The sequence below is a fragment of the Vipera ursinii genome (assembly GCF_947247035.1).
Source record: "Vipera ursinii genome assembly, chromosome: Z".
Classification (NCBI taxonomy): Eukaryota; Metazoa; Chordata; class Lepidosauria; order Squamata; family Viperidae; genus Vipera; species Vipera ursinii.
In genome coordinates, this window is record NC_139517.1 from 39,280,714 (window position 1) to 39,424,892 (window position 144,179).

Consider the following 144,179-nt stretch of genomic DNA (forward strand, 5'->3'; position numbering starts at 1 on the left):
AAAGGAGAAGCCTTTTGAACTGGGGAAACAAAAGGGGGGGCTAGCATCTGGCTTGTGTCATGGAAGAGAGCAATAAACTTGAAGGGTCCTAAGTTCCTTTTTCCCAGGAGAGGGATGATACGAGATAAAGGATGGGGGACTGACCAAATGGGGTTAAGGGGGGTTAAACCGGGAACTCTTTATAAGGGTTTACTTCGTGGAATAATATTAAGTCCTGTCTCGTTTCCTACAACCAAGCATGTCATAGTAAAGATTCTTTTTGGAATAGATTTGACTCCAAGAATTTTGTCTTCCTAAGACGTGGTTTGGGGTGGGTCCTGACATTCTTTATATTCAGTCAACCTTTTTTGAGAAGACATGTTGGACAGTGTGCTATAATTCTGGAGTAATGTATGAAGCTTATAAACCATCCAATGATTGCTCACAAACTTTCTTGCAAAGGGAAGCACTGTTGCTGGACTTAATTGCCTGGTCCTGGATTCTTTAGAAAAATCTCTCTTTCTGCTGCCATGCCTTGAATTTTGAAGCTGAGTCAGAATTGTGGGAAGCAAGTAAGTAAAACCATCCTCAGGTCAAAGACTACTTCTAGTGATTGCATCCATTCAGTTTTCTTGGCCGGGGTACAGAAGTGGTTTGTCACTGTCTTCTTCCAGGATTCTTTTTTAAGAATCAGTCTACTTTTCAGTCTACTTTCTACTCTGGAGTTTCTAAGCAATACTAATCAAGGCTAACCTTGCTTAGTGTCTGAGACAAGTAAAGCTGAGTAAGTGCTGTCAGCTAGTAGACACAGAGGGACAAACTGGCTTCATTAACATATTCACTGTAGTTTGTTTATTTATTTGCATAGACTACACAATAGTAATTTACATTAGATTTTTCTCTCTATGTCTAAATTACTTCAACCTTTTTCAACATGATGCTTCCAGTTGTGCTAGGAATTTAAATACCCCAAATTGTCAGCAATTATGCCAGTTTGGATTATGGATCTATTATCCCAGCATGTGAGATCACTAAAATTGGAGGAATCAGAAATGGGTTATGTAAAGATTTTCAAACTTTGTGTCCTGAAGTAGATATTTTCTCATTTTCTTATGTGCTGTGCTTGTCTTCTATGGAATACCTATGAAACAAAGAAGATTCTGTATCATATTGATAATACACATCCACTTCACACTCGTTCACCGCCCTGAGTCCTTCGGGAGAAGGGTGGTATACAAATTAAATTATTAAATTAAATTATTAAGTTCTGGCTCACATTTATCTTGATGGTTCTCAAAAAGCTAAACAGGATTAGACCCTAGTTCGAACTCAAATGTGGAAATACTGGGGATATAAGAATTGTAGGTTAGATTGGGCAGTTGAAAGAAACATCCTGGAGAAAGGAAATGGCAAACAATTTTTCTTGTTGCCAAGGAAACTATAAAGACATGAATCCACCAGGGCTTAGCTCATCTTTGTGGTGTATAAAATTAAAAATGCTCCTGACAACGTGACCAACTCTTTCTTGACCAAAGAGTAGTAAGAGCGGGCTACTTCTTAAGAAAGGTTGATGAAAACTTTAAAGTTTCCTACTCTCACTATTACCATCCATTCCAGTTCCTACATTGTTTATGCACATCTGTTGTTCCAATGCAGAGACAATCCCTGAGAACTCTCAGATTATTAAAGAACATTAACAAGGTATCTTGTAAATAATCAATGGGCTACATTTGGTTCTTAGTAGGTCCCTGAACTCCAACTCCCATCAGCCCTAACACAGCAGAGCTAACAGTGATAGATAATGGGAGTTGCTGTGCTCTCACTTTACATAACCCAAGACTTTAAAGCTACCTTTTGTACATATTGTCTGCTTTTGAAAATCAGAACCTTTGGGTGAAAAGGTCATTTACCCATTTCAAACAGAATTAGTTACATTTATGAAGAATACTATTTTAATGCTTTGGTAAAGAGGTATTTGGTTAAGTGAGAGGCAATCCATTCCTGTGATTTTACCAACTGGCTGCATTAAAGTCAGGACACCAGACTGTGATCTGTCTCAGAAAAAACAAATATGTTGGATGTGCTTGTCAGATTAAAACAAATATAGATTCATTTGCTTTACATTTATTGTCCTGCAATCAGGCTTATGAGCTGCAAAATATTTTCCCAGATCTGCAGTTTAACACATAAATGTTTTTCTTTGACATTTGATTATTTATTTAGATAAATAAATCTAGATAAAGTGAGGCAACTTAAATGGAAAACTTAACTTAGTGGAAAAACCACTGATCTGTTCCAGTGCTTTGAACAGCAGTTTGTTTAAAATGTTGCATGGAAGCAATGTGTGTAAGTATCTCCACATCAAGCTACCAATGAAAATGCAACAATGGAAATTAAGCAGAAATTGAGCAGAAATTAAAACTGGCTACCTTAACATTCACAATGATCAAGAATTAGATTACTGGGGTTAGAAGGGATAATTCTGAGAACTCGGATCTAGCATTTATGTTTTTCTTAATGCAATCCAGGTTTAATAATAGCCTGGGCCCCAAAGACTTTCTTGCAGTCACTGAGAACTAACAGCCTTCATATGTGGCAAATATTCTGCATCTACAATACTTGCCTGTCGAGCTAGCATGCTCCAATGGCATGGGGATAATAATCCTACAATAATTTGCAGTTTCAAGATTTGGAAACTCCCGTCCTCCCTCCCTCCCCTTTCACAAATTAACCCATAGCAGTATCCCAAAGCAGGGATTATTGGTGCCAGCAATGTTGCAGAGAAGCTGAGGGAGGATACTTGATTCTGCTAGACCTGGCTGTCTACTCAGAGATAAAGCAGTTACTGAAGGAGGGAATGCTCTGAGATAGGTCTAATCATAAAACACTATCCACTGTAAAAGACAGCCACCCAAACCCACCCCATCCACCTTACACGCTATCAGGTGCCAATTAGGTGCCTCCTATCATTCTGTAAGAGGGTGTTTGTTTGTTTTTTCAAATATCACAAGGAAAATTTCATTGGCCCAGTTTTCTTGGCCAATTTTAAAACCCTCCAATGACAGAGTTCCTCATTTGCTTTCTCACAAAGATTCTAATGGTCTGAAGAAATCCACTTCAGCCAAATAGAAGTTAGAGGTCTGCTGCCAAACAATGTATTGAATACTGTGGCTCAGTCAATCTGCTATTCAAAGCCACCCGCTCTGATTCCTGGGTCTCATAAAACTGCCTCCATAAAACTGTCAGACCACATAACAGCAGTGTCAGAAGAAACAGCATATGCAAAATCCAACTGTTACATCCTAAAGCTTTTGGCCAGGAATATAGCTGGCTCAAAAGTCTGATGGAAGAGTCCTGAGCCTCTATGCTTTAAAAATGAATTTTATATTAATTTGGGAGAGCATTATTAACCTTAAAGGGAATAATATTAAGGCCCTCTATATAAATATGAGATGTTAAAATGTTCAATTAAGAAGCGTATTTTGCTATGATAAATTTAATAATTCTTTGAAGCTTTGTGTTTGAATGTATCATTTAATATCTAGTTTAGATTAAATCTTGGAAGTCTAGAAATAGGATTTGTTATTTCTTTCAAATAAAGAACACAAAGTTCAATTTTTAGTGCTCCATGCTAGTGTCCATTGCAATCTAATAACCAGCAAATGTCAGTGAAAGAGCTGCATATTTCACAGGGAGCAGCATCTTGCATTAAGACTGTGGGGGGGAAATATTAAAGAGCACAGACATTCAGGGAATTTTTTCTCATAGAACGCTCAGAACGGAGTTCCGGCACCTTTTTTGGATGGAACCTTGTAGGGTAGGCAAGGCGGGTTGTATGACATGTGTGAGTTCTGGCACCTTTTTCTTTTACAAAAAAAGCACTGCAGACATTCATACACACACACACACACACACACACACACACAGAGAGAGAGAGAGAGAGAGGTATGGCAAGTACATGCTTATTGACTGAATGACTTAGTATTTACATAAAGTATTTTAACTATATTTTTACTAATTTAACATAACTAAGAATAAATTTGTACTCCCTTAAATAAAATTATCCCTTTTGGCATGTAGTCCTCAAAGAGCCATTACTGCCTTCAGATAGAGAAAGATTATATCCTCCTTCTTTAAACTAGTTTCCCCAACCAGATTAGTTCTAAATAGATTGGGACTGCAATTCTCAATGCTTTTCAGTTAGCATAGATGCTGTCTGAAGGTCTGGAGGCTGTATTCCCATCTAGAGAATGCCATGCTCAGGGAGAGTGATCTAGCATTTTCTCAACTACACAATAAGTCAGTTCAAAACCCTTCCATGTCCCTACACAACTGACACTCTCAGTCTTTAGCTTCTCATTCATTCTAAGTGGTTAGAGAGCTTAAACTGTTCTGAAAGATCCTGTCCTTGCTGGATCTCTAAATAACTGCTGGTGCTAAAAGAAGGATCTACATTCTTACTCATGGATACATAAATTGGACATAACAAATCATAAAATTATGGGAACCAAAAAGCTCCTCTATTTAGTCTCACTGAGCTTTTCTATATGAGTAATTACCTCTTATTCTAATGCAGAGTACCTAATATGCTTATAACATGAATTCTACTTATGTACTACATGTATGTGGCTGAATGCTTATGCACATCTATATATGTAATATACCTGTGTCCTGCACCACCTAAAGGTCACACAGCTGTGTATGACATATTAACTGTATTTTACCATAGAACAGTAAACCTATCCAAATGTTTGTGCATATATGAAGCTAAGAACTTATTATGTTTAATCTTAGACCCTCCTCAACTCCAGGGGAAAGTCAGAGCTATGATAAGAAATTTACTGTCTATCTGGGAAGGAAGCTAATTACTAGTCCAGTGCCAGATGCTAGCACAGAAAGCGAATAATTTCTACAGGAAAATAAGTTCACAAATTTAAACGATGCCATTCTGACATTATGGATGGGACGAGAAGTTGCAGAAACATCTAGAATATTACTAAGCCACGTTTGGACGAATAAAATATGAGATTTAATCAAAACATTAATGCTATTTGTACTTTAACAGAGATACTTCCTAAAGTACCATCAGTAAGAAAAACAGATTTTGATTTTTTTTTATTGTACAAAACAAGCTCTTTCCAATGTCCTTTGTAATACGGCTGGTGCTATTTTTATGCTCTTATCTTGCAACTCTATCATTGTTACATTGTATTACTCATTCCTTAATGTTATGTAAACTAATAAAATCACTTGTAGTTGGTTAATAACTGAAGACAAAAATAAAAAAAATGTTCCAAGATCTTGCTTGCATAAATTAAAAATCCCACTGGTGAAATACAATAAGTAAACTCCATGTGGAAATCTAGCTGGGTGATAAATTTAGAGAAGCTATACACCTTTGGGGTGGGGATATATTCCATTATTATAATATTTGGATTGAGCATGTAAGAATCATTGTTGTAAATTATTGTATATATTATATAGTTAAATAACAGTCTGTGGTAATCAAAAGTTACCAGATGTTACAGGGTACAATGTATGAGCAGGGAAAACTTTTACAGTGATGGGCACACTGATAAGGTTTCTTTTCTGGGGTGACCCAAGTTAATGGAGACTGGAGTATTCCTGCATAGACAATACTCTTTTTCTAAGTCTAAGCTTAGACTTGACATTGCTCTATATTTCACAGTTGACAGATAATGGCTTTAATTATTGCTGGCTGTTAAAAAAGATGGCTTATGTTGAAATGACCTTTTCATGCTACTATTTCTATCCTTAAGGATACTTCAGTTATCAGCTAAATGGAAGTGGAATTTCCCCTCTTTCAATGATCTCTATCAATTTTACAATAAGAACTCATCTGTGCTTGTAATTTAGAGACAGGGCGGATATGGCAGATCTTGTGTATATAGACTATGGTGAAATTGTTCCTTCTTTCAAAGAGAATGTTATTTTATATTATTTAAAGAATAGTTCTGTAAAGTGCATCCATGAGAGTTCATCTGAAATTACTGGGGTACAGTTCATGACCTATTCTCGTCTTTCCCCCATTATTTGAAATGTACTAATGGGACAGTTCTCTGGTAAACATTTCACCAAAAGAGTGCTACAATTTTTGGCAGGTACTCTGCTTTCTTCCCCAATCCCATTAGAACCAGGAAAGGGAATTTTCTTGAAACCTTTAAAGAAGCTTATCTTAAAGATGTGAAGTTGAGAAACTAATATGACTTATGGAAAAAGAGATAGACTTGCTGAGCCTTGCTCAACATTTACAATAATTTCTAAGGATGGTACAGCCAGTAGTAGTCAAATGGGAGGGGCGTGCCATGAAAATTCAAGGGCACACAGATGGTTAGCAGGGAGGTAACACCATAAGGTAATGCAAGATAATGTTGTTTACTGGGCCTTGAAAAAAGGTAGAATCTAGAACATCCAGAAGCATCTCAAGTGCCAGGTGGTAGGGCAAGATTAAAGAATTAACTATGAGTCAGGACTTAGAAGGTCCTCTAGAATATGCTGTGATCTCATTACTGACTCTTGTGGACTGGTGGAAACTAGAAGACGGGAATTCCATAGAGCAACAAAAAGCTACATGGCTTAGACTTTTGTTGCTTTCTCATCAAGAATACCCTGCAAGTAAATAGGTGAGTGAATTGTATGTTTTCCAGTTTCTAAGAGCCAATGAAAGATGCTCAGGATATAGGCAAAAACTGTAGTAGAAATAAAGGACAATAATTGAGGAAGGAATAGCATCTATATTTTGGAAGTAAGAAGGACTGGAGGAATTCTCTTTGCTTAGCATTTTGTAGCTCCAAAAACACCAGTGATGGGACATCTAGGCCCCTCTCAACCAATTCTTGTTGGACTACATCTCCCATCACTCCCACCATTGTGTTATGTGGGGTAGGGATAATTGGAATACAAATTCACATTGGGTGAGGATGATTAGAATTCTAATACTAATAAAACAAAATGATAGGAGATATGGAGCTTCTTTTTCATTTACTATTTGATCTTTGTCTTGAAATATTAGTGCTTGGAATGCTTCATAGCTGCAGAAGTTTCCTGGGGATTTTTGAGTTTTGAAACAAAGTGAATCTACTTTGTGCTAATTCATATTAGTTTGGATTTATTGCTGCACTTTTCTTCTCTTAACATTTTGTTCTTTTAAACGAATCGTCCCCATCTTGTAGCATAAAACCCATGCTTAGAACTTGGTTTATGTAATGCTTAAGGCATAGCTTTTATCTTTCTGGTTTATACAATGAGGGGAAGAAAGGTTTCTAACCATGAATAAAAAGAATATTCTCTGTATTTAAATTATATTTTATGGAGCTTTTGAGATAGCTGGGTAATATGATGATGATGTGGTCTCTTCTGTAAAATATTTTAATAAAATATCAAAAATTGAGTTTCTGGAGAAAATAAAGGGTCCATCAAATCTGGAAATGTGTCTGCAGAGTATAATTTCTTTGATATTTCTTAGAAGTTGATAAGCCATTCAAGATGACATAGTTTCTCCTGTCTCTCCAAAGCAATATAGATTGCTTTTGACTAGACAGGGATCAGATCGATTAAAGTTATAATGGTTAAAAGCTATTGATCCATCTATCTCCCATGAATTTGTCAACTATTTCTAAAACCATATAAACTTCCTGCCACTCCCACATCTTGTGACAATGAATTCTAGAAGCCCAGAAACAATACTATACAGGAAGACATTAATTATTTTAACTCATCCAAACCTATGACATTAGATTAATTTTTGGGAATATTATTTCTCAGATGACAGGACTGGAATTGTTCAATACTGTTGCATTTAATAGTGATTGTGTTCAAATACTGATGTCCATTAATTAGTTCTTATGTTATAAACATTCTTACTTCTTTATATTTCTTCATATAATTGATGACAGAGATAGTGACAATTATATCACAGATGTCTCAATGATGTTCTTAATTGCCTCTATGTATTAACTAATTAGATTTCAAGAATGGTGCAAAGATAATGAAGCTGAAAATTATATTTCAATTGTGGTATTTTATAGAATAAAAGGGTGAAGTATTTGGTCAGGTGAAGGGCTTCTCTGTCTAGCAAAGGTTAGACAGACATTTATCCAGCATGCTTTAATTTGGATTCCTATAGAGAGTTGGGTTTGATGGCATAAATGGCCTCTTTCAACTCTATATTTATATGATTGTAAGTGGATTTTGCACTATAAGATGACTGGGAATCAGCCACCAGCTTGTACGGATATTAGACTCTACTTAAATTACAAATTCAGCAATTGACATGGGATCCCAAATGAGAAAGTCTGAAGAATTATACCAAAGATGCTTTTTCACTAGGCAACAGGACTTTCTTGGTTTTTTTTCCTTTGAAGATGTTTTGCTTCTCATCCAAGAAGCTGAAGAAGGGATAACTATGGCCTGGATGACTGAGAATCTCCATGGACATCTGGAGAGTTATTTAATTCGTAGTACTAATTCAGACATCATACTAAGACACTTTTAATCAAATCTCAATTTGTTGAATAAGCCATAATTGATTGGGTTTTCTTATCACACAAAGGCATAAACCTGGCTTTATGAATTACAAATACCAACATACCAATGGCCATAGTAGGTAAGAGAAAGGGATTTATAGTCTAACCCAGGGATAGGCAACCTTGGCTCTTTTATGACTTGTGGACTTCAATACCCAGAATTCCTGAACCAGCCATGCTGACTCAGGAATTCTAGGAGTTGAAGTCCACAAATCATAAAAGAGCCAAGGTTGCCTACCCCTGGTCTAACCCATCCAAAGGATGCTGGTTTGGAAAGGCTTCTCTAAAGCCTTTCCAAATCTCCACCAAATTCAGCCTTTTGGTTTGCATGTAGGCAATAAAAAGGGGTTCTGCCTACCAGGAAAAGCTGAGACATTGCTGCCAATTTCTTACAATTTAATAAAGTCCAGCCTAACCTGCACAGCAGAGAAAGATAATGTTTATCAGTAGTGCAGTAGTGCAAAATTCTATTAATTTAATCTGGACTCACTGACTTGTTTGTAATGTCAAGTCAGATCAGAAGTTATTTAAAACTACAAATTGCTGAATGGAACACGATATACAACTCTTCATACAGAGCTTCTGTCTCTCTGTCTTTAAGGAAAATGGGAATTCAAATTGCCAAGCAAAGACTGAAAGACATCATAAATGCAGTGATCAAGTTCATAAGAAAGTCACAATGATTTTTTTAAATTAAAAGTTCTCAGTTAGTAAAAGATTTTAGATCTAGGTAAGGGAGAAGAAAAATGGCATTTTCCATTTCCACATTTTCCACTCTTATTGGATGATGCTGATTTTCAGGGGAGGAAAGAAATATGCCAAACGTATAGTTTGACGAGCTTCTATGAGCAGAACGTGATAAATGATCAGGAATAGATGGACAAATAGCCTTAAACTTAACTTCCAAACTTAGCATTGCTACCAGATATACTGGAAATGTTCAATGTTTCCTGTGCATAAAATGAATGCAATTATACTGACAAAAATGAAGCTAAAGAAGTTTGTCAAGTACTATGTTATAATAGAAGCAACAAAAAAAGAACAGTTTAGCAGTTTAATCAAGAAGGGGAAAGTAAACTAACTTATAATGTGCATTGCACAGAAAAGACAGTGAGACATAACTAAGCTACCATATCTGCCTCCCAACTGAGTATATTTGTAAGGCAATTGTGCGAGTGGGCTAAGCAGTTTCAACGGTTTTTACTACAGTGCCCCCTAGTGTTGCAAAAAGGATATTAAAAAGAGGTAACTGCTCCACTGTTTTCTTTCTAACAGCAGTGAACGATTATTAGAATTGTCACCTCTAGGCACTGTAGACACTGAAATTTCTCAGCTAGGGGTTATAAGAAATGCATTTAAAATAAGTGTTAGTGTCATAATGTCTTTTAAATTCCCCTCTTTCTCTCCTATTTATACACAACTGCACAATTTTTCTAGGCAAAAGCCTGAAAGAAAAAGCCCTAATTGCTTAGTTTTTTATTTCACACATACACACACACACACACACACACACACACTTCTGCTACATTCATAATTACAACTTTAGGAAGGGCTGTGGAGCATTCTGTGTGTGTGTGTGTGTGTGCGCGTATGCGCATGGGGGTGTGTGCGTATGCGCATGGGGGTGCGCAGGGATGTCTGCCTGCCTGTCTATTTCTGTGTGTATATGTCTCAATTTGATTGTAGTAATGAAATTCCAATTCTTTTGGAAGGATTTGGTGATCAGATCCAAGTGCATTACATACCAAATATGCTGATGTGTATGGTTGTCACAAAGTTGCTTAATAATGCATTTCAGGTGGCAAATTACTCTGAAATCTACCATAGGTAGATAAGTATCCCTTCTAGGTTGCTTCAAAGCAATTTAACACACTGAATATCATCCATATGTATGGATTATAATTTTTGTTAAAATTATAAGATGCAATTGTTATAAAAGAAAAAAGATCACCAAAGCACAGATCTAAAATATTTTCAATAATAATAATAATAAGGAACATCTACTGGTGGTCTCTCTTTTGCTACTGAATAATCATAGCCAGTACCTGAATATTGGAAATTAGGGGGAAATATTTTGATCTCAGAAAACTAATTCTATTCTCTTTGGCATGATATTATAGCCCACAAGGGCTGTACTATAGAGGCTAAAATGTTAAGTATATGCTTTCTTTAAAGCTTAGACATGTTTGAATGTAATGACAGAGGCTGTTGAAAATCAATTTTACTATAAAAATTTGCCTAGCTGGGAGAACAACAGAGAAAATACTGGAATGCAATGGGCTGATAATGCTGTTATCTGGATCTGCTGTAAAAAAATGAATGAAGAAGAGCAGTTGACAAGAAGAGGGCCCATCTAGAAGCAACCAGAAATTGAATTAAAATAGTTTTCAGTTGGTTATATTCATTGCAGGACATAGCAACAATAACAACAGAAAGAGTACAGAGAAGAGCAACAAAGATGATTAGGGGACTGGAGACTAAAACATATAAGGAACGGCTGCTGGAATTGGGTATGTGTAGTTTAATGAAGAGAAGGACGAGGGGGGACATGACAGCAGTGTTCCAATATCTCAGGGGCTGCCACAAAGAGGAGGGAGTTAAGCTATTCTCCAAAGCGCCCAAAGGCAGGACAAGAAGCAATTGATGGAAACTAATCAAGGAGAGAAGCAACCTAGAACTAAGGAGAAATTTCCTGACAGTTAGAACAATTAATCAGTGGAACAACCTGCCTCCAGAAGCTGTGAATGCTCCAACACTGGAAGTTTTTAAGAAGAGACTGGACAGCCATTTGTCTGAAATTGTATAGGGTTTCCTGCCTGATCAGGGGGTTGGACTAGATGACTTCCAAGGTCCCTTCCAACTATTATTATTATTATTATTATTATTATTATTATTATTATTATTATTATTATTATTATTATTATTATTATCGATCACCATAGGAGTCACAAGGCACTGCTACTGAAATGGTTCTGGTCTTCTGCCTCTGTTTACTTCCACAAGGTACCCCAACATGTCAGTTTTGTGTGGACTGACTCAAATAGTATTGCAAGCAATCTGCTCTAAGATTTCCTTGAAGGTAGAGCTGTGTTCCATGTTTCTAACTTCATAATTTATCTTTGTTCTTCTGCATTTCAAACTAAAACAGTCAACCAGGGAATGTTATCTCCAGGCTAAGCATTAAGAAGAGAACAAGAAGGATACAAAAGAGGGACCAGAAGCCAAGAGGGAATGGCATATCAGGTGAGAGAGAAAATAGGTTACTTCTACTTGCATATGAATCTCAGAAATAAGCCTTGAATTGGGAGGAAACTGCTGTTTAATCAGCACCAAAGTTTGATGAATTGCTTAATACATTAATATTAGTATGTGTTTTTATAAGCTTATTTAATATTTTTCCCTCTCAAAGGAGGAATATGAATCTGGGATTAAGGCGAAACTTGATTTGGAGGCGTATGGAGACTCTTCATTGAAACAGTCTAATATGTCACTTGCAAGTGGAGACAGTGAGTAATTCAAATCAGTTGAAGAAAAGAGCAGAAATCTTTGAGGGCAAACTTGTCATGCAGTATTGGATTGTATGATGTTGCAGAAATTTTGGCAGGATTTAGGATTCCACTTTGTACATCTGAATATGTTTAATATAGATGTTATTTAGAAGTTGGATCATAAATTGATCCTGTTTTAAAGGAATATGCATAAAGGCTAAGCCACATACCCAGATATTTGAGAATGTGCCCACTACTCCAGCAAACAAGAGTCCCATGGTAGATGTGTCAGTTGTCATTTTCTGCAAACCAGTTCTGCTGAAAAGGGATTCTCAAAGAGAGCAATACTATACAAAGGAAAAATGTACCTAAGGCCAACTAGTACATTGGGAGACATTGTCTTCCAAAGGTTCATTGACTGCAGTTGTCAGTCAGAGGAAGATATCTCGAAGATTTTAAAGAAGCCGCTGCACAATAACTTCAGATTGTGAGAAAATGAGGTCTTTAATGATATACTAGGAAGCCAAAAGTCTCGGCTAATTTAAATCCAGTGAAATTAATGGATTTTAAATTATTCATGACTAATATAAACTTCATTAAGTTCAGTTTAGTATGGCAATATTTGAGTCCTTCCCTTTCAATCTAATACACTGAATTCCCCCAGTAACGTGCATAGTGATGCATAGTCCTTTACTAAAAATTGGTACATCAGCTCTGTTTAAGGGCCTTTCAGATCAATCTCTGGAATGTGGAATTGCACCTGGTCCCCACATCACTGCTGTGATGATATTTTGAAAGAGCTGAAAGAAGTGACATCTGGATATGACTATGATTGGATAAGTTACTTACTCAGTTTTGCCTCTTCAAGATAGATTCTAAATGTGCTACTGGCTCAAATTCATGAAGAGTAGGTTTGGGAAGATATTTCTTTACAATAACTAAGACTATGCCTGTAAACTCCATTTGATGTGGGGCAACATCGTTACATCACCAAAAAGCAACCAGAGGACTTTATTACATTATTATGTTATTTCTAAAATAAATGGGTGACTTACAAATACAAAAACATGTTGTAAAAACAAAATAATGCATCCACTTCATTAGCCTCAACCGATGCAGGCAACCAGGAAGCCTATACATTTATTTTCATGTATACTCTTTCCGTTCATTCACAATAGAAAGGAAAATTGAAATTGTTGGGGTTTTTTTGTAAATATTTTATTGGAATTTTTTAAATATAACATAAATCATTATAAAACAGAATGTTGACTGGGTAACATTTATAAGATAATTCTGAACAATTAATTTCTATAATCTATATTTCATATGTTAATGTCATTTGATTTCTCCTTTCCCCAACATATCTTTCTTTGCAAAACCTTAGATTAAGACAGTTTTTCTTGCTTAACAACAGTTAAATATATAGTTTCATTTGTCCTGTGTATTGTTTTATGTGCCTTATCATAAATCCTGTCACCATGCTTATTTCAGCTTGTTTTTTCCCCCAAGTTCTAAATATTTTTACAAGTGACAATCTTTACTAGCACTTAGCTATATTTACATTGGTGGATTTTGTTTTTTGTTTTTTTTTCCATACCAACCCTCTCATGCTTTTGTATTTCCCAATCAATAAGTAAAAAAGTAAAAAGAAACCATATCAAAAAAGAAAAAGAACAGCTTATTTCTCCCTCCAAATTCTAAATATTCTTACAAATAACATTCATTTCAACATTCAACTATATTTATATTCATGTATTTAGTTCTGTTTTTTCCATATAGACCCTCTTATGTTTTATATTTCTAAATAAACAAAAAAAAAGAGAAAAGAGAAGACAAAAATGAGAAAAGTAAAAAGAAAAGAAAGGGAGAAACAAAAAGAAAAGAGGAGAGAGAGAAAAAAAGACAAGAGTACTAGACTACAAAAAATAACATATAAAAATATATATTTCTCCTAACAATATATATTTATTCCCTCGATTTCCCATTCTTTTTAACCTTAGCTAAGAATATATTTAATCTATTTAAACTTTAAATATTCCCTTCAATAGTTTTAATCATCTAATCCTTTAAAACTCATTAAGACACATTTTTTTATTTAACTTTTGTTTAGATCATTTCAGCTTAGAAGAGTAAAACAAAAAGAAAAGAAAGAAAAAAAGAAAAAACCACAATTATATTAATTAAAAGAAAGGAAAAAAGGAAAAAAAAACTTCCCTCTAAAAGTAATACTTTTCAAATTTTTCCCATTTCTTAGCCATATTCAAACAAATGTCTCTTTTTAAAATATTCTTTCTGGAATACTCCATCTCTTTCGTGGAATTTCATTTTAATCTTTTTTTTCTGATCATTGTCTTTCTTAATCAGTACCATTTGAATTAAATCATGATTTTTATTTTATATAGTTCCATCCTCAAGTCTTTATCCTCAGAATTATATTTAATCATCTCTGCTATATTTTCCTTAGAAAGTTCTTGAAGTGAAATTAAGTTGAAAATAAGTTGATTGATGCTTTTGAACCAATCAGTGCTTCCGTGTCCAGTTTTTACTGTTGCTTCTTGGCCCACATATAGGTTTCTCAAGAGACAAATAAGATGGTCTGGTACACCCATCTCTTTAAGAACTTGCCACAGTTTGTTATGATCCACACAATCAAAGGCTTTAGCATAGTCAATGAAGCAGAAGTAGATGTTTTTCTGGAACTCTCTAGCTTTCTCCATGATCCAGTGTATGTTGGCAATTTGATCTCTAGTTCCTCTGCCTCTTCAAAATCCTGCCTGTACTTCTGGTAGTTCTCGATCCACATACTGCTAGCTTGTAGGATTTTAAGCATAACTTTACTAGCATGAAAAATGAGTGCAATGGTGCGATAGTTTGAACATTCTTTGGCACTGCCTTTCTTTGGAATTGGAATGTAAAATGATCTTTTTCAATCCTGTGGCCACTGTTGAGTTTTCCAAATTTGCTGGCAAATTGAGTGTAGCACTTTTACTGCATCGTCTTTTAAGATTTTGAATAGCTCAGCTGGAATACTGTCACCTCCACTAGTTTTGTTGTTGCTCAGCTTTTCTAAGGCCCACTTCACTTCACATTCTAGGATGTCTGGTTTGAGGTCAGTGACCACCTCATTGTGATTATCAGGGACGTTAAGCTCATTCTTGTATAGTTCTTCTGTTTGCCACCTCTTCTTAATCTCTTCTGCCTCTGTTAGGTCCCTGCCATTTTGGTCCTTTATCATGCCCATTTTTGCATGAAACATTCCCTTCATCTCTCCAATTTTCTTGAAAAGATCTCTGGTCCTCCCTATTCTATTGTTTTCTTCTATTTCTTTGCACTGTTCATTTAAGAAGGCATTCTTATCTCTTCTAGCTATTCTCTGGAATCTTGCATTCAATTGGGCATATCTTTCTTTTTCTCCCTTGCCTTTTGCTTCCCTCCTTTCCTCAGCTATTTGCAAAGCTTCCTCAGACAACGAGTTTGCTTTCTTGCATTTCTTTTTCTTTGGGATGGTTTTGGTTGCTACCTGTTGTACAATGTTGCGAACCTCTGTCCATAGTTCTTCAGGCACTCTGTCTATCAGATCTAATTCCTTAAATCTATTTGTCACCTCTACTGTATATTCAACTGGGATATGATTTAATTCATACCTGACTGGCCTAGTGCTTTTCCCTACTTTCTTCAGTTTAAGCCTAAACTTTGCAATGAGAAGCTCATGGTCTGAGCCACAGTCAGCTCCTGGTCTTGTTTTTACTGACTGTATAGAGCTTCTCCATCTTTGGCTGCAGAGCACATAGTCAATCTGATTTCTGTGTTGACCATCTGGTGATGTCCATGTGTAGAGCCGTCTCTTGGGTTGTTGGAAAAGAGTGTTTGCTATGACCATCGTATTCTCTTGACAAAATTCTATCAGCCTGTGCCCTGCTTCATTTTGTAGTCCAAGGCCAAACTTGCCTTGTATTCTGCTTATCTTTTGGCTTCCTACTTTAGTATTCCAATCCCCCATGATGATAAGGACATCATTTTTTGGTGTTAGTTCTATAAGGTGCTGTAGGGCTTCATAGAACCGGTCAATTTCATCCTCTTCAGCACCGGTGGTTGGGGCATAGACTTGTACTACTGTGATATTGAATGGTTTGCCTTGGATTCGAACTGAGATCATTCTGTCATTTTGAGGATTGTATCCCAGTATTGCTTTTCCTACTCTTTTATTGACTATGAAGGCTACTCCATTTCTTCTGAGGGATTCTTGCCCACAGTAGTATACCTGATGGTCATCTGAATTAAATTCACCGATTCCTGTCCATTTTAGTTTGCTGATTCCTAAGATGTCAATGTTCAGTCTTGTCATCTCTTTTTTGACCACGTCCAGCTTTCCTTGATTCATGGATCTTACATTCCAGGTTCCTATGGAGAAAAAATCTTTACAGCATCGGACTTTCCTTTCACCACCAGACACATCCACAGCTGAGCGTCCTTTCGGCTTTGGCCCATTTGCTTCATTCTTTCTGGCACTACTAGTACTAGCCCTCTGCTCTTCCCCAGTAGCATATTGGACGCCTTCCGACCTGAGGGGCTCATCTTCCAGCATCATATCGTTTTGCCTTTTGGTACTGTCCATAGGGTTTTCATGGCAAAGATACTGGAGTGGGTTGCCATTTCCTTCTCCAGTGGATCACGTTTTGTCAGAACTCCCTGCTATGACCTTTCCATCTTGGGTGGCCCTGCACGGCATAGCTCATAGCTTCATTGAATTATGCAAGCCCCTTCGCCACAACAAGGCATTAATCCATGAAGGGGATCACTTTGATGGAAGTGGGTAAAAGCACCAGGCTAGAAACAGGGAGACCATGAGTTCTAGTATCACATTAGGCACAAAGTCAGCTAGATGACCTTGGGCGAGTCATTCCCATTCAGACCTGAGAAGGAGGCTATGGTAAACCACTTCCCAAAAACCTCACCAAGGAAACTGCAGATACTTGTCATCAGGAATCGACCCTAATTCCAAGGTACACACATACAAGAACCATCAGACAATAATATTTGGCTTTTATGTTCTATTGGAGAAGGGAAGTTTGATTTCCCTTGGAAAAAGTGACTACTACATTTCATTCAGTGGTGAGATTTTGGAAAATTTGGAACCAATTTGTGACAATTTTATTTTAAATTTTAACTATGACCCTCAGTAGAAATTAAAGAAATGAAACCTGGCACATTTTGAATATAAAGTTAAATTTGCCAAATTTATTTTGTCTATTAAATATTTTCCAATATCCTATTTTCATTCCATCTCAACTTGCTTTCTAGCAAAGCTGGATTTTGGTATATAGCTTAGGGTATGAGATTCAGCACAGAAGAGAGAAGTGCTGAAAACATAATGGCTATTGAACTTTCAGTTTCCCATGCTGAAAGTGATATAGTGCTTCTGCCAATGATCAAGAAGAGAAATCTGTAACCATCTTTGAAAAGCAAAGCAGCTGGATACATCCTATGCAATACTAATTATCAAAGGGGAGCTTCAATCCTTTTTCCCAAATGGTACAAAATGATAGTCTTGCAGTCATATTAGACCAAGATATTTTGCTATCTAAGGTGATTTACAGGATGGTGCCTTCAGTCTATCATTTATGTATAAAAAAGTGTGTTTGGTTTAGGCTTGATTACTTTCCCAAGTGAGATAGACGTATAGCAATTTTATTTGTCTTTCATGCAGCGGTCTGTCTTCCAGAGCGTTAATAGGGGCAGGGCAGGGTGCGTGGTGCAGAAAGTTCTATTTTCCACATCTGTTGCTGCCTCCTGGCATCTACCATCTGAGACAGTTGTCTTGCTTTACATAATGGGAGGGATATTTATAGGAAAGTTACCGACAAAGTTTGAATGCTGTAAACGTGTCTACAGTGACTTTAATGGGTTTTTTCCCTACCTCTGTCCAATAGATGTCTTAACTATTGAGAATCTCATCAATCTTGCCAAAATATTGTAAATTGTCATATGGCGGCAGCAGCACATCCAGGACTGAACTCTGAAGAGAAGATCTAGGAGTGTATGATTCGGGGTCTGGGAACTAGATGGACAGATAAGCTAGAGTCAACTAATAAGAAAAACAGCACTCTCATTTTATTTGGCAAGATAAGCCTTGCCATAGTCTCTCCTTCTCATTTCTGCATTTTCAGTTCACCAGATGAGCATTTGCCAGCATTTCTGTATATCGTTCAGTCAGTACTCCTGGCCTGGTCACCAGGGAATGTATCACCTGAGTAAAAGAAGGAGACTGGAGAGGGTATCCATGGGGAAAGCAGGATCCTATCAGAGGCATGTGGACACAAGTGAGTGTGTGCAGTGGCATCTTCAGTGGCATGTAGTGGGCTCAATTCCTGCAAACCAGGAATTTCCCTCTTGAAACTTTCTTCCACCACAAGTTCACTCACTAAGGAGCTTTAGGCAAGCCATCCTCAGACTGAGTTTCCCACCTGCAATATCAGAAGAAAATACCTCCACCTACTTAACAGAGTGGATTATTGTAACATCACACCAAAATAATATATGTGAAGTGCTTTGAAGCATTAAAAGTTGCACTGAAATTATCAGAACCACTGAAATTATCAGAAGCATTATCTTCACAAATCAATTGTACATGACATGTTACATACTAGTTAATTAATGTGGAATACTACTTAGTAAATAACTAAAAGAAGGGCTTTTAAAAATGATCATAAAATCCCCCCCTCCCTCTCTCGAACCTGGGCTGATTGTACATTAGGCAGTTGTTTTTACCTCTAGGCCACAAGCTCTATCTCACTTTGTTAGCTGAGAAGCAAGGGAGATATGTGTTAAATGCTTGTTAACTATTTAGATTACCTTGCTAGGCCCCAAACATGGGACAAATCTTTATTTCCTGTTTCAGCCTAACCGAAGGCCATCGACAGGCAGTAGTTAGATTGTTAGATTGCTAACAAAGTATTAAAGGGAGACTGATATGCATTTCAAACTTATTTGTTTTACTTTGTTAGCAATCTAAAAAATTTACACAAATATGAGCTGTCACTGTTGTGACTACTGCCTGTCGATGGCCTTCGGTTAGGCTGAAATAGGAAATAAAGATTTGTCCCATGTTTGGGGCCTAGCAAAGTAATCTAAATAGTTAACAAGCATTTAACACATATCTCTCTTGCTTCTCAGCTAACAAAGTGAGATAGAGCTTGTGGCCTAGAGGTAAAAACAACTGCCTAATGTGCAATCAGCCCAAGTTCGAATCTCAGAAGGGTATGGCTGACTGATGAAAACAAATAAGTTTGAAATGCATATCAGTCTCCCTTTAATACTTTGTTAGCAATCTAAAAAAAATTTACACAAATATTTATTTATTTATTTTTATTTTTATTCCATTTATATCCCGCCCTTCTCCGAAGACTCAGGGCGGCTTACAAGCTTAGCAGTAGCCTTCACTCTATGTATATGCCTGCTTATTAGGGCTTTCACACACACACACACCCCAAGCGGCATTATTACAAAGTCAGCTTAATTGCCCCCAACAATCTGGGTCCTCATTTTACCTACCTCGGAAGGATGGAAGGCTGAGTCAACCTTGAGCCTGGTGGGATGCGAACCTGCACTAATTGCAGGCAGCTGGTGTTACTTAAGGAGGCATTAGCCCACTGCTCCACCAAGGCTGATGAGCTGTCACTGTCTGTCGATGGCCTTCGGTTAGGCTGAAACAGGAAATAAAGATTTGTCCCATGTTTGGGGCCTAGCAAGGTAATCTAGTAAGGGACGTGGTGGCTCAGTGGGTTAGGACGCTGAGCTTGTCGATCAGAAGGTCGGCAGTTTGGCGGGTTGAATCCCGAGTACCGCGTAACAGAGTGAGCGCCTGTTATTTGTCCCAGCTTCTGCCAACCTAGCAGTTCGAAAGCACGTAAAAATGCAAGTAGAAAAATAGGGACCACTCCGGTGGGAAGGTAACAGCGTTCCGTGCGCCTTTGGTGTCTAGTCATGCCGGCCACATGACCACGGAGACGTCCTCGGACAAGCGCTGGCTCTTCAGCTTTGAAACAGAGATGAGCACCGGCCCCTAGAGTTGGAAATGACTAGCACGCATGTGCGGGGGAACCTTTACCTTTACCTTTAAGGTAATCTAAATAGTTAACAAGCATTTAACACACACACACACACACACACACACATATATATATATATGTATGTATGTATATATATACACACACATATATGCATATACATATACATATACATATATATATTATACAAAAGGAAGATAAGGTTCAACAATTCCCTTCTGAAATTTCAGTAGGCACCATCAACACATTCAAAGCTATTATTGCTGCCACGCTATAAAAAGATAAAGGACCATGCTATACATTGATACAAATTCTGGTAGGAAAGCCCTAATGAACAAAAGTAGCAATGGAGGGAACAATTTTGCTGAGGAAAATCACTAAAAAGAATGTTTTGAGAAAGTTTTATTTTCTAAATCAAAATAGTTTACAGTTTGGGGTTTCTAACTCGAGGATTATACAATCATCAATTGAAAAATTACATAACACTTCCTAGCTAATTAGAAAGATAGATTAGTAGCATGGATGTCCTTGTGTTGAGTGAATTGGTTGCAGCCAGTAGAAGTTGGCCCTTCCCTGTTGACAGTAACCAACAGAGGGAAAGTCAGTGAGCTTTGTCCCCTTATCAGGCAATCTGTCCCCCACAAGGACACTGGATTTCAGTTGTTCCTTGAACATTCCACTATTGATGATAAATACGAGTTGTGTTTGAAATGAAGACAAACCCAATTGAGTTTAAGTTGTTTCTGTTTATAGCCAGTTAAAAGCAGATTCTTTCATTATTGGTGGGTGTGATCAAGTGACAGTAAGAAACACGAAGGCTACTTCACAATTTCCTACCTAGAACTTAATTTCAGTACAGAAGGCCATGTGAATCACCCACCAAGTGATGGCATCAGAACATGGTGCTTGACAGAGCTATTAGCCAACACAACGAAACCAATCTCATCCTCAAAGAGACTATAGACTAATTTTAGACAACAGGGGTCAATGGAAGGAAAACATGATTCATAAGATGACTGAAATACCTATTTCAGTTATAATTCTGTGTATTAAAAAAACCTATAGAACTAAAACTCTGAATTCAGGTAATTTGAATTCTGTGCAAATAATGGTTGAATTTGCCTGTATCAATTATGTAAATAAAGATGAAAGCAGTTGCTTCTTTGCACAATCCATCCTGTGCCTGCTAGTAAGGAGAGAAAAAAAATCATATGGCTGTAGCCAGAAGTGACTACCATTTTGGATTTTCTTTGTCCATTCTCTGAACCATCAGTTCTGATACATGAATGTGTGTATGTACATGTTAGGGATATTAGATCATAGTTTTAAAAATTTGCAAGAGCAGTAGATGGTTTTTCTGTATCTCTTTACTGCCAGATATTGATTGTCTGAATTTTGGTAGCTCAGGCCTATGTATTTGTAAAAGTTTATAAAAGTGATTTAGGAACTATCTCTTTTCTTTTGAAACTAAAGATTAAGCATGAAAATGTAGGGCAATTCATGAAAACCACAATGCGAGAAGGGGGAAGACTTTTTTTTTATTTTCTTCTGTACTATATTGAAAATTCAATCTCCATCATCATCATCTTCATCATCATTGTTATTTAATGTTTATTCTGCTCTTCCTCTTAATTAATCTGTGACATAGTGCCATTTTTGTCACTATAAACTTGGTTAAGTCTCCCTTTTTGCATTCCATACTTAATGAACATTACTCTGTTCCTCAACTAAAATATGGTTATTTTTTACTGTGTAATTACAATCCTATCAAGTTCATTACTAAGTTTCCTGCCATATTAATTATGGATGGAATCACCTATTCTCCAAAGCAAGGGTCCCCAACCCTGGTCCGTGGACCGGTACTGGGCCATTGCATGCCAGCAACCGTGCCACACAAACAAGCAAAGCCCCATCCACATGATGCAGGCAGCGCACAAAACCACACACTCTCTGGTCCACAGAAAAACCTCTCTCATAACGGCCCTGGTGCCCGAAAGGTTGGGGACCTCTGCTCCAAAGCACCTGAAGGCAGGACAATGGATGGAAACTGATCAAGGAGAGAAGCAACCTAGAACTAAGTAAAAATTTCTTGACCTTTAGAACAATTAATGGGTGAAACAACTTGCCTCCAAAAGTTGTGAATGCTCCAACAGTGGAACTTTTAAAAAAGAGATAGGACAACTATTTTTATTAAGTTTCCTGCCTGAGCAGGGGACTGGACTAGAAGACCTCCAAGGTCACTTCCAGCTCTGCTATTTTGTTCTGTTATTCTGCTAATCAGGAAGAACTGGTAGCATTTTATTCAATTGTTTCAATTAGAATTAGTGCCTGAGACAAGGATTGCATTGCCTGAATTTACACATCACGTTAAGTCATAATATGTGTGTAGATTTTTAATTTTAAGTTTGATTTAGCTGTTTCAGTGATTCCTGCCAATGCAGTTTATAAACCATGGGTCTTAAGTAAACATATACAACCAGTTATAGTTTATTCACCAAGCCAAAGTTAAGCAAACCATGACAGAGTGAAGTGTAAACTCTGTCAATGATTGGTTAATCTTGCTGAGCAAATTTGACAGCGTGTCTTTATTGCCCAAGACGGCAGCACTAGAAAATTACAAGAAATTACAAAAGAAATTAAAATTACAAGAAAGGAGATCAAGCTAGATGTCAGAAAGAACTTCCTGACTGCTTGAGTTGTCAGATAGTCAATAGTTTTCTTTGCTAGAGGTCTTCAAACAGGCTGGATGGATATCTGTCAGAGGTGCAGGAGATCTTAGGGGGTTTTCAGGTCCCTTCCAATTCTATTATGCCATTAATCTATGAACATTTAAATATTTAATATTTTATTTATATTTAGTGCAATTAGACACAATTCTGTAAATTAAGTTAATGTTCCAAATTTTAGAAATTGCACTTCAATGGGGCTAGATCAAAAAGCATAAGGATCCCAGAATGAATGACATCTTCCCCCTTACTGTCTCCTGATCTAGTGGACAGTGCTACCATTCACAGAAATGATGGACCCTCCTAACTTGTCTTCTTTCTACTGAGTTCTGTGTTGCTAATTTGTTTCCTGCAATTCTGCCCCTTTTATGGACCAGAAGTATCAAGTATAATTTGCCAACTTAATTTCTTTTATGGACAGCTATTTGTCTGGAATGGGACAGGGTCTCTTGCCTGCGCAGAAGGTTGGAGTAGAAGACCTCCAAAGTCCCTTCCAACTCTATTATTTTATGTTGTTCCTAATGTAATTTGCTTGGAATTCTTAAATAGGTGGCATACAAATACAAGTATGTGACTGATTTTGAATAATCTTGTTTTAAACTTGAGCTGTGATTTCTAGCCATTTAATGGCTTGTCCCCTCACCCAGAAAAGAACCAAATGCCTTATATTTACTGTCAGCAAACGTAAAGTGGTCATGAATTTACTATGAACACAAGAACCACTTGTGACAGGAACGTAAGGGTGGAGTCAGTGTGTCTTGTGCAGTTGCCAAAGAGGGGATTTAAAGAGCCAAAATTTCACATGGGTTTTTTTTTTTCTCCTTCTTGAATGTCGGACTGTGGAAGTTGTTTTCAAGGTAAGGTTGGTGAAGCAGGCTGAAATCTGTGTGATCAGTGCAGAATAAAAAGGTGGTCTTTTTGCTGCAAGAAAACAAGAATGCAGTATAATATATCTGCAAAACTGTAGCCAAATATGAGGATTAGCTGAAGCATTTTGGCCTAGAACATGGAAACATAGGAAATATTGCTGTGTTTTTAATTTATTTTTTTTTAAGTATGAATGGATGGAATACATGTTTAACTTAGAAATGCAAGTTTCTGTTCCACACTGGGAACTATTCTGTTTCATCCTTAGGGTTTCTCCATAGTTAATGCAGAAGGAAATATATTCTTCTTATCTATTGGAAATGTTTCTTTTTAATTTGAATGTCAACAAGTACGGTATTATTATTTTGAATTATATATGGACAGAGAGAAATTGAATTGAACTGAAACAGAATGGAACGGAATGGAACGGGAGTATAGAGTAGAGTAGAGTGGAGTGGAATGGAATGGAATGGAATGGAATAGAATGGAATGGAATGGAATAGAATAGAATAGAATAGAATAGAATAGAATAGAATAGAATAGAATAGAATAGAATAGAATAGAATAGAATAGAATAGAATAGAATAGAATAGAATAGAATAGAATACAGTAGAATAGAATAGAATGGAATGGAATGGAATGGAATGGAATGGAATGGAATGGAATGGAATGGAATAGAATAGAATAGAATAGAATAGAATAGAATAGAATAGAATAGAATAGAATAGAATAGAATAGAATAGAATAGAATAGAATAGAATAGAATAGAATAGAATCTAGATAAGGGTTTGGGCATATACCAAAGTAGAGTTGCTTGTAAATGTTGGAAGCCCCACTTTCACACCTAAGAAATGTGAAACCTGAAAAAGTTTCTGAAAATGTTTTCACAAACATTCCATTACAAAGAGTTATTTTTTTCTTAGAATTGTAGGATATAATAAGTATGGTACTATCAGTTCATAATGTTGTGGGACATGATGGTTGGTGAGAAAAGCAAATATTTCCATGTATGATGAATATAAACTTCATTACATAAGATTTTGTAAAGGAAAATTATTTTACTTTGGGTAAAATAATTTTTGGACACTTTTGGAGACAGTCTTTCAAACATTTTCTATTATTAGACAGCTATGAATAAGAACCAGTCCATTTCTAGTGGAAAAGGGGGGGGAAGGTCTATTCACTTCATCTTTTCTTCTCTCCTCTGAAATCCTCAACTTGATCCCTTTTTTTTAACCTGAATTTGAAAGTAAAGCCAATTGCATGAACTTGATTGATTTCAGGCTCACAAATGTCCCTTTCCATTGTTTTGCTTTATGGTTCCCAAACTGGCTGAATATGTGTGAATATATGTCACCTTTTGTTCCAGATTTGCTCCAGCAATGAATAGAAGTGGAAAGGCAGACTTTTAGGAATGTTCTTCCTCAATCACTCAAAATAATATCATAACTAATTTTCTATGGCTGGCCAAAAATAATTGGGGTCCCACAAAAAGGACAGGATAGCTCAGCTTTTAACAATCTATTGCCACCACAAATTGTTTGGATCACAGTCCCCATAATTCCCCAACAGATTCATGGTGTTTGATCCCATCCAAGTTGGAGAAGGTTAGTAGGTTACTTGCACAACTCCATATTTTTTAAAACTGCAACTGAATAAGTGGCAAAATATTCAGAATGGCTGTGCTAATTTTTAATATGTGTAAAGGGATGACAATGGCAGGAAGTGTTAGGTGCTCCTTTTTATCCCAAAGATACAATGAAAATAGAGTTTTCCCTGTTACTTGAGATATATATTGTGTGGCATGTTGTAGAGATTCAGTCACCTGCTCAAGCTTTAAATAAATAAACGGGGATTTAATTTACTGGTTAAAAGAGAAATATATGAATCATAACTTGAGAATTCCTTGGGCATCTAGACAAATTACTATTATTATGATTATTAAATTGTATTTTACATAGTAGCAACAATTTTTACCAGTCAGAAACATCTTGCAATATTGATACTCTCTTTCCAACTGTATTCCATTCCACATTAGGGCACCAAGTTTTTTTCCTTGGATTATTCCTATTTTGGCACAAATAGTTAGAAATATAGCATTGAAGTTGTTTGCCATGTTTTTCTTTGCTCCAAAATTCATACCAAACTTCAATCAATGAACGGAATGAAGAAGTAAAGGTTGTACTAATGCCAAACTATCTCATATTGAAAATTTCAATATTTATTTATTTGATTTCTACAGCCACCCACTTCAATAAGTGATTCTTTCAAAAGGTCAATCTTTCATTAAATAACTTTATAACTAGAGAACATTCCCTCCAAATTCCAAAAAAAACAACTTTATGTTGCTTTTGCACTAGTCTCAGATGAAAATTAAGAATAAGAAAATGGAGATGCAAAGTTCACTGTAAATTTACTAGAAAAAGAACACTCATCCTAGTGTGAAAAGGACACAATTCTCATTGCCTCACTTTGCTTAATGATAGGTCCACCACCCAAACATTATTGCCCCAAAAGAAAGGACATGGTATTTCCTCCTCGTTCACACAATGCACAGGATTTTGCCCAATAAATTACCAGAGCTGGTTTGTGAGATGAACTGTGATGTATCTATTTTTCTACCTGAGTCCTATTGGCAGACCTAAGAATAGGTTCACATAGAATAGACCTTCCTTGTCTTAGCCCATTTTCTGGGGTCAAACAATATGCTGAGTCACAAACTAACCCAAGGAATTGGGTTTGCATAACACAATCACCCACAAAAGCTCTAGTTAGGGTTAGGGTTAAAAGCTGCTGTCATTTACTTGACATTCATGTAGGTCAAAAGAGGCAAGGAGTGTACAGATTCCAGCAAGTATAAATGTAATATCATGAGCTAATCATGGATAAAATCATGGATAAAAAGTACTGCATTCAAACAGGTGTAATACAGAGGGTGGTTTGTGGCAATGTCATATCTCTCATCTGATTTACCTCACAGAATTGTCAAGGGCATAGAAAGGAATGATTTTCTGCATGCCATTTGGAGCACATTGGAGAAAATGGGAAATGGGAAGAGTGGAGATTAAAAAACAGTGAATAAGTAAACTTATTTTCTTATTGACAGGTAGCTCCTCCTCACCTGAGGAGGAGCCAAGAGGTACGGAGCCTGTGAAGCCACTCATCTCCCACAAAGCTTCCCATAATGTACGTTCCTAAGGCTTGGAGAGATTTGAGTTTGGTTGTGGTAATTTGTAAGCAGTTTCTAAGATATCAAGGATCCAGCAGTTAGAAACCCCTGGACAGGTTTTAGTGAGGTAGGAACAGCCTTCATGCAAGTAAGTACTTGGCAGGCTGAGGTGGCAGTGAATTTATACAGCAGCCTTCCACCTCTCTTGCCCTCAGATGTGGAAACTACAATTTCTAGAACTCACAATTATCAGAAAGATCCACACATCTGCAGCAATCTGGTGCAGAGGAAGGTTGCTATCTACTTTTTTTTTCCTAAAAAGGGGATTTTTTTGTCACCACTGTTCCTTACATCCTTAATGTCCTCATCAATGGGGGAGACATGCAATAGGTAAAATTGTTGTATATCTCTCCCCAGTATATCCCAACCATTAGAAATATTGTCTGTTGAATTTCTGCAAGTTATGTCACTGTTACAGAGCACTGAAGGAAGGGTAAAATGGCAATCATTATGACATGCTTTTGTTATTCTCTTCAGTCATATGTGGAACTTCATGAGCTGGTCATGGACAAGAACAATGAGTTTCGTTGGATGGAAGCTTCACACTGGATCAAACTGGAAGAGGACTTTGAGGAGATGGGGCATTGGGGGAGACCTCATCTTTCATACCTGACTTTTCAAAACCTTCTGGAGGTGCGCAAGGCATTTAGCAAAGGTGAGGTAAAGGATTGCAAGGATCGTACAGTTTTCCTTAAGAACTTTGGTTGGTTCTAAATAATGTGCTACAAAAGAAAAAGAAGGGTGTTTGCACTCACCCTTTCCATTGTCCAAATCCCTGTACATTAGGTACAGGATTGATGTTCATATTTTAGCAATAAAATAAAATATTTGTAGCTCAGAGTTGAACAGTGGGGTCCTTGATATTCTCTAAGCTTAGAGGTTTTCTTGCAGATATTTCATAACTAACCCAGGTAACATCATCAGTGCATCAAGTAGCATTGATTATGTTACCTAGTTGGTAATGAAATGTGCAAGAAAACCACTAAGCTCAGAGAGCACCAAAGTCCCCACCTTTCATATATGTATTGATGGACTTGTTCTCTTGCCCTAACAAATATTCTTAGAGTAATTTGGGAGACCCAAGGTTTCCAAAAGAAAAAAAACTGACATTAAGAATAGGGAATGTAGAGGGGAGTAAATTGATACAATTTATTTATATCTGTATCTATATCTATTGTATCCAAATGCAAATCTACATTTATATCTACCTCTGTCTATTCATCTTCTCTATCTCTTTCCATCTTTCAAATTTCCTAGCTTCAATGATTCTGGAGTCTCTTTAACAACAGAAGTAGCTGTGGCATTTATTTTAGGGAAACGTTCCCAATTTTCTTTTTGATATACTTCATAAAGATAATAAATGTCTCTTTTGGAATCATAAGCAAATATCTCTTCCAATGATCAAAAATGTTTCTTTGGGATGATCCCCCTATTTCTGCATTTCTAGGAACTGTTCTTCTAGATTTGCAAGAACGAAGTCTAGCTGGGATTGCCAATCAGTTGCTTTCCCAAATGATCTATGAAGGAAAACTCAAGCCTGATGACCAAGAGGTGCTTTTAAGAACTCTTCTACTTCAGCACAGGTATTGGCAAGGGCAAATATGAAAGATGACATTTCTCCACCCAAAGAATGAATGAGACAGCCAAGAAAAATGGGCCCCAATTCATGTCTAGTTCTTTCTGGATCAGGCATACTCTATAAATTAAGCTAGTGGGCATTGAGAAAAACATAAGGTAAGACCTGCTCCCCTGCAGTAGCTGCCAATGCACAGTATTTGGATTTCATTCCAAGATCTGGGTAAATCCAGTAAAGGTCCTGGTCTCCCATCCATCTGCAAGATCAGGAGCAGTGAGGAGGACAGCAGAAGCCTGTCATACTTAACCTATGGATATGGCATTCAGGAAAATGCAAGGAATTGTCTTGTGTCTACTAGCCTGTATAAGCCCAGTGTTTCCATTTCTTTGGAACAATGCAAAGAAGGGTATCATGATGATAATCATCATCACCTCCTGCGGCTGGCCTTCCGCTTCGCCCCCCCCCGTCGCGGGGTTACAGAACCAACCAGGTGGTTCCGTCCCAGGCGCCTAATGGACCCTCAACGGTTCCAGGCGGCGCTTGGATCTGTGCCTGCCATCTTTGCTCACAGCCTGGTCGATGCCTTAGTGGAAGCCTGGGAAAGGGCAGCCGCGGAGGCACTCGACCGTGTTGTTCCCATGCGGCTCCTGACCCGGCACAGATCCCGGCGGGCACCATGGTTCTCCATGGAGCTCCGGGAGATGAAGCATCAGAGATGGAGCCTAGAGAGCTGTTGGAGGTCCAGCCGGTCTGAGTCTGATCGATTGCAACTAAGAACCTTCACGAGGTCTTATCTCGCAGTGATGGAGGAAGTGAAGTCCAGCTACTTTGCTGCCCTCATCGCGTCCACTGATAATCGCCCGGCCACCCTGTTTAGGGTACTCGCTCCCTCCTGAACCAGGAGGTGAGGGAGGACCCCCTGCAGGGTCGTGCCGAGGAATTTAGTCAATATCTGGCGGATAAAATCGCTCAGATTCGGGCCAGATTGGACTCCGACTGGGCAGAGTCTGACGATGGGGAATCAAGCAGTCTTGGGAATATTATTTGGGAAGAATTTGATCCTGTGACTCTGGAAGAAGTGGACAGGATCATGGGGAGGCTGAGTTCCACCACTTGTTTACTGGACCCGTGCCCCTCCTGGCTGGTTTATGCAGCGCGGGAGGGGACACGAGGCTGGCTCCAGGCAGTAATAACTGCTTCTTTGAGAGAGGGCAGCTTCCCCACCGCCTTGAAGGAGGCGGTGGTGAGGCCTCTCCTCAAGAAGCCTGCCCTGGACCTGGCTATTTTAAATAACTATCATCCGGTCTCCAACCTTCGCTTTTTAGCTTTTTAGCGAAGGTTGTTGAGAGTGTGGTGGCTCATCAGCTTCCTCTGTTCCTGGAGGAAGCGGATTATCTGGACCCCTACCAATCGGGCTTTAGGCCCGGGTACAGCATGGAGAAGACATTGGTCGCACTGATGAATGATCTCTGGCAGGCTCGGGACAGGGGTTGCTCCTCTGTCCTAGTCCTATTAGACCTCTCAGCGGCTTTTGATACCATCAACCATGGTATCTTACTGCGGCGCCTCAGGGGGTTGGGAGTGGGTGGCACTGTTTTACAGTGGTTCTCCTCCTACCTTCTGGGTCGTTCGCAGTCGGTGTTGACAGCGGGACAGAGGTTGGCCTCGAGGCCTCTCTTTTGTGGAGTCCCTCAGGGGTCGGTCCTCTCGCCTCTCCTGTTCAACATCTATATGAAGCCGCTGGGCGAGATCATTCGTGGTTTTGGGGTGGGGTATCATCAGTACGCTGATGATACCCAGCTTTTTATTTCCACCCCAGATCAACTCAGTGATGCCCTCTCCGTGATGTCCCATTGCCTGGAGGCGGTGAGGGTCTGGATGGGGAGGAACAGGCTTCATCTAAATCCCAACAAGACCGAGTGGCTGTGCATACCAGCATCTCGGGTTGTCCATTCTATTCCATCTTTATCTACAGGGGGTGAGGTGTTACCCCCGTAGATAGGGCTCGCAACTTGGGCGTCCTCCTTGATTCACAGCTCAATTTTGAAGATCATATAGGAGCTGTGACCAGGGGGGCTTTTGCCCAGGTTCGCCTGGTACGCCAGTTGCGGCCCTATTTGGACCGGGACGCCTTACGCACAGTCACTCATGTGCTCGTGACCTCTCGGATAAACTACTGCAACGCTCTCTACATGGGGCTGCCCTTGAATACCACTCAGAGGCTCCAGCTGGTGCAGAATGCAGCCGCGCAAGTTGTGATGGGGGTTTCCCGATACTCCCATGTAACACCTCTGCTCCACGAGCTGCATTGGCTTCCAGTTGTCTTCCGAGTGAGATTCAAGGTGCTGGTGATGACCTATAAAGCCCTAAATGGCATGGGTCCGGGTTATTTATGGGAGCACCTTTTGCCGGCGTTAATCTCCCATCGTCCTGTGCGCTCCCACAGAGAGGGCCTCCTCAGGGTGCCATCGGTCAAGGAATGTCAACTGGTGGCCCCCCAGGGGGAGAGCATTCTCCGTGGGCGCGCCTGCCCTCTGGAATCAGCTTCCGGTTGAGCTCCGGATGGCTCCCGACCTTCGCTCGTTTCGCCGAGACTTGAAGACTTGGTTGTTTGAACAGGCTGGCCTGGACTGAGGGATTGGATTTTAGTGTTTAAATTTAAAAAAAAATTAAATTTTAGATTGTATTTATTACTTAGGGCTATTGATTTAATCTTATTTTAATTTTTATACCTTGCGTGTTGTTAGCATTTTAATTGCCTTGTACACCGCCCCGAGTCCTTGGAGAGGGGCGGTATATAAATCTAATAAAATAAAATAAAATAATGGGGCTGGAAATTAAGTCTGCTGAAGAAACATAATAAAACTGGAATGTTTTACTTTTGAGAAGTTATGACTAAAAATACAATAGCATTTGCCAAGTTCCTGAAGGAGTGTAATTACAGATCAAGACCTGTCCTATATGGTCAGAATTCAGAGCGTGAAGAGCTCATAAAGGAAGGTCAATTTAGATTGAATATGAAGAAAACCTGTGTAATACAAAAACAGTTCAGCAGTAGAACTATGAACAGGGGAAGTGGTGATGTTTTCAGAGACTTTCAGCCAACTGTTGGGGATGCTTCCATCCGGAATCTCACAGTGACCAAGGACTAATGACTTCTTCTAACTCAATGACTTCTTAATTCTAGACAGAAGTTTAAAATCTGTGAACCAGAAGTTACTGTGAAACTATTTAGACTTTTGTCAACTCTTTTTTGTGAAGATGTTTGTGTTTTTTGCTTCAAATGCATTGTCTGTGTTTTTTAAATTTCAAAATAAATACACTTAACATTTAACCTTTCTTAAGGGAAAAAACAGAATGAAATAACTGGCTATTTTAGTAATCAGAAAATGCAGAGAGTAAGTAAAGATGAAAAATTGGGAAATCCTTTCTGCCAGAGAAATAGGATTTTAAAAATGAGTTGTTGCCTTCTGCCAGAAGGACAATTTTATTTATTTATTTGTTTATTTTTGTTTGTTTATTAACCTAATATGCCACCCTCTCACCTTATGTAATAAGTTTTTGTTTTATTCAGAAAGTTAAAATACAAACTTTAAAAAGAAGAAAACAATTACAAAGACAAAAAAACTAGACAAAGGATTTTTAAAAAGGTGCATAAGAAAACATACATATATATGTTTTCCCCCTAGTTGAATACTGATAGATATAATGCATGGTTCCCCCCTTACAAAACAGAAAACAGAAACAGAAAATTATTGTTTCCCAATGATTGCGTCTCATTCCCCAAAGCCATAAGCCTTCCTATAGATTAGATAGTCATAAACAATTTTCAAAGACAGAAGAAGCAGCATAACAAAGGACCTCAGATGATGTTGAGAAAATCTTTCCAACACAAAAAAAGAAGAAAAAAACATCCTGAAGACCTAGTCCTAGGCATTGATTTTTTACTGTTGCATTCTTATTTTTTTCCCCTCTTCATTGCATCTCATTTTTTTTATTTATTCTTTGCTCAGTCACCCTAATGAATCAGCTTCATTAAACACTCTCTTGCCTGCGCGGGTACAACAGACCGATGCCAAAGACTCAACCCAACCACTGCTTCAAGAACATCACCAAATAGAGATGAAGACCTTTTTTAATGACTCAGAGCAGGTAAGTTAACTTTGCAGTAAATAAAAGGGAGAACATTTTGTGACTACAGTGCTACAAGTATTGGGATTTAAACTACAATTTTTCCCATCTAAATGTAGAATTGTATTCAGACTTCAGTTGTCCTCAGACTTAAAAGAGAACCAAGTAAGCAAAGCAACATTATAAAGCAAAGCATTATGACTGGTAGAAGTATTAAATCAATCGATTGGCCAGATTTGGTATGACTGCTCAAGAATTTGAACAAAGATTGTCATCTTTTGCATTCCTCACTTCAGATGAAGTATGTGTTCTACACATTATTCTTTAAAATAAGACCAAGAAGAAAATCCATCATCATAGCCTGTATTGAGAATCTCTTTCTCTTGGGGTATCACATAGTGAATGTCTACATAATTCAAGTAGACTATCTTAATCTTAAATATCTGATCTTAAGGCAGCTACATGGCAGTCAAGTCAATGCATCTGATACTGGGTCCTAAGTTGTACTAAGTTTTACAATGCTCAACAGAGCTTCATAATTTGATTTGCTAACATACCAGCAACCAATGCAGCAATCCAGCATGAAACCTGTAATTCAAAATCAGTGGCTCCCTTCAACAGCCCATTTATAATATTTTGTAGAATTGCAAATGCAGGAAGTTCTACATACAGCACATTGTAATATCCACCCATTACTAGAATACATGAGGGCAGAATGGAACCTTGAAGAGCCTCACTACTTAATCACTATGGGGACAAAGTATACAAAAAGGCATTTTTGAGTATAGCCCTTCAGTAAAAATGGAGCTCCTGAGCTATTGTGCTCTGGATTCCCAACCCAGAGAACTAATTTAGAAGGGTACCATTATCAAGAATATCAAAAGTTGCCAAGAAATCAAGGAGAGCTAGGTATGTTGTTATTCTTTTGAATTTATTTATTTGAATTTATTATTAAATTTATATGCCGCCCTTCTCCCTAAGGACTCAGGGCAGCTCACAACAATAAAAAGTTAAAAATATAAAATACAAAATTTAAAAAAGAATTAAACAATGAAGTAAATACATAACAATAGACCCAATAAACCCACATTTAAAACTACAGTCAGTCCAGGCCTGATTGTTGGAACATCCATGTCTTCAGGTCACGGCAGAAGGACCGAAGGTCAGGGGCCATCCTCAGCTCTGGGGGCAGTTCATTCCAGAGGGTCGGTGCACCCACAGAGAAGGCTCTCCCCCTGGGGGTCGCCAGCCGGCATTGCTTAGCTGACGGCACCCTGAGGAGGCCGACTCTGTGGGAGCGAACCGGGCGATGGAAGGTAGATAATGGCAGCAGGTGGTCTCGCAAGTACCCCGGGCCTAAGCCATGTAGGGCTCCTTGAATCGCACCCAGAGGACAACCGGAAGCCAGTGCAGCTCACGCAGGAGTGGTGTAACATGGGAGTATCGAGAAACTCCCATAAACACCCACACGGCCGCATTTTGCACCAGCTGAAGCCTCCGGTGCACTTCAAGGGCAACCCCATGTAGAGAGCATTGCAGTAATCCAGGCGAGAAGTGACAAGGGCGTGGGTGGTAAAAGTCATCAGTGAGAACACTCAAGGCTGACTCAGTTCAAGACTGAATACATATTGAAATAGGCTTTCTTTCAGGAGCAGCTAAAGCTGTACTATCTTAAGAGTTATTTATAAGAAAATGTCTAATTTTCTTAAATTCAGAGTGCAATCTCCAAGGTGTTTTCTTTTTGCAGGGAGAGTCAAGTCATAGTGAGTTTAAGAAGCAGCTGTTAGATAAGATTCCTTCTGATGCAGAAGCCACTCTGGGATTGGTTGGTAAGTATCTTCTATGTTCAACTGTAAAAGGGATCCTGTTATAGTAAATGTGCAGTGGACCTCTAGAGTACTGTGAGAACAGCTGTGTTGAATGTCATGTTTCATTTCTTGGCTTCTCCAGATAAGATTTCAGATAAGATCTTGAAGAATTGCTGCAATGACTTCAGAATATATGCTAGACTTTGAAACTGATGCACAGGTGCTACAATACACCAGAGAATCATTCAAAAATTTCCAGCATTGTTTGGCTACAATGTTCATATGTATGCCAAGAAATGGGTACATAGATAAGATATGGGGTGGAGTTGTAGAAAATAAAACCATGCTGAAAAATGTTATAAGCATAACTATTACACGAGAAAAGCCACTACTTTTATGAGCATTATTAATGTCTGTCAAAGGGAATATTTATTGTTATATTATCTGATGTTAAAAGGGTCTGTTTTGTTGACAACAAGATAAGCTATTACAAATTCCTGGAAAAATTTCATAGGATTGAAAGTCATACGTTGGTAAGATAGAATATGGGTGATGGCATGAGCAGAAAATCTGACACGGTAAATTTGGCCAGTAAAAGTACACTAATTACTGCATCCATCCAAGAAAGGGACTGAGTTACTTGGCAATAAATTCACAGCTTTTCTGGAGGAATATTTAAACTAAACAACGGGGACAGTGAGTTAATTGATACAGAACATCACTGTCCCCGGCAATCTAAGAAAATATGGGAAGTCAGACACCACACAAGTTATGTAGCAAGTAAACACAGGGTCAGTCATAAAGGACTCAAATGTCTATACACCAATGCACAGAGTATGAACAATAAGCAGGGTGAACTAGAAATTCAGGTAATTGAGGGCGGATATGATATTGTTGCCATCACAGAAACATGGTGGGACAAAACCCATAAATGGAACACACAGCTAGAGGGATTTAAATTATTTAACAGAAACAGACTAAACAAAAGAGGAGGTGGAGTTGCTCTATATATAAGAAATCACTTTATCTCTACAGAAATAGAGCACAACAATGATGAAAACTGTAAACTTGAATGCATTTGGGTCAATATAAAAGGGGAAAAAATGACATTGTCATAGGTGTATACTATAGGCCGCCCAACCAAGCAGAGGAAATAGATGAACTTTTTGCTAGTCAGCTAACTAAGGTATGTAAGAAGCACATCACAATAGTAATGGGGGACTTTAATTACCCTGATATCAACTGGGAGACAAACTCTGCACCAAGTGGAAGATCAAACAGATTCCTGACAAACCTAGCAGACAACTTTCTCTCCCAAAAAGTAGAGAAGGGAACTAGGGGATTGGCCATATTGGATTTAATTCTCACTAACAGAGATGAAATGATAGAAAGTGTCAAAGCCACAGGAACCTTGGGGGGAAGTGATCATGCAATATTGGAATTCAACATTCTGGAAGCACAAGCAATAAAACACAGCCAAACTAGAGTCTTGGACTTTAAAACAGTTAATTTCAATAAACTTAGAGAGACCTTGGGAAGAATTCCATGGATGAGAATCCTAAAGGGGAAAGCAACTCAAGAAGCATGGGAAATTTTGAAAAGTGAGATAATAAAGGCCCAGTCTATTACAATATCAACAAAGAAGAAAAATAACAGCTCTCAAAAGAAACCAGCATGGCTGCATAAAGAACTCTCTGATGAACTAAAAGATAAAAAGGACAAGTATAAGAAGTGGAAAGAGGGGCACATAACTAAGGCAGAATATCAGCAAACAGCCCGTGCTTGCAAAGATGAAGTGAGGGAAGCTAAGGCTCAAAATGAACTAAGGCTTGTGACCAAAGTCAAAAATAACAAAAAAAAGCTTCTTTCAGCATATAAAAAACAAGAAAAAATTTAAGGAAATGATTGGTCCATTAGTGGGGGAAAGTGGCAAGAAGATGACAAGCAACAGGGAGAAAGCAGAACTATTTAACTCGTTTTTTGCATCTGTTTTTACACAAAGGGAAAAAGCAGTCCAACCTACCAAAACCAGTGCCATAAAAAACAGAATAGAAACGCAAGTTAAGATAGGCAAGAAAATGGTAAGTGAGCACCTGTCCAGCCTAGACGAGTTCAAATCACCAGGACCAGATGGATTACACCCCAAGGTTCTCAAGGAACTGGCAGACGTGATCTCAGAACCACTGAACTATATTTTTCAAAGATCCTGGAGCACTGGGGAACTACCAGAGGACTGGAAGAGAGCTGATGTAGTTCCCATCTTCAAAAAAGGGGAAAAAATACATCCAGGAAACAACAAATCAGCGAACACCTTGATGCAAACAAAGTCATCACTAAAAGTCAACATGGCTTTGTCAAAAACAGATCACGCCAGACAAATCTTATTGCATTCTTCGATCAAGTGACAAAATTAGTGCACCAGAGGAATGCTGTAGATATAATTTACTTGGACTTCAGTAAGGCATTTGATAAAGTAGATCACAACCTACTACTTGATAAGATAGAAAAATGTGGGTTAGATAGCATCACCACCAGATGGATTCGTAGCTGGCTGACAGGCCGTACTCAGCGTGTGGTCCTCAATGGAACTGCATCTACATGGAAGGAAATGTGTAGTGGGGAGCCCCAGGGCTCTGTTCTGGGCCCAATGCTCTTCAACATCTTCAACATCGATTTGGATGAGGGGATAGATGGGGAACTCATCAAATTTGCAGACAACACCAAGCTGGCAGGAATAGCCAATACTCCAGAAGATAGGCTTAAAATACAGGAGGATCTGGACAGACTCGAACACTGGGCGCTATCTAACAAAATGAAATTCAATGGTGAAAAAAGTAAGGTTCTACATTTAGGCAGGAAAAATCAAATGCACAGGTATAGCATAGGTGGTACCTTGCTCAATAGTAGTAACTGTGAGAGGGATCTCAGAGTCCTAGTAGACAATCACTTCAATATGAGCCAGCAGTGTGCTGCAGCTGCCAAAAAAGCCAACACAGTGCTAGGCTGCATTAACAGAGGGATAGAATCAAGATCATGTGAAGTACTAATATCACTTTAGAATGCCTTGGTAAGGCCACACCTGGAATACTGCATCCAGTTTTGGTCACTACGATGTAAAAAAGATGTCAAGACTCTAGAAAGGGTACAGAGAAGAGCAACAAAGATGATTGGGGGACTGGAGGCTAAAACATATAGGGAACGGTTGCTGGAATTGGGTATGTGTAGTTTAACGAAGAGAAGGGTGAGGGGTGACATGATAGCAGTGTTCCAATATCTCAGGGGCTGCCACAAAAAAGAGGGAGTCAAGCTATTCTCCAAAGCACCTAGGGAATGGGAATCTGCTAGCTGATTCTTGCTTTCTTGTGCATTTGGGTCAGGAAGAAGCCATATTTGTCCTTGGCAGGAACTATGCTTTGCTTCTCTATCCAGCTTATCAAACCCCGATTGCAAACTTGGCTCACTTTGCTGTCTCCCCTTCTCTCCCCTTGTTCCCTTCTCTTCCCTCCTTTTGCCTCTGCTTAGATTCTTTTCATTTTTGCCCACATTTTCTCTCTTGCTGTTTCGCTTTGTGCCAAAGCCCCTAAACTATGTCCCATGCCCATCCATCCTCCCTTCAGGCTGTGCCACCTTCCTGGACCGACCTACTCTGGCCTTTGTACGCTTGAAGGAGGCTGTGGAGCTGGACTCCGTCCTGGAGGTTCCTGTCCCTGTCAGGTTCCTTTTTGTGGTTCTGGGCCCTGATTCCCCCCACATTAGCTACCACGAAATCGGGAGAGCCATCTCAACTATGATGTCTGAGAGGGTAAGTTGGCTTGCCTTTATTCATTCAAGGGGCCTGAGGAAATAATGGTATATCCTTCTTTCAGAAAAGATTACTAGGTGAGTATTCAACAGTGAAAAAAACCATGTGAATAAGCTGAGAGCTAGGCTGAAAGTTTCCTCTGACAGCTTCTGAGATGGTGGAGCAGTTCTGTACATGCCCAGTGTAATTCTGATGTTGAGGAAATGGCTTCCTGACAAGAAGAAAAAAGAAATCAAGCGGCACCAGAACCAAAGTTATAAAAACTGGTATGGCAGTAAAGAATAAAGACCCCAAAGGCCTCCCTACTGTTCCATCAACATGAATGCCCAGAAAGAGGCTGAGTTATTTGAGGGATCATTATAATGACTAGAATTTTATACGGTGTTAGGCATAGAAAATGAGAGGCCTGGCGAGGTTTCTCCAACCAGCAGGTGGAGCAGTGAGGCTTATTAAAAGATATGGGCATCATTAATTGCATAGACAAGATTATTTCTTCTTTCTCTGCAGTCTGTTCAGAATATCAGAATCTCACACGGTTACTGGTCCTGGAAAAGAAATACCATGTCCTTTTAAGTGGCTAATTGTTTCCTGAGATGGCAACTTCCATGGATAAAAGTATCTGGGAAGTGTGTCTTTGGCCTTGGCCTCTTGTTTCTCACTTTCTCTACCATGCCATGCAAGATCTATTCTAGAAGGTACTGTAGCCGTTAGGCCGACAGAAGTTCCCTATCACTGAAAACTCTTGGCAAAGCATTTCCAAATATTTGACGGTATAGGCAAAAAAATGGGCACCTTCCAACAAAGACATTTCAGGGCATGTAGTTTTAATAGCAAAATCATTTTATTTTAGAAGTTTGTCTTAGTAAAGACTTGTGGACATTTATTTTCCATTGGTTTTAATGTCTAGAATGGCCTACATTCACTGGTTCATTTTAATCTGCTAGAGAGGCATATTTCAGGCAAATCTAATTCAACTCTTCACTGAAATATATAGAGTTAAAATTAACTGTTTATGGGAAGTTGGGCCTCCCCCCCCCCGTCTTATCTAAATCCCCAGTAGAGAGCACTCCTTCACAAAGAGTGGAGGTGAAAATGAGCCCACCCCATTCCTGCCCAGTGGCTCCCTGAGCACTGTCTTATTTTCTTTCTCGGAGTAGGTATTTCGCAATGACTCCTATTTGGCAGAAGGAAGACAGGACTTGATAAAGAGTCTGGATGAGTTCCTAGATTGTTGCATTGTCCTCCCACCCTCTGAGATCCAAAGTGAAAGACTTCTCAAAATGTTGCTGCCAGTGCAGAAGGATTTCCTAAGGAAGAGGTACCTCCCAGTGGAGAAGAAACTGGAAGAGCCACTAAAAGACCTAGGTATGGTTAGACATGGCTATGGTTCAGTGTAGGAGGATAATTTAGCCTAGTGTTTCTCAATCTCAGCAACTTTAAGACCTGTGGTTTTTCAACTCACAGGATTCTCTAGCCCATTCATAGGGTCCAGACATCTCAGAATTGCCGAGGTTGAGAAACACTGATTTAGCCTGCAGTTCTCTGTGTTTGAGTCAGGCATAGAGAACTCAGTATGATTTCTTCTAAGGAGACAGGGGTAAGCTTATACTATTAGCTTCTACAAGAAGGACTAAAGGAGCCCTTATTTCAGTTTGTTTTTAAGATGGAAACTTGCTGAGAAACTAGTCTGGAAGATGTCCTGTCTCACATTCATGACGGACGTGAGGCAATAGCTTGATTTTACCTAGTAAAATAAGGAATGTGTATAATTGTATCACAAAACCACAGACTTTGGCACTGAATATTAAATTCAGCCTCCTGATTCAGGCCAGGGGCCTCTGTAAAAAACTTTCCAAAAATGTTCTGACTTTTTAAAAATGTATTTATTTATTTAATTTATGTTCCACCACAATCCCAAAGGGTTTTGCAAGGGATTTTTTTTTCTTTCTTTCTTTGTGCCTTTAAATGAGTCTTGGCTTCTGGAAACCGCCTGGACAAGTTCATGCAGTTTTCTTGCCAACATTTTTCAGAGGGGGTAGTCCTTCTGGTCCAAACCAGCTCTCTTTATTTGAGTAGCCAACCACTAAATATATATATGTATATATATATATCTCAGAAAACACATATATAAAACTATATATATATATATATATATATATATATATATATATATATATATATATATATATATATATATATATATATATATATATATATATATATATATACATATATAAACCAAGCATCATCCCAAACACTCTCCAGAGGAGCTCCAGTTTCAGTTGCTTCAAGTAGGCAGTTATAGTCGGTGTGAACCTAAATTCTAGTTGGAGGTAATTTCAGAGGCCTTGCTACACAAAAGCAATGCCTCCAAACCTCAGCCACAGGTTCAATCCTGTGTGTGGAATGCAACAAGAAAATTTAGACATAAAATGGGACAGAGAGAAAGACTGCATTGCCAGTATTCAGAAAAATTGGGATTTTTTTTCTTGTAAATGACTTTGTAGAAAATAATTATGCAAACCAGAGAAAGAGACATACAGTAAAATTTGGAGTGTTAGTAGGCTTGTTTAATCTTAGCAGCCCTTTAGGTAAAATGCTTTTTTTTTACTTAATGATGTGGGATGGAGGAGGGGTGACTTTTAAATGGCGATTATTATTGCTTCAAAATGCAGACCAGCTTCACTATCATATTTGTCCTGCTTAGCCAGCCAATCCTCTCCCAAAACAGAGTCAGCTATAAGGTTGAGGAAAATTCAAATGGTGTGGCCGCAACTGGATGACTGCAGCTTTGCCTCTTTTTATATGTATGTACTGATATGTATAATGCACATTAAAAGGGATGGGGCTTCAATCACCTGACCCTGCCTCATGTTGACAACCTCAAAACTTCCCGCCCCCCTTCATTAGACACCATTGTCTGTCCAGATAACTCAGCCGGGAGCTCCTCTTATGTTAAAGTTCCATATTATACAGGGCATCCTTCATGATTATGAATGAAATAACTCCAGAGATCACCAAATATCCATAAAAAGTGGACATTCACATTCACATTTGAAGAGGGCACTCCCTCTGAAAACCTCCCTTTTCCTTCTCATGCAGGGTACGATATCAAAGCAGAAGATTCTGATGATTCCTTGCGCCGAACTGGAAGGATTTTTGGGGGGCTAGTGAAAGACATAAAACGTCGGTACCCCAAATATCTCAGTGACATCAAGGATGCTCTGAACCCACAATGCCTGGCTGCTGTCATCTTCATCTATTTTGCTGCGCTTTCTCCTGCCATTACTTTTGGAGGCTTGCTTGGTAAGAGAAATTAGCCGCACATTGATACATGATCACATAATAAAGATCAGGAGGATGGTACTTTTAAAAAAAAATGCTCTGGAATTGATTTTCTGCTGGGCCAGACAGACAACCAATAAGAAGTGGTATGTTTTCAAACAGGAGTGCTTCAGATGTCTTAGGAGTATAATTTCTCGCCAGTATTGCTAGCACAAATTTTCTAATAAAATACTATATGCTTATTCATTTATTTATTTCCAAGTCTGGTGATAAAAAAATAAAAATTAAAAACAATAAGAGTAGAGCTATTAGCTATCTGAAGAGGCAAAGAAGGGTAGAGATATTTGGAAAGGAGGAGATATGGAGGGGGGGAAGGAATACACTAACTATTGAACTTTCATGGTGTCTACAACAAAACTTCCAGCAAAAAATGTATTTAAGCTTATATTATATGAAATTACTTTCCCCTTCAGTTTCAGAAAAACTACCTTTAGAAGTTTTTTCATTCACAATATTTTCCAACAAATCTTTATTTTTTAGGAACTTATGCTAGCAATACTAGAGAATCAATGATAAAATAATATATCCCACCATAGAAATATATGATGAGTCATGTGATACAGTGATCATAGATTTGAAGGGGTTGAATTGAAGATGATTGCTGGAATTGCCAAATTAATTCAATGACATAGAACTAGGTTATTGAATCTATCAAAGGGCAAGGGATGAAAGGAGCAAACAGTTTACAAGGTCCCAATACATAAAAGTTGTAATGATGACTATTGTGAAAACAGTCCAAAAACACAAGATACTCAAAAGCCAGACAATATTTAATGATATGCTTATCAGACAGAAGACATGTCCTTCTTTTACTTGACACCTGGAAGCCCTAAGGAAGTCTTGCTTAAGGCCAATTCATTCATTCATGCTAAAATACATGCCAGGTTTCTACTCAATTATGCCCAAAATGCTTACACAAAAAAGCAAATAGTTTGGAGAATGGAAATATGTATTCTGTACCACCAAGACTTATGCAATGCTATAGTGGTATAATACTGTAGTTTTCAACCATGTAACTTTTATTTAATTATTCTTGGAGAGGGTCAAAGGGAATTTATGTATTGCCCCAATGTGTATCATTTAAAAAGCCACAAATAAGTTTTTGAATTTATTCATTTATAACCAATTCACCCTCAGTCACTCTGGGCAGTTTACACAAATTATAATCTAACATCAAAAACAATAAAAAAGCAATAACCTCCCACATTCCTGGTGGCAACAATCAAACAAGCCACTTGATGGGATCCATCTCTCTCTGAGGTTCCCCGGCCTGTTGGCAAAATCAGCTCTTCAGGGCCTTGTGAAAGAGTGTGAAAGTGGGTGCCAATCTTATCTTCATATGGAGGGAGCCATCACAGAGAAGTCCCTTCTTGGTCACACTAGATGGAGTTCTTTAAGAGACCGTTCTCTGCCTTCCCATTCTGGTGGGTTGGGTAGATGTGACCAGGAAAAAAAACAGTCCTTCTAATAATCTGGCTATGTGGGGCTTTGAAGGTGACAACCAGTAACTTAAATTGGACCAGGGAGACAAATTGGCAGCCAATGCAGCTCCCATAGGACAGATGATAAAGGTGCGCATTTAGGCCTGACCAAATGCTTTTCAGGAGCAGTCGCATGTAGAGTACATTGCAATAGTCAAGATGGGAGGTGAGTCAAGACTGAGGTGTGAATGACTGTGAGCAGGAATTATTGGTCAAGGAAGGAGTGCAATTGGTATACAAAAGGTAATGGTATTGCTTAACTCAACATGGGCCAAGATATATAGCTGGCTGTCATCAGCATATTGATGATATCTCAGCCCATGGTGTTGGATGATCTCACCCAGCAGCTTCATGTAGATGTTAAATAGAAGTGGAGAAAGTATTGAGCCCTCTAGGACACATACTGTATATAATGTGTGCATTGCATGTTAAAAAGGGTTAAGGGTTTGAGAGCTCACCCAGGCAAACCAGACAGGAAACATGACCAGATGAGCTAATACTACTTTATTGTAAGGCTGCATTAACAGAAACTAGAAAGTCTGAAAGTATAGATCTCTTATTTTCTCTTTTCACAGCCTGATCAAGGTAAGTCCTTCCTAAGTTTTTTCCCTCTGTCTATTAAACAGTAAATGAATCTTGTCTGATCATTTCCTAGGCAGCATATCTTTCCCTTTATCCTCAAGGTCATCCCCCACATACCATTATAGCTTTGATCACCTGGTCATACCTGCCATTAATACACAATCAGTCCTTGATAAAGCTAGAGATCTCAACCACATACCCCTTTATTTCTACCCCAATCAAACACTCTTTGCAGTTTCAGAAAAGCCTGTGAACATTCCCATGCAGCCATTGCAGGAACGACAATTGAATCAAGCTTTGCTCTCTCCCACACTAAAAATGGCTGCCAGCCCAGACTACTCTTCCTTTCCTATCCTTTTCAGCTGCTTCCTAAAGTGTATAACCTGAAAAATAAATAAATGTGAATGATCTGTATAGGCTAGCCCAGTGTTTCTCACTCGTGGTAAATTTAAGATTTGTGAATTTCAGCTTCCAGAATTCCCCAGCCAGGACATCTGGCTAGAGAATTCTGGGAATTGAAGTCTTACCTACCTTAAAATTGCAAAGGCTGAGAAACACTGGCTTAGGAAGAGAGGTTTATTATTATTATTATTATTATTATTATTATTATTATTATTATTATTATTATTATTATTTATTTCTCCAATGAGAGTGGAAAGTAGCTTGGAAAAAGTATTTGTTCAACGTGATTTCATTGAAAAACATACTTCAGTTGTGAGAAATATGCATTGGTGGCCCCCAGGGGGAGGGCGTTCTCTGTGGGCGCGCCGGATTTATGGAACCATCTTCCGGTCGAGCTCCGGATGGTGCCCGATCTCCGCTCCTTCCGGCGCAATCTTAAAACCCATCTCTTTAAACAAGCTGGCCTGGCCTGATGGGACGGGGTGGGATTTTATAAATGGACTTCAATTTTTAATCTGTATTAATTTATTATGGGCATTGTTTAATTGCTTTTTAATAATTTTTAATTTTTGTATCTAGTTTTTATGTATTGCCCTGTTCACCGCCCTGAGTCCTTCGGGAGAAGGGCGGTATATAAATTAAATTAATAAATAAATAAATAAATAATAAATAATAATGCATTCAGCTGTGAAAAAGGTAGTCACAAATCTTAAGACATATGGATTTCTGATGCCTGGACATTGGAGAAGAGGGACAAAAGAAGGCCTGGTTTGGTCCTATTTTTGCTCATTGTTTCCTGTTGTTTTCAGCTGAAAAGACAAAGCGCCTGATAGGAGTCTCCGAGCTTCTACTCTCTACCGCAGTTCAGAGTGGACTCTTCTGCTTGCTGGGAGCACAGCCTCTGCTTGTGGTGGGATTCTCTGGCCCCCTTTTGGTCTTTGAAGAAGCTTTTTATACAGTAAGTGTCCTGCTAGAAATCACTCTGACTTGTTGAAAGGAAAGTTACACAAACCAGATTGTGGCTACAAGGGAGCAAATGGATTTGATTGCCTTAAACCGTAATGTAGTTTATCTGAACATAGTTTGTATGATTCCATCAACTGTTGTTTTGCAAATAATAGTTTATTGTGCTGTGAGTGCTGAGCAAATAATGGCTTAAGCAACTATGGCTAAGCAATCCATACTGATTGTCGTTTGCTTAAATTATTTTAAAGCAATAGACAATTCTGGAAATTAATGGGCAATTTATGGCTATAAGTTATGAGATGAAACAAACTTCATGTCTACGGGTAGTATATCTCCCATTTCTAAGTACTGGAGAGAGTAATAAAGAAGTTTTTTAGCTGACTTCTAATCAGGCAGTATTTCATTTAATAAAATTATTTCTATGTTATTAGGAATATTCCAGATCATGCTTGCTCAGTCTTATTTCCATAGCAATAGAATATTGTGCCTTTTCCAGTCTGATAACTAAACATATTAAGGTTAAACTCCCAGAATAATCAACCAGTGCAGTGGTTCCCAACCTTTTCCATACCCCACACCCCTAGAACGCTTCTGATATATTCTCTCACCCCTTACAAAAGTTCTAAATAACGGCAATGAATTATGCATATACACTATAATTTTGAAAGCCCACGTTTTTGCACCCCCTGGAATATCATCTCGCACCCCCAGGGGGTGCAAGCACCCCTGGTTGGGAACCCCTAAACTAATATAACAAAGATTGGGCTGACTGTGGAAGTGAAGTACTCTACATTTGTACAAAAATATTATGAAATGCTATAACAATAAAAAAATGAAGATAAATTAAGTTTTCAGGTATCTCCCCACAGATATTAAATCTGAACTTTCATCACTATGATCATAAGCTTGAAAAATTTGCATAGGTCATTTTTCCATATCATCATATAAGTGTTCAATACCAAATCCCCAATTTCCAACTAGCCAAGACAGAAGTTTCATAAGATGTTGACCTGGAAAGGCTGATAGGGTTCAGATATCTGTTTTATTAAAGTGAAAGTGCAAATGAAGGGGGGGGGAAATAGCATTTCAGTTATATTATCTATGAAATCTTCTTTACCTTCCTCACCCCCATCCCCTTTTCTATCCATATAGTTTTGTACGGCAAATGACTTTGAATACCTTATAGGGAGAGTCTGGATTGGCTTTTGGCTGATACTGATAGTGATAGTGGTGGTGGCTTTTGAGGGCAGCTTCCTGGTGCGTTACATCTCTCGCTATACTCAGGAGATCTTCTCAATTCTCATCTCCCTCATCTTCATTCTGGAAACCTTCTTCAAACTCATCAAGGTAATGTGATTTACTGTGTTTGTGCTTTCTGTATTGTTGCATGACAGATGGTTTTGCTCCTTAGAGGGCAGTCTTCTCCAAATATGTGTATTCCATTTTGTGACAACACTTTCCAGAATTTCTATTCATTGGCTAGGTGGTTGGAATTTGGGGATGTCTTGATGACATTACAGTAATAAGGCAATAGTTCCTCCAAATCTATGAAAGAGGTATCAAAATTTATCTGCTGAAATGTCATGCCCTGTTTGAGGTAAGGCTGACTGCCAAGTGAGGCACTAAGTTTCTTTCTCTTCGTTGTGTCACTTATTCCTTGTGCTGGAATGCTGGGCATTATTTTGAAGTAGATTTGGGGTCCCTAGTTCTAAGCAGTAAGTTCTTTGTAAATATTATCCTTTTTTGTTCTAGAATTCTTTAGGTTCCCACCAAATTATTCTGGTCAAAATTAAAAGAAAGGCATGATTACTTTTGCCTCCTCTCAACTTCTCCATGCATTTGCCCAATCACGTTGTATTATGGCCACACATATGTCACTGTATAGCTTGTGTATCACACTTCAAGTCACATATGTTCTCTTCTAGCAACTCTTATGACTTGACAAGAACATGTGTGTTAGCTGTATAGTTTGCATTTCCAAGGTCACATATTCAGGGTGTCTTGCTATCCATGTCATGGTCATGGATTACAAGATGAATAAATCTTTTCCATATCTTCATCTGATTTCCAGTTTTATTACTTTTAGGCAAATTTTGAAGCAGTGTGTATTTATTTATTTATTTCTGCTTCGCCTTTTTTAACGACAACTGCCTTCACTAACTACTCTGTTGCAAAAAATTTTAATTACTTCTTCCAATGATAAATGCAGTTTAAAATTCTTTGAATATTTAAAAAGCAGAAGAATGAGTAAGAATTACATAAACTACTAAATATTCTTATAAAATGGGACAAAAAAGTGTGTCTTTTCTATGGCTGCCCTATCTTATGATTTGACAGGCCACCATCCCTTTAGCCCTTTAGAAGGCCATGCTTACCCAGGTGCTGGATAAAGTGAGAATGTCTGAAGTTGGTTCTGGGGCATCCCAAAGGGATGACAGAGACTCTGGTTTTGTTTTGGTTTTATGATTTGATGTTTGTGGTTTTTATAGTTCTGAGTTTTGTTATTGTTGTGAGCCATCCAGAGTAGTGTTTTTGATGGGTAACCAAACAAATACTTGACGTAAATAAATAACAACATTATAGCAATTTTTCAAGATAAAAGTAAAAAAAATATTCTGATAGCAGAGGTATATAATACATGATCCATTGTATGTGTAGGTGTGTATGTGTGTATATATAATACATGGTCTATTGTATGTGTGCATATTTATTTAATCTTTTGTCAATCCATCAGTCTGCAGGAATTTCGTTCCTTTCATATATTCAGTAAACATTCTTGAGTAAATCATCAAACCTACTTTATACATCTGTAAAAATGGAATCAACTATGACAGCATTTCTAAGGGAGAACAAACAAGCTGCAACTAAAAAGTGATGAGTTAGGGATTACAATGGGGGTAATCATTGTAATTACCATGCCTGCCATAGTAAATATTTTATAGTGTAGCTGTAATGGTACTTATTTCCCATGATATCCCAGTCAATTTTATTCTATTCTGCAAATGGAAAAGTCAAGATTAAAAAAAGCCAGGCCTCCTAATATATCTGTGTGACTCATACTTTTGCGTGGGTGGAAAAATGAAAGTTGTTCTGTTAACATCAAGCTGTTGGAACATATATCATGATTACAGTACGTTATTTTGCCTCAAGTTTTAAAACTGTTTACGTTTTGCCATAGTCTCCTTCCTCTTATCCTCACCACTGTATGATTACTGTTATTAATAATGGTCTTAGAGCATCTGCTTCTGAAATTTTGTAAAATTGCTTCAGAGATCTGCCTGTCTACTCCTTGCCCAACTCACTCCCCAGAACAAGCTAGTCCAGGAAGTAACACTGCCAAGATACGGTTTCCATAGAAACTAAGGAGCAGGAAAGATTGGGGGCAGGAGAGGAGCTAGAAGGATGAACAGAGCTGTTGCAGGTGGTTTCATTTAGAATTAACCCTGCAGAGATTTGATAGTAATGGACTAGGTAACTAAGGACAACCAGACAAGGCAAGGCAAAGATTTGGAGATGATGAGCTGAAACACCAGAAGAATCAAGAAGCAGAGAAAGCATGGGTACCTAACATTTTTAAGCAAAAGATCCAGATGTACATTAAATTCCCCATCTCTGCCCATATTAATCTTTTCAGTCATCAAAAACCATTTTGCAGCACTAATAAAGATTAATTTATTATCATGTGATCCAGGAATCCCTAACACTAAGAACACCACAAGAGGGTGCCACTGATCTCCAAAATGGAATCAGTTAATAAATGTAATTTGTTATTTAATTAAAAGTGGCCCAAACCTTGCAGAACTATTAGATCTTTTAAGATGTGAATGTGAATGGAGTTTTCAGATGAGAAAGGTGTACTATTTGATGACATTTATTTATTTAATTTTGGGGACCACATGACGTCACCTATTGTGTAATTATTTTGATATATTGGCATAATCTAAAAACTTATATGTGATAACAGATTTGTTACTCTTAAGGCTACGAAACTCAAGAATGTCCCAGAAGACTGTCCCAAGGCTGTTGCTATTTTCTGCAGATTAGCATACCTAGTCCTTTGCAGCAAAAGTCAGCCTTCTTCAACTTACTACCCTCCAGTTGTGCTGATTACAAACTCCAGAATTTCAGTCTGCATAGCTAATAGGCAGACGCTAGTTGAGTAAGTGCTATCACACTGATATCAAGTTTTAGCAACCACCTGGATAGATTTTTCTTGACAATGATTTGTTTTCAACTTGGCTTTTTAGCTCAGGGCTGATGGAGGGTTGAGAACTTGGAAACAGGGGCATCCAAGGAGAGGGGTGAAAATGATAGGTGCCATCAGATGACCCAAGCTTGATTGCATTCCAGTATTTAATAATTTAATTTAATAATTTAATAATTTAATTTGTATACCGCCCTTCTCCCGAAGGACTCAGGGCAATGAACAAGGCAATACATAATAAAAACAGAATACAAAAATTAAAAAGCAATTAAACCATTATGCCCATAATAATTAATACATATTAAAATTAAAACTATTTATAAAAACCCAACCCCATCCCATCAGACCAGGCCAGCCTGTTCGAAAAAGAAGGTTTTGAGATCGCGCCAGAAGGAGCGAAGGTCGGGGGCCATCCGGAGCTCAACCGGTAAGCGGTTCCAGAGGTCTGGCACGCCCACAGAGAACGCTTTCCCCCTGGGGGCCACCAATCGGCATTCTTTGATCGGCGGCACTCTGAGGAGGCCCTCTCTGTGGGAGCGCACTGGACGGAGGGAAGTTGACGCCGGCCGCAGGTGTTGCCGTAGGTAATCTCATCACTAACACCTTGAACCTCACCCGGAGAGCAACCGGTAGCCAATGCAGCTCGCAAAGCAAAGGTGTAACATGGGAGTATCGGGAAAACCCCAAGACAACTCGCACGGCTGCATTCTGCACCAGTTGAAGTCCCCGGGTGGACCTCAAGGGCAGCCCCATGTAGAGAGCATTACAGTAGTCTAGACGAGAAGTCACGAGCGCATGAGTGACTGTACGCAAGGCATCCCGGTCTAGATAGGGCCGCAACTGGCGCACCAGGCGAAACTGGGCAAAGGCCCCCCTAGTCACAGCTCCAATATGCTCTTCCAAAGAGAGCTGTGAATTTAGAAGGACCCGCAAGTTGCGAGCCCTATCTACGGGGGGTAATAGCTCACCCCCCATGGCCAAAGATGGAATAATCGGGATGCCGGCACGAACAGCCACTCAGTCTTGTCAGGGTTGAGTCGAAGCCTGTTCCTCTCCATCCAGACCCGGACCGCCTCCAGGCAGCGGGACATCACGTCGAGGGCATCACTGGGGTGGTTTGGGGTCAAAATAAAAAGCTGGGTATCATCAGCATATTGATGATACCCAACTCCAAAACCACGAATGATCTCACCCAGCGGCTTCATATAGATGTTGAACAGGAGAGACGAGAGAACCAATCCCTGAGGAACTCCACAAATGAGAGGTCTCAAGGTCGATCTCTGCCCCCCTGCCAACACCGACTGCGAGCATCCCAGAAGGTAAGAGGAGAACCACCGGAGAACTGTGCCTCCCACTCCTAACCCCCTGAGACGTCGCAGCAGGATACCATGGTCGATGGTATCAAAAGCCGCTGAGAGGACTAAAAGGACTAGGACAGAGGAGCAGCCTCTGTCCCGAGCCCGCCAGAGATCATTCACCAGCGTGACCAATGCCGTCTCCGTGCTGTACCCGGGCCTGAAACCCGATTGGTACGGGTCTAGATAATCAGCTTCATCCAAGAACAAAGGGAGCTGCTGCGCCACCACACTCTCAACAACCTTCGCCAAAAAGCGAAGGTTGGAGCCCAGACGATAGTTGTTTAAAATTGCTGGGTCCAAGGCAGGCTTCTTGAGGAGGGGTCTCACCACCGCCTCCTTCAAGGCGGAGGGAAAACTATCCTGACTCAAAGAGGCAGTAATCACTGCCTGGAGCCAGCCTCGTGTCCCATCCCGGGCCGCATAAGTCAGCCAGGAGGGGCACGGGTCCAACAAACACGTGTGGAGCTCAACTTCCCCATGATCTTGTCCACTTCTTCAGGAGTCACAGGATCGAACTCTTCCCAGATTAAATCGACAAGGCCGCCCGTATCCTCATCGTCACACTCTGCCCAGTCTGAGTCCAAACCGGTCCGGATCCGAGCGATTTTGTCCGACAGAAATCGACTAAACTCCTCGGCTCAACCCTGCAAGGGTTCCTCCCTCACCTCCTGATTAAGGAGAGAGCGAGTTACCCTAAACAGGGCGGCCGGGCGATTATCTGCGGACGCGATGAGGGTGGCAAAGTGGTTAGACCTAGCCACCCTCAACGTCGCGAGATAAGTTCTCGTAAACGACCTTAGTCGTAACCGGTCGGATTCGGATCGGCTGGATCTCCATCAGCTCTCTAGGCCCCATCTCTGATGCTTCATCTCACGGAGCTCCATGGAGAACCATGGGGCCCGTTGGGATCTGCGTCGGGTCAAGGGCCGCATGGGTACAACTTGGTCGAGTGCCTCTGTGGCTGCCCTTTCCCAGGCTTCCACTAGGGCATCGACTGAGCTGTGAGCAAAGGAGGCAGGTGGGGGCCCAAGCGCCGTTTGGAACCGCTCAGGGTCCATAAGGCGCCTAGGGCGGAACCATCTTATTGGCTCAGCAACCCCATGACAGGGAGTGGCAAAACGGAAGACCAACCGCAGGAGATGATGATCGGTCCATGACAGGGGTGTATTAATTGGAGAAAAACCCCCCCAAGATCATCTAACCACCGTCCGGATAAAAAAACCAGATCGAGCGTGTGACACCCCCCCCCCCGTGAGTTGGGCCCAGAATAACCTGCATCAGGTCCATGGCCGTCATGGAAGACATGAACTCCCGAGCTAACTCAGATGATCCCCCCAGGGATGGTAGGTTGAAGTCACCCAAAACTATAAGTTTGGGGAACTCAACCAGCAACCCTGAGAGGATATCGAGAAGCTCAGGCAGGGCTGCTGCCACGTGTCTAGGCGAAACGTACACCAGCAGCAAGCCCAACTGAGCTCTAGGGCCACATCTCAGGAGGAGGGACTCACACCCGACTATCTGGACTGTGGTGGTCTCCCGCGGACATAAGGTCTCCCTCACAACAACTGCCACTCCACCGCCCCTACCCTGAGCCCAAGGCTGGTGCAGCACCCGGAAACCTGATGGGCTAAGATCAACCAGGGGGACCCCGCCCTCTGGGCCCAACCAGGTCTCCGTAATGCAAGCCAGTATGTGCAATGCATGTGTCATATTAAAAGAAGGTGGGGCTTTAATCACACTTGCCATTTTGAGATTGTTACTCTCCCCCCCCACCCCCCCACGCCCTGTGGATGCATTGCTGGGAAAGCTGTCCTAAGCAGTAAATGGAAGTAGTTAGCAGCCAATTCAGTCTTGAGTTTTAAATTTTTTTAAAAAAAAATCTGGTGGCAGGGTACTATGTTTTGCCATCTTCTTTGGATCAAGCATATTTTTTTAATCAGTCTTGACTCCTGACAAGGAATTTTCATGGCAATATTTTTGGAATGATTTGCCATTGCGTTCTTCCTAAGACTGAAAGAATGACTGTTCAAAGACAACTTTGTGCCTCAGACAGGATTCCAACTCAGGTTTCCTTGCTCCTAATAATGCATTCTTTACATTAGAACCAAATTTAGCTTGACTTTAGCTTGAAAATCTAGTAATTTTCAAGGGAAGGCTACTTATTTCAATGAGTGAGCAATTGAGATTGCGATGTTTTATACATTTGCCCTAATTGCAAACAAGGAAGCAAAACTCATGTAGAAGAAGACAAGCATTCCGACATTAGGAAGAAAACTGCACAAGGATGCCCAGTGCGTCTTCAACCAGGTGTTTTCTTTGCTTATTTGGAACTGAAATAGGTTAAGCTCAACACTTACCAAATATAAGGTGAAGAGAAACATTGGTTCTATTTTATTTTATATGCCTGGAGTTACTAGTGGATAGCCCATGAGTATATTTAAGCAGTGGCTACACTGGACTCCCTTTAATACCACTTAACAACTAGAAACCTTTGGTGGCTAGAGTAGTTTTCTTCAGCCTGATATTCTCCTCCACTAGTCTTTTTTTGTGCTGGGACTACTGTATTACTCCCCAAATTGCTAGTCAGTTTGACAGACACGGTGGTTAATCAGCCTCAAAAGCTGCATTCCACCATAATCACAGAACAAGCCAAATCATTCAGATAGTAAAGCCCAAATAACATCCTTCTGGTTTCTAGGAATAAGCTCAAAACCAATTCAGTCCTTTTGTGCCATAAGAAGAATAAAGGCCAGAAGAAATATTTTGCCCATCCTATTGGAGAAGATGAAAACCTGTTTTTCATTTTTTTCTGATGGATAAAAGTTAATACTGATCACTAACAAAAATGAGGAGACACAACATATATTCTTTGCTAAGCCTTTTGGACAACATATACTGAACTATAGAGCAGCCAGCCATATCTAAGACTGACATATCGTACAATTTCAATGATTAGGGATCAGTATATCTTGTGTGTATCTAGAAAACTGGATTCAATGAAATATGTTTACACTAATCATAGGTATGTAGGCTACCATGTTCTTAGTCATCTTAAAATAGATCTAATTCAGGTCTCATTTGTCCTTCATGGGGCAAATACAGGGGTGCCTAAAGACAGGAAGACCACTATTGCACCTGCAGCTGAGATCCTCATTTTACTATCGAAGCCCTGGATTTGTCTCCAGATTGCTATGGAACTGAATCAAGTAATGTCTCCTATCAAGGATTCATGGCACTGTTCCCATAAAAATCAGGAAAAAAATTGAATGTCATCAAATATTGACATACAGAGATGCTGGGAAATCTTCCGTGCCTAGGTTGGTCAGCACTGAACTGTTTCCCCCACCCCCATCCCAATTCCCCTTGGTTAATGTTACAAGGAAATCAGCAGTCTGTATCAAGACTGCTAAGAAAATGGGGAGTCTTTTTTGCTTCTCTGTCTCTTGCAATGAACCTGTGAAGCTAGTGGGAGCAATACCACCTGCTAATTTGCTGGCTAGCGGGGGAGCAGATTGTTGTTGCCTGCTGTTTAATAGTTGCAGCAGTAGGAACAGTAAACCAGCTTTCTGCAGTAAACAAAAACTATTTAGAAGAGTGACTTTCAGCTAGTCATTCTCTCAGCTGATCTATCTTACAAGCTTGCTGTTATGGGAGAAATTGGAGGAAGAAGTTCTATGTTTAACATGTTTCCTGGAGGAAAGATAGAATTGCAAACAAATAATACAGGAAATGTGATATGTAAATGGATGCAAACTGAGGTAAATCCCCTAGTTCAGCAACCTTGGAAGCCTTCACCTTTCTCATCTAATCCTTCCAAACTATGATTGCAATCCAAGTACAGAGATGTCAGAATTGTTCATTTCTTTAGCCTGATTATCTGCCATCTCATTCTGAGTCCCAGTAGTGGTGGTGGTGGTGGTGAGGAAGTAGCTCAATATCTATGAAAAGACCTGGTCCTTTTTTCTGACAAATCAGTCAATCTTGAAAAAAAAGTAAAAGAAAGGAATAAAGGAGTAAAGACATGAAATACCCCAATGAGGCAGAGTTTTTCCAGATCCCATGTCACTAAAAACTCTTGCAGCCAAGAACTTTCAAAAGCCATCTAATTGTTATTTAGAATCAAAGCCATCAAATCAATTCCTCCCCAAGCTAAGGAGTGATTAACTTCTTCACAAAACCAATAAAAAGTGGGAATCAAATCATTCTCAAATATGTCAGTCTTTTTCTTACCATACACAGATCCAGTTTCTATAGCAGAAATGTTCAGTTAATGGCACAGAGTCCATCTTCATTTGTTTTTAATGGACAATTAACCAGTGGAACAGCTTGCCATCAGAGGTTGTGGATGTGACTGGACAGTCACTTTTCTGAAATGGTCTAGTAGGGCCTCCTGCTTAGAAGACCCTCAACGTCCCTTCCAGCTCTATTCTACTTTGATTGATTGATTGATTGATTGATTGATTGATTGATTGATATTCCATTTGAGGGTTAAAGCAAAATATCCAAGCTTTAAGGAACATTATTGTTATGATCCTTTGAATTATGATCCTTGATTGTTGGGTGCCTATATGGACAGATTCATGCAGTTTTCTTGGCAAATTTTCAGAAGTTGTTTTCTAGTGTTTTTTTCTACAGTACCGTCTTCTGAGGTGTTTTTTTGACATCCTATATTAGAGGCTGAGAGAAAATGACTGACCTAACTTGTTTCTATGCTTAAAGATGGACTAGAATTCAAGGCTCTCTGTGTCTAGTGCCCTTTGTGCCTTTAATGACTATACCAAATATAATTTTATTTATTAAAGATTTCTATCTCTCCAACACTCTTTTTCTGAGGTGTACACAAATAAATCAAAATACTATTTATTCACATCTAATAACAGGGGCCTGGAGTCTGTGATAGGATAATATATACAGAACCCCTGCCATACTAACGCAAACGTAAGGACCTGAAGGATTAAATAAATAAGGCAACTGACAGATTTTGTAAAGAGTTCCAAGAACTGGGCATTTCCTTCAAAGATTTATTAAGCAGATAATGATGCTTCTGAGGAAGCATCTGGGCAAGGTAGATACCAAACAAATCATGCTTACATAATCATTAAGCTTAGACATGTAGCACAAGAAATCCCAGAGAAATATGATTAATAAATGTTCCTCTTCTCACTCCAATACTAATGTTTTAGCACTTTCCTTAGCTCCTCATTAGGAGAATTAAAAGAATTTAGAGGCCCAGATAAGACCTGATTTGGGGTTGTTTCTTCACAGAGTCTTAGATTTTTATGAAAAGAGAGGTTAACATTATGGTTTCAAAATGGAATATTCTCAGAATCTGCGTTAAAAATTAAGCACGTACAGTAACTGGAAGAAATATCTAAATATTTACTATTTTTATAATTTAAGAATCAAATTCTTCTTTGGCAAAGAGAAAGAAAATGTTTTTTTATATCTGAGATGATATTATTTTCTGTCTTGCAATATTGCTATTAGTTTATTAACATTCTGGATCTGAGCACTATGAATCCCATTCTTGTCACAACAGTCAACTGCTTTTGTCTCATTGTAAAGTTTTATTAGTCATTTCCAGAAATAGGTATGTATAGCAATTTTTGAATGTACTAATTAAATTTGGAAATGTATATTGAAGCAATTACCTGCTTCAATAGGCACCACAGAACAGCAAAAAAAACAACAACAACACATCACCATGGGAATCTTTCTACTTCAAAAAGTAATTTTTTGGTGTCCATTTGTTCTTTTTTCCTGTCCATTAGCAAATAATGGTCCCTGGGAATACCTGAACACACAATTCCAGAGCTTACTTTGCACAAAATTTGCAGGAAAAAACCAGCCTCTGCAAGCAGGCCTTGAGTATCCTATTAAGAACATCTGAAATAGCATCACATAGTTACTTTTGCCTGTTACTTCCTCCCCACCACCACCACCCGCCCTTTGGGAGTAGCATTGCAGCTATTATTATTTTTGGTGGTTCTGCAAATGCCACTGCTACTGCTGCTGTTACCAAGCTGCCATTTCTCATTGGCTACAAGCTGGCAAAACAAATAGTAATTGCCTATAGTTTGCCGTAACCCCTTTGCTTGTTTGCTTGCCTGTTTTATTATTAATCCCACATGTAAATAAGTTGCTATTCCATTTTTATTTTAAAAAGCACAGTGTTTGTTAGATATTAACTGTGTTTCACATGAGCAAACTATGTGTCCTTGCATATCTGAAGAACCTAGCCTGTGTAGTTGTTATCTGGTTTCCTGTATTATGCAAAGCTCCAACATTGGGTTAATTGGATAAATATAGTTAAATTAACTATGGGTGAGAATAAGAGAAAGGAGGAACTATAGATAACAGTCAATTCTGTGCACTGCCAGCTGCCAGGATATTCATTCCTATATGAGTCAGTCTCATTGCAAAATCTTCAAAACAAGTCTCCCACATGCTACCCTTGACAAAAATGGCTACAGGAGAGAAAGAGTTGAATGCACTTTCAGAACAGAAATTCAAGTTCATTTATGTAATGTATTGGTCTTTTGTATATGTTGTAAGTGTTTGCTCTTGTTGCACTGCTTGCTAATTGCTTGCATTCAATTGCTAAGTGCTAGTTCAGGTGTATGCTGTAACAATTGCTAGCCAGCCCAGACTGGTTGTCTCCAGCCGGCTAAGTAGGTCTTTGGGTGGGAAACCTATGCTTCAAACCTATTGGTCGCCACCTATCAGCCAACCGTATAAATAGCTGTGCAGCAGCTCCCTTGTTGCTTCTGTTCTGACCTTCAATAAACCATGTTGCTGTTTTGAACCTTCTGTATCGCTCAATGGCTGCAAGAACCAGCTATACAACACTGGCGGTGAGGATGGGATGTGCTGCTTCATTCTAAGAGCCTGAAGTCACTAGGGGATGAGACCAGCACAGAGCCTGGTAGGGAACAGCGTTCCCCCACCTCGGTCTGCCTAGCAAGCCACACTGGAGACCACCCCGCCCTGAGGACCAGTCCCAGGGCCTATAAAGAAGCCAGTAGCATGAGGCAATGTGAGACACGAGACACGAAGATTTTCTCTCCATGGCGAAGGTAAAAAAGCTCGAAGAATTCAACATGACGCACCTGCAGAGATGGTTATCCTACATTTCCCGTGTAGAGAACTACCTGGGTGCAAATCAAGTCAGTGAAGATGGGCTGAAGGCTGAGACCCTCCTCTGCATGTGCGGCCCATCCACGTTCGATATTGCAGAGAACTTGGTCACCTCAGCGCCATTGGAAACTGTCACGTATAAAGAAGAAGCTGTGCGACCATTTTGAACCAAAGCTTTCAGTGATAGCGTGGAGGCATGCCTTCAAACAATGCAAAGAACAACCCGGCGAGTCGGTGACAAAATTCATCACAGCGCTTCGTAACTCTGCAATTTCTCTGACCTAGAGAAACGACCAAGAGACCACTTAGTCTGTGGATTCAGGAACAGAAAGCTCCAAGAAAAACTCTTTGCAAAGGAGACTCTCTCACTTCAAGAAGCCCTAAAGGAAGTTATGGTGGACGAACCTGCCGGAGGGGCCGTGAGGGCATTGCGGCCCTCCAAAAGCGCACCATCTTAGAAACCATACACCACGAGGATGCCAAACAAATGGAAGACACTGACTCTGACCACGAAGTCAACAAAATTCAGTGGCACCACAAAAGAGGAATGAGGCCGGCTGACAAGACAGTTCTGTTCCCGAGGTGTTTGGGCTGCGGAGGCCGCCATCAACGCATGGATTGCTGTTTCAGGACAGCCACATGCCAGGCCACATCACCACCGTCTGTCGAGGTCGCCAAAGGGACCGCCAGCCAGACGAGACTTTCAGGAGAGGTACCAGGGCCCCGGGGCAGTACCGAGTAGGGTTCTGCTCCAGCTGCTGAAGCATTTTTTGCACAGGTGCCCATCGACCTCTTAAACAGAAGTTGTGACTGCAGGTCAAACTTCAAGGCGTTCCATGTAAAATGGAACTGGACACATCTTTTTGGCATGTTTGCAGCCAAAATGGTTGGAGGTGGCTCCAATTCCCAATATGAGTACTGCAAGGACCACCCAAGTGTTGCAGTCGCTGTTTGCAATGCATGGGCTTCCGGATGTCTTAGTCTCTGACAATGGAGCCCAGTTCACTGCGTCAGAATTCCAGGCCTTTCTCAGGGCCAATCTCATTAGGCATGACACATCAGCTCCCTTTCACCTGTCGTCAAATGGGCAAGAAGAATGGATGGTTCCCACAACCAAAGAGTCCCTCAAATGCATTACTACAGGGGACTGGCACCACAGGCTGGCCGAGTTCTTGTTATGCCGGCATATAGTGCCTTATACAGCTACTGGCAAGAGCCCTGCAAAGCTGTGCTGGGGCAAGAGACTAATAACAAAAATGGACAAACATGGCACACCCGAAGACACCTAGGCATTTACAGGTGGGGGACTGGGTTTGGACTCAGAACTATGGGCAAGGGCAGTTGTGGGTACCAGCAAAAGTTGTTTAAGTGTCAGGACCACTCTCCTACGAAGTGGTCCTGGAAGATGGGCAACTCATACGCCGACATGTCAATCAGTTGCACCGGTGACTAGCGGAACAGTCATTGGCTCAGGACTTCCAAGGGGAGCAGACCAGGAGCCCAAAATCTCACACTTCAGCAGAGCCGTTTGGACACTCTGAGACATTTTGTGCGACAGAGAACGGGGCCGGGGCCGTAAAAGTGCTTCCCCCAACCAGACCGCAGGAGCTGGGCAGTTACCCAACACCCAGCAGCAGCCATGCCAATTTAGTGGCACCGTTAGACCTTGGGCTAGGCCAACTGGGACAGGCCAGCCAAAGGGACTCAAGTTGTTTTGACTCCACCGAACCACAGAGCCCGGGTCTACCAAGCACAGCAGATGAACCAGTAGACCGGGAGATTCCGGCAACCCATCGACCCCTCGACCCCCCAAATATCTTCAAGATTTTGTACCCAAATAATTGTGTGTTCCATCCAGGGGGAAGGGGTGCAATGTATTGGTCTTTTGTATTTGTTGTAAGCGTTTGCTCTTGTTGCACTGCTTGCTAATTGCTTGCATTCAATTGCTAAGTGCTAGTTCATGTGTATACTGTAACGGTTGCTAGCCAGCCCAGACTGGTTGTCTCCAGTCAGCTAAGTAGGTCTTTGGGTGGGAAACCTATGCTTCAAACCTATTGGTTGCCGCCTATCGGTCAACCATATAAATAGCTGCGCAGCAGCTCCCTTGTTGCTTCTGTTCTGTTCTGACCTTCAATAAACCATGTTGCTGTTTTGAACCTTCCACCTCGCTCAATGCCTGCAAGAACCAGCTACACAAGTTTATTTTTAACAATACATTCAAAGTAGAATGTAAGCTTAAAGAAGAATGAAATACATATGATTCATTAATGCATGGTTCCTATTTTACCTATCCCTCATTGAAATCAGGATAAATGCAGATAAATGCAGACAAATTACAACATGTATTTATTCATTTGATGTGACTAATAAAAAATAATGTTAGGAGGAGAAAAAAATTACTCGGACCAAGGAAATGCTTTTTTTTCTTTTTTCTAACTTTGCTTTCTTAGTCATATATATTATGTAAGCCATTAACAGCAAGGAAGCAGGGAAGGATGAATTCTTTTCATAAAATAAATCCCATCAAAGAAAAGAAAGTATCTGTTTCTAAACCACATTTAGCCTGAAATCTCACTCAATATGACATTATCCAAGAAACCAGTTCTGAAAAAAAAATCCCATTAGCAAGTGGAATGAGGACTTAAGTCCTTCTGCATCAGACCAATGATCTGTCTACTTCTGCATCTTATTCCCTGTAGTGATAGATCTCAAATGAGTTCAGTACTGTAAAGCAGTGTTTCTCAGACTCTGCAGCTTTAAGATGTGTAGATCTCTTAACCAAGTACACATTCTGAACCAATATTTTGGGTGGAGAATTCTGGAAATTGAAGTCCACACATATTAAAGGTACTGCACTATAGTCTTCTAGAACCACCTTTGTGAATAGATAGTAAAAGCACTTTTCTGAAAAATACTGATCAGATAATTGTGACTATTATGAGACTACCGTATTATGGGGTTCTTTCTGAGAATATTACATTGTTTGGGAATTGCCACTGAAAATTCTTCAGAAGCTGCAGTTTGAACAGAATGCAGCTACCAAAATTAACTTGATTTCGTATTGCCAATTTTAAAAGATCACAATTACCTCTTTCTTGATTCCAGGTCCAGCTCAGATCATAATGCTAGATTTCAAAATCCTAAAAGTTGTGGGAGGTCACTGGCTAACCCATCTCTACTTTAAATAATCTGTTGATGGTAAACAGTCCTCTCTCTGTAGGTGGATGGAAAAATGATGGGAGATATTTGTTGGTTGCAGTAAATTAATTAAGAAATACCAGTAATGCAGTGGTATACTTATCATCACTATCTTGTAGAAATCATCAAAAGCTCATCTGTTCTAATCTGTGGTGTCTATATGTTATACCTACCACTTTTCAGTTCTTTGTTTTTGCTATGATTTGTCCTGGAATCATTTTTTTAATGAAAGGTGCCATATAAATACTTGAAATAAATAACATAGATTTTCACATAAGTTATTAAAAATTATGCTTGATGGCTAGGAACTTCTCTGCCACATGAAGCAATAAGTTGCTTCAGTCTATACTAGATAATCTTACTGTCAAAAAAGCTCATTTACCTGCTTGCTCAGCTTTCAAATCTATTTTCTTCCCATTGCAGATTTTTAAAGAGCACCCTCTGAAAGAAGTGTATAAAAACATCACCTTTTCCAGAGATGAAGACCCAAGGGATCCTGCACCAAATACTGCTCTGCTTTCTCTGGTGCTGATGGGAGGAACATTTTTCATTGCTTTCTTCTTGCGCAAGTTCAAGAATAGCAGCTTTTTCCCTGGCAGGGTAAATTGTGCTTAGGGCTTGGATGAAATAGAATTTTTTCTTACACTTTTGAAAGAAAGGAACTTAAATCTGTGCTTGCCTACAGGGGTTTAGTTTGCTGTGTTCTATCCATCATTTGAATCAAGTGCACTATAAATTGAAGCTGTGAGCTGCTGGGAGAAAGGTTTTAATTATCAGCTTAACTTATAATTATTATAGTAGAAAATACAAAGTATTTAATAATCAATGGAGCAGCAATTCATGTAGACTGAAATCCCCTTACCGGGAAATAAATCTTATTGAATTCAAAGAGGCTTGCTACTGAATAAGCGTACCTATGATTGCTTTAATAAGCCATAAAAAGTTATTTCACTGCATGACTCTCCTAAGAATAAATAAAAATAAGTTGCTTTTCTGCAATATTCAAACTGATACTTAAATAAACAATCACAGAATTGGATGGTTTGTAATGAACATGCAAATATATCAATTGAGGATAAGGCTCTCAGTTTAAAAGCCTACCTACTAGTGTGTAAATCTACAAAGGTAGATTTAAAAAATACAGACATGTAGGGGGGGAAAGAAAATATATAGGTTTTAAACAAAGGGAAGGTATTTCAGTTTCCTACAGAACTCTTTTCTTATGGCGTTTAGCACTGCAATTTTGTATATAGAATTCACAAGGATTACTTCCAAGGACATAGATGTAGATCTGGATCCAGATGCAGATAGACATGGATTAAAAACCTGAAAGTAATCCCTGTGAAACTCAGTACGTCTGCCATTCTATCATACTTGCTAATCAGATTATCAATCTCAGTTAGAATGGAACCTTTGTTTAAATACACCCAGAATGTATTGTGCTGCAAGAGAAATGGGACATTTTTTGTATAGTGCCTGTATCGACTTAAGTAGCAAAATGAACATAAATTGCATGATTTTTTCTTGATATATTTCAGATGAAAGTTCCAATATAATACATATGGAAGTACTGTAATTCTCCAACATATAGATGTCTGTTCCATCAATTAGGTTTAAAGAAAAATAATACATTAGCACACATATTGGAAGTTTGAGGGTATAGTTGAATTACAGTTTGCAGATCTCTGACAATTGCTCATGGAGTTCGGCACTGTTTGAAGGTCCACGGGTTTGAATCCTACATTAATAATCAGTGTGTGGTCCTTTCCACACTAGCAATTTCTAGCATCCTTTATAGTCATTGAACCATAATTGGGCTGAAAAAATAGTAATGAGGATAGACTTTTAATCACTACAGTGATAGCTGAGCAACATTGTGAAAGTTCTACCAGCTGCTTATGAGAAAAATTCCTCTAAGAACAATTTTTTTAAAGTCCCCTGTTCTTACTATGCATAAAGATAGAGAAGGCCATGACTTGGATTTTAGAGCAGAGTTTCTAATGCATTATTATCTTTTCTTTCAAATGCTAGTACAGACAGCACTCTAGAAGTTGGGAATATCTTCTCTACTTCTGATACATCAACACACCCTCTTCCCTATCCCCCAATCATTCTTGCCAGGTTAACATACTTCTTATTTTTTGACAGCTTCGTCGGGTAATTGGTGACTTTGGTGTCCCTATTGCCATCTTTATCATGACATTGGCAGACAATTTTATTAAAGATACCTACACTCAGGTAAAAAAATTTTCTTAATGTAGCTCCTTCCTCCTAATTTTGTTTCTAGTCTAATGCCCTTTCTGTGCAAAAAGGAAAGAAACTGCTGATATACAATCCTCCTCTTTGAATGGTCAACCTGATCAATTTTCAAGAGAGTTTGCCTTGGAGACTTAAAATAAAATAATAGAATGACAATCTGCCCACCATTCCAAATACAGAAGTTAGCTGCAATGGCCATTGAATCTGATTTCAACCCTGACAATGGAAAAATTCTTATCCTGCATGAGAGGTCTTGTAGTGAATGGAAAACTGTGTAGGCTTGTAACGAATGGAAAATCGAAAAGAAATTCAAAAAGACATCCATATCCAAAGGGAAAAGTTCTATTGTGTTAAATGACTGGGATGGTCCTGGTTTCCATATTGGGATCAGCAAGATCCTGACAGGTCTAGGGTCCATTGATTTTTCTCTTCTTCTGTTGCTTTTTCTAGAAATTGAAGGTTCCCAAAGGCCTTCAAGTCTCCAATCCTGAACAGCGGGATTGGTTTATCTATCCAACTGGAAATAAATTCCCCATCTGGATGATGTTTGCTGCAGCTTTGCCAGCTCTCCTGGTTTTCATTCTCATCTTCTTGGAGACACAGATCACCACGTAAGAAATTGGGGAAAGATGAGAAAGATGGGATAAAATGAAGATAAGTGAGGATTGACCCAGGAATGAAATAGATCAAAAAGGCATGCAATACATAAAAAGAGAGGAAAGAAAGTCAGGAATGCAAGAAATGGGTGATTATGTGGTTCCAGTTTTACATTGATTTCATTTCAATTACAGAATAAAATATGTAGATGCAAATTTGACAAAAGATGTTTTGGTAGATCCTGATAGCAGAGAAGTCAGAGCTATAATACAATATTAAAACAGCAAATAAATATTCCATTTTAATTTTGCTGCTGTTTCAGGCTGATTGTAAGCAAACCTGAGAGGAAGTTGCTGAAGGGTTCAGGATTCCATCTCGATCTCCTTCTTATTGTCGGAATGGGAGGTATTGCACCACTTCTGGGCATGCCCTGGTTGAGTGCCACCACCGTGAGGACTGTCACACATGCTAATGCTCTGACAGTTATGTCCAAGACTACTCTGCCAGGAGAAAAGGCCTGCATTCAGGAAGTCAAGGAACAGAGGGTTACTGGCTTCCTGGTGGCTATTCTTGTGGGTGAGTTTTCCTACAAAAGATTCCATTGATCGTATGTATTTTATTTATTTCAAGTTTTATAAGTCTGTCCAACTCAGACAGTGTGACCTTGATCAGCGTGCAACATAGACACCCAATACATTTTTTAAAAAATGAAAGCTATCTACAATTGTAAAATGTAAATGTCAAATGTCAAACAAGCACACAACAAAATAGCCACAAGCGGGACTTCCACTCCTCCAGCTCCTAATGCCTGAAGAAGGTGCCAGATCTTAAGGACTTTCCTAAAGGCGAGCAGAGTTCGGATCTATTGTGTATTGGCAGTAGTAGGAGATGGTTCCATATAGCAGGGCAATAAAAAAGGCACATTTCTTAGGACCCTGTATAAGATGACAAGTTTTAAAAGAAAGAACTGTCACTGATGAAGAGCATGTGAGTTGAGCCAAGGTTCGTGGGAGAAGACAATTCCGCAAGTAATCTTGTCCTGTGCTATGTAAGACTTTAAAGGTAATCACCAACACATTTAATGACTGTCAAAGGATTAGCTTAAAACAGCCTACATCCTGTTCATGTTTAAAGTAGTTAAATAACAAATATTGTTCCTTTTTTAAAAAAGAAAACATTAGGTTTTAAATGCAGATACAGGTGATCAAAATTCAGACTCTTAGCAATTGGCATGTGTTCAACTCGTGCCGCCTGGTGAAATATGCTGTGAATTCTGGCTGGTGAGCTTCAGCATCCACCTCGTGCAGTGTGTCCTGGTTCTGGCTCTGGCAAATGGACGCGATGTGTCCCGTCTTGCCACATGCTTGACATTTGGCCATTCTGAACTTGCAGGCGGAACGATGATGGTTCCCCCCACAGCCGGCACATTTCTGCTTGGTCGAGCCGCACTTACAACTGGAGCATTTCCTGTCCTGGCCATTGGCCGCAGCTGTGGTCCGTTGACCCCTTGGGCTATCACGCTGTCCCGACGAGTAGGGGGCTCTAAGCTGTAGCACGTCTACCTCCGACTCCAGATCGACCGTGCTGCTCCCTCCGGTCCCGTGCGTCTGATGGACGGTGATACTCTGATTGCCTCGGTTGGTCTCAGTCAGCTCTGGCTTCTCAGCTAACTCCCAGGCCAGTACTTCCTCCTGTACTTGCTTGAGAGTCAGCCCTGGTCTGGCCAGCAGCTTCTGCCTCAGTTTTCGGTCCCTGAGGCCGAAGACGATTCTGTCCCGCAACCTCCTTTCTAAATTGTCAAAGTTGCAAAGGTGACCTGCCTGTCCCAATTGCAGCCATGAATGCTGACCCTGATTCACCCGGCAGCTGGTTCCTCTTTACAAACTCGAACGTCCATGCCATTTCCGACATATGCGGGTTAAAGTGCTGATTCAGTTTATCAATGAGGTCGTTGTACTTCACCTCCCCAATGGCCGTGGGTGAACACAGACCCACTGCCAGTTTATAAATGTCCTTTCCGCATGTGCTGAGTAGGGCGGCCATCTTTATCCTGTCCTCAGTAATGCGGTTTACTATGAAGTAAAACTCTAGCTGGCCCACAAACGCTTCCCATTCTTCGGACTGGGCGCTATTGAAAACGGGAGCTAAACCGACCGGTGCCATGGGGGCTTGACAGACCTGAGCCATGGGAGTCTGGCCGTCCTGAGACATCTCGAGCGATCCGATCAATCCTGTTCCGCTTCAGGCGATGATTCCCTGCCAGACGGGGTGTCCTACCACCCTTCGGAACAGGATCCCACCCTCGTCGCCAATTGTTGTGTCGGGTTCGAGGATCAAGGAGACTCAGACTTCTAGCATGCAATGACTTTATTAGGAGGGAAACTGGTCCAGAATGGAGGAACAAAGGGTACCAGTCCACCTTTCTACCTGGCCAGGTGAATACCTGGCCAATAGAGTTAAACCTGCTTCCCGCTGGCAGGTCAGCCAATCCCTTTAAATCCAGCTCTCCCGCCGAACGCTGTCCCTTTAAATCCTGCTTTCCCGCCGAACGCTGTTCCTGCCCGGAGCTGTCCAGCTCCGCGCCTCCTTCAGTTGCTGTCACACGTGTATGCTATGCTGCATACACTACAGCATGTATTTATGACAGTTGCAGTGTCCCAAGATCATGTGATCACCTTTTGTGACCTTCTGACAAGCAAAGTCAATGGTAGCCAGATTCACTTAACTGCGGCAAGAAAAGTAATAAAATGGGGCAAAACTCTCTTAATAACTGTCTTGCTTGGCAACATAAATTTTAGGCTCAGTTGTGGTCGTAAGTCAAGGATTACCTGTAATAAGGCTTGAATGGTGTTTTACATTATCTTAGGGCTTTCTTGCAGTGCATATATAGAACTTGCTAGATTATAGATAAATGAGCTTTCAGAAACTCCTTATTCCCATCACATTCAATTTAGCTGTTCCTCCTGTTGTAACAAGTAGTTTGTAATCATTTTTTAAATAGCTGAATGTATAACTGTTTAACCAATATGCAAAGACGCTACAGCTCATACATTCAGAGGAAATATATACCTTTGATAAGCCAAAACTGGACCCTGGTGATTAGGAAGACGGATTGCTGACTTTGTGCTCTGCTTGAGAGTGTCTTCTTATCCCCAACTGATATGAGTAAGAAGAATGGTAGGCAAGATTACTTTCATTATCTCTTCTGATTGGAAAGGAGAATGTTACAATTGTTCCATTCCAATGGAATGATGCATGTGCATTGTATAATCTTTAATTACATTAATCTTTTAAAATTAAATCTCTTTAATTTGCAGCATTGTCTTTTGCTCACTTACAGGCCTGTCCATACTCATGGAACCTATCTTGAAGCTGATTCCACTTGCAGTACTCTTTGGCATCTTTCTTTACATGGGGGTGTCATCTCTCAATGGAATTCAGCTATATGATCGCATACTTCTCATGCTGAAGCCACCGAAATACCATCCAGATATATCTTACGTTACAAAAGTAAGCTTTGAAGGCATAACTACTACATTTTTCTTGAGCTGTGAGCTTGAGAATTGCTGAAGTGGGGAAAACAGATAAATCCATGGGTCAAGAAGTTTGCTCCCTAAATATTAGTCCCTGATCTTGTCTATGACTTCCACATAGAGTGTTAATATTACTTCTACCTCCTTGGGAAATCAAGGTGATCTTCTGCATTCCACTATCTTATAGTGGAAATGGAAAACCGTTTTGCAGTTTGTAATGTTGGAATTCTGCAAAGTTTGAAGGTGAATCATTTTCCAATTAACAGGAACTCTTCTTTTATCCTGTCATTTCTCATCTGAAATTTCATGATCATATCAGTAAACTAGATTTTGATCTTTCTTATCAGTTTCCAGGCAGTTTTACTATCCTTGTAAAAAAAAGGGGGGGCTATTTTGTTGATTTTCCCGCTTTTGTAAAAGTCCACATCAAAATTCTTGCTACATTCTGCCTCTGGATTCAAGTGGGCATATAGTTCTGACTTCCAATGCCGATTCATACAGATGCTTTACACTAAAACTCTATAACCATGATTGTAGCTGTTGGAAAAAGAACTTGGCTATAGCATCATGGTGTCATAGCTTCATTACTGTTTTCAAGGAATATGTATATTCAGAAAGACTATTTTCATGGGAGACATTTGAGAATAGTTAGAAAACCTGAGATGACAGAAGCAATTTATTCCCACCTCCACTTTTATGTGGTATAGATTTTGATTGTTCCAGGAACAGCTGTAGCTCAGGGAGTAAAGCAGCAATCAAATATTTTTGCCCTCTGCTACTGGATGACTGGAAGTTGAAATTTCTTGCTTGTTCTCAGTGTTGCAATCATGGGAGGGGTTGGGAGACTGAAGTAGTGGCCTGTGGAAGTGTCTGTAGACAAGCCAAAGACGTAATGGAAATATTTACTTCTTTCTGGGCTTTGTTTACCTACTTCATTTGTTTATTACATTTCCATTCTACCCATCTCAACAGACTCTGGGCAATTTACAATATTAAATGAAAGCTTGATCAGAAGTGTCATAAATTCTTTTATCAAAGTTTAAGCATATCTGTCTTCCAATTTAGAGGGCTATCACTGGATGATGATGGAACCAGAATTTTTAAAACTCTACCAGATAGATCATAGGACAAATATGTAATAGAAATATAGCCACTGAATCATAAACTAACCACAAAGGCTTTTTAGGGAAAAGCATGGTAGTCATTAATAGCAAATAGATCAGGAATCTGGATACACCTTTTCTGACTAACAAATATTATTTAAAAGTATAGGGTTTTTTGTGAGCTGCAGTGGACTACATCAGATGCATTGTACATTACCCAAGCCATTCTATGCATCTGATTCTTTCTGATTAACCACAAAAGTTGAATTTGCAAAACAGACTATTGGGCTAATGGGCTAAAAAATGGCTGCCTAATTTATGGCTCAGTGTGCTATAAGATCAGTCACTGAAACCAAAATATGACCAGGAGGGCTGATAACTGAGTGATAATGCCTATGCTTTGCATATGGAAAAGCCAGTCTAACTTAAAGCCAGTGTCTTCAAGTAGCAGGCCTGGAAAAGGTCTCTGCATGAGATCTTGGAGATGTGTGATGGCCGGAGTTTGACAAATTAATGGTATCAGTGATACGATCATGTTTCATAGAGAGATATGCCTGATTTTAAGCCTAGTCTGTTAAATAAGTCACAGTAGTAAAACTCAAACCTACATTAAGCCATAGTCCATAATGGCTTAGTCCATAATGGCTTAGTCCATAATGGCTCCAGAAGATGGTAGAGGACAGGAAAGCCTGGAGGAACATTGTCCATAGGGTCGCGATGGGTCGGACACGACTTCGCAACTAACAACAACCATAATGGCTAAATTCACATACTTGGATTAAGCCATAATTTGTGCTATCCTTGCTGTTGAAATTTCAGTGGCTGAGTTTTATTTAGTTATTCCATTTCTGCAACCATCCATCTAAGCCAGTATCTCTGGGTGGTTTACAGTTCTAAGAATATAAAAACGCTTAAAACATAAAAGAACATGAATTTTCACATAACAGTGTGCCATATGGTTAACAAACCTCAATGGCTGGACTTACACATTGCATCAAGGAAAAAAACACCAAATATTATGACTTTACATGGTGTGCCATTCATACATGTGTACTCATATACATATGTATTAAATGCCATTGCCAAGCCAATATTGATTCTGGCCAGTGGTTGAAGAAAGAGCTTCTAACATTGCTGTTTCTTTTCATCCCAAAGGTAAAGACCTGGCGTATGCACATCTTCACCCTCACCCAGATTCTCTGCCTAGGATTGCTGTGGGGAGTGAGATCCAGCTCAGCCTCCCTGGCTCTGCCTTTCATACTCATTCTGACTGTCCCTTTTCGACGCTTCCTGCTCCCTGTCATTTTCACAGACATTGAGCTCAAGTGTGTAAGTAGTGTTGTGCTCTCTCTTCTCCCTCAGCAAAGGGAATTTCTGACAGAAAACCTATGTACATATTTAAGTGTTTCTTTATTTAAAAGATTTGTGTGGCTGCCCATTTTAAAATGCAACTCTGAGTGGCATAGCCTGCAGGTAAATAATGACAAATTAACTTTCCTGAAAGAAGACTTACCCACATCCATACTATGTGCACCTACAATTCATATAGCAATATATCTTCTCAAATATTCTCTCAAAAACATCTGAAATGCAGGGCTGCCCAATGCAGTTGATGGTGGGCTCAAGAGAAGTATATCTATATTCAGTTCCTATTTAAAGTTTGCGATTTCTTTTCATGAAATGCAGTCACAGCCATCAATATGAAGAGCTTTAAGAGGGAATTGGCTACCTTTATGGATAATAAGAATTACCAATGGCAGAGCAGAATTGTATGTCTCTTCTAGAAAAAAAAAGGCTGCAGAAACGTGTGAGATCACTAGTATGTATGTGTTGTCTCTCAATTTAGCAGTTATAGTAGAAGCTTTTTCTTAATTAGCATCTGAGATGGAGGCTTTCTCACAGCCTACCTTGTAGTCATCCCAGAAGATTTCATGACCCCAATAATTTTCATGGCACCAACAAAAATAATTTGTCAAAGCATGCAAGTTAGAGGACAATCTCATGAGGTGTAGCCACATCCATCTTGGTCACTGCTGATGCCCAGGTGGAATGGATTTTTTTTTTATCTCTGAGAAAGAGTTTTGAAGTGCAAGGCCAATTAATTTATGTGCTGGGCCCACACAACTCCTCACCTTGGATGCTTATATGTGTGCATGAATGAGAAAGCCAAGAACAGCCTGTCTTTCTGTGTGGATATAATGTAAGATGAATGAATCTTTTTTCCTAAGAGGCATATAGTAAAAGCAGAGGTCATCATGCTTTTCCCTCCTACTGAACTTGGTGGGAAAAAAATATGTATAATGTGAACTATACTTTGACTGGATTGGGGTAGTGGTGCTGCAATATAAGTAAACTAAAATACATCATAATCTTCTCCTATGTTGCTATAGTTCCCACAATAATATTGTTGCCCTACAATGGTATTTCCTCTATAGGAATAGATCTACTAGCAGAATGTTCATTGGCTTGGGTGATCCATTAATGTTATCTGTCACTGTATGTGTCTCCTTTGAATTTTTATTCGATTTTAATGTCAATTGAAATTGTCTATAGGATTGCACCCTTAGTTTTCCCCAAATTACTACATAGTGTGTGCCAACTGGTTACTGTTTTTGTTACTCATGGGGGAATGGCGTGATTGAAGAAACATACTCATGTTGATATCTGGCAGCTCAGAATTAGATTGGGCCCAAAGCTCCTCTTGGTCTGGATCCAAAATTTGATGTATCTGAGAGAATACAAAGAATTTGCATTATTTTGATCTGGGGTTATTTAGCGCAAGAAGGAAATTATCAATGAATTTCTGTGCACTTCATATCATCACTAATAATGAGGATGCCCCACAACATAAGAATAAGGAACCATATAGGAGAGTTGAATATATATGAATTGGTGAAATAATATCAGTTATTTGTTTGTTTAAGAAAATATATATGGCCGCCCAATTCAATCTCAGGTACTCCAAGTGGCTTACAAGGATAAAAGCTCAATACAAAAACAATAAAAAACAGTAACTTCCTATTCCCCAGCAACAACTATCAAGTTAGCCATTTGATGGGCTCCAGAGATCACCATGCCCATGTGCAAAGTCACATCTTCAAGCCTTGTGAAAGAGTGCCAAGGTGGGGGCAAATTTTATTTTTGCGGGGATGATGTTTCATATGGTACAAGCCACCACAGAGAAGCCCCTTATGCTTGGTCATGCTTGATGGAGCTCCTTATGAGAGGGAATCCATAACAATCCCTGCCTCCATGCTCTGGTAGAGGGGGTAGATGTGACTGGGAAGACAGTCCTTCAAATAACCAGGTACCAAGCCATGTAGGGCTTTGAAAGTGATAACCAGCACCATTATATGTGCCATTAAGTTGCTGTCAACTCTTATTGTCCACTTGAATATATTTTTCCATCATGATCTAAATGCTCAGCAGAAAATCGTGTTTTGAGATTCAGTCCTGATATCTTCAGCTTAAAAGGAATTCAGCAGAAAGGTTGAGATAGATACCCCTGCCTTTTGGCCTTGGAGAGTTGCCAGTTTTTAATCTCTAGTTCCACATTTAATCTTTAGGTGGAATGTCAGAGGCAATATTTTGCAAAGTATATAGATTCAGGATGAAGTATCAAATCTAAATTAGGTTTCATTGAATTAATTAAAATATAATTAACTGCAATTATTACAGCTGTTCCCCATATAGTTGATACTTTTCATTTCAGTTTTTTACTGAATATTGGACTTGGTTGGTAACTTTTGGAGAGTCACTGAAAGCACCTCCAAGGCTTGGAGAAAGCAACTTTTACAAATGTAGTGCTACAGATTGCACACCAATGGAGTAAATAGTACTAGCTTATTAATTATCTGATTCTATATAAGCCGGCTTCATATATAATGACTACTTGAAACTACTTGTTCCTTTGCAAATGAAAAAAAAAATCAATATTTTCAAGGTTTAAATATAACACTCTGTTTTCTGAGCCACACTGAGCTTCTAAATGTATTTATTACCTTCCAGTTGGATGCTGATGATGCTGATGTGACTTTTGATGAGACAGAAGGCCAAGATGTCTATGATGAAGTCCAGATGCCTGTTTGAGCACCCTGCTCCTGCTCCTGCTGCCACTAGGCAAATGAGAAGCCAAAAATTATTTCCAAAAACATTGGATATCAGAATCTGGAGGAAGATATCCATATAGCTATATGAATCAGAGTTTATATTAATTGCACATGGCCAAACATTCCAGTGGTGTAAATATATATGATTGTCAACCCATGGATCCTATAGGATTTAAGAAACATATTTTTTTCCAGTCAATTATAGTTCTATAGTGAATCTTAACATGTCTTTCTTAGGGTTTAGGAAATAGATGTATTTTCCCAGAAGGGGAAGAAAGTATTAAAAAGATATGCAAGGATTGTTGAAGAGATGATACATGTTAAGAGTGGACTCCATTTTTAATGCAGCTATAATCCATATGCTTCTCTTCTGTATTTGTGTGTTTGTGTGTGTGTGAAGCTTTATCAGCTATAGAGGAAACCATCTACTTTTCTACCAAGATAAGAAGCATTTTTATTACTCACATTGCTAGACCATATATACCAATGAATATCTGTAGACATGTTTTGAAAAAAATGCTGAAAACCCATCATTGTTCTTTGATGGACCATCAGAGTGGATGCTTCAGAATGCTAGAGTGGACCGAAGCTAAGGAGGCAGTAAGCTCTTTCTTAATCCCTGGAATTGTAGAATAGGAAAAAGCTGGAGCATGAAAGTGAGCCACAGAAGAAACATACCATATTGGCAATGGAAAGAAGCAACAAACATAACCTCAGGAATGGAAGGACCAAGAACACTCATTTGATGTGAAATGCTGACAGGTGAATCCAAATCCATCTCTGCCTGTTAAGTGGGGATGACACATTTAAAAAATTGGCTTCCTTGGAATGCTAGTCATCTTTTCCTTTGAAGATGGATTTCATTTTTTGTGAACTCATCCTACCACCTTTCCCGCTGAAATGTGAAGTATGGTAATATGATGAAGGCATCATCCAAAAGTACAGTTCTGTCTTGGTTACTTCTGTTCCTTGCTTGTTCTTGTAGTTAGGTTTTAACAAATGCTACTGTTTTTTCCTTAAACTCTATCTAAGTCCCTACCTGGGAAAATGTGCCACTTGATAAAAAAATTAGTATATCCCAGATTATAATAATAAGACCTGTAAATTTGAAAGTGTAGGCATAAGTAACTATTTGATGCACATTAACATCCAGAGATTCTTAGCTTCCAATTAAATAGCAATTGCTATCCTTAAGAATAGGAAAAAAAATGTGTAAATTTCACCAATCAGTCCTTCCTTCCGCCCTCTTGCTTATTAACCATTCCAAAATATTTAAGTATTCCTGCATCCAAGAAGCCATTCTAAGCTTATGTCTGCAAACAGACTTAATTTAGAGACTGTTATTGGAAAATAGGGTTTAATTTTTGCACACCTTGATGTTTCACATGTGTCAATCTAATAGTACTTATATATAGCAATATTGAACTTTCTTCCTCTCTCACTTCAGGTCTCTGTACTGGGTGTTGAGTCCTTTGAGTCCTCATTAACTTTCACTTGCCCAAACACTTTTCAAATGGTGTTTGGCAATCCATTTTTTAGTAATGTCATATGTTGCTCACTGAAAGTTTGTCTTCTTATGGTTTTTTTCACATGATTGTAGCAATAGTGATGAATATAGGATCTATATTAATGCAGGATCTATAATAATGCAGCAGGTTCCCCCTCTTCCTTAGAATATTTGAAAATATTTCTCATGGTGGTATGAATTCAATACTGGTAATAGTCATTTCAGCAATATTATTATTTGTTATTTCCCAAAAATAATAAAGGTGCTAAGCTCAACAATATCTGGAGTCCTTCAACTTGTCAATGCCCACCTTCTAATCCCAGACATGCATAGACTACTATAATGTTGCATTATGAGTAAAAACTTTCTGTGCATGACTAAAATGCTTTCTCTTTATTATTTTACATTATCCAGAGTGAATTATGGTTCTTACCATGCACTGCTTAACATTAATTTGATTAGAAGGTCTGGAGAGGAAAAAAACAGTAATATTTTCTCTTGCAATGCATAAACAATTTATGGAACTTATTGCCCCAAGGTATAAAAATGGACATTAGCTTATGTGGCATTAAATAAAGGATTTGGTATACAGTATAAAAAGTGACCAGATCACTATGTATTAGTCATGACAGGCAAATGAACTTCCTTCTTCAAAGATATTATGGCAACACAAATTAATGAGATGACCATTGTTATTGTGTCCTTCATGTGAACTTCTCAGTTTGTAAGTAATTTCTGTTAAAAGGGGGAAAAACCTGGTACTCTGATCTGTGGGGTTTTTATTTTATTAAAAGAGAAAGAAAATAAAAATAAAAAATATATTTAGCTTTGGAACCACTGGTCAGACCCTCTCCCTGATAAAATTCTATACAAAAATTTCAGTATTATACTGAAAGAAAGCCACTGTATCCTGAAAGCAATTTTATAAAAATTGTTAATAACAAACTACATGGATTCTTATTCTACATTAATTCTGTAGTATCATTTGCATTGCTATTTATGCATATAGGAGATCTAGATAGATTTATTGTTTTTATTAGCAGTGCATCAGATACAAACTCAACAACTGAACCCAGCATGTCACTATAGGCCAGGGGTGTCAAACTCAATTTCATTGAGGGCCGCATCAGCATTGCAGTTGAAGGGGCCAGGTGGGTATGGCCTGGGTGGGCGTGGCCTACTGGGTAGGCGTGGCTAGAGTGCATATGGCCTACTGGGTGGGCATGGCCAGCTCTACATCGTTCGCATCAAGGGTGCCTTTGGGGGCCTGGTCAGGAGTGGGACAGATCTGAGGGTCTCTGGCAGAAGGAGGGTCTCTGGGCCAGGGCCAAGGCAGTGGGGGCCGTTCCCTCACTGTTTCCAGGATGGCTTCATGGGCCGCATGAAACCACTTCGCGGGCCGGATCTGGCCCCCGGGCCTTGTGTTTGACATGTCTGCTATAGGCAAACTGTATCTATAGATACCTAGTATACCAGGATTTTTTTATTCTTATTCATTAGATTCTTCCAGGAGATCAAAGTGATATGCATAATACTCGCTCTCCAATATCTCTGCACAGCAACAATCTTGTGATGTGGGGTGGGGTGGGCTGAAAAATAGTAGCTGACCAAAAGTCATCCTGTAAATTTTCATGACCAAGGATGATGGCTCTCATCATAGCTCTAATCCAACACCTTAATCACGCTACACTGTCTCTCAGTTATTAAAACATTATAGATATAGGATCCCCTTTCCACACAGTAGGATTTCCTTTATAACTAAAGGTGTACACTAATTTAGTGAGAATGGGCTTTTATAATTTATAAAAATCATATTTAATATTCCATTTGCTTTGCTATGTCTGATGTATTAGATTTTTTTAACAAGGGCAGCAAGAAACATGCTGGGATAACATGCTGTGATCTTATTTTGATTTAGGCATGATTAAGTCAATATTATTGCAATGGTTTTCTTGTTTTGAGCAATACCAGAAGCAATAAATCTATTTTTTTAAAATAACAACAAATAAGCTGTTCAGAGTATTTGCAATTCAAACTCATATAATTCTTCACCTATAAATAATACTTGAAAAAAGTATAATTCTGATTTAGTGCTCCCCTCATGGCCTTCTCAATGGAAATTGGTTAATGTTCCTCTAACAGATTGGTGAGATAAAAGCCTTGTTTCTATTTCTAGTGCTAAATGAAGTTTTACAGTCTACCAAAATAAAGCTAAAAGAGAATTAGAAATCACACCACACAAAAAAACTAAATCTTAGGAATTATAGCCAGTTTATAATCAGTTGTTGCTATTAATGGGAGGAAGAAGAAGAGTACTAGTAATTTTATATACAGGAGCATTTAATCACCTAAGTCCACATTCTCATCTATATGTCTAATAAAATAAATAAATAAATAAATAATATCTACTGAAATTACAACGAAAAGAATCTGAAGTTATCTTTTCCCCAAGATAAATTAAAATATTAAAAAGGCAAAGGGGTCCCTGTGGATTTTACTCCATTTCAAGGCCATTCAGCCAGCACTGCCCAAAGACATTTCTGCAGTCATGTAGCCAGCATGACATTACGGAATGCTGTTACCTTCCCATCAAAGTGGTACCTATTTATCTACTTGCATTTGTATGCTTTCAAAATGCCAGATTGGCAGGAGCTGGAGTGAGAATGGGAACTCACCCCATCATGTGGACATTGGGTCTCAAAGCTGGGCTGCCAGCTGGCCAACATACATTTTAATTTAGTTTACAGTATTATAAGGACCGACATATTTAAGAAATTTTCAGTGAAATCTTGTATACTTCTGAGAATGCCTCTTTCTCATTGTTTCTGCTCACCAAAGCAATCTAGCGGTCTAGACTGGAGGGTATGCCTCAGTCCCCTTCATCAGACAATTCTATGTTGTCACACCCTGGAGTTGTGCCATCTCTATGACTGCATCTGCCTTATGGAACATCATCCATCCAGAGATATGGATAAAGCTCTGAAGATCTAGGCTTTGAAGTTAGGCAGTTAGGTGAATTTTGTTGGTGATATCTTTTTGTTTTGGAAGTTACTGATTAACTGGTCAGGATTTTATATAGTTATGATGGTTTTAAACTTTTCAATGCATCCAGAGTCACTGCTGTGAAATGGGTGGCTCTATAAATCATCTAAAAACATAAATACGAGGTATTCTCATATCCTGGCAGTACAAAGAACCCTACCTAAAATGATAAATTTACTTGTGGGAACACCTATTGTTAATAAAACTAAAGAAACCATTTCAGATTTAATCCAGATATCTGGATGTAGACTGGAAAACACTAGATTACTAATATGCAACCAAGATATTGAGTGGAATCTGAAATGTTATAGCCCTGACCTACAAATATGGCAAGCCACAAGCATAATGAAAAATGCTATGCATGATGTGGGGCAAGACAAAAATAGTGGTGTGCCATTCATTTAGTGGTTTAACAATTCATGCAAACAAGAATTTGGTGTAAAGAGGGAATGGCCTTGAGGAATAGGAGGAAGAGCCACTACCGTGATTACAGTCAGATAAAAAGGGGCTGAGTCTGAGGTAGAAATATACCCTGAGAAAATATCTCAGATAAGATTTTCCCTAGTTTCACAAAGATAAGGTGGGTGGGGGAAGGTGCATTCAAAGTAATGACATCATATACTCTAACCTTGTAAAAAATAGTTTTGGCCTACAAGATTTTGATTTCATACTCTAGTCTACTTTGAAGGACTGATACTTGTCTGGGATATTAAAACCCACAAAATACATGTTCCACCAATTTACTGCAAACCATTATAAACTCCCATCTATACAACTCCAAGTATGGATCAAGTATGTATATACCATTGTCATAATTAAAAAAGGACCAACTACACAAAACACACAAAATTATGAACAAAGGAATAAAATTCCCAAAGGAAGAAGAAAACAACATCACACTATCTTTATGGATATCCCCATCAGCAGAGGCAGAAAGGTCAATTGTAAAATTACTCACACCAACCAACTGCTCCATTACCAAAGAATCAACCCAACCTCCCACAAGAGAAGCTGTGTAAGAACATTATTTAGACTAGCACAAACACTGCAAGAACCCAGAACATCAGAAAAAGGAAACAGATCATTTATACAATGTCTTCCAACAAAATGGATACCTGTGCAACTTTATCGAAAAGTGCCTAAACACTTAACCTATCATAGCACAACCAACACAAGCTGTGAAAAGAATAAAACTGCCGTATATCAAAAACATCTCAGAAATCACTATCAAACTATTACAATCACATAGCATCACCATACCACAAAAACCTACTAAAGCCCTCCAAAACATCCTAAATAAACCAAAAGACCCAGAGCCCCAGAAGATAAAACATCTACAATATACAGTGTAAGGACTGTAACAGCCACTATATAGGACAAACAAATAGAAGACTAGCAGAGCACATGCACGAATAATAACTAGCAGTCAGAAAACATGACACAAGCTACTTAATACCACAACACATGGATAGACTCAATCATAGTTTCAACTAGGAAACTGTGAGCATCCTAGATCAATTCAAGTCCCAAAACACCAAAGAATTTCTGAAAGTTTGGTACTCAGACAAATCAGCCATCAACAGGCACATAGAGATAAATAACATCTACATACCACTCAAAAGAGACAATCAAAAAGTCAAAATCAAAATCAAAACACCAAAACACTTTCCCACCACAATCAACACTTACATAAGCAGAGAGTAACATCAAGATTAACACTTGACCAACAATCAAGAAGTAAACAACAGCCTAGTCAAGAAACTACCAAGACCATCCCCCACCAACACTGATAGGGCAAGCCATTAGTATATAAAAATAAGAATAAACTCCACTCTCCACTAGCACTGAGGATGTTACCTAGTTTGATAATGAAATGTCTGCAAGAAAACCATCAAGCTTAAAAAGCACCAAGGACCCTACAGTTCAAACCTAAGCTACAGATATTCTCTTCTGTAAGGTGCCAGTCCCTTACTTGAACTTGAGATATCATATCAATCTAATCAGATACTCCAAGCCGAGGCTTCTTGATCAAGCAGCATTTTATTTGATCAGATTAAGCAGCTGGGTGGCAAACAATCTGGAATGTTGGCAGAGTTACATTCAGAAGTGCCACACCTTAGAAAGTTAGTAGCATTGCTTTATAAACTGTTAGCCAATGAAAATCAGACAACAGAGCCATTACATCATAAGGAAGACATCAATCATTCCTGTATACTCTCTTATTCCCTCCTTCAGTACATTCCATCCATGTATATGTTTCCCACGCTTGCATGAGATTTCCTTGGTGCAAAAAGCCAATTACAAAAAGCAAGAAAGCAACAGTTAGGCTAAACAATTTCCCTTTGTTCCATCCAGAACCTTTCACTTCTATCAGAACTACAAACCAGGCAGGGACTTCTAGAATAGGGTCAGTGGAGTCAAGATGGTGGCTGCAACTGTGCAATTAGAAAAATTGCTGGTTTTTTTAATATGCATGGAAAGTCTTTTTTTTATTCCCACCCCATCCTGATACTCCTGAACTCTGGCTGCAAATATCAGAGCATTCAGTGAAGTGTAGATCAGTGTTAGGCTGCAGAAGCTGAAGCCACTGACAGTGGCGTAGCGTGGGTTGTCAGCACCCGGGGCAAGGCAAGTAATTTGCGCCCCCTAACCCGTGGATTTTAGCACTCGAGTCTGCCGCAGGGAGCCCCGCATCCTGGGTGTCCGCCGCACCCCCCACCCACGCCTCCCCCGGGAAAAGGGGGAAGGTCCGGCATCCCCTCCCTCACGTGCGGCAGAAGCGCCGGGACCCGAGGCCGTGCCAGGAGGCGGGCGGCGCAGCGGAGCCTCCGCTTCGGAGCCGGTGGGGGGCGGCTGGGGGCGCCGCCGTCCCTTTCTTACCTCTGATGCCTGGAAGAGAGTGGGACCCGCCAGCTCAGCTGCCCGTCTCGCTCAGGCATGCACCGCGGCTGGCCGGGGCTTCTGCCGGGGGCGCATCCGGGCGCAGGGAGCGAGGGAGGGGGCCGGCACGACGCCCCGTGAGCTTGGCAGCCCTTGGCCGGAGCTGCGGCTGAGCCTGGAGCCGCACCAGCCCGCACCTGCTGCCCCGGGAGAGCTCGGCTCGCTCCTCTGACCCCCCTCCCGCCACCGCCGCCCCCTCAGCCACGTGCGCTGGGCCGCCACCGCGGGGGCCGCTCTAGCGCGGAGAGGGGGAGGCCGGTCCCCGTTCGGCCTGCCAGCCCCGGGAGAGCCCCGCGCGAGCGCCTCGCCAGCCGCTGAACTCTGGCTTTTGAGCAGGAGCGACCTTGCCCTGCTTGCCCTTGCCCGGCGCCGGGAGCAGCCGCCGCCGACCGCCCTGCTTTTCGCAAGCCCCGCTACGCCGCCGCCACCTGCCGCGGGGTGAGGGAGTCGGGGCCGCACTGGCGGGCGCTTCTCTGGCAGTGGGGCATGCTGGTGCCCTGCACTGCGCTCCGTCTGCGGGGGCCGCCCTGGGAAAGGTGGAAGTGCAGCTGTGGTCTGGGATGGCTCCGAGCCCTGTCTGGCCGGCTTTGTGCCTCCGTCCCCCAAGAGTAGCTGGTTGTGAGTTGCTGCTTCCCCGAGTGCGCCTCAGCGCTGGATCCCCCCGTGGGACTCCAGCCGCGCGAAGGGCGCTTCGGCGCGTCTTCCATCCCTCCCGAGTGCGAGCGCGCCCCCCCAGATGTTGCGCCCGGTGCGGCCGGCCCCCCCTGCACCCCCCACGCTACGCCACTGGCCACTGAAGACAACCCATGGTATCCAGAAGGTGCAGGTAGAAATAGGCAATGAGATAGATAAGCTGAAAAATAAAGAAAAAGCATGCATACACTTGTTCTCATCTTGTCATCTGCTGGCTGAACTCCTCAGAAAAAGAGGAAACTATAATGACAATTGCTAATATGAAATACCAAGAATGGATTAGCACTTGGAGTCCCCATACAGATGATAAAGAAAAGGTTGACTTTTAAAACAATATTAGCTTTTTAAAAAAGAATTATTTACAGCTGTTTATTGAAAGAAAGCAGTTCTAATTTTATTGGCAATATCAACTAATAATATCAGAGGACAACCTGTGATCAGACTTCCCTTCACAGTCATACTAACCAGAGGAATTTTTAATTTTGGATTTTCAACTGCCACAGCATCACAACTAATCATTTCCTGTTCTTTAGGACCGCCAACCACCAGGGGGAGATGTGCGTTATAAGAATAAAACACACATCTGTTGTACAAAAGAAGCAGGGAAAAAAAACCTACATTTCAAATTGGCATGAAGCCTAGATTCATTAGGTGCTTTATGGACCATCATCAGATTTACTAGGCAAGGGACTGAAAACTCTCTACTGGAAGGAGGTTCAAGATGGTTGCTCTGATATGCCATGAGAAATGAACTGACTGTCTTTATAACAGGCAAACATGGTCTTCAGTTCTGCAGCAAAAAGATTTCTTCAGAAGCCAGCATGGAGAGTTGTCTGACAAGAGTTGTGACAAAAAATCTCAGAACTTCACTTTTTGGGGACTGAGCTTGAGGGGCTATTCTCAAGTGTTTTTTTTAAATACTTTTAAAATAAACATAAAATATGTTAAAGAACCTTTGTTTTTATTAATTTGTAGTATTGCATATAAACTCAATAGCTACTTAGAAACATATTTCATTTTACTGTACACTGCCCAGATATCCTTGGGAGTATCAGAAATGCGAGAAATGAATAAATTAAATAACAACAACAACTTTATTGATTAGCCCTTGGGCCATATCAAAGTACAAAGTTCCAGCAACAAAACTTGATAAAAGCAATCCAAAATGGAATTTGATAAAATACAATTTAAAATGGAATTAAAATACAATTTAAGTTGAAATAGTAATAAAATACAAATTTAAGATATAGATAAAATATGATAACATTATATTTCGGAGTCGCCCTTACAATCTACCCCAATCAGTCCCACGTATGCAGATCTTAACCGGATCATTTTGTTTAAATACTGTGCTACGTTGAATGTTATTTTCAAGTTCTGGCCGGATATAAGGTAAGTTATTTTGATATGGGGATCCCAATGGGTCATTCGTTTGGTATATAGACCAAGATACCTGTCTCTCACCCTCTTATACAGACAACAGTCAAATAGGAAAATTAAATAAATCAAATATAAAAAGGTTTTTTTTTTCTAGTTCCACCATTCAGTCCCAAATAATAACCTTTTAACAAATTGTTCAATGATCATCTGATTCCCCTTTCTCTGTGACTCTTGTGACTGCAAGAATACAAGAAATAAGAAACATACTTGCCTATATATGGCAAGCCAAAGGTCAAAGTAGTCCCCCAGTTCAACATAAAAAATGTTTGACATGATATAAGACACAATATAAGAGCCAGTTTAGTCTAGTGCAGGGGTAGGCAACTTCGGCTCTTTTATGACTCATGGACTTCAACTCCCAGAATTCCTGAGTTAGCATAGCTGACTCAGAAATTCTGGGAGTTGAAGTCCATGAATCATAAAAGAGCCGATGTTGCCTATCCCTGCTTCTAGTGGTTAAGGTAACAGGCTAGAAAGATGGAGAACATGAGTTCAAGTCCTACCTTACCATGAAAGCCAACTGGGTAATTGCGGGTCAGTCACTCTCTCTGTCCAACTCATCTCGGGTTGTTGTGAGGAAAATAGGAGGAGGATGGTGTGTGGGAAGATGTTCACCACTTTGATTAATTTGTACAACATATAAGATTGCCTCCTAAATCTTGTTAGCCCTAGTTTATCATGTTCATTATTTGTTTATGCGCCTTTGTGACAGTGTTGACTCCTAGAAATTTCTTGGACAAGTCCATGGAGTTTTCTGAAAATGTAGACGGAAATACAGGTTTTGGAACTCTTCTAGAACTATTTTAATGAAGAAGTAAGGCTCAGTCCAGTTTCTCCCACAATGCTAGTCCCACTACAGAAAAAAAACAGTGTTGAATTTCATTACTAAAGCTAACTGTGGAACTTGCAAAAGATATTGCATTCATTTTAGGCAAAAAGCTTCCTACTAGTATGGAATAGGGCAGTGAGTTGGTAATAAACCAGGCTGTGATTTAAATTAAACACTTGAATTCAGTCCAGAAAGAATGCCCACATTCCTTCTGCAGATTAAGATGCCTCTTATCTGACTATTCTCTGATAATGGCTCTTGGCCCACCCCAACCCTCTGCATGGTCATTACCATATACCAGGGTTGTCAAACTGCCGGCCCATGAGCCAGACGCATCACGCAGAAGCCACACCCACCCCATTGTTGACAATGGCAAAACTGTCCTGATACATTGTGCGACATCACGTGACATCGCAAGTTTGACATGTCTGCTATATACTATTATAGATGGCATTGTTGGCTTAGAAAATGGCATATGTAATGGAATTGGTGAATATCAAGTTGTCATGTCTATGCATGGAACTGGAAAACACCAACAACAAGTTGGCAAATGATGGTACACTGATTGTCTAGGTAGCTGTCAGTGAACCTTTGTAATGATCTGTAAGAATATCTTTGAGAGGACTTCCGGTTCCACTTTGTAGTGACGCAGCCAAGGGATTGCGGAGATCTGCACCCCACGGCTGGTATTGCCCTGCCAGGGGATCCTAAATGGGTCAAAACTCGCCCTGGAAAGGTGATGAACAAGGAGGGGCATCCCATTGATCGCAGAACGATGGCGGTCAATCCATTTGATCCGGAGGCAGCCCTCCAACCCAACAGGAGAAAGGGTAGCTGCACATCAGTGTCTAGCCCAAGCTACCAGCAGTCCAAAAGCACAAACCAGAACAATGATGAATAGTGTGCTTGGAACTGGGTGAGAATATCAATCTTCTCTTTCCTATTTTGCAATTGATTCCCTGAAAAAGATCCCAAAAGCAAGAAATCCTATGAAAGTGAAAAGGGAGGGGACTATACCCCCACACTTCCATAGATGGAAGAGGTGATTTAATTTTTACGGGAAAAAGAAATATGCTGAAATGAAATTAACAATATTACAGTCTGGATAAATCTGCAAATTAAGAAAACCATTAAGATTTTACATCTGAAAGAGTTTTGATGAAATTATAAAAAAATAATTCTTTGTTTGAAAAGTTGGAAAATGAATAACTACTGACATCTAGTGGAAGATTAGAGTGTAGAACAAAAGCAACACTGACTCAGAAATTAACAAGATGCCCAGAAACAAAGAATAATCTGTTTCCTTGAACCTTAGTGACCTTCAGCCAAATAGAAAAAAGTTGGGAACAAGGAAAGAAAACATACTGGGGCCATCTACTACAGACTGAGAACTATATTTGTTTTAAAAACTGCTGACCCTCTAGGATTATAAATATTTAGTGAGCTGTGATCTTTAAGCTCAAGAATTGTCTGCAGAGGGGGGGATTTTACTGGATAGTCAAACATTCTGGACTATAACTTTGGCTGGTAGATAAATTGTAAGACCCCTGAATAGAAGAACTGTTATAAAATACTGTTTTCAGTGGAGCTTTGATAATTGGAAATGCATTGGATGTTTAAAAAAACTATATATAATGATAAGAACTATATAAGATTTTGTTGTTTCGACTTTAAGACTGGCTGGTTTAAAAAGCTAAACACAGAGAGTATAGTACCGGTGAAAGAACATTTAAGGGAGAGAAAAATGGATGTTGCATACCTATCTAAAAGTGGCAGGAAGCTACATCTAATATCTCCTTTTGAAGGCCCCAGCCTGGAACATCAGAGATCTGCAGGAGCAACACTTCAAGACAAGGCAAATACTTTCCAGGAGGAAATGTATGCAGTTGCAACAGATTCAGATGATAATGATTTCAAATCATGATGAGATTAAAAACAACTTTGATGGCATAAATGAGCACATTTCCAACTTAAACTTACAAGTAAAAAATTCTCAGAAAATGATGATAAAGAATGAACAAACAAACCAGATAATAGAATACAAATCAGAGGACAGTGACACAAAGAGGGAAGCTTTAGAGGAAGAGAACTACAAACACAAACAAAAGAAAACTTGCAAGGTTTTGCCACAACAATGGAAACGGAAAAGATATCCTATTTTTCAGGACCTCAAAATCAAATGAAGATTGGAAAGAAGATCTAATAAAATGGACCATAGAGCAACCAGGACAATCATTAAAGTTTGGGAGACAAAAAATACATATCTTATCTAACTTTTTTCTATTCCCAATAACATTTACAAAAATACAGGAAAAAAACCTGGGTAAGTTGAACACACTAACCTGGAAAGCTACCTGGCAAAAGAAGGAGGCTAGAATCAGGTCTGAGAGATTTGATGCAACTTACCATATGGAATACTATATGATCAAAAAACTGTTTGAATATGGTTAAAAGTATAAATAAATTATTTATTTATTTATTTGATTTATATACCGCCCTTCTCCCGAAGGACTCAGGGCGGTGTACAGGGCAATAAAAATAAGAATACAGTATACAAGATTTAAAGTTAAATGATTGTGCCCAATGTAGTAGGTTAGTTAAAATAATGTTAAAATCCCAAACCCATCAGGCCAGGCCGGCTTGTTCGAATAGATAAGTTTTTAGATCACACCGGAAGGAGCAAAATTATGGATATAAAGGGGTCTCACAATAAGAGAGATAAGATATAAAAGTAATATAGCAATTTCTATAATATATAAAATGTAAAAATATTGGGATGGTGCACATGAATGAAAAGGTTGGATGTTTAAAGGTTTTTAACTTTGAGAAAATTATGACTGATAAGAAGGGTTTGAATAGAGAGGGGAAATTAAGCTTAAATAAAAATCTTGAAAACAGGACATATAGTGATCTAACAAAATGACTTTTATAAACACAATTGAAATATAAACTGATAAGAAAAGATGCTATATGCTGATGTTACTGTTATTTGTGTAAACATAAAAAGGTTTATATTTAACTTTATATGTATTGAATTTTAAGAATAATATTTGCCTAATCTTGACAAAAGATTTTTTCTGTTTTTTAAATTTTAATTTCCCATCAATATTCAAAATAACTTTATCAATTATCATTTTCCTCATTAATTAATTACATTTCAGTAATTAGTATTTTCATATTTCCCATCTTATACAAAATTGTTATCCTAGTTACAAATCACATCCTTATAATTGATAATTGATTCCTAACAATTGTCTATTCTTTTAATCATATTCAAACATCCATTAGACAGTATAATACCTCATCTAATTAGTCAGGACCTCTATTTTCTTCAGTCTTACTCTAGCTTTCTTCCTTTGCCAAATAACTTTGCAAGTGAGTGCATTTCAGTCACCAAGTATTTATTCCTCTGTTTCTGTATATATTATTTGGAATAAAAAAGACAATTTAATTAAAGTGTTTTTGTAAAAACGCTTAATCATTTATATTTGTTAAACATCCTCCATTTTCTTTCTCCTTCAGTTTCTCTTTTGGTTTCTTGTTTCCCAGTTTTCAGCATTTCTCCTAACAGCTCTGTTATCCATTCTATCAATTCTTCTTCCTTGTCCTCAAATATGTTCTGAAGTCTTGAAAAGTAAAATGTCTTTCCCATTTCCAGTGTTATATCTGGGTCTTCCAAATTTTTATTTGTCAGTCTCTTCTATTTTTTCTTCTGGTTTCTGAGTTGCTAGTTCATTCTTTATGGTCATTTTCTGAATTTTCTTGCTTGTAAGTTTAAATTGGAGAGTTGCTCATTTATGTTATTTAAATTGTTAGTCTCCTCATAATTTAAAACAATTGTCTTTTGAATTGATTTCAACATGGAAATAATTTCTTTCTGAAGTCCATTTACATTTTCTTGTTGATTATCCATGGTTCTTCCAAACAGAAATAGTCCAGAAGCAACTTTCTTATTGGTTCTTAATATTTCTTGATAATTCTTGAAACTAAAAGTCAGTCTATATTTGTAATCTAGGCCAGCCAATTTAGAATGGTTTATTGTCTCCTTCATTTAGATAAAATACCCCAAGGATTTTTTCCCCTTTTCCCAGCTGCAGTCTGCAAAAACAAACGTTTCCAGGAACAACAAAGAGCCTTATCTATGTCTGGGCTTCATGTCAAATTTTCTTTAAGCATAATAAATTGTAATGCCAAGGTTCACCACTAGATGTTGTTAACATCCATCTTCCAGCTTTTAAGTCCAAACCTATTTCACCAACTTTCCAAATATCTTTTCAAAAAGAGTCTTTAAAATATTTTAGTCCCCAAATTTGTCACAGCTATGTCTCTATATTAAATCCAAATTAATCTTATAGTTTTCTCTAATTTCCCCCCAAAGAAAACTATTCACTGCTTCTCTTTTCCTGAGAGAATTGGGCAGAAATTCCCCTTCTCTCTATCATCTGGGAGATTCTTTGCTTTGGGAATTCTTTTTCCCAGGAAGAGGTTTTAAAATTATGAAAAGAGGGTTGTTCTCACCAAGTTCCATCCATGTTGTTCAGAGGTTGCTAGTTAGGGTTGTCGGTGGCTTCTGACTGGCCACATAAATGCGGCCAGTCTTTCTTCTGCTGGTTTGAAGGGCTTCCTTGGATCAAATGGAAGGGCCACTGCCCCTCCGTGATCGACAAGGGTCCCCTTCTTCGTTGCCTGTCCAGAGTGACTTTAGACCCTTTTTAGGGTTACCAGCAGAGCGAAATCAGACATGGAAAGCAGAGCCCCATTTTCCTGTGCCCCTTATTCCATGACGTCTAGCCCAAAAGTCTTTCTTTTATCCTACCTGTGACTGAAGATTAATGCTAATCTTGGTAACTTCCACTGTTATTTGTGTTAATGTTATTAGATTAATTTTATTAACATTATTGTGTTTTATGCTAACTTTTTAATAATTTTAGATGCATATGTTTCTATGTAGTACTTTCCAGATTAAAGGCCAAAATAAAGATTTTATGGAGGTTGCTTATTTGCTTGTTTATAGGTGACAACCCACACCTTGAATTGTATCTGAAAACTTTATGGTTACTAGTACAGCTAGTGTTGCAGGCATGTTAAGAAAGCATACCATTGCTAACTTATAACTTCTCATGCCATTGCGTTCTGCACCTGCTGAAGCTTCTAAATGGTTTTCAAGAGCAACCCTTCGAACAATACATTGCGATAGTTCAAAAGGCAAGGTGATGAAGACAAAATTAATGGTGAGAAGAGCCTTCAATTTAGGAATGAGTACAATTGGTGCATGAAATGATTGTTCCTGGCCACAAATGCCATTTCCTCTTTGATCAAGATCTAGGAGTCCAGGAAGAGTCCCAAACTGCTATAATGAGCATAAGGAATAATTCTGAGGAACAAAAAGAAAAGATGCAATCAAAACAACAGTCGAAAGGCGAGTCCAGGACAAAAATATAATTTGAGAAAGGATCTCAGACATGACCATCCTAGTTATTATGAAGATAAAGGAGCAAGACTCTATTACTGTTACCTTATAATAAAAATAGTATTAATATTTGTATTTTTGGTTTCCTAGACAGATCTACCTTGAAGGACTGACAATTGCACACTAGTGCGGTCATGTTCAGAACAAAAGATGGAGCATCTCACATCTGGATGATCCTTGCGTCCACCCAGTCTTGCCAAAACTGAGCTTATATCTTTTCCTCTCTACCTACATACACTCAGGGCTTTTTTTGTCATAGAACATTCAGAACGGAGTTCCGGCACCTTTTTTTGGATGGAACCTTGTAGGGCAGGCAAGGTGGGTTGTATGACATGTGTGAGTTCCAGCACCTTTTTCTTTTACAAAAAAAGCACTGCATACACTCCAATTGCCTCTAAGCAATGGGACAAAATTTTGACAAGATTACAGTACTTAGTCAGACAAGAGGCAAGATACACAGTTATTATAACCTATATCAATAAAATAGAGTGCTAATATTTCTTGCAGCTACTGTTTCCTGATCTGATCTACCCAAAGGGCTGACCCTTATAAAGGTTCCTCATATTATGCATGACTTCACCCAGCAGCTTCATGTAGAAATCCAGAATGATTGCACCACCTCTGTTCTTGGAGGGTTTGTAACATGTTGTTATACTGGTGTTAGTTCACTCTAGAAAGCTAGTTCCAACCGATCTTGTGAGGTGAATATTTGAAATCTTGATTTTTGACCTTTCACTGGGCTTTGGATGGTGAGTGTAAGAACTAACAGGTAATTCTGTTTCCCAAGTCTTGATCATTCTTATTTTGTTTGACTAATTTCTACCTACTACACCTAGAAACTAAAAATTGAAGATAAAATTCAGAAGTTGGAGTTTGCATTACCCAAAATACTGCTGTCATTGGGACAAGAGGCAATGACTATTCTTAGGCAAAGAATCCTTGACATGGAATTGCAAACTGAATATGGCAAAATATCATAGGGTATAAAATCAGGTCATATAAAGATCTATTTCAAATTAGCCAAACATTTTAACAAGCTTACAGTTAATAAATTTTGTAGGGCTTTAATGTTGTTGCATTTTGACACCTTGCTATCTATTTTATTAGAAATAAGTTTCAGAAAACTTCCTGTGCAAAATCTCCTTTCACTCTGGGGATATTGAATCACTGGTTTACATGTTACACTCCTAAAACTTCTACAGATATACATATGGAGCTTTTAACACCTCTCATCGGACCATTTTCTGATTATCCCAGATGAATTTTGTATTAAAAAAATTCTGGCAGAAAAAGAGCCTAAAATAACACATGAGCTGTTGCAAAATTTTCATTTGCAGCCTGTAGAATTTATGTGTTATTAATGGCCAATTAATTTTAGGCTGATTTTTTTGGATGTACTGTAGTTTGTAGGGTACTGCATAAAGCACTAGATTGTTATAGCATTTCACACCATTTTATTATATCTTTCCCTCTCTTTTTCCTTTTGTTTCCCTTTTATCTTATAGTATTTAAACTACTAGTCCAAATATGTATGTTGAGTTTGTTATAACAAAGTAATTAAATTGAACTTTCCCTTCCTTTCCCCAAGCTGCCTTGTTTAGTTTTTTTTAATCATGTTCCCTTGATATCTCTAAAAAATAAAAATATGCTCTCTAGATTGCAATTTTTTTACAAGATTCTATTTTGCCCCCGTGTTATTTAATAGCTATGTTTATACACCATAATAATCTCACCAAAGGGCACAGTACCTGGAGAAAATTGGGAGGTGAAATCCACACATCTAGAAGAGGTTCTGACTTAAGAAAAAAGAACTAACTTTATTGAATGGATCCATAATTGTTGAATTAGTCCAATTATCCAGACTTGCACAGATGGCAAAATCATATTTTCTGGTTTGTACAACATACTTAACCACATTTTAACTCTGCATGTTGTACAAACATAGTTTAAAATATTTAAATATTAAGTTAAATATAGTATCTATATTTAATAATTAAAGAGGCCCATGAGGTTTTAGGAATTTGATATCACTAATATATAAATGATACACAATTCAGCTTCTACTTATTCTAAACAAGCTATCAGGACACTGTGAGTGCCAGGCTCACCTTATGAAAAGCTAATTGGGTGATTTTGAGCCAGTCACTTTCTTTCAGCTCAATTCACCTCACAGGATTGTTGAGAGAAAAACAGGGAGAAATGAGTATTAGGTATGTTCACAGTCAGAGTTATTTATAAAAATAATAAAGGCAGGATAAAATAAATAAGAATGTTCTGAGAATTGCCTGGAAATGGTAGGCTGCATGCTACTAATTTAAATTATACTCTTGTTTGATGGAATTAATCTGAGAATTGGGACTCAACCTCTATTGAGTATGCTTCCCCTTGAAAACATCATTTGGGTACATTTCTAAACAAGACCTTAAATATAAGATGCTCAGTCTTCAAGCATTTTAATTCAATTGCCTCCAACATTGGTTGCACCTAGAGTGGCTCATACTTTAGCTTGATTGCATATGAATTCCTAGAATGTGCTACTCACAAAGTCACCAAGGATATATTTTTTGTGATTCATCTCCTAATTCAGTTTTCTGTCACCCCTATGTATGGCTCCAATTTCTGTAGATCTATAATTCCCAATATCCCAATACTAAGCATGAACAAATGGTACGAAATCTATCAAATACTATTAAAATATCAGATACTATTAAAGTGTGAATACATTGACTACAAAATGTAATTCACTGTGTCATCGGAGCCAATGAAACTTCTGTCAAATATCCTCCATGCATTAAAGAAACTATTCACAATATATTGTTACAATGTAATTCAACAGATGTAATAAAACTCAGGATATTAATTAACTTTTTACAGTAGACCTACAGACTAATTTTAGTTGATCAGTATGTTCCCATGTATGAACCAGAAAAACCATGCTCTAGTTATTTTTATACTACAAAAAACACAGATCAATAGACCACTCAAATCATCATTATGTTTATTCAGGAACAATCTAAAATTGCACATCATCACACAAAGACTAGATTATGTATTTCATGGAGTCATTTTGATCAAAAGCCAAGTTTGGATCATTGCAGATCCTCACTGTTTAAAGAATCTTGTATTTCACAGTGCCCCAATAGTGGAAAAATGTCCTAACTCCTTTGAGTTTATAGAATGAATTACTGCAAATGGAGACTCAAAATGATGATCAAATAACAAATTGCAACCACATCTATATGTTGTGCTATGACGATCAAGGGAATAATTATTTTATCTGCTGCTGAGGCCCAAATACCTGAATATTAGGAAAAATTAGGGTCACAGAGTCATGCTTATGGCAACAGTGGATCAAAAAGGAAGTATAAAGATATGGTTTATCACCATAAACAAAAAAAAATCCTTTTGTAAATCTATGTTTTTCTACAAGATATCACCTTAGGTAACCAAACTATATTTTTATGATTCTTCCTGTAACCTGACATAGCTTTAAGTGAATAAAATTTGCTAATTTCTACATTATGTTCTGCATCATAGCATTGTCAAAAATAAAAAAGATACATTACTTCTGTTGTCCAGATGTGATCTGTGGTTTTTCTGAATTTTGAATTAGAGCAGTATAATTATATTGAAAGTTGACAAGGATTTGTTCTTGAGACAGATATTTTGGTATTGTGACAGCCTCAAAAATTGCTGTCATCTATCGATATGGACAGTGATTTCAGACAAGTGTAATACAGAATTGGGAGGATCTATGTGTATCTGTACCTTGGATACAATTTTCCAGCATAGGAATAAAAATATGTTTTCAATGAAAACAGAAGCAACCAGTGTTATTATACTGACTTTTGGACTGTTTAAAAACCATGAAAATCCATAATGACTCATATTTTAGATCCTTATTCTTGACCCACGTTTGCAAAACACCATTAGTTCTAGAATTGTTTTCTTTGTTCATGGGATCAAATATGACCTATAATTTGATTGTAGTATCAGGTATTATTACCCTTCATTTTGCAGCAGGTAATTGCCCCCAAAAGATAAGGAAAATATAATCTGCTATGATTATTTTTCCTATTATAGCTTCTACTTTATAATGGTTTTGCCATTTAGTTTCTTATTTTATTCTACAAATTTTATAAAATGCTTTAAATCCTTATTTTAATTTCTATTGTCAACTTTTAAGATTTTAAAAAATATTTGGGATATACTCTCTTGTCTCTATGGAGACAAGATGTGAACTGTGGTATGACTAATAAATATCTTCTAACATATCAATGTAAACACTGTAAAACTAAGAGAACATTTATAATTTCATGGATGTAATTCTTTTCTTTTTTCTTCTTCATATATGGAATAAATAAATATCTTTATATCATATCTTTCCACTAAATAGAGATATTTAGCTCTAGCAAGTAAATGTCCACATTAATAACAACAAATCTAAGATATAAAGCTACATAAAATTTCCCAAACTCCAGTTCCAACAATTGTGGAAACCCAAAAGGAAAACATACAATCATTATTATTATGGCTTCACTGCTGACGAAGACATTCATCTCACAAAATAATAAAATTCTTCAGGTTTTTGAAACCTAAAATGGTGTTTTTTTAAAATGTACAGTAAAGGAAAAAATTATTTGAACTGCTGATTTTGTACGTTTGCCCACTGACAAAGAAATGATCAGTCTATAATTTTAATGGTAGGTTTATTTTAACAGTGAGAGACAGAATAACAACAAAAAAATCCAGGAAATAAGTGAAATAAGTATTTGACCCCTTCCCAAAACATGACTTAGTACTTGGTGGCAAAACCTTTGTCGGCAATCACAGAGGTCAGTCATTTCTTGTAGTTGGCCACCAGGTTTGCACACATCTTAGGAGGGATTTTGTCCCACTTCTCTTTGCAGATCCTCTCCAAGTCATTAAGGTTTTGAGGCTAGCATTTGGCAGCTGGAAACTTCAGTTCCCTCCACAGATTTTCTATGGGATTAAGGCAGGGATCTTCCAACTTGGCCCTTTTATGACTTGTGGACTTCAACTCCCAGAATTCCTCAGCCAGAATGCCTGGCTGAGGAATTCTTGGAGTTTAAGTCCACAAGTCATAAAAGGGCCAAGTTGGAAGATCCCTGGATTAAGGTCTGGAGACTGGCTAGGCCACTCCAGGATCTCAATGTGCTTCTTGATCCACTCCTTTGTTGCTTTGGCTGTCTGTCTTGGATCATGGTCATGCTGGAATACCCATCCACGACCCATTTTCAATGCCCTGGCTGAGGGAAGGAAGTTCTCACCCAAGATTTGATGGTACATGGCCGTGTCCATCATCCCTTTGATGAGGTGAAATTGTCCTGTCCCCTTAGCAAAAAACCCCTCCCAAAGCATAATGTTTCCACTTTCACCCAGTTCTCCTCTGAATCATTCAGATGTTCGTTGGCAAACTTCAGACAGGCCTGTATATGTGCTTTCTTGAGGGGGGGAGGGGCTTTGCGGGCACTACAGGATTTTAGTCCTTCACAGAGTAGTGTTACCAATTCTTTTCTTGGTGATTATGGTCCCAGCTGACTTGAGATCATTAACAAGATCCTCCCATGTAATTCTGGGCTGATTCCTCACCATTTAATGATCACTTAAACTCCACCAGGTGAGATCTTGCAAGAAGCCCCAGATTGAAGGAGATTGACAGTTAATTTGTGTTTCTTCCATCTGTGAATAATCACACCAACTGTTGTCAAGTTCTCACCAAGCTGCTTGGAAAGAGTCTTGTAGCCCATTCCCACCTTGTGTAGGTCTACAATCTTGTCCCTGACATCTTTGGACAGCTCTTTAGTCTTGGCTATGGTGGAGTTTGGAATGATTGATTGCTTGCTTCTGTGGACAGGTGTCTTTTATACAGGTAACAAGCTGAAATTAGGAGCACTCCCTTTAAGAGAGTGCTTTTAATCTCAGCTCATTACCTGTATAAGACACCTGGGAGCCACAAACCTTGCTGATTGATAGGGGATCAAATACTTATTTCACTCATTAAAATGCAAATCAATTTATAACTTCTTTGAAATGAGTTTTTTTGGATTTTTTGTTGTTGTTATTCTGTCTCTCACTGTTAAAATAAGCCTACTATTAAAATTCTAGGCTGATCATATCTTTGTCAATCAGCAAATGTACAAAATCAGCAGGGGATCAAATAATTTTTCCCTCACTGTATGTAATTATAATGTGAATGATAGTGAATAATAGCTCTACTTCATGAGCTCTTTTATTTCACTCATAAATGTAATCATATATTTTGGTGCTGTAGCATTCCCTTCCCTCTATACATACCCCCACATACATACTCAAATGCCCAGATGGTGGAGAGGAAGGAGGAAGGAGGGCAAGGCCTGGAGAATTGTTTTCCATTTCTTTCAACGTTACCAAAACACAAAGAGAAAATAACCAAACATACGGCCGTTCATCTTTGTTTGTTTGTATGTAGAGGCAGCTCATTCACTATTTTTAGCTTCTCTCCCAATCCTCAGTCACCTCCCCCCATCCCTCATAATTCTAATTGCATTTTGGCAGGTCATAAAAGTCGCGTTGCGTATTAGAATCGGGTTTAATTTGATAGGCAACTCCAGAAGAAGGTGATTGGCTCCATCGGAGATGACGCCCTTAACAACAAAGGTGGAGCTGGAAAAAATGGAGAGAGAGCGAAGAGAAAGCGAAAAGAGAGTGGGGGAGGAGAAGCTCGGCTTTTGACTGAAACAGGAATGTCATTTTCAAGCAATGATTTAGAATCAAATTCTAAAACCATCGTCAATAAAATTTGACGGGACACAAGGTGTTGCTTCCCTTGTTTATAAGGCAAAGTGGGACCTTAAAAGAAAGCTCGCTTGTTGCCAAAAATATGTCTGCCCTCAGAAATAATCTGATGGCACTGCAGCAGCTAGCGCTTTCCGGGTTGTACTTTTGAAACTCCTCTCTCTCCTCCCTGGTTTTTCGATACGATCGTTTGAAAGGGAGATGAAGAAAGGGGAGGTCGCAGGAGGAATTAAAATCGAGTGCGTGTGATTTGTGCTCGTTTTACAAACGCCAAACGAAGAGGATTTGTGGCAAATGTAAGCGTTTTTCCCCCTCTCTTTTCCCCTCCTCCCTCTCCGTTTGACTACAGTGTTGCAAAACCAAAGAGCAATAAAAACATACACACATACACACACATACCAGAATCACGAAAGATAAACCCACAACCTGGTGAGGTCAAGCGGAGAAAGCGAGACCGAAGCCCTGGAAACATGTTTCCTTTTTACCAGTCCCACCTAGGGAGCAGATGGGAAAAATGGGGACTTGTGAAGAAGGGCTGTGAGGTTGCCTAAGGATCCGGGAGCCGAAGAGACCGGCTGATTGGAAGAAAAAAGCAGGGAGATGGAGGCGGGGGAAGTGCGAGCTCTCTGCGGGGACTGGAGCGAGTCCACGCCCGGGGCCAGCGCTGCAGAGCTGGCGTGCATTCAACCAACGCTTCCCAGCTAAAGCAAGCCCAGGAAAGAAGGGGGAAAAGGGGGGAAGCTTTTCTCCAAAGTCCTTCTGATCTGCAGGTAGGTTGCAGACGTAGTAGGGGACTAAAAATCTCCCCTCAGATCGACTCCAGGATGGAGTCCCCGTTGCAAAGAAGGGCGGGTGGGCAAGGACGGATCAGGGGGAGCGGGGGGGGGGGGAGAAGGTACGAACCGAGGCGCCGCTGCCTATAGCCGGGGCTGGCTTTGCGGCAGTACGACCGCGTGTGGAGCTCGCCATTAGCCCGACGTTGTGCTCCACCATCTGGGGCTGGAGGGAGGCGCTTTTGTTACCTCCTCGGCTCCGGCGGTGAAGCAGCGCAGCCAGGCTGGGAGGCAGGCGGCGGCACCACCACTCGTTGCTTTTTCCGCCCAACATCTCAATTTCCTCGGTAAGGTTAAAAAAAATAGGTTCAATCGAATTTTTCGGGTCGCATATATTAAAAGAACAAAATAACATATTGAATTTTAATATTCCTTTTTTCCAAGCACATTTTAGAGAATTCGGGTATATTAATGTCATCGTATCTATGTAATACTTTAAATATATATAAATATTTGCAAATGCATTTGGGGTTGCATTTTCTCCAAGGAATCCGATCGGAGCCTTGGCAGAGGCAATCGAATCGGGGCCCCTTTCCTGTCTTCCGGGCGCCTTCTAGATAGGCCGCGCCGCGGCATTCGACCATAGAAGGGCGAGATCGGAAGGCGGTGGCTGTCCCAGTCGCCGTTGAGTCGCGGCGGAGGTAGATGGAAAAACTAGGCGGTGCAGGCTGTGGCGCAGAGATCCGATCTCTTTTCCTGCTCCCGCCCGAGCTGCTTTTAGAACCAAAAGGGCGCTGTAAGAGGTGAGGGGAAAGAAGCGGTGGAAACAAGCCGTCATCGTGTAAGCTTTTCTCTCTTCGCCTGCAGCGTGAAAGAAACCAAATGCGGCGGGGGAAGAGAAGAGTCTTGAGTTTTTTCCCGCCTTCCCACAATTGCAGCACACTGGCTTTATAAATTACGTGCAAAACATTTCGCCTCAGTTTTACGGAATCTGCCGCGATGGATTCCTGTTACTTTCCCTCGTTTCTCCCTCGTTGGACGGTCTTGGCAAGCTCGGGCACCAAATGGGCTTTTTCGACCGTCGGATCGGTTGGAGCCAGCGCGCTCCACCATCCGAAGGGTGGTTCCATGCAGGCGAACATGCTTGGCGTCCCTCCCCTGCTCTCGAGCAGTTTTTTCGGGGGGCCCCCGTTGCGGTAGGGTGTGGAGAATCGGGTTAACGGGGTTTGACCCGCTGACTTCCCCTGCGCCCTAGGCGCACAGGGGGAGGCGCTCCCCGGGGGTCTGGGCGCTGGTAGAGGGAAAGGAGGAGGCGGCGGCGGCAGTAGCTGCCGCAGCCAGGACGTGCTGCCCTCCCTCGGCTCTGCCTGGACGCCCCCAGCCGGGCATTCATTTCTCCCTCCCGCCAGCCAACCATCCCCGCCCCCCTTCCACCAGCGGCTCCGATGGGGCTGCTGCTGCAGCGGCTCTCCGGCTCCTGCTCCTCCCCACTCGCGACTGCCGCCGCCACAACGAGGCGGGCTTGTCTCATCCTTATTAACCGCCTCGGCGAGGTTACACCGACGGAGAGAAGACAGACGCGGAACTCGCTTGCTGCTCCCCTTTCCTCTGCAACACGCTGGGCACTGTTCGGCGCCTGGCTCCCGGCCGACGAAGCGGAATCCTCTGCTTCGCGCTCTGGTACAGGGTTTTTTTTTGGGGGGGGGGACCGAAGTTCTTTCTTTAGTGGCCTGATCGACGGGGAACAATGCGGGAGCTCGCCTACCCCGCTAGACTCTCCGAAAGGGGACGGAACGATTTACTGTATCGAAGGCTGCCTTCTTTACGGATCGTGGCTTGGGCTGGGATGCGAGTCTTATTTATTGGGATAAGAAAGGGATCTTCTAGTGAAGGGAAATTCTGGAGTTGGGAAACGAGCTGATTTCCTTAAGATTATTTTCGAAGGGAGGATTCCGCGGGGAACCGGAGGGTGATCTCTGTTAACGCAGTTGTGTGTATGTGTAGATCTTGTATAAATCCCGTAGAAATCCAATAGAGCGAATCAAGGGAGAAGGCAGCGAAATCCTGCGGCAGGAGAGAAAAAAATCCTGGAATCCGGCGATCTCAATGTTCCCCCTTCCTGGAAGGACGACTGAAGTTGGTTGGCGAGGAACGCTGGCATTGTCGAGAGCTGACGGGGGCGAGATCCTAGCGAAACACTGACTTTCTCGTCTTCGAGAGTCAAGGCGGGGAGGAACGGGGCCAGGAGGCTGGAGCCCGAGCTGGGGTTGGAAAAAAAAAACTGGGGTGGGAGCGAAATCAAGCAAGCGAGGTGGCGGCGGCAGCTAGATTTCCCCTTCGGTGGCGCCCGCAGGGCGTGCGGAGAGGAAGGAGGCGGGGGGAAGGAGACGAAGCAGAAGCAGCTGCACCACCAGCTCCGTCGGCTCGGCTCGGCTCGGCTCTCCCGCCTGCCTGGAGACAGGCGAAGAGGGGGAGGGTAGCAAGCAGCAGCTGCGCTTCTGCTGCTGCAGGAAGGCGGCGACGCAGATTGGCTGGCGGTGGTGCGGCCTCTGAAGAGCTGGTGGAAGGGGAGGGAGAGAAGAGAGGTCCGCAGATCCCTCCCCTTTGCCTGGCCTGCCTCCTCCACTCCTCCCGCCCGATTCGCCTTTACTCCGCCCACCCTGTGGCCGGGTGCAGCATTCTCTTTCCAAGAATATCCGCTCGCTGGTCCAAGAAAATCTGCGCTTTCTCATTTCTTTCGCCCAGAGATCCGCTCCGATCCCTAGGTTCTTCTCCCTCCATTAATGCTGGGCTGACCTCTCACTCGTAATAATTCGACTTTGATACCAAGGCTCTCAAGTCATTTCAGTTGTGATTTTCATTGCTACTTGTCTGAAATAATTCTATTACTTTTATTATTGCTTCTACGCCTATGGCTGGAATCTGTGTCTTTCTCCAGAGATCTTTCTATTCTTCCTTATTTTAACAGTGAGGTGGGTTTGGCAACTGGCCAGTGATCTTTGTGGTTGAGCTTCCCTAATGCAAGATAACTTACTAGTTTAGCTGGCCAGTTTCCTTGATTTCCACCACCACCCCTTGATTCCTTTACTATAATCTGCCAACTTTTCCCCACTTCTGTTTTAGTAATTTTTTTCTCACCTGAAAAATGGAATCTGAAGCAGTTTTCCTCACCTGAATCATCGGGTTTTTCCACCAGCAAAGCAGATCCCACCAAGCCCCCATTTCCCTTTCCCTTTAGAATGTTATTTATTTATTGAATTTGAATTGGCCAAGTATTTATCACAGTATACTTGAGAGAGAATTCTAAGCTATTCGTGTAGAGATCTTAGACCATTTGTAGTTTCCACAATTTTATACAAAATTTTCAGCTCTACATTGTGGATACCTGTCTTCTCTTTCAGCTCCCACTTGCTCTTGAATTTATGAGTAGCTTACAGGTTCCAGGTTCAAGAATTGTTTAATTCTTGGATTAATTTCCAGGAGTTACTAACAGAAATGGCTCTTGTACCTCTTTGTGAAGGTAGCTTGGTAAACAGAGATCCTTATTACAGTTTGTCTTTTTCAGGGTGAAAATTGATTTGACGCCACCGTGAAGGGGGAAGACAGGAAGCTGGAAAGGGGAGACCCAAGAGGTGTCACCCTTGGGTCTGAGAAGTGGAGGATGAACGGAGAAGCAGATAGTCCAACCGATTTAGAAATGACAGCCCCCAAAAATCAAGGTGAGAAGGAATGCTCCTGGAAAAGCTAACACTGCAGTAGAAAATTATGCAGAATCATGTTCCCAGTTGCCCCTTCTTGAAATACTCAACTTTACTTACTGATTTTTAAATAAAATTACTTGTTGATATTTAAATATTATTTATTGATTTTTAAAGATCTTTAGCTACTGTCATTAAAAATAATCTCAAATGAGGCTGAACGGCTATTGCAAATAAATAACAAATGTGGAAGAAAAACTTTGCAAAAGTATGATCCTTAGATATTTTCTTTGACCACACAAATAAGGCGTAACACTGTTCTGCTGCCTACAACAGCAACTTAATCTCACTGGTCATTCTAGTCTGCATTTAGAAAACAGTGACCATGATGATGGTTAACCATGAATATATCTGAAGGCTGCCCACCAACAAATTGTGCAGTTGGAGCTACCCGTTTGGTTATTCTAAAGTTCCTACATCATCTGAATGTGATGTGATGAAAATATAAAATGTATGATTAAAAATAACAGCCCGTTGTTCCCCCAGTCCCACCCCTGGTTCACGATACTGCATTTTGGACACTTGAACCAGTCTGCATTTATGGCCATTTGCTATATCCCACAAGTCATGTGACAATGATTTACAATGTTTTTGCTAAAAACTAGTGTTTACTTCTGATTTTGAGGGGAAAAAAACATCCCTAGTGAATAATGGATTCACTTAATGCCCGTGGCCTTCACTTAACAACTGCCTCCAAACTGTGGTAAAAATAAGTCTGGTTATGATCATCACGAATTAACTATAATTGCCAGGCTCAATGTTTCTTTGCTCCCTGTAATATCAAAAAGACACTGCTAGCTGTTTCTTTTAAAACTTTTTAAATATGAAATATAGTGGAACTATAATTACCAGAATTCCAAAGTCCATGTTGACCTTGAGGGGTACTAAGTTGCTATGCCAGGGCATTTGAAGTTCACTAATTTGGGAATAGCTCCTCAGAAACATATAAAATTCAGGTATAATATGTTCTTTCCCTTTTTGCTTATCCTCCAGACCGTTGGACCCAGGAAGACATGCTGACCCTCTTGGAGTGCATGAAAAATAACCTGCCCTCCAATGACGGCAGCAAGTTCAAAACCACGGAATCCCATTTGGACTGGGATAAAGTTGCCTTCAAAGACTTCTCTGGTGATATGTGCAAGATGAAATGGATTGAGATCTCCAATGAGGTAATTGCTTTCTGAGCTCAAAGAGGACTGACCTGAAACGATGCTTTACTACATAATGAGTTTTGACCTTGCCTAGCAAATAATGCTGCATACGTTAATTTGAGTATTTGATCCAGTAACAGTTCCAGTCTTATGGTGAGAATTATCATGTAAGACGGGCAGCCATTAAATTATATAAATAAATAAATGGCAAAGTTTTTAGTGCTGTTTGCCTATAGAGGTTTCCCTATTTATGTCTTGGGAGCTCTTTCAATATTTTTTATATTCTCAGGTCACTAAAACAGTTTTTCTTTTCTTTCTCTCCTCCAAAAGGCACCCCCTATTCTTCTGTTTCTATTTGTTCTATGTGGGCTGTCTTATTGCTGTTGACTGCTATAGTGTGTGTATTCAGGCTACAATTCTGTACTGAATTGCCTGGGGGTGAGGCTGAGGCTTGCTCTTTGAATAGACAGGCAGAGGATTGCCTTGTTAAATTTCAAACTACAGAAGTACATTGCTATTTTTATAGAGGTGGTTTACTGACCAGATTTGACTGCATGTTGAACCATGATATATAGAGCAGGGCTGAGTAAGCTATGAAAATTGTGGAGGAACTACAGCTCCTTATCGTTAGCAGGGGTGCTAGATGGGATTGCAGAAGTTCATCAAATCTTGAAGCACCCAGTCCCACTCCCCCTGATTACATTCCATGTGAACAAGCCTCAGCAAAAATTAACCATACATCAAGTTTGCATGCCCTCCCTCCTAATCTTCCCTGAATGGTTAGGGCGATTGCTAAACCTAGTTTCACTGTTCAAAAATGTGGATTTACACATTTGAATGAGGAATTATGGTTTAAAACACATTTTAGTTCTCCCTTTTCCAGTTAACTGTACTGAATTTTTTTAGATGCATTGCAACTGTCATTCTTAGAATTTGCAGTCAGCTTTATGGTTGTCAATGCATATTGAGGACATCCCTTTGGGAAAGTTTGCATTGATTTAATTAACATGATAGCTGCAGCACAGAACATTGGTTATTAGTCTCTCCAAATTCCCAGTGTAATTATTATGGCTCATCTATTGTTCAATTGCCTGCATGACAAATGTTCATGGTAAATATTAGTGTTTTGATAATCTCAACTAATGTCCTTTTTTGAAAATGAAAGGCAGGAAGAAATTTCAGTTCAGAAAAACAAAAGAAATAATTCTCCCATTGGCAGGACAATAATCTTTCTACTATTACTAGTTTCTGCTTAAACCTGCACAAATAGGTTCACAAAATGAAGTGCATACTTGTCAATTAAATCATACATCAAATACATAATTTATTTTGATATATCAGTTTAAATTGGCAGCTTTCAAAATTATCACAACACTGTTCTCTTTCTCTTCCAACTTCACTGCAACTATTTAATATTTATTCCTGCAGGTGAGAAAGTTCCGGACCTTGACAGAATTGATAATGGATGCTGAAGAACATGTGAAAAACCCATACAAAGGCAAAAAACTGAAGGTAGGTGTTGCCTTCAAGGAGGACATAATCAACAAAAGAACTTTCTTTTGAATCAAGTCAGCTGCTCGATTATTGCCTTTCTCCAAATGGCACAAAATTGTGATCTACAACACCAGTATTTCTTAAGACTCAGGTGTGCTTCCATTTTATTTTCTGGTTATCCCTTAGTTTAGTAATGAGTTATAGGAAGCCATAATTGGTAACATATCCCATTTGGGGAATTTACCCATAATTTTCTCAGCAGCGTTTATTTCCTTGTTGGATTTCTACCTTCCTTTCCCTCCAAAGACTCAAGGTGAGTTGATGTGACATTCCTTTCACCACCACGGTTCTGTGTGGCAGTTTGGGCTGATGGATAGTAACTGATCTAGAGTTACCTATTGAACTTTCTAGGCCTCATGGGTCTTCATCAAACACCTTAACTACTGCATTGGATGTTCCCCAACTGTGCGTGTGCATGTTTGTGTTTCAAGTGAAAGTTTTGCTAAAAGCTATTGATCGTTTCAATTCAATTCAGGAGAATGGGAGAAAATTTAGAAAGGTCCTAAGTGTGTGCATAATTCTAAATACCATTAATCAACATGGTCGTTATTTTGTATTGATTAAAATGTAAGTATTAAATAATAAATTAATCATTGTACAGTATTGGTAAAAATGGATGATCGGAATATTGAGAATCACATGTTCATTCAGGTGGGTCACATTGTGATTCCAGATCACACACCACTAGCATGTACAATTTTTGAATATATATAGTTTGTTAAGTAAACATCATGGCGCAGGGAAAGGGTTCCATTTATTTCTGAATTAAAGATAGAAACAAATATATCCTTAATAGACTTTACTCTTAGGGTGTGAAAACATTGAAAACAACTCATCCCAAATTGTGTGCCAAGAAAGAATTATTACAATTATGATAATCATCTTAATTATTAAAAGTGATTGAGAATCAGAGTGGCCATTCTCTAATCATAGAAAAAACCATTTCATGGACCTGACATTTTATCCACAATCAGATGATGTTAGTCTTGCCCCATTATGCACATTAAAAGTGGTGAGATCTTTCCTCTTCCTCATAACAATTTGCATGGCAAATTACAGCTTGTGTCTCTGCATAATCCATTTTTCTAACCAGCGGACAATGAAGAGAAGGTATTTCTGCCACCTCCATTTGGAATACAGCTGAATTGCTCAACATTCTGCTGAAGACGTTTTGGCTTCCATTCTTGGTTCTAAATCCAGAATATTGATTTCTGCAGAATTAATAAACATCATGATGGGTTTCCCTGAGGACAAGATAAACTTGAGTAACCTCACTACCCTACCCTGCTCATACTGTTTCTTGTGTGGGTCTTTGCAAACATTATTGCACTGTCTAACTGAAGAGTTTACAGATAATTGTCGGATGAAATCTGGATAGGGAAATATGCCTTCATTCTATGTTATATTACAGAAAAGCAAAAAAAAGGGGGGGATTTCCTGTGATTTGTACAAGTTGAAAGGTTGCAATTAGTTTTCTGGACCAGGAAAAAAATATTTTAATCTGAACAAGAAGTCCTTGACATACGACCTCAATTTGGTCAAGAATTTCTGTTGCTAAGCAAAGAGAATGTTAAGTAAGCTGCACCCAGTTTTACAACCTTTTTGGCCAGGTTTTTAAGCAAATCAATCCCAATTGTTGAATGAATCACAGTCATTAAGCAAAGCTTTGCTGTTGAAAGATGGCTGGAAAGATTGAGAATGATGATCCCAGCTCCCAAGGACACTGCATCCATCATAAATGCATATTAATTGCCAAGCATGTAAATTATGATCATGTGACCTTGGGGATATTGCAAGGACTAGTGCAAGGGCTGGCTGTTTTAGAAGAGTAGCTATGTTTTTAAGTGATGCATCATTTGAAAGATCTCTCACATATACATGTGCCCTCTTTCTAAGTCATTCTTACATATAGCAAACCATGTTGTGGTTGAAAAGTTTTGATAATTTCTGAAAATAAATTCTGGAAATGAGCTAAAAAATCCAGACAGCTGCACCTGTAGTGTTTTGCATATATCATGGGCTCCGCTAGCTTGCAACTGGATTTTTACAGCACTGTGTACCAAACAACCTTGTTACAGCCTTGTATATCAAACATTAAAAAGCTGTATTATTTAATTAAAAAGTACAGTATTCAGAAGAAAATACGTATTTGCTATTCAGCTGAGAGCTGTTCTTTTTCCAGGTGACGAGCTAAAGCTCAAAATAAGCGTAGTGTTTTTATTTTCTTTTTGTGATGCTGTTTCCTTTTTCTGCCCATAAAGGTGGGACATTGCCTTGAAGGACTGAACTTAACAAATAATTTATCTTGTAAAACTTGGATTATTTAAAACATCTCTTATATTTTCCTGCATTTTTTTAATAGTAGAGTGGGTGTGGCAAGTAAAATAAAATACCCTGACTCCTGATAACTACAGAAAGAAAGCTAAGAGATTCTTTAAAAAAAACAAGAACTTAATAACACAGCCATAAAAAGGAAAGGTAGAAAAAAGTACTTTAAAAAGATGTACATATTGTTATCTTTTTTTAAAAAACAAACTTTAATACATATAATCTTAACAGCAACTATACTAGTGACCAATAATTAACAAAAGTAGTCAGTAGGAAGAATCCTTAATTGGAAAAAACAAAAATATCAATCAAATTTGGAAGACCTGTTTCTTCTTAATGACAAAGCAGATAACGCAGAATTTTAAAACCCAATCTTTGGAGGCAGTTTGGGTCCATGTGTAGAATTATAATCTATCAATGGCCCCCTTGGCAGCAATTATTATACCAAACTAATGTAATATACTTTGTAGGGATATGATGTTTTGTGATATTTAGTTAAAAAAAAACCCCAGTGGTAGGAAAGATAAGACAAATTAAGGTGTATTACATTCCGCTGTAAGCAAAGTAAAAAGATTTTAACTTAGCCCCTTCCCCCTTTGCTTGGTTCAGTATGAAATAAAGCCTTCTAAAATAGGAGTGTCTTCATTTGGCCTAACAGACAAAGCTTATCAAAAGATGCAATCAGATGTTGAATAGGTATTGATGTGCAAATATATGTGAACAATTGGAACAAAGGCTATGTTAAATTTCCTGTAAACTGCAACATCTCTGAAGTAGCAATATAAAGTCAGGTTTATCACAAGTGTGAGGAACCAGCAGTTCTTGGAAATCACAAACTGTCCTAGCCAGGATGATTTCCTCAACTGTAAAGATTAAAAAGATTGTACTTCAGTATCATCCAGAGGGCTTGCAGGTTTCTTTATTTTTGTGGAAGGTTTATGGAAAACTAGTTCTCCATTCCATTTTTTAAAAGAGATTAACTAGTAGCATGGTTATTAACAAGTATTAAAATAGCCCCCTAATTGGTACAACGTTCACTGCAGCTTGAAGCTTCTAAAGCAGGGTATCAAACTGGCAGCCGGATGCATCACATGCAGGCCACACCCACCCCGACTCTGCAAAGGCAAAAAAAATTGTCACGATATGTCCAGTGATGTGCTCTAATGAAATATTTTATATGCGGGATCCTTGGTGCTCTTTGAACTTGGTTTTCTTGCAGATGTTTCATTACCAAACTAGGTAACATCAGTCAGACTGCTGATGTTACCTAGCTTGTGGATGAAACGTCTACAAGAAAACCACCAAGCTCAGAGAACCAAGTTCAACCTGAACTATAAATACTCCTCTATCAATATGTATGATTTGTGAATAAAATGCAGAACACTTTAATAAAAAAACTTTTCCAATTTGTTACACTGCTGCTAATGATAAAAGTTAAACTCAAGATTCTAGTCATGCCTTTAGGTTTATAGTACTGCATTTTGAATATAGTAACTATTTTATGCCTGGATGATTTGTTCATTTAATCTAATATTGCTAACGTATTGGTCTTCCTACATTGGAGATGCCACATGCTTTACATGGAGATTTTGGGCCAGTCACTCTCTTTCTAAGTTACCTCATTAGGTTCTTGTGGTAGGAAAATAGAACTCTATATAATCAACCTGAATTCTTGAATGAAAGGAGAGAAAACATGGGTATAGTATAAGTAATAGTAATATGTGACAATAATAATTAGGAATTGAAGGTAAGGTACAAGTTGTGGGAGATAATGTATAGTGGGCTTTCCTCATCTGATGTTTTCCTGATGTGTTGGAAAGTGATTGGGAATTCTGGGGGTTATAGTTCTAGATGCATGGTTGGGAAGACTGATAGGCTTCTATGCTGGCCTTCCTTACAAACTTAATCTGTTTCAGCATAGGAACAAGTAGAACAACAATGACAAAGCAGACAATCATTTTAATTCTGTAGATGTATCTTAAGATGTAGCTCGACTTTTTATGTCTCATCAGATATGTTAAGCTGAAATTTAGTAAGATTAATGGAGTTTCATAGTTGAATTTAACTACATGTGACACTTAAATATGCTACCACCTTATTCCAGATACTTAGTACAACAAACAAATGTTATAAACAAAACAGAGTAAGAAGATTAAGTAAAACTCTAATTTTTCCATTTTTTTGTGGAAAAAGATCATCTCAAAAATATTTTTTCTTTACTTACTTCCTGCCCCTATTCAGAAGCATCCTGACTTCCCAAAAAAACCTTTGACTCCATATTTCCGTTTCTTCATGGAAAAGCGAGCAAAATATGCTAAGCTACATCCAGAGATGAGCAACCTGGACTTAACCAAGATTCTTTCAAAAAAATATAAGGAACTTCCCGAAAAGAAAAAGGTGAGCAGTGCATACTGAGAATGTGATGAGGGGTATCAGGAATGGCATAATTCCGTAAGCAGTTTTGCCTACCAACATCAAGCCACTTTTTTTACTGGTGCTTCTAGAAAAACTCTATGCAAGGAAGAGAATGAGAGAAAGAAAGAAACTCAATTTTTTTTCTTGGTGAAATTAGTACCTACAAATGATGTATTGTGCACCTTCTGCAAAAAAGAATATTCCCTTTCTCAAGTGCTCTGAATGTGCTACCTTTGTAAAACAGAAATAATGAACCACAAAATGATTTTTATAAAACAGTTCTTTAGACTGTTATTTAGCAATAACCTCAATTGTTAGGATCTTGAGCTTAAACTGCATGCTTCCCTTGTGAAAGGCATGCTCATATGCCTTTCTGTCAAAGTGGATAACTAAAGGAATTTGACTACTTGCCTGATGAATTGGCACCACTTGACATTCAGTGAATAACTTCAACTTTGTATAACACGTTGAGATCCACATTTCAACTATCAGCTGGTATACTGCTTATTTTTTTCTGAGTGACAGTTTCAAGTGTGAAATAGTTGTCTTAAGCATTTTCAAGAAGCCTCTTTTGTCTATTAATATCCCCCTACACAGGTTGTCCCTGACTTAGACTGTAATTGAGCCCAGTATTACATTTGTAAGTTATGGCAGTCATTAATCGGGTCACTACAAGAGTGCACCTAATTTTATGACCTTTTTTGCCGTGGTCATTAAGCAAATGCAGCACTCATTAAGTGAACACTGCAGTTAAATCCATTTTATCCTATGGGCATTTTTTGCTGGAAATTGGCAAAACCCGCTAAAAGTTATGTCGGCCCACAGGACACTGTAAAGGGCTGTAAATGCCAGCTGGTTGCCAAATGCCCACAGTGCAATCACATAACCACATAGGTGGCTGTGGCCATCAGAACTCTGCAGATCTGTCATAACATGGGGCAGCTGCTAAGATAGAATTACCCATGTATAAAAAAGAAACCCTAAAGCAGTGATTCCCAAGCTTTCTAGCTCTGCAGGTGGTGGCAGGGGGGAAAGGAGATGGTTCCATGCCGTGGCGGCTTGCGCGCTCACCTGCTCCTTGTGCAGCCCTGCTGCTTTCCAACAGGCCATGGCCTGGTATCAGGACACTCCCTGGACTTTGGGGACCCCTGCCCTTAGGAACAAAAATTCAAAGTATATTTTTGGCCCTATTACTCTGGAGATGTCTAAAAATAGGGTGCATGGAATTCCAGACCTATAATTACTGCATCCCTCTTTTTAAATGGTAAAAACACAGAGCGCTCTTTACATCATAAATTCAGAAACCAACAGAAGATACAAGTGGGGTCAGCACAGTGTTAGTGCTGAAGCAGTAAACTCTTCACCTTTGTGAATGTAAGCCTCCTTTATCTGAATCTCAGCATAACTAAACTGGAAGCAAGATGACATTCTGGTATATACAAGTGTGCCCAAACTAACCGTTATGAGCCTTGTTGGCTGGAGGCAAAGATTTCTGAATAGAGGAGCATTTAACATTTGTACAGTTCTTAGCTCTGAGCTAAGAAGAGTCCAAGATGCTACACCACTTTAGCATTTTGGAGTGACCTGCCTGGATAGAATCAGGAAATGGTTGGTTTGCCAGCTTCTCTGTTGGTTTTTGTCAGTTTTCAAGCATTGAAGAGCCTAAGGTCTTTGTCCTTTCTGGAGTTCAGAGAGAAAGTATGATAGCACAGTAGGGATGTTTGTGGTAGACTCTGCTCAATTTCTCTATCCAGTTGACCTTTTTTTAGGACCAACTTACTTGGAACAGTTTTGCATGCCAAGAAATTGAATTTCTCATGCCATTCCAGAGATAAAGAAAGCCCTGTGGAAGATTTGATGGGCATTTTGTACACGTACACACACACACACACACACACCATGTACCTGCAATTTCAGAAAATATCTAGGGGACGTAGATATTCAGTATAATAGCAATAGAACTTAGACTACATATATATATATATGTAGATTTATATATTACTTCACAGTGCTTTGCAGCCTTCTCTAAGTGGTTTACAGAGTCAGTATATTCCTCCCCCAGCAATCTAGGTTCTCATTTTACCGACTTCGGAAGGATGGAAGGCTGAGTCAACCTTTAGCCAATCAGGATCGAACTGCTAGCAGTTGGCAGAATTAGCCTGCGATACTGCATTATAACCACTGCACACCACAGCTCAAGACAGTTCTGTCCCTAATGAGAGAGCTTGCGTGTGACAACTAGCTACCTCATATATAAATAGCAGCTGTGGAGTATTTTTCCTCTTCTCCCTGTTTTTTAGATGAAGTATATTCAGGATTTCCAACGAGAGAAACAAGATTTTGAGCGGAATCTGGCAAGATTTAGGTAAGAGATCTTAAGCAACAATGTCTTGCTTGTATCCATTAGCACTTTAAGGCTCCTCAGCTGTAGATTTCAGTTGCACACATTTAGTAGACGTTTTTCTGAACTTTACTATGAAAGCTGCTTTGATTAGAAGATGGTGAGGAGAGAATAGAAAGAATAAGTATTTCTAGAAGGTTCCTTGGCTTCAAAACTATATGTTCTATAGCATAGTGACACACTTTCCTTTTTTAAACCACTGATAGAATAACAAAGTCTGTAAAACTATATTTGTAAGGCAGGTAGAATTTTCTGGGTAGACATTTCAAGCACTCATCTAAGCAAATGTTGAATTAAATCAAAAGATCTACCTAGGCAGCTGCTCCCAGCTTGAGATATGTTGAATCCCAAGATGATACACTAGAAATAACTTCCATTTCCAGACACATAATAAGTAAGTGATCAATACGCACTTAGAGAAGTTGTAGACCACAAAATCAGGAGAAAAAAAATTGAGAAAGGATAATGTAGACCAGCCAGATTTTCTACAGTACACAATCACCATCACCCTCCCCAAATTTGAAGAGAACTGCCTTTCCTGCTGTGTAGCACGTAATTAAATTTTTGGTTTCTGGGGGGGGGACCAAACAAAAACAATGGATGTACGGAGCATTTGTATCTACAGAATGTTTCTTGATAAGGGATTGTGTAGGAAATTTGTCCCATTATCTAGCATAACAGCTGCTTGGTTGATTGCTCTTGGTCATTTTGCTTATCCAGTTATTTATCTTCCTCCTCTCTTTTATTGCTGGCATTCATTGCCAGCCAGTAGGTGTGTGTGTGTGTGTGTGTGTGTGTGTGTGTGTGTGCTTGAAATGTTTTTATTCAACTCAGAAACTCGTGTATCTTCATTCTCCAAGAATGTCTGGGTAGGTAGTGGGTAGAGCCTTTGCGCTCACACTGGTTTGTTTGTTGTTTGTTTGTTTTGCCATGTCCCCTGTCTTGCTCTTAGGTATTAGAAAGCCATACCTAAAATGAAATTGCATGAAATTGCACCGAGGACAAATGGTGTTATGTCATAAGACCCCTCTTCGCCCATGTTTGAAGTTTGGAGGATTGTGAGGGAATGTTTTTTTATGGAGAGAGAATAAAATTCTACGGTCAGATTCAGCCTGCAGTCTGGGGATTTCTTGGCATTCAAGAGTGGGGACTGGTATGTAGGGCCTTAGAGAGGTTTATATGAAAGTGTGTTTTGTTAATTCCCGTATGGTGATGCCTTACATTTTCCATCCCCTGTTACCATCCCTGTTCTGTGAAGGGAAGACCACCCTGACCTCATTCAGAATGCCAAGAAATCTGATATCCCAGAAAAACCCAAGACCCCCCAACAGCTCTGGTATACTCATGAGAAGAAGATCTACCTGAAAGTCCGACCCGATGTAAGTAGCTCTGCCTTTATAAGTTTGAGGTGAAGGTGGCATGGGAGGCACGAATAAAGACAGCACAGGGAAAGCAGTGGAAACAGAGGGAGAGAGAAGGCTGTTTCTGAAAGTAGAACAAGGGAAAATTAGGTATAAAGCTGTAGTCTCTTAATTTTTGATCAGCTGAGGCTCTGGGGTATGGGTTACATTCAAGTAGAAAGTAAAAGCCTTCCTGGGTTATAACATTTGGAATTCTAATAACACACATGAACATTTTCTTCTTATCGGAAAACTTCATTTTGCCATATGACCCATAATCTGTCGGAAGAAAGTGTTCAGCCTCATGTTTGTTCGTACTGTTTTCTTTATCTATGGAGGGCTCCTACTTTTTTAAATAAATGGAAGCATTCGGATAAAAGCACTTCCCCCATCTACATCTGGAGATGTTACACTCAGGAAAAGCTTTGTCTTTTGACTCTGCTGAATATGTAAAATTGATTCTGAGGTCTGCCAAAGCTCCAAGAAACAGCTATGAAAGTTAAACAAAAATTGAGGAAATATAATCTTGAAAAATGTTTATTAAATTTATATGCTGCCCATCTCACTATCAGACGACTCGGAGTGGCTTTCAACATCATAAAAGCAAAAATTGGGGCAGTGAAGACAAATGGTTTATCTAGAAATTGGCAGTTTCTTTCAATTCCATCTGCCATTGAACGTTCAGATATTTCTTCCTCAAATAGCTCAGTACAGGGGGAAATTTTATGTTATTCATTCAAGTAGTCCTAAGTGCCCTTTTGGAGCATAGCTGGCTTTTGATTTACTTCTGAAACAGATGATAAGCAAAATATATAGGATAGACAAATCATTTTCGGGCAGTGAATAGTTAATTCATGGAACTCATGGCCGTAAGATGTTGAGGGTCACACATACAAATGGTTTCTAAAGTGTTAGATTTGTAAAGGATTCCCTCCAGAGGTTGTGGGTCTCCATCGCTGGATGTTTTTAAGAAGAGATTGGTCAATCACTTGTCTGAAATGTTATGGGGTTTCCTGCCGGAGCAGAGGGCTGGACTAAAAGACTTCCAAAGTCCCTTCCAATTCTGTTAGAATGGTAAATAGAATGAGGCCAAAGAGGGATCAATACAAAAAGCCCTGTGGGTCACTAATTCCCATTTTTTGTCAGAAGCGTGGAAGGGACACCCTTGGAAGTGTGTAGAAACATCATAAACATTAAGTGTGATATGCTGCTCTTAGTGTTTGTTTGTAATATTTGTTTGCTGTTTATATTAGTTTCCAGTTTCTTTTATGAATGAAAGCAAATATACATGTCCCAGGATAATGTTGCAGGATCCAATCTGGGTCAGTCACTGGAACCAGAGGTTTAAATCTTCTGAGTTTTTGGTGAGAAAGAGAAGGATAGAAAGGGAAAAAAGACACGAGACCCTTACAAATGGCCTACATGGGACTGAAGCCTCTTTATATGTATTTAAACCCCAAAAGAAAAATTCTTCAGAATTCTCCTGTCGGATTATCTGCATAAGCAGCAAGTTATATTTTGCTTCCTTGCAGGATCAAGAAAAAGATACTTAAAAAAAACCAACCACAATGAGAATTAATCTTTCCCAAAGTTTAGTGTAATTCACTGCTGTACCACCAGGGTGAGCAGTGTTCCCTCCCCTTTGTATCTACTTTTTTTATTTCCCCCTCCCCACCTGGGTTTTTCAGGCCACCACGAAGGAGGTGAAGGAAGCGTTGGGCAAGCAATGGTCTCAGCTCTCGGACAAAAAAAGGCTGAAATGGATTCATAAGGCTCTGGAGCAGCGGAAGGAGTATGAGGTAGGGAACACACAACCGTTCCCCTCCATCTTCTCCCCCCTATGCTCAGCCCGGCCTTGTCGCGGCTGTCCAAACCCAGCCACGCTCCGAGAGCCGATTTGTGGGTGCCACTCCCTTTTACTAAGCTGGAAGGTAGTTGCAAAGCAACGCCCTCTCTTGCTTCATCCATCCAGAGTTGAAATTGGTCAGGGTCAAGTACTGGGTTCTCTTCTGCCCACCTCATCACCCTAGAGCCTAGGAAGGGCTTACCCCCAAAGCTTTGTCGCTGTATTGTGTTAACCATCCTCTGCGTTTGTTGTTTCCAGGAAATGATGCGGGATTACATACAGAAGCATCCAGAGATGAACATTGAGGAGGGGGCACCACCACGATCCACCCTAACAAAAGCAGAGAGGCAGTTGAAGGACAAGTTTGATGGGCGACCCACCAAACCCCCTCCGTAAGTTGGGATAGTCATAAATGGGAAGGCTTTTCCCCTTTCTGAAGTATTTTCGCATATATTTCCTAGAACGGGTGAAATATGGAGATCCTCTTTTACATCCATTTGATGTGACAAAAGGAACCCTTGCTCCAGCACGTCACATAGTAGCTCTGTTCATTCAACACATTTAACTAGGTCACTTAATACGCTAACTGCTATCTTAATTTAATGACCATGCGTTTTGTGATTCAATGATTTGTGCCTGTCCAATTATGTTATGGTTCAGTGTAGTAGTAGTAATTGTGTGCTATAGCTAGAGTAGAAAAATCTCATAGCATACGGAAGTCAACAACAATTAAAATCATAATATCCTTAGACTAGCAATAATTTGGAACAGGTTTAAATGATATGAACCTAGAATTCCTTTGAGTTGAACTTTGTTTTAGTTTAAACAATAACAGTAAGTGGCTTGCAATCAAATGAGAATGTGTAAAACCTGACCACAAAACCATAGTTTAGAAAAATAAGATAATATTGGGCACAAGGCATAACCAGTAAAGATAAAAGCTTGTAAAAAGATAAAAGGCCATTTCAGCTGGTAAGAGTGCAGTGAGAGAACTTTTCAAAGCCTGACCTCTGCAGGTAGCATCTGGTAAAGTGTCTGAATATCAGTTACCTTCTCGAAGAGAACATGGCTCCTCATTTTTCCCTCAGTTGCCAACAGAGGTCTAATATTGTGGTCATTGGCATCTGCAAGGAAGTAAAAACTTGTGAATTGGTGGTCACGTTGTGATTCAAACCCTGCCTTTTACACAAGAGGCAAGGCTTGCATTACAACATTGTGCCAAACATTTTGCAGATTTTTCATACACACACCCCCTCCCCTGCTGGCATTCTGATACTTCTTTCCTTCATTAAGGGGGAGAAAATACTTATCCTCACTACAGAGCAGATAGAAGAAGGCTAAAAGCTCCAAGAATTTATTTGCGCCCATGTTTATTTTCTCTAAATTGTTTCCCTTCCCATTGTTTCTCATAATCAATGGAGATTTCATCTATAGCCCCTTCCTTATTTAAACGGAAGACAGTTTACTGTCACTTGTAGTGTTGTAGGATGGGGAATATATAGCAGGAGATGCTGTTACTCTCAAACTATTGAGGCACTGGTTGAGAATTCCGGGAGTTGAAACTCCACACATCTCCAAGTTGCTGAGGTTGAAAAACACTGGTCTAACTGAAGGATTACTTAAGGCCATCCAGCATCTCCTACTGCTTTTATTCTCAGGTGAGGTTCTGTTTGAATAAATTTGCCATCCTCAAACTGTTTGTGGGATTTTGAAGTCTTGTCTTGGAGTTTTTGGAAGTTGTCAATATTAAGGCTTATATTAACATTTTTTATGTTTTTTACCTCAAAATCACATTACCCATTTTCTTCATTTATTGTCAGAGGTTCCGAGAAGAACACAGAAGAACAGCTGAAGAGCCATAAGTTGTCCCCTAAGGCCTAAGTCACATGTCCTGTTTAGAACAAATGTGTTAAATGGGTGGCATATTAGAAACTCTAGTGTTAAGAAGTTGGATTAGGAAAAAATAGAATTAAAAAAGTAATGTACTTAAAAATATGCAATGTGCTTTGGATTTTTAACAGTTCTCTTGTTTGATTAATTTGCTGATATCTCTTTGGTGGGGTACTCAAGCCTTTTGTGGGGGTCTGAATGCCCCACAAGTTATGGGCCTCTATTTTAAATTATTGATGAGAATCCCCATCCAAACTGAAAATTTGTACTATCTCCAAGAGTTATCACAGAATTATTGTCACAGGCATTTGATTGCTATTGGTTGGTATAGAATGTACCTAGTAGTAATTCAGAGGGACAGTACTACATAAATAAACTTATTATTTTAGAAATAGTTACTCTCTTTACTGTGCTGAGCTGATGGCAAACATGAAAGATGTCCCAAGCACAGAACGGATGGTGCTCTGCAGTCAGCAGTGGAAACTTCTTTCCCAAAAGGAAAAGGATGCCTACCACAGAAAATGTGATCAGGTAAGCAGGGCTGGAGGAGCAAGTATTAAAAATGTTTTCTGGGGAAAAAAATAAATCCACTTCCTGATTTCTGGGTCAGCTGGCTATCCCATTATTGATAGAGAATTATATTTATCCACATTCGGAAATGCAATATGATAGACATGTTCACTGTTTTGGAAATCTAGTCCATTATTCAGTGTGCAAATAAACTGAATGCTACTACATGCATTATAAATAAATAAGATGTGTGAAATCTCAACAGTTAGTTGAGCTAGTGACTCACCAATTCCTTGGCTAATGTGATGTTAACAGGCATGCCTTTAGGTGCCTATCAGTCCCCTGCCATACTAGATTAATTTGCTTTTAATTAAAAATAACAGAAGTGAAACAAACATCCTGTAAAACATGCTAACCCCAATGTAATTTTCTTCCTGATTTCAAAGAAAGTCTCTAGTCTCCACAAAAAAGTCAGGTAAACAATATGTGGCAGGGCCTGGTGATGCTAAAAATCTGTGTGAATCCACTCCACTTGTTTAGCTCTTTCATGCCCTTTTGTGCCTCATGGCAGCCATTTTATGAAAGGACAGCCATTTTTATGAGATGCCCCAGAATGTAATTCTTAATATTCCAGATAAGAGAAATCTCAAATCTGAGACCATTGTGAACTCATTAATATGGAAAATTAAGTTTGCATGAGTTCTCAAAGCAAAGGGAAATAAACTAAAATTCAAATACATCTCACTGCACTCATCCCGTGGAAGAAGCTGTGCTGATGCAGGTTACTTAGTTCCTGAACAGTCATGTTAGTCACTGCAAGTTTCATCTTGTCTGTAATATAGGAATGTGCTATTTCAGCTACATCAGATGTGCTTAACATGTTGAGGACTGCACCCAAAAGCAGGCAGAGCAGGATTGTTTTTCTCCCAAAATTTTCTTCCAGAAAAAGACTGGAAATTTTGCCTGTACACAGACTAAGAGATTCTGAGGACCACAAACATGCTACTAGCTTTCTGAGTCTGCCTTCTAGTATAGAATGAGAGTGCAATCCAGTTTTCTCCATAATAAAACCATCTCTGGTTCTTCATAAAAACTGGGTACTTTACCCTTATTCACCATTGAATTAAATAAGAGTACAAACGGAAGTCAGTTTCTTAATTTAGCCATTTTAATATACTATATATTTATCAGAATGTGTTTATTTCAGCTAATACCTATTTGGCTTTAATCATCCAATATCAATTACGATTATCTTAGACTTCATTTTGGCCTTTTTTAATTGACATAGATTTGAGTGTAGTTCCTTGTTTAAACCTGAGCACACTGAAACCTCAAATAGTAGTCAATTTATGATAATGGGAAGGAAAAGGACTGATATAGAACAGCTGAAGCAAGGAATTGTTTTAACAAAAATAAGATTAGATTCTTTCCTGTGCCTTCAGAATCTCCATCCATCCATTAGACCAGGGTTATCAAACTTGCAACATCACGTGATGTGTCATGACTTTTTTTCCATTGCCGGCAGTAGGGTGGGCCAGCAGTTTGACACCCCTGCACTAGATCCATAACATCCTCTTTGAATTTGATACTAATAATTGCAGTGGTGATAGCCCATTTTAAATTCCCAGGAAGGCAAAAGTCACAAAGGATGACTTGATCATCCAAGCAGGCTGTTCATAACTTGATTTGATAATAAGCTGAAGCACATCTCAGGACTATTACCTATGAGCTTCTGTGTTTCTGCTATACTTGTAAAATTAAAATTAGAACAATACGTTGAATGTATTATAGCTGAGGCTCTATCTCTCTGTCCTTGTCTTTGTCTCTCTCTCGGCTGGTGGGTGTAGATGCAGTGATCAAAACCTCACTTTTCTCATCATTATTACCTAGTTGTAGTAACAGTAATGCAAGCTCCCCCTCCCAGTCCATCTGGCAAAAATGACCTTGGTTCCCATGGGACATTAAATTGTTTAGACTAGCAAAATTCCTCCGCACCCCCTCCCATCTTTGTGGCAACCTAAAACAAGCAAAATGGCTGCAGCCAGATTCATTGTAGAGTTGACAGTATTACTTTTTAATTGTCATCAGGCATCCTTCTCTTTGCTCTCTTAGTTCAGTAATTTCATTTAGCTTCATTCCTTAAGTATAGATGAACCCTGCCTTTCTCAGAAATAAATTTTAAAAAGCAGGAGCATTACCTCTGATAAACATATAGACACCTATGATACACACATTTTCTTCAAAAAATAAGAAAGCATATATACGCACACACACACATATATACACACACATATACACAACACATAAAACTGCTGATATATATATACATATATATATATATGAGAGAAACTGTGTGTGTGAGAGAGAGAGAGCAACAAGATTAAAACCTTGGGTATATAACCATCACACTTTGTACCTCTCCCCTTGATGTTTAATGAGTTACTATGTACAGTTTGAGTAGAATTCTCTAGAAGTGATTGGACCATCTTTCAAAGAATTCATTAAGTCTGCCAATAAAGAAATCTCCCAGACACCAGAAAATTATTACAATATTTTTGCTTCCCAAGACAGACCTGCAGAAAAGACTGGTAATTCACAAGTGAAAGTACAATTGGTAGTCTGATTATGACAGGAAAATGAAAGCTGGTAGGTGTGCCCTTAAAAACCATTCTGTGGTCTTGGGGCAATCCTCTGTCTTAATTCTATCAAACATTTCTGGCTGGACAAGGTTCATTACTTGTCATGTAGGATTTGAAAATTACAAAACATTTAGACAAAGCAGTCTCCATGTGAATTTCAAGGTCCTCATGTTTGCAAGCTGTGGGTATCACCCAAGCTACTTCTCAATTAATTTATGGAGTATGAAGGCTGATGGGTAACTTGTTGCTAATAGAATCTTAACCCTATTTCAAGTGCCCATTATTAAACATAAATATTCATAATTGGCTGATTTGGGGATGGAATAGCTGAGAAGAAAGTTGAAATCCGGTGGATATCAGTCAGATCATTGCACCCTTCCAGGATCACATTTGGAGTGAAGGTCGACTTCCAGTAACCAACCAGGCATATATCAGTAGTGCTCTTGAGAACAAGCGTTGGATGCTCTTTTGCTACAAGATTTAATTCAATTAGGAAAGACTAATAGGTATAATAGCCCCTACCTTTGTAATGTTTCTGTTTCTTAGTTGCTTTCCCAGACTCTCTTTGATTCTTACAATTCTTATGCTTAAAATTCATCCATACATATTTGATACAAATAAAGCATCAATTAAATACTTGAGGGTTAGAGTAAAGACGAAGCTCTTTATCTTAATAATAATAATGCCGCTTGGGGTGTGTGTGAAAGCCCTAATAAGCAGGCATATACATAGAATGAAGGCTACTGCTAAGCTTGTAAGCCGCCCTGAGTCTTCGGAGAAGGGCGGGATATAAATGGAATTAAAATAAAAAATAAATAAATAAAACTTCATAATTTAAAGAAAGTCTTGGCAATAGTCACCACCTTGTGTACACTTACCATCGTATACATGTTAAAATAGGATGGTGACGTATCCAAAAAATGCTTAGCACTACAGTTCACAGAATACTTCGTAATTAGCTATGCTAGATCAGTAAATGGAAATACATGTCTAGAATACCTGGAGGACATCATGTTGTCTGACCTTGACTTAAAAAAATTATAATTGTAGTGCCCCATTTCATCTTGTTTGGCAGACTTTTTAAAATGAGTGAATTCTTCCTTCCTGTATATTAAATTATTTATGATACTGTCAACTTTTACCTGTGAAATCAGAAAGCAGTAGGGAAAATTCTGTTTACTGAGGACTTTCATTCTTCAAGTGTCTCAGAGCTATTATTTTATGCCAGTTAAATATTTGGTCCCAAATCCAGTAATTCATTAAAATTTCTAGAAACAAATATCTTACAAATTTGTGAGAATCAAGAGAATCAATTTGTTTAGAGAGAGAACTCAGGGATGGAGATAGGAAAAGGAGATGGGGACCATATGGCATACCCAAAAAACTAATTTTATCTTCTTGATATTTTCCTTGTAGAAAAAGAAAGATTATGAAATTGAGCTTTTGCGTTTCCTGGAGGTGAGTATGACCCACAGCACACCAATACACATGTTCGACTATCTCCAATTAAATGAATTAAACTTAGAAAAAGCTTGACATTGGTTGGATCATAATCACTACAACTATTCACTGATTTCAATTTGGCATAGGATGGGAGAATAATCCACTGTTTTCTTGAACTCCTCAGAGTTAAGTTGTTTTTAATTGTTATGGGACTTTGAGACAGCAAGCTGCCCAGAAAATGATCAGCACCTATGTTGCTGTCATCCTGTTTCTTTAAGTCCTCTCCCCATCATTGGCTATAAAAGCTGTTCTGAAAGACAGGTGTTTATGGCTGGAAGTGAAGCAATCTGAAGCAGATAATTGTTTAGTAGCAGTACTCACCTGGAGTAGGAGGATTGATAAGGGGTAGTAGTTGAAATGGCAGCAGGAGTAGTAGAAGTGTGGAAGGATGGGGTAATAGTGAGTGGGTAAATAGCTATGAATGCTTCTTTATTGTCTGGAACCTATTGTCTCTTCGATGTTTGGAGCCCACGAAATTAGACATAGTTAAAAAAAACAATCCTTGACAAGGGCCATAATGACAGAGCTCAAATCTCTGGCCAAAACAGAATTTTCCTTCTTTAGCAAGGAGAAATGAGTTGTTAATTTGCAGTTGCGTTCATGCCACTCTTATTTCTTCAAAATATTTGAGCTTGTATTTCAAAATGCAGTCTAGCAATCTCCACATGTCACATGCCAATCTGTATGATTTGGGTGGATCACACTGGATTTCTTGAGAAGAAATTTTGGACAAATTTCTATATGTTGGAACCTCAGGTCATATAAAACATCCTGAAAAAGATTGTGAGTAGTATACACAAGATTGCATTCATGCTTTCTGTCTCTTCAGCATATTTTATAGGTTTTTCAGTGATTTTTAGAGGAGCTTTCTAACTAAAAGGCAGGGGAGAACAGGTAAAATATTATTACTATGTAGATGTTGTACAAGTAGTTCTTGTTTAGTGACCATAGCTGGAGCTGGCAACTCACTCATTAAGCAAAGTGGTTGCTAAGTAAAATCAGAGCTGGGCTTTACAATCTTACTTCAGCTTTTCTTTGCCTTATAGACCTGCAAATGCAGACATTGGTCACAAAGGTATTTTTTTTATCATTGCCCTAATTGAATGGTTGCTGACTGAGGCAGTCACTGAACAAGGACCACCTGTATTACTAGGGTAGTATCTTCTTGGGAAGCTATTCCTCTCAGAAGAAAACGAATAGGCAGATATAGAGATTTCTGTTGATACTGAAATGGTTGTCATATTTGCTAGGCAGAGAAAATGACAAATACCTCTATAACCCTTTTTTTAATGCCATTATCTTTTAGAGCCTGCCTGAAGAAGAACAACAGAGGGTTTTGGGAGAGGAAAAAATGCTGGGAATAAATAAGAAAGGTGCCACCAGCCCTGCCTCTAAGAAGTCATCACCAGATGCCAGCAAGGTGGGTGACCTACCCATATATTGTGGATATGAATGTACCTTTATGTAGAAACAGCGAAATTAATTTGATCTTTAAACCAGCCTCAAGTCTTCATTTTAAATGGTTACTGGACTTGCTTTAAAAAATTTATTACTAAAAATTAATTACTAAATATGATGCCACCATTCCCCAAACAGTTTGGCAAACCTGGAGAAAACTTACTTAATATATCATCTCCATTTTAATCTAATAATTGTTCATCAGTTAAATAAAATATGTGCGCAAAAGTCTTAACAGACGAACCTTTTTGAGATACTGGATGCGTGAAATTATTGTTTTTAATTATCAATATCATTGTTATATTCAAATACTCATCTTTTAAAAGCTTTTTTTCTTTCATTTTTCATTGCATTAAGGCAACTAAACAAAAATTGTTTTAATCTACAGCCCTACCAATTAAAATTTGATCTCACTGGTATAAATGGCTTCCTCTATTGCTTAATGAAGAAAGATGCTAATTGATTAATCTAGTAAATTTAAGTTTGCAGATCTAAAATTAAATTTCTCCTTTTACTATTTTTTATTTGGTCTTTCCATAATTCAAACACGCAAAATTCCACAACCACAAGTCCCTTTGTGCTCTTTAACAGGGAGGTTCTGAAAAACCCAAACGACCCGTTTCTGCTATGTTTATCTTCTCGGAGGAGAAACGCAAGCAGCTGCAGGAGGAGCGACCCGAACTATCAGAGAGTGAACTGGCACGGTCGCTGGCGCGGATGTGGAATGATCTTTCAGAGAAAAAAAAGGTTGTTTAATCAGTAATGCACATTCTCCTAATTATCTTTTGGGACGGAGGTGTGGGCAACATGCGTTCCTGGATGTCTCAGTCACGTGGATTTTTTTTCTGTTGAAAACTGACCTTCATCCTCATCCCTTTAAAAAAAAACAGGAAAGAAAAACCTGCTGGAAACCTCCAGTAGGTTCTGGGATTTTCCGGAACAAAAATAGGGCCAGTCAGAGCCTATTAGGTATTCAGTAATTGCCATTTCCCAGAAGATTTGTGACTATTAAATAGAGAAGTCTTGAGGCTTGGTTTAGAAGCCTGAGAAGAAGTGTGTGTCCTGTAGGTAATCTCTTTTCCCATAGAGGATTTTAAGTGAGGCCTCACCAATTATTTATAATAAATTATTTAAGTTAAAAAAAATACCTGAAAGGCGCTACACTTATAAATCATGTTTTTTCCTTGCAGAATTTTAATTCTGTAGAAATATATGTAGATATCTAATTTCCATGTGTGTTTTTAATGCATATTTTGTATAATTCAAGTCTCCATCCCCACATGGCTGTATTTTTAATTTTGAAGCACCATGAATTCACTGCAGTAGGGTTTAGACTTAGAACCATGGTGCTAGATCATAAAAAATAAATTCATTATTCTTTTTTTTTTTCAACTATCTGTCTAGAAGCGGAGTTGTTGATGTCTTGGGTAGAATGTATTTTTGTTAGTGCTATTGGCAAACACAATATTCTCAAATTTGACTACAACAGTAGTATTTATCTAACTGTGTGGAATTGTACCTGCATTATATTGTTTTTCTTAGTCGTTTCAGATTATCTGTAGGTATGTTATTGGATTAATGCACAGCTTACATGGAGAAATTGAGTTTGGTTTTTAGGCCCCAGTGCTGCTGGGTCAAATCAACTCTAATATGGAACATTCCCAATACAGCGGTATCCTGCCTCGATAGTTAGCCATGGTGAATAAACCCAAATCATCTGCTCTCATTTTCACTTTTTGGAACTAGTTTAAGATACTTTAACCCCAAATTTCTGTAAAACACTTTCTTTTTCAGAGTTTAATTACACTGGGGTTTAGTCAGCCAACTTTTTTTTATCTTTGCCTAGCTAGTGAATCTTAGTTGACTCATAGATTTTGGCCGTTCTTGCTCTTTCCTTATCTAGGCCAAATATAAGGCTCGGGAGGCTGCCCTAAAAGCTCAGACAGAGAAAAAACATGTTTCCGACAAGGAAGATCGTGGCAAACTTCCTGAGTCACCCAAGACTTCTGAGGAGATCTGGCAGCAAAGTGTTATAGGAGATTATCTTGCCCGCTTTAAGGTAAAAGTGAGAAAAAAGACAGGCATGGTCATAATAGGAAACATCTTCATAGCCTTGAGGTTTCCTCCACAGTTCTTCTCTTAAGATTTTATCAAGTCTTGTTCTGTTCAGTTTGATTTAGGAGGGGAGGGGGAAATCAGTCTAGAACAAAGGAAACAGTCTGAATCCCCTTTCCTGCCCATATTGTGCACTCTAGGGCAAAACTACGAAACATGTATGCCTTCCTTTATTAAGCTTGTTTTTCCCAGTTTCCAATTCTAGCTTCACACATGCATACACAAATACACCTTTTCCTCCTCCTGGCAACTCCTTCAAGGTGGATAATTATTGCCAAGTGCCTTATAAATAGTGGAAAGAACTTGTGGGACGAAAGGATGCTGGGGTGGGGACTTAAAATGAAGATGGAGAGGAAGCGTAGCAGAGGAGAAGACAAGAGGTCAAGCCAGGAAAATACTACATGGAGGGAGAAAAAAAGAGTGAATGTGCTAAGTGATGTGGGTTCCGTGAATAGGAAGACACACATATGTTCTATTTTTGTTTTGAAATGGTTGGAAGCACACCTTTGGAATTATTCTGCAGTTTATTGAGTCCATATAGTTTTATAATACTTCTTTTAACTCAGAACGACAGGGGAAAAGCACTAAAAGCCATGGAAACTACCTGGAATAATATGGAGAAAAAAGAAAAACTTATGTGGATTAAGAAAGCAGCGGAAGATCAAAAACGATATGAGGTATGAGGCATTAATTATACTGTATTAGAGCAAGCATGCATGCATCTATCCTTTCTTTAGGAATGTAGGAAACTGATAATTGAGACGTTCATTATTCCATTCGTTAAGCAGTGATATCCGAGAGGGCTTAGGAAACATACTCTCTGGAACAGCAATCTGAGGACCCAGATTGTTGGGGGCAATTAAGCTGACTTTGTAATAATGCCGCTTGGGGGTGTGTATGAAAGCCCTAATAAGCAGGCATATACATAGAATGAAGGCTACTGCTAAGCTTGTAAGCCGCCCTGAGTCTTCGGAGAAGGGCGGGATATAAATGGAATTAAAATAAAAATAAATAAAAAATAAATAAAATCTTGTTTAAAGCAGCCCTTAAAATCAGGTTCTTCCCCCAGTCTCAGATTAGACTTCACATCAGGTCACATGTGTTATATAGTTTTTAGAATGGATTGTTTTTTGTTCTAGAACCTTCTAATTTTTTTTTACTTGTATCATTTTTAGTATGGAGTTGAGCAACTTTATAAATAAATCTGGCATTGAACAAAGTCCTTTGTCTTCATTTTTTTTAAAAAAAAAACAGTAATCGGATTTCTAGCTGCAGGCAAAAATGTATTTGGAGGTACATTGGAAATATTCCTGTTCCTATTAAACAGGCTATTAAATGGCTGAATAATATTAAGCATTATCTACCCAAAGTGTCAAATTGTTTATTTGACCCAACATTTTAATTTTTAGTATTGTGTATTAAAGTTTATGGTTAAAGGATAAGCAGACCTAATTATTCCTTCCTCATTGAAAACTCAAATATTTTATTAAAAACTCAAGGCAAAGGAAAGGACAGCCGTTTATTCGCCTTTTCCTTTTTGTAGCGAGAACTGAGTGAGATGAGGGCACCACCATGTTCAACAAATGCCTCCAAGAAGATGAAATTCCAGGGAGAGCCAAAGAAACCCCCCATGTAAGTGTTGGCTTAATAGGATACAGAAATGTAGGGTTGTCTGAATTCAGAAGAACCTTTATAGCTTGGCTGCTTAGTACTTAATCCACTCTTTGGGGGTGGAATACACTTTTTCCTTTTGCTTTATTTTATTTATAAGGTACAAGTTTACTATTAAAATAAACTTCTCAAAATTTTAAAAGAAACTTAAGACTAAAATTGTATTGAAGTTCAAGTATACTGTATGCATCTGCACTACTCCACCCTGCACAATTTCATACAATCCAGCCAAACAACAGAATAAAAGGGCCTAATTTACAAACATGTAGTAAAGCAAAATAAGAGTTATAATCACATGAAACCTCTTAATGTCTTTCATGAAATGAAGGGAAAATGTGATTGAACAGGAATCTGGAAATTGTGTCAAAGTATTGTTGCATCTCACTTTATTTTTCTTTTTCTGTTCCTGTTTTGAGTTTGTAAGATCATTGTAAGGACTTTGGGAGGTGGGCAAATGGATGTTTTGCACACTTCGTGGGAATCATACCACTGGAAGTCACAACTCTTTAAGTGTCAGGAAATGGAACAGATGAAACAGATGTTGCTTAATTGGAACTAAGCTTGCCATTATTATAACAATGATCCCAGCCACTAATTATATGGTTTCATTTTTTTCATCTACAAAGCCCTACCTTTGCTAACATTGCTAATGGGTCTAGAGTAGTAACCAAGAATATCTCCCAGCATTAATTCCCAATGATTTATGAAATTGTTAAAAATGAATTACCAGTTCCGAATAGTACTGTTCCACTGAATTGAAAAATAAAGAGTAATAAGACAGTTTTCCTAACTTGTGTATTCCAGGAATGGATATCAGAAATTTTCTCAGGAGTTGCTTTCAAATGGTGAACTCAACCACCTTCCACTGAAGGAGCGGATGGTAGAGATTGGGAGCCGCTGGCAACGGATCTCTCAGAGCCAAAAGGATCAGTATAAAAAGTTGGCTGAAGAACAGCAGAAACAGTACAAAGTGCATCTGGACATGTGGCTGAAGGTGAGTTCTGAAGTGGGGAAAGGATGAGTGTAGGTAAACGTATCATTGATAAATTACAATAAAATACAGACACAATAAAAAAAGTCCTCTGCGAATTTAAATGAAGTTCTCCTTTCTAACTATGAAATACAGCGAGGGGAAAAAGTATTTGATCCCCTGCTGATTTTGTAAGTTTGCCCCCTGACAAAAAAAAATGAACAGTCTATAATTTTAACAGTGAGAGACAGAAAAATAACAAAAAATCCAGAAAAATGCATTCCAAAAAAGTTATAGATTGATTTGCATTTTAATGAGTGAAATAAGTATTTGACCCCTTCGCAAAACATGACTTATTACCTGGTGGCAAAACCTTTGTTGGCAATCACAGAGGTCAGACGTTTCTTGCAGTTGGCCACCAGGTTTGCACACATCTCAGGAGGGATTTTGTCCCACACCTCTTTGCAGATCCTGTCCAAGTTGTGAAGGTTTCGAGGTAGACATTTGGCAGTTCGAACCTTCAGCTTCCTCCATAGATTTTCTATGGGAATAAGGTCTGGAGACTGGCTAGGCCACTCCAGGACCTTAATGTGCCTCTTCTTCAGCCATTCCTTTGTTGCCTTGGCCATGTGTTTTGAGTCATTGCCATGCTGGAATACCCATCCACAACTCATTTTCAATGCCCTGGTTGAGGGAAGGAGGTTCTCACCCAAGATTTGACAGTACATGGCCCTGTCCTTTGTCCCTTTGATGCGGTGAAATTGTTCTGTCCCCTTAGCAGAAAAGTTAAGCATAATCTTTCCACCTCCATGTTTTAATGGTGGGGACGGTGTTGCTGGGGTCATAGGCAGCATTCCTCCTCCTCCTAACACGGCGAGCTGAACTGATGCCAAAGAGCTCAATTTTGGTCTCATTTGACCACAACACTTTCACCCAGTTCTCCTTTGAATCATTCAGATGCTCATTGGCAAACTTCAGATGGGCCTGTGCTTTCTTGAGCAAGGGGATCTTGCGGGCGCTGCAGGATTTCAGTTCTTCACGGTGTAGTGTGTTACCAATTGTTTTCTTGGTGACTATGGTCCCAGGTGCCTTGAGATCATTGACAAAATCCTCCCATGTAGTTCTGGGGAAAATCCATGAGGTGAGATTTTGCATGGAGCCCCAGACCGAGGGAGATTGACAATTAGTGTTTCTTCCATTTGTGAATAATCGCACCAACTGTTGTCACCTTCTCACCAAACTGCTTGGCGACAGTCTTGTAGCCCATTCCAGCCTTGTGTAGGTCTACAGTCTTGTCCCTGACATCCTTGGACAGCTCTTTGGTCTTGGCCATGGTGGAGAGTTTGGAATCCGATTGATTGCTTCTGTGGACATGTGTCTTTTATACAGGTTAACAAGTTTAGATTAGGAGCACTTCCTTTAAGAGAGTGCTGCTAATCTCAGCTCGTTTCCTGTATAAAAAGACACCTGGGAGCCAGAAATCTTGCTGATTGATAGGGGATCTAATACTTTTTTCAGTCATTAGAATGCAAATCAATTTATAACTTCTTTGAAATCCGTTTTTCTGGATTTGTGTTGTTGTTATTCTGTCTGTTGAAATAAACCTATATCTAGAATTGTAGACTGATCATTTCTTTGTCAGTGGGCGCAAATGTACAAAATCAGCAGGGGATCAAATACTCCCCCCCACACACTGTACTGCTCTCCATTATCAGTGACACAAAGTTATGTGTCCTTTGCGACCTTTAATTCAGATTTCTCAAGTCACCTTCATCCTCAACTGTCCTGCTTCGCCAATTGTCTTTTAATCTTGGTTTTCTATTCTCATCTTTTTTTTACAGACCTTGTCACCGCAAGAGAGAGCTGCCTACAAAGAGCATACCTCCAGTGTTAGTATTTTACAAGTATTTGTGGAGGGAGATTACATATCTGTTGTGTTGAAAAGGATGTTTCTTGAACTTTTTGCATGAAATGAAACATAGCTTGGAAAGGGCTGGAGCTCTGAGGAAGGTGGCATTATCTGCCAGGCATTTCAGGATCCATATTGTGCAGCAAATTATTGATATAATGGAACATGAGGGGGTGAATGTTTTCAGAGTTAATAGAGTTTTAGGTTCATGATATGCTGTCATTGAGGATAGCAATACTGAAGTGGCTACTATTGGAACTGCACAGTAGAATACAAACAGAGTTTATGACCATTCATCCATTTGCAACTTTTTAGTCCCAAGTATATGTGCTCAGGGCTGGCATGAAACTTTAATTAGAAGATGGTGCCTTCTTAAAGCACTTTAATTGCTATGAATATTCATGCTGAGGGTGAAGTTTTGTTAGACAACCAATAATTTGTCCAGGAATTCTAACCATATATATGTTTAGTTTACCCTTCTCAAGCTGATGCCTTCTAGAGATGATACAGGACAACTTCCATCATCAGCAGAAATACAGTCAAGTTGGGGAAGACCAAATTAGGTGATATATGTGCTGGCTGCCTTTCACCTGCATGTTCACCAGAGGCTACTACATCAGGATAGAATAAAAGTTAGCAAAAACTACTGTACAGAGGCTGTAACGTGAGAGAATGTGGTCTGGGTACAACTGTTTAGAAATTGCTGGCTTAATAACCAAAATGAAAGAAGCAGGTATGCAATCAATTTTCAGTTATGTAAAATGAAATTCAAGGGAAATTGGTGGTAGTGGTATGTCAGGAGTGGACAAATTGTAGTCTTCAGATCCTATTTTATGGCTCTTGCAGGCCCCTTCTGACCCTTACTGCTGAATCTGGTGATATAACTGCATGCCATTTGGGGCTAGAAAAGAGATAAAAACAGAGATGTACCCCAAAATAGACACATCACTAAAAACAAAGAAAACCACCAAAATATGTCTCCCCAAGAGCAATCTCAATCACATGGCAGTCCTTTGTCTGCCCCAAAGTATTAAAAGTAATCCTTGGCCAATTCTGCAGTAAAGGATAAATGTTCTTTCTCCTGGGGAGAAAGAAGAATTCTCTAGTTGAACATTATATTTGGGTGGAATGGTGAAGTTAGTTTTGTCTTCAAGGCCTTTTCACTTTATCTATTTTGGCATCAGATTCCACAGTGCCATATATTCAGAGGTAAGTTTGAGGGTCACAGGCTATAAATTAAGTAAGGATAAAAGATGTAGCCAAGGGAAATTGTGCTTCCTTTAGACTGATTTGTGAAAGGAGTACAGTCTCCCATGTTGATTTTCTCTCTTACCTTCCACTTCTATCTCATCAGAAACGTAAGAATATGGGAAAGATGCGGGGCCCAAATCCAAAAATGAAACCTTCAATGCAAGCCAAATCAGTAAGTATCTTAATAGTGCCATGTCTCTGTTATTATTACCTGGTGAAAAATTCCAAACAAAAATTTTCTGAGATTAGCTGGTATTTTCAAAGTAGTAATGGAATCCTGAAAATAATGTAAAATCCAGAAACTGTGTACCCAATAATTGATTGTTTGGGGGTGGGGCGGGTGGTTTCAGCAGAAATAAGAGCAGAACAATATTTTTACAGCTGATGGATCTTCTAGCTAAGCTAAACTTCCTTTTTATCTTTTTTCTTAGAGATATAATCTTCCAGAAGTGTACAATGTTCATATTCAAAGTGGGAACATTGCTTCAGATCTAGAGGAGTACTTGGCAGCTCTTTAAAGAAACTTGTCTTTTCCTGATCTTTCAAGACAGTTATGTAGTTCTAGGGAAATGGAATGATAAGCCTCTGGTTGTACCCATTTGCTACCTTCATAACTCAAAACCATATATTCTTGGGATAAGGCAGCTATTATGCAAGAAAAGGTGTGGCACACTAGATCCAAGGCACTTTCCTATTTTGGATCTTATTACAGCAGTTTTAAATTTCCCCATTAGTTCTCTTTCTGCCAATTAGCAATAAGGGAAAAATTGTCCATTGCAGCCATAGGGCAACAATGTTATTTGCTAAGTGCCTTGGAATGCTTGCGTGCTTATTTGAATCAAATTAAGCTGCAGTTTCATCAGTTAAGTTCAGTTAAAGAGAAAGTTACAATTTGTTTTATATTACTCCCATTACCATGGTAATGAGAAAGCTATGACCCTGCATATATTTACTATTAACTATGCACATTCTATTTTAGAAATGGGAATATGTTTGGCTGCTTCAGATTTAATTCATTGTAGGCCTCACGAATACCTGCCCTTCAGTTTAAAACTAGTTTCCTTTCAATCTACTCTCTATAACCACAGGAATCTGAGGAAGATGAAGATGAGGAGGAAGAGGAGGAGGAGGAGGAAGAAGAAGAGGAGGATGAGAATGGTGATTCCTCTGAGGAGGGAGGAGAGTCTTCAGATTCAAGTAGTGAAGAGGAAAGTGAAGATGGGGAGGAGGTAAGGCTCTGCTTATCCCCAAGAGCTTTAGACATTGCGACTCCCTCAAAGTACCTCTATCTTCAGAATAGAGCAGTTTCTACTTTCAACAAAGCATCACGGCAGTGGGAATTTCTTTTAAACTTCTCTTAGTGAAATATAACTGAAATATTCCAGAAAGCCACAGTTGTAAAAAATGGTTTATTTTTTGAAAGATATTTTTCAGATACACAGTAAAAACAAGATGAAGTTGAAAAAAGTCACTTCAAACGTGTTTTGCAAATTAGCTGTAAGAATGGCAAGTTTTAGGGCAGTGATTCCTTACTGGCTCAACTTTGCCTACTAATGAGTGGTCCCATTAACAAATAGTTATCAGAATAACAATGTTAGAATAGTATGAACTAAAACACTTTGTACTGGGCATTTGGGGTAATGTTTGTAAAGTCTTAATTAATAGTGCTTGTGAGCATTGATTAGAAAGCTTTCCCTTATACTGAGCAGCAATAGTTGGTCCCCTACTATCTAGAATGAGACAGCCTAATGGAAGCCAGATGTTGGCACATCTACATTGGTTTTTGTACACACTGAAAAATGAGCAGTTGTATTCTGCCAAATGTAAAATTACAAAAATTGAGCAAGTTTGTTAACTGACATAATGAGGTTATCTTTTTTGTGAATAGCCAAGACATGACATACACAGGATTGCCCAACAGTGAATTTTAACAGTTCCTCTAACCGATCCTCAAGTAATCAAAATTGCTGCTTCCTCACTGATAATATCAGCAGAGAAACAACAGTTTTTAATTCATCCTGGAGTCACAATGGTGGCAAACCCCTTCAAGATCTAAAGAATCCTCCTGGCTGTGTTTTGACAACAGCACAAGGATGGCAAAGATACAGAATAGAACTGTATATAATTTCAATAAACTTAGAGAGACCTTGGGAAGAATTCCATGGTTGAGAATCCTAAAGGGGAAAACAACTCAAGAAGCTTGTGAAATTTTGAAAAGTGAGATAATAAAAGCCCAGTCTAGCACAATACCAACAAAGAAGAAAAATAACAGCTTTCAAAAGAAACCAGCGTGGCTGCATAAAGAACTCTCTGATAAACTGAAAGATAAAAAGGACAAGTATAAGAAGTGGAAAGAGGGGCACATAACTAAGGCAGAATATCAGCAAACAGCCCGTGCCTGCAAAGATGAAGTGAGGAAAGCTAAGGCTCAAAATGAACTAAGGCTTGCAACCAAAATCAAAAATAACAAAAAAAGCTTCTTTCAACATATAAAAAACAAGAAAAATGTTAAGGAAATCATTGGTCTATTAGTGGAGGAAAGTGGCAAGAAGGTGACAAGCAATAGGGAGAAAGCAGAACTCGTTTTTTGCATCTGTTTTTACACAAAGGGAAAAAGCAGTCCAACCTACCAAAACCAGTGCCATAAAAAACAGAATAGAAACACAAGTTAAGATAGGCAAGAAAATGGTAAGTGAGCACCTGTCCAGCCTAGACGAGTTCAAATCACCAGGACCAGATGGATTACACCCTAAGGTTCTCAAGGAACTGGCAGACATGATCTCAGAACCACTGAACTATATTTTTCAAAGATCCTGGAACACTGGGGAACTACCAGAGGACTGGAAGAGAGCTGATGTAGTTCCCATATTCAAAAAAGGGGAAAAAATAGATCCAGGAAACTACAGACCTATCGGCCTGACCTCAATACCTGGGAAGATTCTGGAAAAGATAATCAAACAACAAATCAGCGAACACCTTGATGGAAACAAAGTCATCACTAAAAGTCAACATGGGTTTGTCAAAAACAGATCATGCCAGACAAATCTTACTGCATTCTTCAACCAAGTGACAAAATTAGTGGACCAGAGGAACGCTGTAGATATAATTTACTTGGGCTTCAGTAAGACATTTGATAAAGTAGATCACAACCTACTACTTGATAAGATAGAAAAATGTAGGTTAGATAGCATCACCACCAGATGGATTTGTAGCTGGCTGACAGGCCGTACTCAGCGTGTGGTCCTCAATGGGACTGCATCTACATGGAAGGAAGTGTGTAGTGGGGTGCCCCAGGGCTCTGTTCTGGGCCCAGTGCTCTTCAACATCTTCATTAACGATTTGGATGAGGGGATAGATGGGGAACTCATCTAATTTGCAGACAACACCAAGCTGGCAGGAATAGCCAATACTCCAGAAGATAGGCTTAAAATACAGGAGGATCTGGACAGACTCGAACACTGGGCGCTATCTAACAAAATGAAATTCAATGGTGAAAAAAGTAAGGTTCTACATTTAGGCAGGAAAAATCAAATGCACAGGTATAGTATAGGTGGTACCTTGCTCAATAGTAGTAACAGTGAGAGGGATCTTGGAGTCCTAATAGACAATCACTTCAGTATGAGCCAGCAGTGTGTTGCAGCTGCCAAAAAAGCCAACACAGTGCTAGGCTGCATTAACAGAGGGATAGAATGAAGATCAAGTGAAGTAACTAATACCACTTTAGAATGCCTTGGTAAGGCCACACCTGGAATACTGCATCCAGTTTTGGTCACCACGATGTAAAAAAGATGTCGAGACTCTAGAAAAGGGTACAGAGAAGAGCAACAAAGATAATTGGGGGACTGGAGGCTAAAACATATAGGGAACAGTTGCTGGAATTAGGTATGTGTAGTTTAACAAAGAGAAGGATGAGGGGTGACATGATAGCAGTGTTCCAATATCTCAGGGGCTGCCACAAAGAGGGAGCCAAGCTATTCTCCAAAGCACCTGAAAGCAGGACAAGAAGCAACGGATGGAAACTAGTCAAGGAGAGAAGCAACCTAGAACTAAGGAGAAACTTCCTGACAGTTAGAACAATTAACCAGTGGAACAACCTGCCTCCAGAAGCTGTGAATGCTCCAACACTGGAAGATTTTACGAAGAGACTGGACAGCCATTTGCCTGAAATGGTATAGGGTTTCCTGCCTGAGCAGGGGGTTGGACTACATGACCTCCAAGGTCCCTTCCAACTACTACTACTACTACTACTAATTATTATTATTATTAATATTATTATTATTATACTGGCCTTTGTTAGCCAAATTTTTGCTGCCGGTTGACAGTCTGTAGCCTATGAGCTAACAACCTTTTGAAAGGGTGAATAGATACTTTTTAAAAACTGGGATTCTACTTGTCCTTGTCCTGTCAGATTTACAGGAAGAGTGTTTCCGGTTCTCATTGTACCTTCCCCATCACCAACCCCCTTTGGCTTGCTCTGTAACTCGTCTCTTCTTTTCCCAGAATGAAGAAGAGGATGACGAAGAGGATGATGATGACGATGAGGACAATGAATCGGAAGGCAGCAGCAGTTCCTCATCCTCTTCAGGAGACTCTTCTGATTCGGACTCCAACTGAATTGTCTTTCATCTTCCACCTTCCTTGCTGTACTTTATTCGGTTTTCTTTTTCCGGATAATAGTAACATTGCAGCTGGAGATCTGGGATGGGGAGGAAACAGAGGGGGGGGGAATCACTGTGGTTTAATTCACTTCCTTTCTTCACAAGCCTCACACTGCATTAACAGTGTGTGGCTGTGGGGGAGAGGAGCAAGGGGCAGGGTACACAATAGCTGACAACCAGCAGAGGGGTGTACTTTTCCTTTTTTTGTGGGTGATGATAGTGTGGGAAAAGAATTTCATTATATAATCCCTTCTTCCTCCTTCCCCTTAAATCTCCGTTTATGAGAGAGAACAGGGGTCATTGCAAAATCCAGATCCCTTTAACTACTTTTCCCCCTCTCATTTTCCATCCCTCTTTCAATCCCCAGTTCTAGCCACCAGCTTTGGGACTTTGTACAAATTCTTTTTTAAACAACAACATGGCAATGAGAGACATTTCCCCTCTTTTCTCCACCAACCCCAGCAAACAGCCAAGAAGAGATGGATTCTGAAAGAGCACGAGCTGTGGCAATTCGCTAGTGAGCCCTATCGCTCCTCAAAATGGACAATCTTGTATAGTCTCGATCTTTCACATTTTGACAAAAAGAGAGAAAGAAAACAAAATGGCTGCAGCTGCACTTAGCAATTTCCTGTGACAAACTGGATATCCAGCATTTCCTGCTGAGGGAAATGAGGGTTGGGGGGTCATATTTTGTGTGAGTGTGTTGCAAGGGTCAAGGGATAGAAGAGGGACTGAAGAACAGGATTTTTTTATTATTTTTTATTTTTTTGCAAAGGGGGAATGTCTGGCATACTGTTGAAGATGGGGAGAATTTCAAGAACTGACTTTATTTTGCTGGAATGGACTTTTCTGCCATTTTTCTGACCAGCATTTGGATAAAAGACCGTAGTAGCCAGACCCCTTTGGGTTGATGTTGTTGTTAATATATATATTTTTTTTTACAATGAAGTGACCAATAATTGTACCAAAATGGGGCATTTTGTTGACTGTCTTTGGGAGGGGTGGTTGGTTGTGGGGATCATATGTGTCATTAGCATTTTTTTAAAAAAATATTTTATAAACCAAGTAAGACAACCATCTTTTTTTACAACAAAACGTTCCCTCTTTGAGATTAACCTCTTTACATGTCTTTTACTGAATGCAGAATCCAGTAAGATCTTGCGAAAAATGATTTCTGTGAGACTGTGTAATGGAGAAATACAGATGTATGCTTTTTTCTCAACATGTTTTGAACACACTGAGCTGAATTTTCATTCAACTCTGAACAGAAATGTGTCAGGAAAGGACCAGGCACACAAGTTTTCTCTTCCTGCCCCAATCCCCTCTTTTCTTTAGCATGGCTTTTAAATATCTGTGGAAGTTCTGTAAATTAAGCTATGATTTAGGAGAAACTAGCTAAGCATATAAATTACAAATAGCCAATTCTAGCTTGGTTTTTTAAATCATAGGCGAAGTTAATAATATTTTGTATGTAGGCATTGCAATAAAACAAAGTTAAGTGATAACAGGAGTGAAAGATTCCAATCTTGGATTTCATAGCTACATTGAATTTTTAAAAAGGGTGGCAATCATATAAGAAAGGTTTGAGAATAAGCTCCTAAATCATCTTCAAATAGGCCAATATATTTGGAAAAAAAAACAAGTTACTATCTTCAAACCAAGAACTATTGTAACCTACTATTCATTGGACAATTTAATTTTTAGGAGATAACTTTTTTCCTATTTTGTGTTTTCACCTTTTTAGCTTTTTTATTGAAAAACTTTTCTGTTCTTACAACATTTCTACATTTTTATAATCACAACCAGTTAAGTATGAGTTAGAATAATCGGCAATCTTAATTTTCAGGGATCCTGCCCAGGACTATAGGAGGCATGATTGAGCCCTTGTCTGGAAAGGATTGAAAAAATAATTTCACCCCTCACTCATCATGAAAAAAGAGACATTTTCGATCCTGTCAGCTCTAGTGGCCAAAACAGGACACGGAGAAAGACAAATTCTGTCTTCATTGATAAAAGAGCCATAAGCCACTCTGCCACCATTCGTTCCTGATTTTTCATCTGGTTGACATGGGAACCTCATAAAGGAAGGGTGTGATTGTTTCCAGGTCAAGTTTTTCTTGCTGCTTCCTTCCCTGACTATGGTTAACAGGCTCAGAAAATTATTCTGTTTCTTGAAAGAAGTGCCAGTGTGTGAATCCTTCTGAAAATTAGGTCTCACTACCCTTCTTGTCCAAATATCGGTATAGGCACAGATTACCTATTGTCACTTGGTGAATATAAATGGACTTGAAATCGCAATAAGTGAGCGGAAGAACTCTGCATTTGGATGTGAAAGCAAAACAAATTCTACAGCATATTTCAATCTCATCATTCAAAGGAAACAACCCATATTCCAAATAAGTGGTTTAGATTGCCTACTAAAAACCCTCACAAATATGTGTTTGCCACACTCAAGGGAATATGCATCCTATACACACAAATGTATGCATGCACACATACTATATGTAAATATAATTTCTGGTTTTCAGGTGGGTAAAGACAACCTGAACTATGAAGTTAGATGGGAAAGCTTCCAGTATTTAAAAGGTCAATATCTTTATGACTACATTTCCCCCTTCTGAATACTAAGGATTATATTTTTGAGGACAACTGTGATTTAACTAACATAGCATCCTAAAATCATCCTGCCCTTTTCCAAATAAGTGAAGAAGCAAACAATAACAGATGTAACAAAAATCAGTAAAGAGAGAAGCATCTGTGGTGACCTGGGATAGTTTTTATACTTCAGTTTATAATCAATTAGATGCTTCAAAAGTTTTTGAGCTATAGAAAAAAAATGTTACTATTTCATAACACCGCTCTTCACAGAAGTAAATACATCAAGGTAAAAGGAATAAGCTAGATTTTGGGTGCAAGGTATCGAGTTGGGTTCATGAATGGCTTTCGGGGTATGAAAGTTCACGTTCACTATTAAACTCCATATTACATGCTAGAAAAAAAATTAAAACTGCATATATTATGCAACTCTATATGGTCATAGTCTATTTTGCCAGTTCTTAGTTTGTGACTGAAAACTAGAGTTATAAGCATGGAAGACCCATCTGTTAAATATTAGAATTTTTTGAATCAATTTTTTGTTATCCATTCATTTTCAAATAAGTTTTAAAGAGATACTTTAACAATCTCCAATCTGCCCCCCCCCATTTATTGTAACTTTCAAGTTGTATCAATTCTTCCCTTAATTATTTCACTCCAACATTCTGTTTTAGAAGATACATGCAAAAGGGTGATGCGTATTTTTTTAAGTTTTGCTTGCTGGTATAGGTTTTTGCAAATTAGTTCTATTGAACTGAAGTAAGGGGTTATTTTAGATACAGGCAGTCCTCAACTTACAACAGTACATTTAGGATGGTTCAAAGTTACAATGGCATTGAAAAAAGTGACCTATGACCATTTTCACAACCATTGCAGCATCCCCATGGTCACATGATCCAAATTCAGATACTTGAGAATTGACTCACATAACCGTTGTAGTGTCCTGGGGTCATGCGATCACTTTTTGCAACCTTCTGACAAGCAAAGTCAATGGGAAAGCCAAATTCACTTACTAAATTAATAACTGCAGTGATTCACTTAACAGCTGGCAAGAAAGGTCATAAAAATGGGGCAAGGCTCACTTAAATCTCTCACCTAGTAAGAAGAATTTTGGGCTCAACTGTGGTCGTAAGCTGAAGACTACCTGTACTTGCTTTTTTAGGAAATAAAAGGCAAAATTCCACAAGTCTAGAATGTATGAAATCTCAACTCCATTTAAATGTTTAAGGCTTCAGGGTTTAGTAGCTGCTGTGATGGAGCTGGAACTGAAGTGATAAGAAGCTCTAGTTGGGTTTCATGCCAAGCTGAACAGCTCTACCCTAATGGCAAATTTCATTATTCTGGGCCCAGTTCTCCCACCAAAACTCTGTAATCAAATATGAATTAAAAGTAAGCAAACACATTTACTTCTTCAAATATAAGCCGTATTTATAATATACAACTATGCTAGGTTGACCATCTTTAAATTGTCTTTGTATCTTAAGCTTTCCCCCTAAATATTTTTCTAGTGGCCATTAACCCCTGCATCTGCCTCATAATGGTTGTAGAGAAAATAATGGCTTAAGTTGAACATTAGCTCAAAGTTATGTTTAGTAAATCCCAGGTTGAGATAAGAACATGTTTTGCACTGTTGCAGTGGCTCCCTCAGTAAATTACATCCCAACCATGTCCACTAAGCTGGTATTGGTGGAGATTGGTTTCCCTTTGTGCATCCATTTGGGTGAAAAGAATAATTGTCACATACATTGGGACATCAACAGATAAAATTGATCTTAACAATGAAGGGTCTACATGCTTTTTTGCATATATAGAAATGTACTAAGTATATTCATACGATTCAGAAATTTATCTTCTTTGTATCTAAATCTCCCACAGCTTGTTTTGCTCCATGTTCCTCTGAATGATCTGGAAAAGTTTTAAGTGTAAATACATGATGGTCATAGCAAAGACTAAACCTCAGTAACTTTTTTATTTTTTCTTGCTCAGTAATTTGTAAGAAAACTAATAGTGTCTTCAAGCAGGAATTTATAAAATAAATATATTTTGACTTTAAGAAACCTTAATCTTGATTTAAGATTATGCAGATTAATATACAATACAATATGTATTGTATACAATACATAGGACAGCAGTCTCTACATTTAAATAGTATTAAATAATATTTTATTAATAAAATTGATTAATTTTTGTGAACTCTTACTGTAGGTGTAAGGTTCCAGATTAATTTGGGAAATATTTTTAAAGTATGTGAATAGAATTAAAACCTTTATTATGTTTACCTGAACAAGAACTAAATTACTAAGGACAAATATTTATTGATGCTTTAGTTACTAAAGTTAAAAGGGCAAGATAATGTTTTAACTGCAATAGTAAGGTAGGAAAAATAGAAAAATATCTTCAAAGTAGGTATTGTCATTTATTTTTAATTCTTGAAAAACAATGATTTATTAATAAATTCTTGCTTTCAGAGCTTAATTAATATAAGCTTGTGTCTACAATGTATACAGTTCAATATGAGTCATCATCTCATTTAATGGCAACCAGATGTGCCAGGACTATCATCATATATTAGGTGTTATCTTCTGAAGACTAATATACTTTCAAAACTAAAATTATAGTAACTGCACATCATCCAATAGGAGAGCAGGAATATGTCTTTTCCAACAGCCTTGGAACAAATATACTCTGGTGGTTAATGTGCAAATAATGTCACATTTTCTTTTTCTCCTTCCTCACTCATTCCTATATGAATCACATGGTAGCAAAAACAACATGCTTTTGTACAATGAATCATACGCCTATACAATCATGCTGGTGGTATCCTATTGGATTTCCAATTCATCAGGAGCCCCTCCTTACCATTGCTGTTGTGGGAGGTCACCCCATAGAGAAGGAAACATTTGGGGGAATTTTAAAAAGGCAGAATATATTCCCCCAAAGGCGCTTTAAAGGCAGACAAGCAAGCCCAGTTTTTCTTAATAGCCCCAAACTGAAACTAGGCAGAGGCCAGCTTTTAGAAATGCAGATGTGATAATCCTATTCAGCAAGGTGGAGCCAGGAAGCTAGAAGCTGATGAGATTAGGAAGACAAAGACCCCTAAAATCTACATACCCCACCCAAACTCTAAAAGACATGACCTTTTGGGACATAATAGGATTAACCCACCAATACCAAAAGGGCACACTCACACTCAGGTCAAAGTACATGACACAGGAAATACAAAGCCTCAACAGGAAACAAGAGCCCCAGAAGGTATAAAAATCCTCCACTCCCAGCAACATGTGGTCAGCTTTCCCAGAGCCAGGCTTCTGTCTTGCTTTGCTCTTCAATAAACTACAACCTTCTTTCTAAAGCAGTCTCCATTTTGTTTATTGGACTGGACCCTGATGAAGACTTTTCTTTTTAACAGTGAAATCCTTACAACCAGTTAGCTGAAACTTAATAGCAAGCTCAGAGAATGCTTTGGTAAGTATGCCAATGCAGCTCCATTGTTTCTTGGCAGAATCTATCACCAGGTACATGCCTGTATCTTTGCAGGGAAGGTGAGTACTTGGGAAACTACTTTTCATATAATGTTCAGTCTCTCCTTTTTGTTTGGGCAAGAGAAACACTTTTGCTTTTAAACTCTCAGAATTTTTCCCATATTTGAAATGATACAATATGCACTATGCATCCCACTCCAAAGAATATCTTGTGCTCTTTAACTTAATTATCAAATGTACAATGGTGAAGAGTAAAACCAGCAGATGTTACTGGGTGCCAAAATAATGTGTAGAAAACACTCATATACACTTTCTGTTTTACTTCATTGTTCAGTGTTATGCAGATGTTAATGCATTAAGCAAAAAGTAGGAATGGGGAGAGTTTCCTGTTGCTTTGTGGGATGTCCATCTCTTTGCTGATTGGACCGACCCTCTTTGCTTTTAAACTGCCAGAGGCTGCTGGGGAAAGCTACAAAACTGTGAGTTAAGGAGAAGTGGATGGAGGGGCACAGTAGCTAAGTCCTTGCTGATTGGACCCTCTTTGCTTTTAAACTGCCAGAGGCTGCTGGGAAAAGCTACAAAACTGTGAGTTAAGGAGAAGTGGGTGGAGGGGCACAGTAGCAGCCCGCATGCCTAACGGCGCGCGAATCATATAACAAAATCAAAAATAGTGGTGGTATATTCAGGGCAAGTGCATCTGAGATTCCTTTCATCTCAGCATGTCTGGCTTAGTTCAGTGCAACACTTGTTTTGCAGCTGATGGATGGATTCGTAGCTGGCTGACAGGCCGGACTCAGCGTGTGGTCCTCAATGGAACTGCATCTACATGGAAGGAAGTGTGTAGTGGGGTACCCCAGGGCTCTGTTCTGGGCCCAGTGCTCTTCAACATCTTCATCAACAATTTGGATGAGGGGATAGATGGTATAGATGTTTGAAATGGTATAGGGTTTCCTGCCTTAGCAGGGGGTTGGACTAGATGACCTCCAAGGTCCCTTCCATATTATTATTATTATTATTATTATTATTATTATTATTATTATTATTATTATTATTATTATTATCTAATTTACTCCTTTACTGTTTACACACATCTGGCTACAGTGTCCCCCATATAATTTACTTGTCACTGTTATGTGTGAATTTTGCTATAATGTGTCCAATTTTATGTAAGATCAATCCAGCCCTGTTTTATATCAAACATTTTTCTAAAGCTTCCAGTTTCCAATCCCATAATTCTCTCTTCTCTTCCTCATTTTCTCCTGTAAATCAAGAAATGTGTTTTAATATTGCTGAATATTCCAGTTCTGTTGCATTTTAGTAGATGTGTTTTTTAAGTAAAATTAAAAAGAAAAATATTGTTTTTAAAGTAAAATACCTACAGCAGTGAAAAAAGTATTATGGGAAAAGGAAAGAATAGTTTGTACTGTAAGAAGGTAGGAATCTGCATTTTTACACTGTTGGTAAATGTGATATTCCAAATGGAAGTCCACAAGAAAAAATAATATTTTTTCCTACTATTTAACATGTTTAAATATTAAAAATCTTTAAAATGCCAAAAATATTTTTAATTTCAATTGATAAATGAGACATGGAAAGCCAAAGATCACTTGCTTTCCTTATAACAATGTGCTATTTGCATCAAGTTCACTAGGATTTATCCTCAAATCTAAATCTACCTGTGGAACTTCCCTTTTGGGTTATAAAGTGTAAAAAATGAAAGCCTTGTTATCTTGTCATTACTTCAAAGTTTTTTTAAAAACTGCAGAAAAGAGAGGCTGTTGTCTCTCTTTTCTCCTCCTCCCTCTGGTATCCTTTCTTGTGCATATGGCCATCGAAGATAACAATTTCTGTTCAATAGATTTAGTAGAGAGTTGGAGTTGGCTTTCAGCAACATTACTTCATCTTAGATTAACAAAGACCTGAGGTTTAAATTCTGGCTTGGTGAATATTTGTTTTCCAAAAGGTTGTTTTAAGAAACCCAAAATGGCATACAAGTACATTTAACTAAGACAATATTGTCCAGATGTTTATGGCTGAATGATTCAAACTTATACTACGCGTACCACCTGTGGTACATTAGCACATGGCAGGTGGTACGCAGCCCTGCCCAGCCAAGTGTAGTGGAGGAGGCAACAGACTTACTGTGAGAGTCCAGAGCTGCAGAATGGCTGGGGCGAGGCAAAGGCCCCAGGCTCACTTCCTGCTCACCCAGATGAGAAAGGAGGAGGAGGGGGCCGGAGACAGGAAAGGTTATAAAAGAAGGCAGTTTGGCCAGGAGAAGGAGAGAGAGAAAAAAGAGGTAGTCTTGGGAGGAGGCAGAGTCAGCTCTAGCTGCACTGAAGGGAAAAGAGGAGGAGGGTGGGGGGAGAGGAGAGGAGATCAAGTAGGCCAGGGGTGTCAAACTCAATTTCATTGAGGGCTGCATCAACATTGCGGTTACTCTTGAGGGGCCGGGTGGGTGTAGCCAGGGTGGGCGTGGCTGACTGGGTGGGCGTGGCTGGAGTGTGTGTGACCTATTGGGTGGGCATGGCCAGCTCTACATTGTTCGCGTCAATGGTGCCTATGGGGGCCTGGGCAGGACGACTCGCGCGGCTGCATTCTGCACCAGCTGGAGTCTCCGGGTGGACCTCAAGGGCAGCCCCATGTAGAGAGCATTACAGTAGTCTAGACGATACCTTAGGTACTTTAGAAAAGCGTTACTGTATAGACTTACAGATAAGCCCTTTCAGGATCAGCCAAATTCATTTTTGGTGGTGTAATTTAACACATCAAATTCTTGGCTTCTCAATGAGTATTATAGAATATATAGTACCCATGTTTTTCAAACATTCTTTTTCGAACAAGCTGGCCTGTTCTGACGGGATGGGGTTGGGTTTTTAAAACCAGTTTTAACTTTAATATGTATTGATTTTATGGGCATGATGTTTAATGGTTTTTTAATGTTTGTATTCGATTTTTATTGTGTATTGCCCTGTTCACCGCCCTGAGTCCTTCGGGAGAAGGGCGGTATAGAAATCAAATTATTAAAATTAAATTAAATTTAAATCTGTTAAGGTTCAGATAGATAGAGCCAAACAAATCAGAACTCCAAGGCTAGAGGCTTCCTCAAAGAATATGTTTACTGGATGCAAAATATCAGCACTGTCAAAAGTGAAACCAAGTCTAAAATTCCATCCAAAGAGTTATACCAGGGGTCATCAACCTTTTTGTATTGGTGGCTCGGTGGAAGAGGGAGGCGCAGGCACCTTACGCATGCATGCGCAAACATGAACGCATGTGTGCATACAAACAGGCTTCGAGCAAATGGGGCTATGAGCATGCTCGTGAGGCTCTCGGTGATGGCAGCACCTGCATGAGCCTTGTGGCACCATTGCTGCCAGACTCTCACTGATGCTACTGCCAGCACGAGGCTCACGTTGTGGCCCACAGAGATGCCACCCCCCCGGTGCGAAGCTCATGCTGCCATCCCCACACAAGGATTGCGCTGTGGCCCATAACAATGCTGCCCCGGCCTGAAATTTGTGCCGCCACTCCAGTGGGTGGTTCATGCCGCCACCCTTGTGCAAGGATTGCACCATAGCCCACCACAATGCCACCCTGGCACAAGGCTCATGCCCCACATGAGTATCACACCATGGCCCGCAGCAGTGCTGCCTTGGTGTGAAGCTTATGTCACTGCCCCCCGTGCAAGGATCACATCACAGCCTGCAGCGAGCCCACCCCACTGTGAGCATCATGCTGTGGCCCACCTGCCGTTTATGATGCTGCCACCACCCGCACAAGATTCATGGCAATTCCTCCATCTGTGCGTGGTACGCTGCTGCCACCTGCTGCTTGCAGCACTGCTGACCCCCATGCAAAGTTTGTGGCAACACTGCTGCCCCCGCAATACAAGCAGTGCTGCCACCTCCCGTATAACACTCATGGCAATGTTGGCATGAGGGGGGGGTGAGCACACGCACATATGCGTTCACTGCCCAGCTACTCAAGTGGCCTGGCTGCCAAGAGGCTGCAGCCCATAGTTTGGGAACCTCTGAGTTATACTATTACAAAGTCAAACCTCCCATCTCAGTGCTATGATTGCAGTTCCAATAGTTACTAGACATGTTTTTAAACATTTTTGCTAATCTTGCAGGTGGTAAGTGCACTTACCACCAGGAGACTTGGTTTAATGTCAAGGTTACAACAGATATAGCCAAACAAATCAGAACTCCGAGGCTAGAGGCTTCTTCAAAGAACATTGGATATTGGATACAAAATATCAGCATGACCAAAAGTGAAACCAAGTCTAAAATTCTTTCCAAAGAGTTACACTATTACAAAGTCAAACTTCCCATCCCAGTGCTATGCAATCAGTTATGTTCCCCAATAGAATAGTTTGGTGGGCTTTTTAATACCCTGCCCAACCCCCTAGCATACCCAATAGGATGACTCTGGTTCTCATGGGACAGAGAATCATTTAGACTAGCAAAAATCCTCTGCACCCCATCCCATTCATATGGCAATCTAGAATGAGCAAGATGGCTGCAGACAGGTTAGTTGTAGAGTTGACAGTCGGACCTCCCCTAAAAAGAAAGCAATTCCTATAGAGGAAACAAAAATACAAGTTAAGAATCCCCTCTGGGTTTCTGAGGATGTTTGTCATAAAACCTTCTTATTAGCCTTTCTGCCTTCACATCAGTACTTTTTAC

General features: G+C 39.3%; 2 protein-coding genes across 11 annotated transcripts; both read left to right on the forward strand.

Annotated features, from left to right (window-relative positions):
- Positions 1 to 6,477: 6,477 nt before the first annotated feature.
- Positions 6,478 to 74,833, forward strand: SLC4A1 (solute carrier family 4 member 1 (Diego blood group)). Of its 5 annotated transcripts, none has more exons than XM_083378236.1 (20): positions 6,478 to 6,623; positions 11,674 to 11,768; positions 11,935 to 12,031; positions 26,779 to 26,858; positions 27,379 to 27,556; positions 28,349 to 28,484; positions 32,491 to 32,629; positions 34,356 to 34,437; positions 38,034 to 38,218; positions 39,376 to 39,583; positions 41,321 to 41,524; positions 44,838 to 44,986; positions 46,147 to 46,341; positions 61,315 to 61,491; positions 63,040 to 63,129; positions 63,601 to 63,761; positions 64,070 to 64,323; positions 67,088 to 67,257; positions 69,539 to 69,712; positions 72,392 to 74,833. In XM_083378236.1, exons 2-20 carry the CDS (start codon positions 11,757 to 11,759, stop codon positions 72,470 to 72,472), a joined length of 2,772 nt encoding a protein of 923 aa, XP_083234362.1. In that variant the 5' UTR covers positions 6,478 to 6,623; positions 11,674 to 11,756; the 3' UTR covers positions 72,473 to 74,833. The 5 variants fall into 5 exon arrangements, 4 of the variants coding, with proteins under 4 accessions (XP_083234362.1, XP_083234363.1, XP_083234364.1 ...); XM_083378237.1 differs by lacking the exon at positions 6,478 to 6,623 and adding an exon at positions 14,124 to 14,235 and having other exon boundaries at positions 11,726 to 11,768; XR_014494271.1 differs by lacking the exons at positions 6,478 to 6,623; positions 11,674 to 11,768; positions 11,935 to 12,031 and adding exons at positions 18,166 to 18,333; positions 71,413 to 71,505.
- Positions 74,834 to 95,636: 20,803 nt separating this feature from the next.
- Positions 95,637 to 134,388, forward strand: UBTF (upstream binding transcription factor). 6 transcript variants are annotated; one of them, XM_083377063.1, is made up of 21 exons: positions 95,637 to 95,981; positions 99,550 to 99,703; positions 100,736 to 100,911; positions 102,322 to 102,405; positions 107,017 to 107,172; positions 109,491 to 109,555; positions 110,850 to 110,970; positions 112,680 to 112,790; positions 113,096 to 113,229; positions 115,117 to 115,258; positions 119,293 to 119,334; positions 120,686 to 120,799; positions 121,429 to 121,584; positions 122,741 to 122,896; positions 123,519 to 123,629; positions 124,496 to 124,584; positions 125,428 to 125,617; positions 127,435 to 127,482; positions 128,857 to 128,940; positions 129,851 to 129,982; positions 133,254 to 134,388. In XM_083377063.1, the coding sequence occupies exons 2-21, from the start codon at positions 99,646 to 99,648 to the stop codon at positions 133,365 to 133,367; spliced, it is 2,283 nt and encodes a 760-aa protein (XP_083233189.1). In that variant the 5' UTR covers positions 95,637 to 95,981; positions 99,550 to 99,645; the 3' UTR covers positions 133,368 to 134,388. The 6 variants fall into 6 exon arrangements, with proteins under 6 accessions (XP_083233189.1, XP_083233191.1, XP_083233192.1 ...); XM_083377065.1 differs by having other exon boundaries at positions 95,638 to 95,981; positions 128,857 to 128,925; positions 129,842 to 129,982; XM_083377064.1 differs by lacking the exon at positions 95,637 to 95,981 and adding an exon at positions 97,444 to 97,664.
- The last annotated feature ends 9,791 nt before the right edge of the window (positions 134,389 to 144,179 follow it).

Bases quoted from the DNA above. Each gene is read 5' to 3' on its own strand.
- SLC4A1 (XM_083378235.1), top strand. From the start codon at position 18,189: ATGAGCATTTGCCAGCATTTCTGTATATCGTTCAGTCAGTACTCCTGG. The intron at 34,438-38,033 runs GTAAGTATCTTC...TCCTCCCTTCAG, and splicing joins AGCCACTCTGGGATTGGTTG to GCTGTGCCACCTTCCTGGAC. The intron at 64,324-67,087 runs GTGAGTTTTCCT...GCTCACTTACAG, and splicing joins CCTGGTGGCTATTCTTGTGG to GCCTGTCCATACTCATGGAA.
- UBTF (XM_083377063.1), top strand. From the start codon at position 99,646: ATGAACGGAGAAGCAGATAGTCCAACCGATTTAGAAATGACAGCCCCC. The intron at 99,704-100,735 runs GTGAGAAGGAAT...CTTATCCTCCAG, and splicing joins GACAGCCCCCAAAAATCAAG to ACCGTTGGACCCAGGAAGAC. The intron at 115,259-119,292 runs GTAAGCAGGGCT...TTTTCCTTGTAG, and splicing joins ACCACAGAAAATGTGATCAG to AAAAAGAAAGATTATGAAAT.